Raw genomic sequence first — 136,630 nt, 5'->3', positions numbered from 1 at the left:
AATGCATTTATCATAACATAGAGTGGATTTCGATAATCTGATTTTATGTGTTTTAGAATGGGAGGAGAGAGGAAGGGGTCATATAAATACATATATTTAGATTAAGTGCTTGGTGTTTTTTTTTAATTTTAAATACGTTGTTTCGCATTTTCTAATTTTCGCAATTTTTTTTTTTTTATAAATTCTAGTATTTGAGTTAAAATAACGGATGGTATTTGACGGATAAAAACCCCTTTGTCCTTATCCGGTTCTTTGGCGTTCCTTACGCTTTTTAGAAAATCTTGTTTGTTATAGTTATTTAAACTAATATTTTTTGCAAAGCACTTCATACGTTCAGATTTCAGCTGCATTGCTCCTTGTGATAAAGTACTTGTACTTTTATGCCTGCATTTGTGTGCTCAATGCCCCATGATTCAACTCCAAGTATCATTATCTTATGATACTTTCTGGGTGCATATGTTTTCGCTGATTGTTCAACTAACAATCAAGGTTAATGTAGTAGATTTACTGTTTTTACACCATAAATCACTGATCTATTATTTCTCGCTTTGTCATTACCACAATAATATGGATTATCGAAAATGAAGTTTTGAAAATTAACTTATAATACAAATGCATTTCTAAAAAATATCAATTCTTTTGCAGAAATACCCCAGCTTAATATTTTAAAGAGGACTGTATAAGGACATAGTTCGTGATCTGTCAATATTGCGTACTTGATTATAACTTTCATCAGTTATCTTTCCTTTTTCACCACATTCATCACTGCTCGTTTCTGATTTCTGTAGTTACTGTCATTGTCCGTTTTTATTATTAAGGTATTTGATGTATAACGACCACAATTTGTACCCAATAAATGAAGGGTCTGATATTCTTAATCATTATACCATTTTGAAGGTGTTATCAAATAAAAACACTTTTTATTATAATAATTTTTAAAATTTTTATTATGCTTCAACTAATTACACCTTGATTTTTGCATTGAAGTCTATAGCCAACGTATGTTTTAACAAGATACTGTAAAAAGTAACTTAAAATTCGTTAAACTGTCTTGGTTAATATATCATGGAGTGGAATTTGAGTTACTGTTATCTATTCATAAATGTACCTTTCCCTTTGTGGATAATTTTTGTTTGTGTTCATGTACAGTTGTGTATATGTAAAACAACAAGTTAATTTATCATCATATGACAAAAGTCAAGCTTATTATTTATTATCCAATTATCCTTTGTCTTGTATACAAATATATCAATAATATATCTCTCTGTACACTGGTAAATTATACTACATACTATATACTATATTCTATGATTATTTTATAACACCACTTCTTGACTTTGTATTTTGGAGAGGGTTTATATAGGCTTTGCCTGTTGCCTAATCCATTTGATTACTCAATAAAATGTTTACATGAAAAAAAAAATAAATTATAATTTCTGTTTGCAAACCTATCTTAGAAGACCTATTAATTATACCTCAAAAAAAATTCTAAGTATTTTTCGAACTTCATCACACTCTTTAAATATTGGGAAAGGTCGACACAACAAGGTGCCAAGAAATGAAAGATTTTGCAATCATTGTAATAAAAAAGATTTAGAAGATGAGTTCCACTTTATACTCATATGTCCTTTTTACGTTGAATTACGAAAGAAATATATAAAGAGTTTTTATTACAAAAAACCAAGTGTTTTTAAGCTAGCTAAACTTTTAAGCGTTAATAATACAAAGGAACTCAATAATTTAGGCAAATATTTGTCTAGCGCTTCCAAAATGAGAGCGCAGCATTGTAATAATACTACAGTTTAAGATACTTATCATTTATGTCCATTCATATCTTAAGATATGTACATGATTATATTGTCTTAATATGTCCACTCACTTACTGCACATTGCACATTTGTAACTATATAATTTTATATGTATTATGATTTGTATTCCGATGATTCGTAAAGCTCAAGGATAATAATAAATTGAAAGAACTTTGTACAAGACAATAATTCACTCCAGTTATAATTGCTTAATTATATTTTTATTAACTCTTACACCTCACCTTTGATTTAATTGACTCACTCATATTGAAGTTTTACTCAAGTGCTAATTTCTATTGTTTTCAATTCTTATTTATATTGTGTTATACACCAATGTCGGGGGAGAGGAATTAGGTTTCGGATTGTTCGGGTGTAGTTTTTGGATTCCCAGAAATCACCAATACCGACCTAAAGTTCAAATCTAGAGCATTTTAGTCTTATTGCCACCGGATATATAGAAACACCTTTATTTTCCCGGTGATAGTTTGGTGGTATTTTACCCGGGACTGCTACAAATTCTTTGTAGCAGTTAGATCCTGCGTACCAGCAACCGAGCGAGTTTTCCAAGAGCAATAACAAACGATTCAAACGCCTTTTACGACCATATACAAACGTCGCTGCTTTTCGAGTTTTGGACATCCCAGGACTTGCACGGACATACTCTACGCCTGGATTCCATCGAGCATGTAACAAGAGCGGGATGCCGTCATCCTGCGAACACTTGTTCTCGTTCTGTGTGTTTCGTGTGGGGATTTCTTTGCCACTATGCTAATATGTTCTTTTAAGCGTCCGATTTATTGCATTCGAATCCTAGGAAAATGTCCCTGGTGTGGCGACCGACGACAAAGGTTCGTTTTAAATATGGTCCAGCCCAGAACGCCGTGTTGCAGTTGTAGATCTCCGAATGTAGAACACATTTTGCATATTCCGGCCAAGACCTAAGCAAACGACGCTGAGATACAGACCGCACATTCCCTACAAATCATTCCGGTGATCTTCTAGACGAGGACGTCTCATTTTTCGAAGCGCGAGGGAATTATCATGGAGTGGAATTTGAGTTACTGTTATCTATTCATAAATGTACCTTACCCTTTGTACAAGACAATAATTCACTCTAGTTATAATTGCTTAATTATATTTTTATTAACTCTTACACCTCACCTTTGATTTAATTGACTCACTCATATTGAAGTTTTACTCTATGACATATGTCGCTCGTGTTTAAGTGCTAATTTCTATTGTTTTAATTCTTATTTATATTGTGTTATACACCAATGTCGAGGGAGAGGAATTAGGTTTCGGATTGTTCGGGTGTAGTTTTTGGATTCCCAGAAATCACCCATACTGACCTAAAGTTCAAATAAAGTGCTTTTTTACCATCTAGAGCATTTTAATCCAATAGTCACCAGATATATAGAAACACCTTAATTTCCCCGGTGATAGTTAATTGTGACCGCGTAGCTTTTACGGTGCTAGATAATTCTTCTGGATCTGCATCAGTCATGTGCAGTTCGAACAGGGCGAGGGAATGTTTGCGTAAAGGGTATAAGGTATAAGGTGTAGGCGCGCTGTAGGCCGTAAGATAATACCGAAGGGTAGGTTTGCCGTATTCCCGAAGGTCCACCAGTATACAGTTCCAGAGAAGTAAATAGGCAATTGATGCAGAATCATTCTGAATTTATTGGACGCGACGCAACGATGGCAACATTATAACAATTTAACAGACAGACATGTTACAAACAAGTCGGATATGGCCAGTAGTGGCCTCCGGACTCAAGACTCTGGGTGAGTCTGACGTGACCGAGGCTGGCCGCCGTATTCCAGACTGCCGATTGACAATTGTACATAACTATATAAAGGAATTTGAAACATCAAACTACAGTTGTTGTCTAGCATTACATATTTACCTAGTATAAAATGATTCAAAATTGTTCAATATCCCTTCATCAACATTGAATACCTTAAGTCTATATCGAAAATATATTTTATTCCTTCTATACCTTATCTTTGATTTCACATTTATTGTAATATTTATTTTGTCTTAATAGTATTTCCATCATGCATCTTATTGAATGTTCTTCTACTATAGTGTATGAAAAACCTCTGTCACTGAAATTCTTTAATATTTTTAGTTAATTGTACAAATATCTAAACATGTATAATGAACGGTTTTCTAAAAGTTCTTTTGAATAAACATCATCTTGCTTATATCGTTGTCAGCCACACATAAGTTATATCTAGAAACAATACGGTCAATTACAATTCGTCAGTGTCATTGTATTGAATAATCTCTTTGGAACCGGACAACGTTTGTTTCTTTTCCGTTTTTACTGTTCATGAGAACCAGGAGGTCACCAGGGGAGGTACCACAGTTAATGCGAGGTTTTCACCCCTGTTGTCTGATCACTGTCTGAATCTATGTTCACAGCTCTATCTTTGTAATCAGTATAAACTAGATCCCCACTCCTTGTCACCGCTTTGACCCTTGGCTTGTTCCCTGACTTGGTACTGATAGACTTCACTAGTACCCCCTGCAGGTTGTAGAGTCTCATCATATTGTCAAATAGACCACGCATCCACAATTCTCCATCTCTCAGGAAGGACAAACTGAGTAATCCACCAGAGCCTTCATCGTTCTATTCAGGACTTCTTCAAAAATTAGAGGCAGGATCAGATGCCATGGAGGAGTGATCATCCTCTCCTGACGGTTCACATTCGCCGTGCGCTCTATGTCGGAATCGGAAAAAACGAAAAAATCCGTAGACAATGCGGTGAATATTAATGGCCTCACAATAAATATGAAAAATGTCAGTGAAATTCGACCTAGCGGAAGATTATATTTGCTGACAATGTCGTTGTATCGACCGTAGAACTTACGAAATGATGACTTCAATCGAGATTGTTTTTAGTCCTGTTTTATCAACGTGTTTGTCAGTAGCATGTCTCGTTTTAGAAACTGTTCATACGAAGAGCATGCCCTTGTGTATCGAATTAACTCAGAGACAAAAACACCATATGCAGGTGATGAAGGTATATTGCTACATAAGTAAGGAAATTGACTTTCGAAAATTGAAGGCATCATGTTTATTATTAAGTTTTGTTGTTAGGCCCCAATCAAAGTACATTGTATTTTTCTAGTTAAATTTCTAGATATGTTGTATTAGATACTCTAAAGATGGTATATTCTAGATATGTTGTGTTAGATACTCTAAAGATGGTATTTTCTGGTCAGTGTTTGTTATCAGTTCTCAGGTAAGCGATGTGGCCACTGGGCTCGTCTTGTTTTGTTGATGATTTTAAATGTGCATATTCTTTTTTCTTTTTTATTTTCTTTTTTTTATTTCACACATTATGCAGACATACAATGCATGATTATGATGCTTTAAATATAATAATTCAGAAGTGCAATTTTTTTTTGAGAGAGAAAAAGAGAGAGAGAGAGAAAGAGAGAGAAGGAAAATTCAAGTAAAAATTGGATTCCAGATGTTCCAATGAGTATCAAAAATCTCATTTTCACCATTTTTATAAGAAATAAATTTCTGTGTTTCATAGAAGAGCTTTAAAGACGACATTGCATAAGAAACACTCAACTGTTTCTCGGTACACCGTGCTGTGTAAATATAGTACTTTAACCAAAGAAAACTGATATTAAGGACATCTTGCTTTTACCAAGGATGCGTAGAATGAAAGTTTTCTTGGTAAATGTAACCTGAAAATTGATTTTTTCTTCTAAATAATGTTTAAAATTTTCTATAAAAGATTGAACACATTCACAATCCAACAGTATATGTTCTATAGTTTCCTCTTCTCTGTGACAAAAGGTACACATTTTAGAGTTTATTTTTTTAATTTTGAATAAAAAAGAGTTTGTTGCTAAAATCTTGTTAATTATTCTGTATTGGAACCATTGAAGTTTACAGTTTTTTGTTATTATGAAAGGTAGTTTATGGATTAATTTCCATTCCATGTCCTCTATATCTAATAATTCATTCCACCTTCTTTTACCTGTTGTCACAGAGGTATTATTGTTTAAAATATCATAAAAAAACTTTGAATTTTTACATTTCATAACTTTATGTATGTTTTCTCTAATAAGCGGGTTTGCTAATTTTCTTAAAGTTTGGTTTTCACCCAATTTTCTGATGTATGTCTTTACAGCATGGCTTATACTTGCATATTCTAAAAAGTTGACCTTTACATTCGTATACATATCACAAAACTTATCAAAACTAAGAAAAGTACTATCTTCCTCAATGATATCATTGATGTATCTAATATCATTATATGAATAGTGCCTGTTTGGGAGGGTAACAGTTGAAATTGACACCCCGAGAAAACCATTGTCAACCGACGCGAAGCGGAGGTTGACAATGGTTTTCGAGGGGTGTCAATTTCAACTGTTATTCTCCCAAACAGGCACTATTTATTTTGTTATTCTGAATGTCTTAATTTTTAAGAAAATTTTACTGCTTTTATATAGGAATAACGTGAATTTTACAGCGAACCGTACGCGCATAATTTTCGCGCATGTAACAATTTTTAATGTTACCCGTTGCTAAGTGCGTTGCTAACGCTGAGGGTAATAGAAAGGATTATGAACTGCGTCTTAACTAATCAGATTTCAGTATTTAACATGAAAGTATAACAATATCAAATAGTTGTTTATTAAAAAAAGATTTCCCTCCAATATGGATCAAAGGGTTATAAAATAAAGGTGAGTCTGCAGTTGCGCCAGACTCTAATATATTTATGCAGGTCAACCCATGCCTTAAACACATCTATCCAGAACTTGTTTTTTAATGATTTCAAAAGTATATCAATGTATTCAATACCACATGATGTAAATTTATTTTGATTAAAATTAATTATGAATTGACTTAACCCCCTGTTTGTAACAATAAGCTGTCTCACCCAGAATAATTTCATGGAGGATATAAATGCTTTGATATTTATCATCTTAAGACCACCTTCTTCATATTTTTGAACAAGAACATCCCTCTTTATTCTGTGAGTTGAGCCATTCCATAAAAATGAAAAGATTAGCTTTTCTAATTCTTTACAATAAAAGACAGATGGGTTTGGGATAGACATTAGTATATGATTCAACAAAGGCAGCACTAATGTCTTAATAACTGTAATCTTGCCAATGGGAGTTAAATGTCTTTTCTCCCACTGTTTAAGGATAGACTTAATTTTAACCAGTTTTGGATCATAGCTAATACTAGGCATATTTATCAAATCAACATCAACATTTATTCCAAGCAAGGTGAATTTAGTAGATCCCCAATTCAACTTGCTATTAGGAATAAGTATATCGTTACTATATTTTTTGGAACCTATCCATACAGTATGAGTTTTTGAATAATTTATACACAAGCCGGACATTTCCGAGAATCTATGTAATGAAGAAATGGTTTCTGATAAACTTTCTTCACTTCCATCCAGGATAATCGAGGTGTCATCTGCAAGTTGCAAAATCTTTTTTTCTATATTACCAACTGTTATACCTTTAATTTTTTCATTTTTTCTAATTTGTATCGCCAAAATTTCTGCACAAATCAGGAATATATAAGGGGATAATGGATCTCCTTGTCTACACCCCCTCTGAATATTAAAAATTGCAGATAGATTGCCACCTTGATTAACCGCAGATGTTATGTTTGTATAAAAAATCTTAACCCACTGTCTAATAGTGGGACCAAAGTTTAAAAAAATCTAAAGTTTGTTGTATAAAATTCCAAGATAAGGTATCAAAAGCCTTTTCAAATTCGATAAGCAATAAAAGACCGGGAATTTCTTCATCTTCGGTATACTGCATTATGTCATATATTAACCTTGTGTTTTCTCCAATATATCTATTAGACATAAATCCAGTTTCATCTGGATTTATAAGTTTATGTAAATATTTTTTTAATCTAGCAGCAATACACCCAGATGCAATTTTGTACACAGTATTTAATAAAGTTATAGGACGCCAGTTCTTAATATAGTGTCTAGCTTTGTCACCTTTAGGTAGCAGAGTAATTACACCATGTCTTTGTGTGACTGATAATATATTATTTTTATATCCATAATTTATAGATCTAACAACAAAAACACCAATGTATTTCCAAAAAACCTTGAAAAAATGTGCATTTTCTACATTATAATTAATTAATCTCAAAAGGAATCATTCAAGGGAAAGAAACGCAGTAAAACATACAGCGCTTTACTGTGTTTCTTTTAATGTTTGTGTATGTGTCCAAAATTCACTTTGATCAACAACTGTCAATTCGTTATTTCAAATTCAAGCTGAATCGTTTGTTTTGTTATTTCTTTTCCCCCCTTTTCCCCCAATACATTAAAGAGACAGTATGGCGCATCTTATTAAAAAACCGACTTGAAAAGATTTTCCAATTGGTTTCGTTATTTTTGCACTATTCATAAATGTATAAACTTTCAGGAAATTACAAATTTCTCCATGAAATAAATCTTATTATTTCATTAAAATTAATAATTACGAATAACCCATTCATATTTACATCGAAACGTGTTACGGGGTTCAGCCTTCTATACTATTACGCATGCGTATGTACTGTAAGCAAAACACATGCAGGGCTCGCGAAGATTCTCCTGGACAAGTTTGTTGATAAAAATATGTCTTTTCTAGCTACTTCTCACAGGTAGTAATTGTTCAAAGTCTTAAAAAAACCAAATTATTATTTTGTAAGCATGCAATTTGCGTGTTTATCACAGGTGTTGGTACTAGCTAAATTTACATTGTAAGTGAGGTCCCTTCAGGGGTTATTTGAAATATTTATGTCTGTTCATTTGAAAATGAATGGGCAAATCCTTTAAAAATCATCGAGAAAGTGATAACGTGTTCCTTTTAAAGAGTCCATTTTACCTCGCATTCCAGAATAACCGTAGTCGGGTGAAGATCTTGTAGTTTTCAGCACGTGTCGATTGCTGTCAATCAAAATCCACATGGTACAAAAAAAACACGACAATTTGAAAGATTATTCCAGTTTGCACGACCCTTAAATTTCCGGAAGCTCATATTTACATTAATTAGGTTTCTAAAAGGGGTTTTTATGTACTTCAACTGTCACAGCCAACGTTATTTCTTATTTTCTAAGGATACAATGGGTAACCCTGAAGTTAAACACACACGTGATATAAGCTGTACTGTCTCTTTGAGTGATTGTTATCTAAATGTACAGGTACTTTTGATTAACAGTTACGCTCACTGTTTTTATTGACTATAGCCTTTAGTTTTGATTTCTTGCTAATTAAGTACTTTTTCTGTGATTTAATAACAAACTGCCATAAGAATAAAATTGTATATTCATTAATTTTCGTGAATATCAGTTTTCGTGCATTTTTTGGGGGGTAAAGGTCATGATAGTTTTCAGGATTCATAAACTCTTGCATGCAAAATGCAAATTTTTGCTAAAAAAAACTTCAAGACGAAGTAAATTTGTATATATAAAATAGAGATACAAAAATCCGGATTATTTAGGGTTATCGAACATTGCTTAGCATCGGAGTTCGTCAAGGTCCTTTTTTAAAAACATAAAATTATCATAAATTTCATGAAAAAAAAAACCCAGGTGCTTGCTAATATTATACTAATTTTAAAGATTGCAATACCCTTGATTACAATCTCAGGACTTATCGAGAAAGTTATCTTTTACTCAAACCATATTGCTCAGTGGTCAACATGTGCAAAAAACCCATATTTTTAAGTTTTTGCAAATAATCGATTTCCTTGTACTAACGTTTCAAAACTGGAAAATCACTCATTTTTAAGTAACTGGACACGCATCTTATTTTAGAAGGTTTCATAGATGATTATATGCAGAACAAACTACGACTATGAAACATACTTTTATCTAAAGTTCACATTCGTTAGCTTTTCTTTACTATGTATGGTTTGTTACGATAGAAACATACATACATGTATTGTAAACGTCAATTTCATTTAAAACATGGTCAAACTCCTTTTTAATCAATTTTATTTAGATATCGATTTTCAGAACATTTCCTAAGACTAGTATGAAACAAATCTAATGATCTTTTTAAAAAAATTGTAAAACAATCGACGCTAATCCCATTATTGAATGATAAGTTCATATCAACCGGTTTCAATGAAATAAAATTCAGATATCTTTGATTTTTAATAATCACTTTCACATCATCATCATCATCATCATCATCATCATCATCATCATCTAGACGATATGTAGGAACATTCACATAAGACGTACAGAACGTTACATTAATTAAACACGGTGGCAAGTGATGAAACACAACAGTGTGTGTAATAAATAACACAATAAATACAAATGTATCCAATAAATTAAAACACAAACAATCTGATGACGTTTCACTCGCCCTCGGCGTGACTCTGAGTCACGTGGTGCGTCTTTAATGGCGGGGTAGTTGCATTCACCGGGTTCACAGAATCCTGTTTGGTTTTAGATGTTCTGGGCGTTGCCCCACTTCTGCTGTAGTTCGTCACAAAACTATTGGTTCGGCTGTCCACAATCAAAGAACAGTCTTTTGTCGCCTCTGATGGAATTTTGGGTAAAAACACATTCACAAAGACTTTCTTTTTGTCGGCCCTGTCACGTGATCTACCGTTGATCAGCGTTTCGTCCACGCTTTTCACAACATGACTCCTCTGTTCGATTCCATGTTTCTCCTGCTCCAACTTAGCCCGGGTGATCAGTTTCTTTTTTATTTGAACATTTTCAGGAAACTCAAATTCCCGCCCGTCTGCGTCTGGGGTGGTAGGTGGCGCAGACGGATATTTAGACTTCCGGTGAACACATTCTTCCACGTTATCAAAATCCGAGTCGTGTAAATGATTAGTTTCACAGAATTTACAGTACTCACGCGGCGAGTTGGATTTGTTTTCATGTAACCGACAGAACAAGTACTCCGGAACTTTCAGGTGCAAGCTTGGATCAAATTTTATTCCTTGCTTCTGTAACTGTTTTCCTATCATCCAAGCGTCTTTGTGACTTCGAACAAAATCCCACTCGTCCTTGAAACTGTATGACTTCACGCTGTCAGCTTCTTTCGGAACATCTCCGCGGTTTCGATAAATCCCCTCAATGATCTCCCTCTCCCCTTTGGTGAGTCCCGCTTTGTCACGTAGAAACATGCGCCCCGGGTTAATGTTCGCGCCGCCTTTATTTCTGGCCTTGACCTTGTCGTGTCGTTGTGACGCCACCGCGAGGTCTCTGTAGAACTTGGACACGGATACACACTCGCCTAGGTCCTCTGACCAATCGTAGAATCTCGCGATACTCACGTGAGATCTCGGCATCGTCATCACCGCCGAACGGATCCTAGGGGTCGCTGCAAACGACTGGTGATGAAGCGGAAGTGACGTATGAGGTCGTGGTTTCTGGACCAGCGGCGTGAAGCTGAAATAAGAAAGAGACATGGTGACCATTTTGACAACTTTTGACAGATGACAACACACCCCATTTAATGAAAGTTTTCTTTGCTGATAAAACGTATCCCTATATTGATCAGAGATTTGGCTAGGTGACTTTAGTATTGATCTCGCGACTTTAATTTCTAAAAATCTAAGTGAGCTTTAATCAGCGGTGTGGGTAACAGATCTCTGCTCGATATCACAGAACACGAGCCCTTTGGTGCATCAAGTTGTTTTGTAGCCATCATCAAGTATTGTTGAAATACAGGTACAGTAATTAGATACAGGATATTAATTAAACTCCATCAGATTGAATCAAAAGACTCTATTTCTCTGAACAGCCTCGAATCCGCCATCATTAACCTGTTTTCATCCTCTTTGATATCCACGTGGTTTTTTTTTTATCTTGTGACCTTTTCAATATGTGTCAAAGATAAACAAATCATACACAGTCAATCTCTATTAAAAATGATAACAAGAAAAACATTGTGGAGGGTTATTAAAATGAAAAAAAACTTGATAAAATGGAATTGAAACAAAAACAAATATTGCTGTGTTTGTATCGCAAGGTAGATTCGAGCCGGTATCTTTGGGAAATGGTCCTGCAAGTACGTCCTTACGACACTGATGCATGTATTTATCAATGTATCCAATTCGTGTACAGCAGAATTGTAACTTGGGTTTGGGCGAGATATTGGGAAGATATCAATGTGTAAACTATTTAGAGGACAACAATGAAACTTGGTAGTATAGAACAATCGTTCAATTTTCATGAAGACGGAATGGAGAGAGAGAGAGAGAGAGAGAGAGAGAGAGAGAGAGAGAGAGAGAGAGAGAGAGAGAGAGAGAGGGGGTCTTGTCGCTGATATGTAGATTTGCGCCATTCTCCCTTTAATTAATAATAACTTCTCCCCGGCTCTGTTGTTTAAATACCCTGACTACACAAAGCCCGCTGGCGACCCCTGTGTTTAACTTTATGAAATATTAAGAATTATTGAGCTGATAACCACTGAGTTCTATTGAGACCCCGTGATGAGTTTTAAAACAAGGATTGACTACCGTAATGTGAGGGAATTTGGAATTCATCCCACAACATACCAATACGAGCTAACCGAATATTTATGAGGGAAATAAGATCGGGATATTTTCATCCCTTCTAAACTTTTATACACCCAGGTATTGACAACAGTTTTGAAATAGAGCGATTGAAAGAGAGAGATAGAGAGAGAAAGAGAGAGAGAGAGAGAGAAAAGGAGAGAGAAAAAGAAATTTGCATTTAATGGTGTATTTGACCGTACACTGCTTTATCAAATCATGATTTCGTTACGTAATTGTAACTGTGATTAAAACAAACCCCTCATTTCCTGATCAGATTTGATCATACCAGTAGCCAAGTTATTATCATCCTTATCAACGCAAGCGATGACTACACGATGATAATGTCGACGTGCCAGACATTATCTGATGCACCATATCTCAAATTGTTCCGTTTAATTCGCCCTATGACAAATAAATCGTAGTGGCGTGATCGATTAGATACACAGAGGAATGAAATATCGAAATGTCGGGTTTTGAATATTAATGTCTGTCCTTCCTTTTTTCGACATATTCTCTCTCTCTCTCTCTCTCTCTCTCTCTCTCTGTCTCTCTCTCTGTCTCTCTCTCTCTCTCTCTCTCTCTCTCTCTCATATTTGATCTCTTTCCTAACTAGTCAAATATTAACTCCCAAAAAAGTTAATAAGAAGACTAAATTTAGAATTGTAAATATTATTGTCGTATATTTTAGTCTTAGTTTTGTTTATTTTAAAGTTCAACTTTGCAATTCTTCCTTATCTAACCTTATGTCCTTCACAAAATTGTTTTGAAACACGAATAGGCCTATCAGCAAATTGTAAAAGACACCATTATATTTTAGTTCTCTGCGCGGACATTTTTGATGTATTGAAATATATATATATCATTTTGTTATTATTGATATCAGACATGATTGTTCCTTCCCTATAGCCACAGTCCCATTCATATCAGATATAATGACGATAGTCAACGGCTGTTAATTAATTAAATATCCCCAATCAACGCTCAAAATCTCGAATACAGGCAAAGTACAGGTTAATTTAGTCCGTGAGAGCACGGATCCTGACCGTTATCGGTTCTAACATTTAAGTTATTATGTCGATAAATATACGCACTAAATAAATATAATACAAGATATACAAAACATGCCGAAAAGATTTTAAACAATTTACAAAATCTTTATGAAAAAAAATTATTAATCTGTAAAGACCAAGGGTTTGCATTTCAAATAAATCATCTAAACAGAGCATATTTGAGTGCTTGGGTTTTTGAGATAGACGATATAGATGATAAATGCCTCCGTATGATTTAATGACACAGAAATAAAATCATCTAATTGGAAAGACATACCTAGTTTCCTGTAAATAATTAATTAAAATGTTGCGAGTCAAAGAACTGTTAATACTTACTATCTGTTTCACAATTTAAGTCGAGTATGACAGCCAAATCCAATTAGTATTATAGCAATCAATGGCGAACTTGTACAAGCTTTGGAGTTGAAAAATAAGTATTATTGATGCAAAGAAAAAGATGTAGGTGCGTTCATTTCCCAGTGAACGGACTACTAGTATAATTATACGTCTGCCGATGTCGTCTCTGTGTTAGAATTATTCTCTGGGTATGAAATGAAAGAGGTTTGTTTTCACTTTGAAACCATTAAATGACACAGTAAGTGTCATTTCCCGATCTTTTCGTGTGTTTTGCTTTTAGTTTTAATCTCTCTTTTCTTTGAATACACACAAAAAGTGTGAAATTTATATTTAAACTGATTAAACAAGACAATATAGACAATGAATAATTATGTAACAAACTATTAAAGTGAAAAACATATGAAGAGTATCTATAACTCAATCTGTAGTTTTCGTCTCAAATTTCACAAGTTTAGGCGTTGTTCAAAAATGATGAAAAAGTACAATCCTGATATAACGGTCCATAAATAGAAACACTGAATTCCGTCAGACAACGGGCGTAAACATGCATTTTAATTCAAAGGGTCTGTATTTAAAAATGAATCATTTCACGAACCATTAATCAAGAAAATGAAAATTCTTTTTTTTTTATCTTGCAATAATTGGTCTTTGCAAAAAAAAATAAAATAAAAAATAAAATAAAAATAATATTCTTTCACAGAAATACAAATTTTAAGTAGCAGTCCCATGTATCTTTATTTCTGTTAGAAATGACAATCTTAATTTAAAAACGTATTTATTTGATTAAAAAATGATTTAATGCCGAGTAGATGTATTTAAGACTTACGTTCAAATTCCTAGAAACTTAGTCCAACTGAACCTAAGTGTGAACAAAACACAGTGAATTACTCTCACATGATTTAAACTCATTATATATTAATCATCCGCTCAGCAAAGGTTCTCCATGACTTCCGATGTCACTATCGATATTCATATCAACACACTGCCTCGAAACCGTCACTCTTCATCGGAACTCTTTTGTGTTTCCGGTTCGTTCACTTTCTCCGCCGGTGTCGTCATGGTTCCGGACATCACGTTTTAGATCAGAAGAAATCAACATGAGGCTTCTGCACAGTACTCCTCAAATCGTCGCTCAGTGCTACACAATCTAGGTGCATATACAACGGTTAACAAAGACAATGCATATTATTTTCCTTTGTTCTTTTATCTCAAGGTCGTTAACGAGGCGGAACAAGGTGGGTCATGGCGCCGGTTTGTAAACCAATATGTCTGCCAGATATCTCGACGATTCCGGCGTCACCACGTGTTGACAGTCGCCGTGAACATCGGTGCAGGTCCCTCGCGCTAATCGGCGAGTTTGTGTGCCGTGTTTGCGCCACGAGACCATCAGCGCGAGGGTTTTAACTGAACTTAACAGGATTAATGATATCAAAACAAAACGATTTGCCGGGACAGGGTGTTTGAATGGGGAGGGTTTACTCCCCTGAATGGTGTATTCTCTGGAATCAATACACAGCGGAGATTGCTGATTACACAACGTTAGCTGCATGTGTCGGCTCTATTGATTGACGAGAAAAGACAACAACTCAAAGAATGGAGACTGGAATCGGAGGAAAAGTACCCGGACTTCTATAGTTCGTCAAGATCAGACAGACATGCACTTAAAGCTTCTCTCTTCTTGTCATATTCCGTCAATTCCCGCGTATCATAGCTTAAACAGACATCTGGACCCTGTAGGCGCATGGGCAGTACACCTGTTGATTGATATCTGTCGAAATTTCACTCAAAGTGTAAAATAACAGAAATATATAGTTGATATCTGCATCTATAGATATCTACCGATATCTCATTCAAAACTGATACACAAATATTAGATGATATCCATGTTTCTTAGATAACTGTTTATATCTCACTCAAAATGTTTAATCACAAAAAAATTCAAAATGAGATCTGCATCGAATAGATATATGTCGATATCTCACTCAAAATGTTATCAACAGGAAAATTGGCTATTGAATTTCAACTGTTTGAATTACATCTTCATTGCACTGCTAAAGATAAAATGACAGGAGGCATAGGTTTGCCAAATCCTTCGCTGTTACCGTCAGACTACATCTAAGTGTTATGGGGAGTAAGTTGATAGATACCAAACTCACGAAAAGCTATGGTAAAAGATGACGTCACTTCCGTTCTAGTTACAAAGCGGAAGGGAAGTGTCTTTTCGACTTGAATAGCTTTGACGACAAAATAAGAAGTAAACTTAAACCAATGCCCGTGTCAAGCACCGGAAGCATTCACAACAAAGAACAAGAATGAGATTCTTCAGCTAAATAAAGATCAAAGAAAGAAACTGATAAATAATACAAACTTCAAACATAATTTCTTCTTCCAACTGTTTGTTGCTAATGATAAATAATCAAAACAAATTGGACTAAACCAAATTCTGACGATTAGCAATACATCACAAGAACACTCGCCGGGAAATCGAAGGATATCACAATTAAAGGATATATCTTTTCATAGTACAATAAAAAACTTACACTATCTGATTCAATTAATGGATATCGCAACTAGTGCAGTTAACCTGCATTGTACATGGTTTGATGTTGAATGCAAAAGTGATAGCAAATTCTAACTTTCTATGAAGTAGGACATGCATTGGCAAAATCGAACTACAGTTAACCTATGCACTCTCATACCTTGATCTTATGTGAGCAATAATGAAATTAGTATTTTGAAATCCGCCTACCTATGTCAGAATCCAATACTTGAGCGCTTTGATTTGAATAATGATACAAATAGAGTTAACAATGATCAATGCAGCACTCCATCAGCAAAGATATCGTCAACGTATTCCTGCTGGTGTCTTTCATTTTTGTTTATATATGATATCACATTATGATACCATATGATATTTTAGTGCGTTTAACAGATATCACAACAATGTCGACACATGTAATTGATATGGTCAGTACTGTACAGTGTACAATGTCGACACATGTAACAGATATCTTGGGTCAGTACTGTACAGTGTACAATGTCGACACGTGTAACAGATATCTTGGGTCAGTACTGTACAGTGTAAAATATCGACACGTGTAACAGATATCTTGGGTCAGTACTGTACAGTGTACAATGTCGACACGTGTAACAGATATCTTGGGTCAGTACTGTACAGTGTACAATGTCGACACGTGTAACATATATCTTGGGTCAGTACTGTACAGTGTACAATGTCGACACATGTAACAGATATCTTGGGTCAGTACTGTACAGTGTACAATGTCGACACGTGTAACATATATCTTGGGTCAGTACTGTACAGTGTACAATGTCGACACATGTAACAGATATCTTGGGTCAGTACTGTACAGTGTACAATGTCGACACATGTAACAGATATCTTGGGTCAGTACTGTACATTGTACATGTCGACACATGTAACAGATATCTTTGGTCAGTACTGTACAGTGTACAATGTCGACACGTGTAACAGATATCTTGGGTCAGTACTGTACAGTGTACAATGTCGACACGTGTAACAGATATATTGGGTCAGTGTTGTACATTGTACATGTCGACACATGTAACGGATATTTTGGTCAGTACTGTACATTGTACAATGTAAACACGTGTAACGGATATCTTGGGTTAGTACTGTACATTGTACAATGTCGACACATGTAACGGATATTTTGGTCAGTACTGTACATTGTACAATGTCGACACATGTAACGGATATTTTGGTCAGTACTGTACATTGTACAATGTCGACACGTGTAACAGATATCTTGGGTCAGTACTGTACAGTGTACAATGTCGACACATGTAACAGATATCTTGGGTCAGTACTGTACATTGTACAATGTCGACACATGTAACGGATATTTTGGTCAGTACTGTACATTGTTCAATGTCGACACATGTAACGGATATTTTGGTCAGTACTGTACAGTGTACAATGTCGACACGTGTAACAGATATCTTGGGTCAGTACTGTACAGTGTACAATGTCGACACATGTAACAGATATCTTGGGTCAGTACTGTACATTGTACAATGTCGACACATGTAACGGATATTTTGGTCAGTACTGTACAGTGTACAATGTCGACACATGTAACAGATATCTTGGGTCAGTACTGTACATTGTGCAATGTCGACACATGTAACGGATATTTTGGTCAGTACTGTACATTGTTCAATGTCGACACATGTAACAGATATCTTGGGTCAGTACTGTACATTGTACAATGTCGCTACATGTAGCAGATATCTTGGGTTAGTACTGTACATTGTACAATGTCGACACATGTAACGAATATCTTAGGTCAGTACTGTACATTGTACAATGTCGACACATGTAACAGATATCTTGGGTTAGTACTGTACATTGTACAATGTCGACACATGTAACGAATATCTTGGGTCGGTACTGTACAGTGTACAATGTCGACACGTGTAACATATATCTTGGGTCAGTACTGTACATTGTACAATGTCAACACGTGTAACAGATATCTTGGGTCAGTACTGTACTTTGTACAATGTCGACACATGTAACATATATCTTGGGTCAGTACTGTACATTGTACAATGTCGACACATGTAACATATATCTTGGGTCAGTACTGTACATTGTACAATGTCAACACGTGTAACGGATATTTTGGTCAGTACTGTACATTGTACAATGTCGACACATGTAACGGATATTTTGGTCAGTACTGTACATTGTACAATGTCGACACATGTAACGGATATTTTGGTCAGTACTGTACATTGTACAATGTCGACACATGTAACAGATATATTGGGTCAGTACTGTACATTGTACAATGTCAACACGTGTAACAGATATCTTGGGTCAGTACTGTACAGTGTACAATGTCGACACATGTAACGGATATCTTGGGTCAATACTGTACATTGTACAATGTCGACACGTGTAACGGATATTTTGGTCAGTACTGTACATTGTACAATGTCGACACATGTAGAAGATATCTTGGGTCAGTACTGTACAGTGTACAATGTCGACACGTGTAACATATATCTTGGGTCAGTACTGTACATTGTACAATGTCAACACGTGTAACGGATATCTTGGGTTAGTACTGTACATTGTACAATGTCGACACATGTAACAGATATCTTGGGTCAGTACTGTACATTGTACAATGTCGACACATGTAGCTGATATCTTGGGTCAGTTCTGTTTATTGTACAAGGTCGACACATGTAACAGATGTCTTTGGTCAATACTGTACATTGTACAATGTCGACACGTGTAACGGATATCTGTACATTGTAAATACGAGAAAGCGCGCCCATGTCATCGGGGGGATGCAAACGGTACAGCTTACAAGACAGAACACTGACGTTTTTTGAAAGTCTTATAGCCCTAGGGTACACAGGGCTAAACAGGCCTTAAAGACTGTATACTCAATTCACATATTAGTAATATCACAAGTGCACTGCATGTATATACTTATTGTGTAACAATACGAACAAGAAAATCGAGGTTACTTTTTTTTAAAGATATCTCAAGATTGCTTTCAATATACGTTGCCCATCTTACCGGTATTGATTTCATCAAATATTTTAATTACCCTGTTTTGAAAAATAAATTTAACAATCATCTGAAAAAAAATTTACAATCAAGTAAATAGTTTTCATTGGCTACAAGGAAAAGGGTCGGCTAAGTAAACTAGTACGCATAAATTGTGTATTGGATGTGTAAACACTGTATAACAAGGGCTTAAGTATCGTAACTTCTGAGGCAAACCTGACCGTGAAAGCCGACTCTAGGATATCTCTAATCTTAACCCACTGTTCCAATTTTCATTGACCACAAGAAATCGATGATCTTTTTTATCCTCGTCTTAAGGTAATCCACCTCAAACCCCCGGGACCCCCCACAAGTCGATGACATACCCAGACAGAAAATCGATGACTCGGGGTCAAAAGGTCAACCCGAGCTTCTATCACAGCTGATGGGGGCAATCCTAAAAGGGACCATTTTCCGATCTGTGACAGAAGTATTTTAACCTTATATCGGCGTGACTTCTCTCTCCATTACGGACGACCGCCACCAATGGCTGACATTCCCCCGTTGAGAACAAACAACTAATGTAGGATTGATTTGAAGTAGGAACTCAATGTCCGAATTGACTTGATTGGTCTGTTTTGGGTTTGTATGTTATGTGTAATTAGCCGGGAAGGCCCAGTTTCTTATTTGTCAAGAGATCTTTGACAGCTTCATCACGTATCGTCAATGTCTGCCTAGGAATTTCATCGGTATAAAATTTATTTAACGTGTTGTTGACTTCATTGATTTTGACAAATGACGAGGACATTTCAGTTCTATTTCTTATACATGTATACGTGTTACATTAGGAACACACCTCTGAACCTGTCATTCAACTTCGTCACTATTACACACCCTCAATCCCGAGGGTGAAGCAATTGGGAGGGGGGTCCGACAAAGATTCTACCATCCCAAACTGACTTGATTAGTCACTAGTAACGGTTCCGATGTTTGGACTCTGTTACTGAGCAAGATCGATCAGACTGCACTATTGATTAATTTTGATGCAGTGGCAACTTACAGTAAAGGTATCTAATGCTCAATGCACGCTATTCAATTTTGAAATTGGTGCAATATGATTATCTTATTGTGCACCTACTATCGATTTGAGAGAGAGAGAGAGAGAGAGAGAGAGAGAGAGAGAGAGAGAGAGAGAGAGAGAGAGAGAGAGAGAGAGAGAGAGAGAGAAGAGGATGGAATATAATTGTTGTAGGAAAACTTAATATCATCAATTACAGAAACGTGGTCTAGATTGATAGGGAAAAAAATAAATTCATTACAAATACATTAAACTCTGCTTCCAATAACAGTTATGAACCCAAAGGACAATTAACGACATCTTTACATCTGCTGAGATCGAAATTCTATAGATTCAAATACAGTAGTTGATTTTTTCCCACAAGTAAATGAGCAACCAGCAAAGAAAGGACCATCCCACGCAAATTCTTCAATGACAGAGGGGGCCTTTTTTCCGAGTTGCTGAGAAAGGGGTAGAGAGGTGCATATATCTTGTTAATGGATGCAGACGAGACTCTTTAAGTTCCCGCTGCCATTAATTTGATTGCAGAGTTTGCATCAACAATAATCTTGATCGATAACTGTCCTTTCATGATTTGAATGAAATATGAATAAAACATTTGTTTCTACGTAAAAAATGGAATTATGCATATTCATGTAATTTGCTTCAAAAAGAGTTTTTACAGAATTTGTTTAGATTCTATTAGCTGCTCAGCAGAAATTATAAAAATGATGCATAAAATTATGTGAGTGCATGTATAAATGCATAATTGAGGTGAGAGAGAGAGAGAGAGAGAGAGAGAGAGAGAGAGAGAGAGAGAGAGCGAGAGAGAGAGAGAGAGAAGGAGAGAGAGAGCAGGGTTGTCTCTAAGACCCAGGGCGGGGAATTTACCCGCCTTAAATGCCTTAATTACCCTGCTATTATTGCGTTTCAAATGCAATGTAGCTATAAGGAAGACCCCCTGACCCCCTTCTACTTTTTCATTTCTTCCTTCTATTTCAATTTTTAGAGACAACCCTGGAGAGAAAGAGAGAGAGAGAGACTGAGAGAAAGAGAAAGAGAGAGAGAGAGATTTATGACTGCACGAGTTATCTTTCTTTCTAAATGCGATCATTTGATAATGGTACAACTAATCTAACATCTTGTGTTTCAATTTTCCACTATCCTAAACTATTGTATTCGAAGCACCACGCAAAATCTCAATGCACCACTGATTCCCATAATGCACCACTCATACCCATAATAAACCACTCACTAAACTGTAGATGTTGTCCGTAAAATCACCCCGGTAGACAATAGACAAGAAGTCATTACACATTCAAAAACATTAATAGGGAATTATTAATTATCGTAAATCACTTCCCGGAGTATTGTCCAAGTCCATGCCAGGTAGAACAAATATGATACACGAGTTGGTGAGAACAATGGCGGCCTCTTTGACTGTGTGCGATCCGTCATCCATCCTCTGATTTATATACAGTAAATAACCGTCAACTAAACATCACGCACTGACACGATTCCAGCTGACTGAATGCAGAATGCAGCACTTAAATTCTTATTGACATCCCCCCCAAAAAAAAAAAAAATTAAGTGTCCCACATCGAACATCTTACCCCCCCCCCCCATGACAACCGTATAGTTGACTATAATATAATTTTTCCCGACCTTCTGACCCCCACCCTTTTTTTGGCTGATATACTATCCCTAATATGACTTTTCCCCGACCCTACTGAACATCCATTCCTTGAAGGAGATACAAAAAAGTGTAAGCAGAGAAAAATCCGTCGATTCACTGAGTGTTCTTATTGGAAACTCCGCCGAGGTAGCAAGAAATCTTTCTGCTAGCAGGTGTTATCAATATGCTAAATTAGTATAAAAGAATTAAAAGCAGAAAGAAAAAAAAACTAATTTTCAGTGAAACATCACTTCCTATTTTGAAAACTCTGTCATGTTTTGTTTTGTTTTTTTGATTTTTTTTTTGTTTTTGCTCATTGTTTATTTTTAAAACGAAACTGATAATTGTTTTGGCAAGTCTTTTTTAATACATTTAGTTTGAAATTGAATTCGTACGACCGTTTATACAAAAAAAATAAAATAATCATCATGGATAACTGTAATTTTTCATTTGTTCATTAAAAACGATTCTATTAGTAATTTGTAAAGGTTGAAAAATAAATATGAAAAAATGAGAAGAAAGAGGAGAACAGAGAGGGAGTGAATGAGGAAGGAAGAGAAACAGAGGAAAGAAACAGACAAAACGTGAAAACAAGAAATTAACCTACCCCGCGCGGAAGGCGTTCGTCGGTTTAACAAACTCCATTTCGTGATTTGGGAAACAAGGGTGAAAAGTTCGATACGGAAGTCCATGGCATTCCGTTACCATGGCAACAAATTTTTAAACACTTTTCTTCAAATGGGTTTCTTACTTTGCCTCAGTTCGTGGACCAGCCTGAATCCCTAACTTTAATCACACTTCGATTTATCGTCCAGCGAGAGTTTGCGGAGTCTCCCCACAGGAATAACTGTCGCCTGTCACGAAAACTTCAAGGAAACTCTCGCGAATTCTCGCTCAAGTAGAACATGAGCCCGTCGGTGCAATTAGCACAACACGCAATTTTGTCTATAATGTCAAATTCCTGTCAGATTTTACGGGATAATTAAGTCCACATTTGTTTTGAACTTCACTTTGTTATTTTTCTCCTCGGTAAAATTACAGAAATTCTGTGATGTGTTTTAATCTTTAAATGGATACCTACATTCCCCCATTACATCATTTCTGCCCTTTTCCCGACAAATGGCGGTGTGTTATCGATGCACACCTGGGAATTCGGATAAGATCCATTATTTCGGATTTTATCACACCTTGATGTTGAATAAAATCAGGTGATAAATCAGAAAAAATGAGAGGAACAATTAGCGAGTGACGCGGCAGATTGATGGGGCGATTCATTGCCGGGGGTGTGATGCAGACAGCCGCACCCCCCAAAACAAACACTGGCGGGGTGATTCAGCCCGAAAATACAGGGAGCTAATATTTCAGTAAGATTCATGCATGGAAACGATGTTTTAGCAATGACAACTCCAAGTTTCCTATGAAACTTCCCAAGAGTCGTGATAAAGACTGGTTGTTGTTTAAAAAAGCATCAAGTATGCATAAGATGATGCATTCCTAGTACTTTAAAAATTCCGTGTGATTGTCTGTCTGTTTGTAGTCTGTATTTTTCTGACAAACTTTTTCTTTCTTTCTTTCTTCTTTTGTCTTTCTTATTATTGATTTTATGCTACGATTTATCCTAATGGACTACATGTATAAACTGTGAACCACACCCCCCCCCCCCCCCCCCCACACACACACTTTATTTATGCATGTAATTCTGGGATCCCGAGTCATTTCAACACATTCAGATTTTTACTTCGCTCATCATTTCCCCACTTCTCACACAAACTTTTTATGAACTTTTTACATCAAAGGAACCTCCTTGGAGATTTATCCAGGCCCCCATTATTTTCACATATTTTGCGGGACCAGCTTTCATAAAGCCGAGCATTTCTGCACCCGCCAAGATTCACGTGCACTTTGCCACCCGGACACCCAGGAATTGTATTGTGGTACGCGTGTAATTATGAGGATAAATGTTAACAATTGTCCGTCGTATTAGTATAAAGCAAACATCAGTGAGAACAGTATTTGTGTAGGTGTAATAATCTACAAGATGCTTATAACGTGTCAAAAAATTACGTCGTTCACAACTAGTCAACACCCCCCCCCCCCTTTTTTTTTCTCGCAGCAACCAGTTTTCTTGAATTTACATAGAAAAATTTAATAGTCACGGAGTTGCCCCTCTCCCACTTTTCTGGAGGTATGTAAAAAAAAAAAGAAATGAAAATAAGAAAATGTGGAGTGAATTTGATATACTGGAGGCCCCCCTCCCCCCCCCCCCCCTCCTCACCGGATTAGGATTTTGAAGATTTTAGAAAGTTTTGTCTTGCATGTCAAGATTATTTTTGGGAAAAGTCTGCCCCCAACTTTCAGAAACGATGCTACATGCCTGTACGTTACATTTCCCAGTCTATAAACTATAGGTTAGGCAGATGGATATTACCACAAGTTCATACATTTACATTATTACAAGACGATAAAAGAAGAAAAAAATGAATCAAATTCATTTTTTAACTTTTTCTTCCAAGATTTATAAGGCGGTAAAAAGATATCCCAATTATGGTATAAATGCGGGATAACACAGTCATGGAGGCCCCCCTCCCCCCCCCCCCCCCCTCCTCACCGGATTAGGATTTTGAAGATTTTAGAAAGTTTTGTCTTGCATGTCAAGATTATTTTTGGGAAAAGTCTGCCCCCAACTTTCAGAAACGATGCTACATGCCTGTACGTTACATTTCCCAGTCTATAAACTATAGGTTAGGCAGATGGATATTACCACAAGTTCATACATTTACATTATTACAAGACGATAAAAGAAGAAAAAAATGAATCAAATTCATTTTTTAACTTTTTCTTCCAAGATTTATAAGGCGGTAAAAAGATATCCCAATTATGGTATAAATGCGGGATAACACAGTCAGACTTACCTAGAGGGTCTTCTGGGTGATACGGTGACCGCCATCTTGGATTCAGAGAAGTTCCGGAGAAACTATGAAGGAGTTCGGTACCAGACTTCGCGAGGACTCTGAAACAACAAACAACAGTAGTGTCCAATACAGATACATGTACCTAACTAACTCTTACTCCAGTGTCCGCGGACAGGCCTATACCTCTGTTGTTTCAGCGATATTTGAATGAACAGAAACAGAATCAGTTATTTTGTGTAGGCGAGACCTCAAAACGACTCCAGAACGACCAACGTATCCACAACAGACGGCTTGTCTGTGTCAGAAACTAAAGTCCGAGAAACCGACATCTTTGTGGCGGAGGTTAATTACGTAACATGCGTGAACGAGCCGGTAATTGGCTGAAGGATGCTTCTCGTCTTTCTCTCGAACCTTGCGAGATTTGCGCGTTATCTTCAGCATCTCTCTTCAAATTAGTCTACTTCCGGTACCTTGCGGGGGTCCCTGGGTTCTCTGACGACCTGCGTCTGTCTTTCATAGCGTAATCTACCCGATAATTACGCTACGTGGAACCGATCCTGTATATGATGCGGACTACGAGCCGTTACCTCAATTCCCTGTGCCCCTAGAGAGAGATCAAGTTAACAGGCAGACTCATTTTTCCAAACCAGATCAATCCTTGATATCGCACTGAACATCCTCACAAATTCCATCTAATGAAAATTCTTTTTAGTAAAACGAAATTCGAGAGGACTGAAAGTTTTACCTTTTTTAGAAGTTATAATTCCAGTTCAAACGCCAGCAGCCAGGGGGACTCTGATATTGGCTTGTTGACTCGAGGACAATACCTCACAAACATGCTCCCAGAAAACGTTCAAATCAGAAATCACAACAGAAATCAGGAAATAATTGCGTTAAACCAACGTTAACTTCTGGTCAAACAATGCCTTTCCTTTGATGGCGGGGAAACACACATTCCCTCATTAACCCTCCATTTAAATAAAATCGACAGTTATACAGACATGCATTTCGCGATTTAACACCAGAGTCAACAAACTTCGAGCGGCTTCTAAATCGGACATAGATCGGCTGGCCTGTGGTGGAGAAGGGGGGGGGGGGGGTAGGGGCTCTCGAAGCTCTCTCTATGTCGGCCCAGCTACCGCGGAACCACTGTTGACTCAGACCACATATGCCCCACTCGACTGGCACTTGTCGGGCGGTAATAACGCGCGGACCCGCGATTTATGGTCCTCATGGCTGCTAGTTTTATTGTCCCTAAATGGTGATTCGATTACATATTTCTCCTTGTCGCTCCTTTGACGATGAATTTACGGGGCTTAAAAGTCTGATATTGTTTGTCCTTAGTCCAATGGCCCGGTAGTGTGTAGTGATGAACACCCGACACTTACTGACAAAGACTTAGTACGTCTGACGGAATATGCTTGTGTGTACTTCTTAAAACTATATACTCCATAGTCAGCGTTGTGCCCTCTAATCCAAACTTTCTGAATACTGACACCTCAAAGACAGAGAAAAACCCTAACAGCTTATACATACATGTAGAGACAAACGCCGGACAGAGTGGGCTAGTTAGTACTGTAGATTCTGTAGTAAGAGTAATGTCTTCTAATTCATACATGTAATTGTTGTGTTCATTGACTTCTCAATAGCTGACCCCCCCCCCCCCTTCTAGAAAACACCGAGAAAACGACTTTAAAAGTAACAATCAGACACACTAGTAAGTACGTAGAGTTGTGGCTCTTTTAACAAAATCACCCCACCCTAGAGCCAAAAATACCCCCAAAACAACATAGGGGCAACAATCAAACAAAACCTATTGCCATAGACAAGATTGCGTTAAAGAATTGCACTGGAACTCAGTATCATTACTGTCTGTTAAAATTGATAGCGTTATCAAAACCTCATGATTTGAAATTAAACCATATAGAGTATGAATGACTATCGTCATCATCGACAACATTATCATCTTTCTTGTCTTTGCGACCGGTACAATAATAATCATCGTCATCATCATCATCATCATCATCATCATCATCATCATCATCATTAACATCATCATCATAAGCAACAACAAATAAAATCCTCGAAAACTACTGACAAAATATATTAATATCCAATACTGACGATTTTGAATTTCAACCAATTCGTTATGCAAATTCTATTTTATAAACAATGATTTGTTATATAGCAGTTCGCTATAACTGTAAAATTTTACAGGGAACTGCCAAGGTAACTCATTAAATTAAGACTTACGTTATATCCGGCGTCTTCAGTTCCAAAATAGATTACTGTACTAGACATAAAATGTTTGATGTGTACTTTAGAGTTATTTCCCTTATAACGGGAGAGTAACACCATAACAATTGCGCTAAATGTCCTATAAAATGGATTAAATATTTATAAAGATTTTAAACTTGGATCGCAAGTAAAATGCACATGTACATACGCATGTAACTGGAAGAGAGAGGCAAGTTCACTTAATTAGAAGTTGACTCTTTTTTACTACTATCGGGTTGAGTTTAAAAAAAGCAATCATATTCAAATCATATTTTTTAGTTTCAAATAACTGTTGAAACATCGTTCCAAATTGAAGATATTTTTTTCCATAAAAAACAGCATTAAATGACATAGTCAATATAAATATAATATTAAATTGTAAGCTTAAAACATCAAAAACTTTGATGAAACATGTACATGTATCTTACTTTTGTGCTGAAGATCTAGCTAATGGTTCAAGCGGGGTCTCCGTCGTCCGACGAGATCTTGCGAGATCTCTCATCCACGGAATTTATGGCAAGTCAAGTTGACAGATAATGTTTTATTAAATCTCGGTAATTATCCTTCCTCATTTCCCTTTCTATTGATCGATCAGTGAAAGCATATGCTAGCATGATAAACTGTTTCGGAATTTAAATTCATCGCTTGTAGAAAAAAAAATCTTTTATAAACACTGTTTAACACTTAATGCAGTTCATATGTGATTAGGAGATTCCAATGAAACCCCCGGGGGATGGAGTTCTTGGTTGGGGGTGGTGGTTAGTGTCAAATATTAAAAGCCATTCACTGCTTTAGGGATGCTGACAAAACAAAATATACAGAGAACCGCACATAATGGTCTCCATCAATTCTCCATTAATTGGTAACGAGATGTCAAGTGTACTTTGCAGTCAGAGCTACGTCGGATTTTTTTTTTTTTTTTGGGGGGGGGGGGGGGGGTAAGAAAATTGGAGACGATTTTCTTTTCACATGGTAGACTATGTGGGGGAGTAATAAAATTATTAACCAATGAAGTGATCACAATCACCAATACCAGTATCGATCATGTCGATATCTAAACAAGATAGTAAAACAGTACATGTACTTGAAAATAAAAGATCAAATACTATTTTCAAAAACGATTTCAAGTTCTTTGGCTTGTTATATTAATACTTTTCAGTTGCAAAATTGAATAAAATTGAAATAATTTTTTTTTCAACAAACGAATCAAACAAAAATATTAATCTTTTACTGAAAGATATCAAACCCAACGTCATAAACCCAACGTCATAGTCTATTATTAGTGACATTGAATCCTGACAGAATTGAAGGAAACATAGGATGATGATAGAGGATGTTCATTCAACAGCGATGGCAAACACAGACATATCAATCGTTCATGTAGAATTATAAAAGATTCTCTCTCTCTCTCTCTCTCTCTCTCTCTCTCTCTCTCTCTCTCTCTCATCTGTTTATTTAATGAATGTGAGTTCATACCCTACAAACCAGACTACAAACACTCCCCCTTCTTTAAAAAAAAACTAAATCGAAAGAAAAAATATACTTCCGTGTTACAATAATTTTTTTAGCTGACGAATGAATTTATCATTGATCGAAGACATTGGGAGGTGATTGTATAATGTTTATTATATCATTTGATATCGTGCACACGTGTAACCACTGATATATGCTGTCTCCTATCTATCTGCCCTAGACCTTCTTTTTTTCCCCTTGCGCAGTATTTACCCGAATTCTTGTTTCTTTTTCATGAATCACGTAGTTTATCAATACAGACATAAATTCAACCAATCAGAGACCGCGAATATAAATTTACCCTCAATTCGGCCTTCACCTCTCCAGAAAATTCTAGCAGGTTCGACAGCGTAGCCCAGAATAGAGGAGAGAAGTCTAGCAAGAGGACGCTTTATATAAAATATCGTGGACAGTCCGCGGGGTGGAAAGCAATTTGTGAAAAAAGGAGAGTTATCAGTTGAAACATTTTGACGCAATGGATTTTCTGCCAATTTCCTTCTACCGACCCGGATACCAGGCCCAGGGAACTCCAATGAGGGACCTGTTGTCTTACATGCTACAGGACGAGCTAGGCTTTCCCGTGACAACTCACGCCTTGCAGCACAGAAAGAGAGAAACCCCGGAGAAATGGCACAAATCATTCCGCCTGGACGGATTCCACCCCGACGAGGTGAAGGTTTCGGTGAGTGATGGGATGGTAAGGATCAAGGCCCGCCACGAGCGCGGGGACGAGGATAACCGTGACGTCAGGGAGGCCACCCGGACCCTCAAGATCCCCGCGGGGGTGGACCAGGGCAAGGTGCACTGCTTTATGGACCACGACAACCATTACGTTGTAGAGGCGCCCTTCATCCCGAAGGAAGAGGACCAGGAGATGGAACTGAAGATTGAGGACGTCCCGAAGGCCATCACCCAGGGGGACGAAGACATGCAAGTAGCCGAGGCGGGGCAGCCGTTCAAGGAGAGTTTAGACCTGTCGGTGTTCGAGCCCGACCATATTAACGTCAAACGCAAGGGCAACATCATTTCCGTAAGCGCTGACCACGACAAGGAGGAGGACGGGATAAGGGTGTCGCGCAGCTTCAGGCGGGAGTTCACCGTACCCGAGGGCATGGACTGCAGCCAGGTCAAGGTGTGTCGTGACCCCGAGGGCAGACTGACCATCATGGCGCCGACCAGACCCGAGGAAGAGGACAAGTAAATACACGACCAAAGGACTAATCCATATAAACTTATTTAATAATTCGTATTTCCATTTTTTGTTTGATACAGAGTTGCCATATGTGACCAATTTGGTCAATACCGGTTTTGTAATATTTGCATTTTGTAATCGAAAGATTGTAAATGTTCAAACGTACCATATTAGTATTAATCCTCGTTAAATATTTTGCTCATTTAGATTAATGACAATGATGCTTTGTTATATAGACTATTGAGTAAGCAGTGTGACTGCTGATCTTGTGTCAATTTGAGAAATAAACATTTGTATGTTTATATGGCTTTTTTTCTATGTAAATCATCTAAACTTGTTACTGCGCAAAAAGACAAACTGAAAGTTGGTAGCTATTGATTGGGGAATTCCGTGATCTTTAAATAGAACGGTGACTAAGTTGTTTGTCGGCCAGAGCCAGATCGCTTACTGCGCAAAATTATAATAATGAAACAGACACCGGATGTTTAAATGCACAACGTTTTACAGTAAACAGCTTGCTTAGTTAATTAACGTACCGTTAAGTATCTTGTTGAGTTTTAAAAAATTCTAAATAATCGGCTAATGTTTGCTGTATTGTAGGCTGTTACAGTTGCCGTTCTTTGTACTTCTGTGGACATGTTTAGTTGAGACGTCAACAAAGGTCACGGTTTATTGTGAATATAACACATACTAAAGGACAACAGCGTATAAGGCATTCGTGCACCCCACTTGGGGCAATAAAACAGAACTATTTTCGAATGTTGATAAAACATTTGTTTTTGACTTGTATACATTTCACGATGCATACACCCGCCGGCCTGCGGCCTCAGGGTGTATGGAAATTAAAAACAGCCCGGGATAAATCCCCGTACACCCTTGATAAAACCTGGAAAACTCAAATGTCCTTGGCCAGTACAAATAATGCCAAATAGCAAGTGTCTAGTGTAGATATTTTTTGAGACCTTCACATTGTAATGTTAAGAAATTTAACTTAGAAATGAAACTAAGAAAGGTAAATGCGTGTTAGTAAGTGGTCAGATAGTAAAGTTCTATATAATAAATGTACTGTCTGCACATCTTTAAATGTAAGATTCCTTTCGAAGAGATGTACATAAGTCGTTTAAATATCCTGAGTGCGGGGGATATGACAGATATTGTACGCTCATCTCCTTTTCTAGCTGCAGGTCTGTAGCTCCCGGTCTTAATGAATTAAGAAGGACTACCAAATTCCATTAATATTCATTTTTATGTACACAAATCAGATAAGATTTAAAATAATATATTTGACAAAGAATCATCATATTACTTAAATTACTATTCTGAAAAGAGAAATCGTACAATTTATTGTTTCCTAAAACATGCAACAATTTTTAATGTATGAACAACGTTATTTCTCCTTTATTTTTTGATGTGTATAGTTTGATTCGCAGAAAACGGAAGTGCGGAAAACGGAATTTCGACATGATTCTTTAGCTCTAGAACAAGGAAGGAAGGAAGTTTTTTAACACTGAACCAAATACAATGACTTATAAGTTGTTAGACTAAATTATTTCCATATAGAATTATAGCACAGACATTATATTTATATACAATACATACACAACAGCGATATTGCCAGAAAGAATGCCTTATTTTTCCCTTGAAAGTGTTTTACAATAAGCTGCCAGTTCATTCGCGGATCTGCAAAATTCAAATTTCCTCCCTCACAAACTCGTATAACCAATAGGACCCCCCCCCCCCCCCTGGGGGAAAAGTTTTTTTCTGGATCCGCTCATGCAGTTCATGTAACAATCGTCTATATTATAAGACAGTGATAATTGAAATTACTTGGTACGTGTATATGCAAACAGAAATTACAATTGTCCTTTCATGTTTATTTTTCTGTACTTAAATAAGATATTTGACAAACAATTACCACATCACTTAAACATACTACTAATGCTATTCTAAAAAAGAGAAATCGTACACATTCTTTCAAAAACGTGCTGAATTTTTCAGGGTATGAATAACTTTATTTTCATTCACATATTTAACGTGTAAAATTCGATTCGCGGAAAACGGAAGTACGACACGATTTTTTGGGTCGAGAACGAGGCCGGAATTTACATGTAGTTACATGTATTAAACTTAACCAAATTAAAGTACAAACCTCCACCCTCACTATGTTTTCCCGTTATATGTTTTTTTTTTAAATGATCAATCAACCAAAAGAATGTGTAATATTCAGTGAGAAAATTTCACTCAAAGAATACACTATTTACTTCGTGTCACACAGGGCTTTATTAACAGAGAGTATCAATTTCTCAGAATTAAGCGTCATTAGAGTTTCACGGGAGAATTTTGTATCAAGTTAGGTGTATTGAATTTATTCATTAATTTTCTAGGTTTTTGATAACTACAACGACTTTATATATCGATGATTACTTTATTATTTGTTCGATAAGCTAACATATTCAATGGTTTTATGAAGTCAAGTCTACAACTGAAAAAAAGAAAAGAAAATGATATCTTAGTTTTTTTAGCCAAAACAAAAATGACTTTTAGACCCAAGTTTTGTGTTAATTTGCAACCTAATATAAACCGTTTAATGTTAAAGTCAAAGTCCGATAACTCGAACCTTGTTGATACCAAAGCCCACTACAAGATCGAAACTGATATTTATAATATTTTAGCAGTAGATATGACTTTTAGACTCAAGTTTTTTGTAATTTAAATCTAAAAATAAACCGTTTTGCGCAAACCCCACTATAGGATCGAAGTACAGCATTTGATGTGACCAAATTAAACAGAGAGAAGACGATCTCGTTTGGCTCACATTAAATTTAATTGCATACTTGTCCGGGAATATCTTAAGTTTCACATTCTGAAGTCCACATATCAGTATGTCGTCGTCACAGTACCTCCTTAATTGGAGAGTTCCACTGAAATATGTTGGGTTCAATTTCGAAGTCCATATAACAAAATGATATCGTTAAATTACCATTCACTTTTAAGATATTCGTACGCGTTGGATTAAAATAAGAGCATTGCATTGATCCAAATTTATATTTTACTTTAATAAAGAAAAATTCAGATTTAATATACATTAGCATACATTAATTAGTACATTCAGTGTTCTGTGACGTCATACTTTATTGTAAAACTTTGAATTTTTTAAAATTTGTGCAAGATAGTTTTACTTATTTTATGTGAATATAATCACATTGATGTTACTAGAATACTGTTAAGTTCAAGATATTTTTTCAGCTGAATTTTATCCCAAATTTCCGTTTGTTAATACATTTTATCTATGCTAAGGGGAAATAACTCTTTTTCTGACCTCTCTCAGTTGTATGTCTAAATGCTATAATTTCTTTGATCCCAACAACCAATTTTGAAATGTGTTTTAGTTTTAGTTTTCTAACACAGTTGACAAACTAAAAAAAGATAAACAAGTTTCTGCCTACAAAGATTTTACTTTTAGCAAAAAAAGGACGGTTTTCTGATGCTAAAATATGCTCTAGTTCATGTTTACCTGACATCTCAAGAAGTGTGATGACATGTATATTTTTTTCTAATAATTGATGAAATTTAAGTCTATTCAGCTCTGTTTTTCAACTTTCATCAGAGAATTTTACGAGCATGGAGTTACCTAAAAGAAAACAACAACGAATGTTTAATATAAACAAAAAAAATCGGCTTGAGTGACAACGGCTTAATGCTATCCAACCTGGATTTACCTGAGTATATTTGAATTTTCCTGACTTTCCTGTCTTTGTCTGTGATAACACTTCAAATCGATTTGATAATGTATAGCCCTATACATTCAATCAATGACTTTTCAATGTTTAATCGTACAATTGCTGAATATTATATAAATATAAGTAATAAGTAACCATTCTCTGAGCATAAGGACTAGTAGGTGATCAAATACGATCTGGCGTGATCAAATCTTTCATAGAGGCCGTTGGGTTTCATGCGCGGATCCAGATAATTTTCGAGGGGGGTCCGAAGGATAATTGTGTTTGCCGGAGGGGGGGGTGTCTGAGGCATATTTGCGATAATTTTACTATGTAAATTTAATAAATTTTCATTTTCCACCCCCACCTCCGACCCCCTTCTAGATCCGCGCATGGTCTTTATTGAATTCGGTAACCTACAACCACATTTGATCACCTCACAGTACTTAAATTATAGGATGTAACCTTATTCCTTAAATACACGTGGATCGATCATTACATGTAAATGTACCAAATGCATTTCACCGAATGACATAAAGGATTCTTTTGTCAAATATCAATCAACTATACATATCCTGCACACAAATTAAAGCCCCATTCGTCTTAACCAACTAAATTTAATACATTCAACATGTATATGTATAATAATATAAACAACATATGAACGCTAGAAAATGTATCAACACTATATATAATGGAGAGAGAGAGAGAGAGAGAGAGAGAAAGAGAGAGAGAGAGAGAGAGAGAGAGAGTAGGCGGGGGTTGGAGGGAGCGATCATTTTTGGTCAATATTTCGGTTGTGGTCATCGTTGTAATTCACTCACGGTAAAAATGCCAACGTTATGGACAGGCGCCCGCAATTCATTTCACATAACAAGCGGTTTATAAGCTTTAACTAATCTTGTCTCTGTCTATGTCGTTAAGTCGTAATTCTGTTGCACAATGGTCAGTTGGTTCCTTTGGGACCCAGCCCCTCCTTTCGTCGCTGGCGCTGACCACTATGGTGTGAGGGTAGTCGAACTGGTTGATAATCGCCATTATCCTTCTCTCTGTTTGCTGACAAAGTCTCTGTTCGATTCCATAAGCTTCTTCTTTTTTGCGGTTTCATTATATCAGTCCTGGTATGACTCAGAACCTGTTTTGCTGGGTAAGCAAAGCAATTTTTTTTATGTCCGGCAACTCCTGTTTCACCGCGTCCACCCTGTATTACGTAATTACTTACATGTTACCTAACCGTATTCTATAGATTTCCCCCTTCTATGGCCCGCTTTATCAATTGAAAACGGATGCCCCGCCTCAAATTGTACCCAGACTCATACAATAGGGGAGTCTCACCCACAGGCACCTGACGTTATATCTTTTTTCTCATAACTACATGTATAATTATACATACAAACCATCTACCGAATTATACATAAAGTACACATCTAGGATCTATTTAAATGTGTCACATCAGCTGGAATTTTCGCGTGAAACTCCTCGGTAAAATTATTTTGCGACCCTCTTCGTCTTCCTGTGGGTCTTTCAACATCTATTATAAGCTTTCAACCTATTCAATCAAAACCGCACCACCACAAGAATAAATATGGGTTACGCCAATTCCAAGATAGTCGACTTTTTAATTACCTGAATTTCAAGTTAAAATGACTTAACTTGTTAAGGAACTGGCGTACATTCTACTTGTATATTATAGTTCTTCGTTTTCGAAGCAAATACTGACATCATTCTTGTGTCACCAGCAAACAGTGCACCCACCCATCCTTAAGTTTTGCGTGATAAGTAACGAATTATAACCATGAAAGTAATATAATTATTGTAATACTTTAAGCAATATTTATTAGTGAAAGAAATTATCAATCGAAGAATGACCTATATTTTCGTAAAAAAGACTGAGGAAAAAGCTAGCGTAGGAATATGAATACTTCCTATTTCTTGGGGAAAGGTGGTTTAAAAAAAATAATTTTACGTTAATTTTGTTTTACTACAAGTATAACATATACATCGGTATTCTAAACATTTGTTGTAATGTTGTATCTTCTGATTATGAATGGAACTATACTTTTGAGGGCAATTGTGTAAAGAGTACCTGACTATAGTTATATATCTCGAATAGAAAGTAGGCACTGATCGAATATATTAATCAAAGTACTGAAGTACTGAAAGCCAGGCTCTAATGGTGTGTCTTTATGCATTTTGTGTAGTGAAGACTGAAAATCTTTCAATCTCTCTCTCTCTCTCTCTCTCTCTCTCTCTCTCTCGCATGCTTTTAATGTCGGCAAAGCGTCAGCGCGTCGGAGAGCTACCAAATTTTGTAACCGGTAATAAACAAAAATATGTCTGTCTAGTAGAAAAAAGTTTAACAGATGCTGCCTTGAATTTTGCAACAAGCGTTATATATTCAATAGAGTTAACATCTTCAACGCGCAGCAAAGTAGTTCATGGAAATTCTTGCGCATTGTATGTGTCCGAAATGCATAGTCTTGTTTTTAAAACACGTTATTAATAAGAAAACTAAAAAAGATAAACAATGCTCTCGAAATTGAAAAAAAGGAACAAAATGCCAATACTTTTGACAAAACGTGGCTCTTTGTGTAACTATTTGGTATAGCGGAAGGTTTTACTTTGACGCTGTTTGGTTTTTGTTTACTTTTGAAGTTGAGCTATTTATAGTAACATTGGCGATTTGCCTGCCTACAGCCAGGACTCTGCTTCCAGCACAGCCCGGCTAAAAAACACACCTCGATGTGCATCTAATGCCTTAGATACACGTGTATGCTATAAATGGTTAAATAACTTAGATGTTGAAGGACCGATCAAAGGACGGTGAAGATTGCAATAAAATTTCACCTTTGATTTTCAAGCGAAACTTCAGCAGCTGATGTGTCAATTTTAAATAAATCCAAGATGTCGGCAATGTGTACTTTGTATACTGTTATTTAGAGGGTACATATTTTCATTATGAGAAAAATATACCACGTCAGGGGGCTGTGGACTCATCCTTTATCAGCTCCATCTTACTATCAATTTTAAGTATTTGAGAGAGAGAGAGAGAGAGAGAGAGAGAGAGAGTTGTACAAATATATGAGAGAGAAAAATTACAATTACATTTACTAAAACCCAGTTTTTATCCAAGCGACCACCTGTTGATTGAGCTTTTATATGTCGACGTAAATAGCAAGAGATTTATGTGAACTTCTTTTTTCTTACAATGTAATACAAGAAAACATTGATGTGCCGAATGCGCCCGTGAGAAAAAATATACAAAGGAAATATTTTTCTTTTCACGAGAATATGTATAAATAATTTTAACATCATGAAAGGTCTTATTATTAATACTGGTCCTGACTTCACCAAACTTGCATTGATGGTGCGTCGTACGATACTAAAACACCTAACAGGCTTGAATGCTGAATTTGAGCCATAGGTTTCGGATGCTGGAGGAGGTTAAGGTTTTTAGAACTGCATACAGGTTTTTGAGCACGTCCCTCTGATAATTATATCTTAGATATAACGGGTGTTGACTTCACCACACTTGCATGGATTATGCGTCTTATTAAACTAATATCGATGCACCTGACGGACTTGAATTCTGAATCTGAGCCACAGGTTTCGGATGCTGGATGAGGTCTGTTTTTTTAGATCATGTCACATGTTTAATAGTACTATTTCAAACTTGCATAGGTCATTTAACTTTAATATAAATGAAACGCAGAGGTCGCTTCAGACGCAGAGCCTGGTGACCTTTGTCAAGGATGCTAAAAACCTCACTTAAACCTGCTTGATAGTTGTATTTGTATTTTTAAAAATGATCTAAAATGATTTCTATAATATAGTATTGTATGATATGATAAACTTTTGTTTTATATGATAGAATATTATATCATATATTCTATTGTAAAAAACTATATGATACGATATGATATTGTAACAATTTATTTGAATATTTTGATATGATATTGTACCCCGATATTATGTATAGTATTGTATATTATGATAAAAAATTGTATAAAATGATATGGTATTATACGTTATAATCTCACATGATAATGTTTCATATGTATTTGTAATGTAAGGATTGTATTATATGATACAATATTGCATAATATGATATTGTATTATTTGTATTATTATATCACATGAAATGGTATCATATGATACTATTACTTATTAGGTTAGTTACTGACTCACTACGGAAATATATTGGGTTGATCAATCTCATAGATGGCGAGGCGAAGCCGAGCCTTCTATGAGATTGATCAACCCAATATATTTCCGTAGTGAGTCAGTAACTAACCTAAACCTGACTCACTACGGAAATATATTGGGTTGATCAATCTCATAGAAGGCTCGGCGAATATATTGGGTTGATCAATCTCATAGATGGCGAGGCGAAGCCAAGCCTTCTATGAGATTGATCAACCCAATATATTTCCGTAGTGAGTCAGTAACTAACCTAATAAGTGTTTTGTTTTCTCGAGGACTATCAAGCGACATATTTATTCACAAATAACGATGATCTACGCAAAGCCATGTACAAGATGCCTTACATCTCGTCCAATTTAACTCATTTAAACTCTTCAAAATTTTCAATCTCACCTTTCAAATACTCTTTCAAAATCTTTGCTTCACCCATGTTTACTTACAATGTTTTGTTGCAATTCAATTTTAAATGTTTTCTCTTTCCTCTGCAAAGATTTGAGCAAATTTCGACGCTGCCATTTTGTTCTGCTCCAGACAAAACAATGTGACGTCAATATTCTAAGGGCAACTACTCTAATTTTAAAGAATTTCAAAGGGCAACTACTCCAAATACTTTAAGAACTTACGGCATGCAGTTTATGTATAAAATACTATGAAATGTCGAAATGAGTAAGCAAAGCGTCTACCAATGACGGCCATATTGCCTAATATTATTTCTCACAGAACAAATATAGAGATATATGAGGCAATCACGTGCTATGTTTAAACCAATGAAAATGTGACATTTCAGTCCAAGGGAAAACAAAATATTATATATAACAATATCATATATAAAAATAATAGTTTATTTCCAATTTTGGGCCCAGAGGGCATACAAGATTACAGATATTAGATAGAAATGCCTAAAAGAGAGATTCATATGTTAGATCATTTAAATGATATTATATGAAATTGTTATGTATAATTTTGTATCATATGATACGATATTGTTTAATGTGACATTGTATTATATAATATATCACTGTTTTACATAATATTGTAACAGTATTTTATTGTATCATATGATTGTATCATAATTACATATCACGATAATGTATCATGTGAGCTTTGTAATTTGTGATTACCTATGTTTTATTATTATTAAAGTGTGAGAAGTTAAGCATGCAAATTATAAAAATAAAAAAAGATTAATTCTAATAGATAAATATTGTATAAGTTATGCGTTAATATCAAATGAACTCTCCCCTGAAAATAAAATCAACATTTAAACTTTTTTTTTTGTTAACAGCAGCTCCGTCCTTCAAACTGAAACAACAGTTATGATACAGTTACTAAAGATGTATTTAAATGTTAAAATTTTCGCGAAGAATTTAAAAGATATGAAAACATCGTCCACACTATCCATAAATCTGTGGGAAACCTTGATGACCCGTCAATAAGCCTGCGTTTACCCAGATACACCAAGCAAAATTGAATTTCCGTCAAATTGTTGTTAAAGTAGAATGCGTGGACTTAGATATTTTTCGAAGGCGGAAGGGGATTTTAGATTTTTTTTTGCCAGGGGAAGGGTGTGGGGTCTGGGCTCTTTTATAAAAAATGGATATTTTACTATGAAAATTGTATTTAATTTTCATTTGGGGGCGGGGGGGGGGGGGAGGGGCACCTGATCCCCCACAAGATCAGCGCAAGAAACAGTAATTATAATGAACCTTATGAAGCTTGAATGTACAGAGATAATTTGATCATGCTCTTTGCTCTAAATCTTTACAAGTACACGAAGCACTGATTCCAGTCAATACACTCAGCATACAACCAGGAAATAAGATAAACTTGATTGTTTATTTCACATAATCCCGGTTGCTGTAACCTTGATTGCATTTAATTTGAAGGATTTAACAATGCTATTACTAATGATTATGAACTTTGAGGTTTTCAGCTGTCGAACGAATTCAATAACCATTGGAATTAAATACTCATTAACATGCATGCATCACTTAAAAAAAGTGAAAGTTAAGTTACTCATTACATGCATTTATCACCAAAACAAGTAAAACACAATTTGAACGAAAAAAACCCAAGTTCTTGGCACCGACACAGACCTGTATTACAATCACATACACTCTTTCATTGGGCCCCCTACTGGACACAAATTAATTTATCATGTATATTTAATCGGACACAAAAAGCGCCCCCTGCTGGGGGCCACCGGGTTCTCCCCGCCAAGGATGGGATTAAGTAAACCTCGGATGTACCCCGGAACCTCGCTGATTGACAGATCACAAACCAGCCAATAGCACGCGGAGGTGATCCGTCAAGGGGTCCATTGTTGTCTACAGTACTTACCTGTACTTACCTGTGTAATCCACCTGTTATTCTCACCTTTATACATCGGTCTACATTTCGGTCTGACCTCTCTCCCTGAGTGATGAAGAACTAGACGACCCGGGGGTCCCGGTGTTAAAGACCATTATATCAATATATATCCCTATGTACTTATAGCGGGTATCGGATGCTTCCGGTGAAGAGGATTCTGGATATGAATGTCCATCCCGATGTAGAAATCGTCTCTTTGATGTAGAGTAAACCTTTAAAAATGATTGAATTAGTGCATGGACAATTCGAATCAAATCTAATTGAAATCTATAATTTATGGCAACAGGTAAACATATAAGGATTGAGCTAAAAGTAATAAATGTCATGTGTGCGATAAAATCTTGAAAACATTTTTTTTTTGCAATTTTAAAATGTTTAAATATTTATATTTCACAGTTCAAATATGAAGGTAACATTTATATAGAGCGTGACACACGCCTGCGGTTTAGTTCTAGAATCTCTTTTGTATATATAAGAAAAAACAACTTTAGACATTGCATCGGTACATTAAAAAAACGACATAAGCTATATCAACAAGTACAATATTCAAACTTCTTTGAGCCTAAAATAGGGATGGGGCAAAATTCCCGATCAAGTGTTTCACAGTTCCAAAGTTCCACAGCTCCTTCTATATACATGTAACAGGTATTGAATTTCTAGACATATAATTTAAGAATCTACAATTAGTTTGTAGTCCTTTACATCTTTGAGGGCGCAAGACGTTAGCTTTAAAATTCCCCTGACCGCCAGTCTTTCACTATAATAATTAATTATCAGAAATATCATTCAACGAGGCATATAATACTATACAAAGTTTAGAACATTCTTTACTGCATATTGTTCCGCTCTTTTATTTGATTTATCGTTTTCAATACCTTCTCTGGTAATCCATATATTTGTCAATGCAAAAATAAAAACATCATCACATCTCAGTTCGTATGTTCGGCCTTTCTGTTCTTAATCAAGAGACAATGAGCATCAGACAGATAAATAAAATCAACAAAAAACTTTTACTATAGCAAAAGCTAGAAAAAGTATATGCCTAATATTGTAAAATATTGTGTGATTTTAAAGCTTTTTTTTTTCAAAGTGTCAGTCGTGAAACACAATTGCTTTGTCATGTTGTAAATTTTGAATTTACCGGGTGGCAGTAAATACAAAATTTACAACATGACAACTAAATACAAAATTTACAACATGACAACTAGTTGTCATGTTGTAAATTTTGTATTTACTGCGACCTGGTAAATTCAAAATTTACAACATGACAGCTTATTTACAAGGCGGCGGTATCATATGAATCCATAGATTTATTAAAAATTTGCTTTTTTTTAACTGCCAATAGTCTAAAAGTGTGTGATATTATTTTTTATGTGATGATCTCCAAATCGACTGGTTTATTTTCAATTTCATCATGAAAGATAAAAAAGCAATTGCTTTTTGTACAGATCCTGTTTCATTTACTGGTATATATATATATATATATATATATATATATATATATATATATATATATATATATATATATATATATATATATATATATATATATATATATATAACACTGTGCAGAATAATTATGCCAATGCCAATATTCTAAAAACTCTATCGGAATTATATTTTTAATAAAAAAGTATTTCCTGCAGGATTTTGATTTAGAGAGAAAGTTTCCCTATAGAAAATTAAAATTTCCCATCGGATTTTAAAATCCTGTGTAAGTTTTGTTCAAATCCTAACGGAATTAAAATTCCTATACGAAGATTTTTTTTACTCCGGCGGGATATTGTCTATATCCTATAGGAAAGTTGTTTTTCCGAAATGGGATTTTTTTCCCTTTAGGAATTTATTTTTAAAGGTAAATATCTCAACTGTCAGGTGAGATACATTGGTAAAAAAAAAAGGTGGTTATAAACTATTTAAGCAATGGTCTATTGTATGGCATATTTAAAATTCTCGACACATGCAGCTTAGACGGGTGCAAAATAGCCACCTTGGCACTGACATAATTATCCGGCACAGTATTATATATAGTATTAAAACTTAGCTCATTTTGATTATAATATCATTTATGTTCAGATGTATAAATGTATGCTACGCTTTGCTATGAAATGATATGCTTGCTTTACTATATCATATCATACCGTACCGTAATAAAATATCCTTATAAATGGACTAAGTTTACTAACCTAAACAGTCTATAGAATGCCATTGTTTATTTTAACACAAACTTGGCTTCTGTAAAACAAAATTTTATATATACTGTCAACATTCAACGATATTTAACAATCAAAACTCTTAATGATATCTACCCATGTCTTCAAATTTTAATGTTTTTTTCTTCAGTGTTCTTTAAGTAAAACAACAATAAAACGTTGCTGGGGTGTTTTCTTCAGTAATTGCATCGAAATCCTATGAATTCAATTTCGTGGATGTAGAGATGTCACTTGCAGTGCCATTGCCATCGATTTATGTATGTTATACTTTTTTAAACAATTAAATGTTTGTGCACACTATATAATGGATATATACCAAAAACAGTTCTGTATGAAAACACATCAAAGAGTTTTGAGGCCAGTTTGCGCCGAGAACTGCCTTTTTTCATCCAGAAGTGTTTGAGGCTAATGTAATAATAAAAACACTTCCATTGAATATCATATATGATTTACACAAGACAGTCTGATTTTGAAGGATATCAGTACTGTAACCACTGGTATCGTTCTGATATTAAGAAGCTCACCAATATCGGACTGTCACAGGTAAAAGTTTAGACTGCTCGAAGAAAGGAATGAAATAACAGCAGTACTAGTGTTTTAACAATATATATATATATATATATATATATATATATATATATATATATATATATATATATATATATATATCTTACAATTTTACGGCTTGTTAAATAGTTTGGATGGGTTTCTATTTATGAACAATCAAATATTAAACAGAACTATATTTCTTTTTTAAAACATTTGTTTTCCTGCAGTTAATTTAGATTGATTTATATCAATATCATAGTATTATTTGCTTTTTTACACTATACTTATTTAAAAAAAATATTTAAAAAACCTCAACTCAAATATATCAAAACCATTAACCTTTGTCATATTTTTGTTGAAGCTGTTCTAAGAGAGTCCGATGGTCGTGGCTGTTTTTAAGACTGGTTGATTTGATTTGAACATATTTTATTATGCAAATATACATTTACATAAATGGATAAGGCTGCAGGCAATGCCTATGTAAGTCTTCTCAGTAAGGCTTAAAACTGTTTGGATCTCCTATCGAAGAATAACTCTATATATTAAAATATGGAAAATACCCAGACTTAGAATTTAAAACTTTTGTGTTTTTCTGTACTTAATGATAGTTTTTAGTTAAACAAATCACATCTTAAAATTTAAAGCAGATCTGTTGGGTTTTTTTGGTTGACCATCCACCTTCCTAAGTATGTATAAATAACAGTTTGTATATTGTTGACATCGTTACGGCCTCTTTCTCATTTTTTTTCTTTTAAATATATTTATTGAAACATAACTAGAATAGCAGATTTAGAAAAAAAATCATATATATTTCAACAATTTATAAATAAATAGATATAAATACACAGCTACAGGGATGAAACAGAACGCACACACATACACTCTTGCACCAATAAATTACTAACATTGCGGCTTTCTTAGCATACAACAAAAAATCTTTTCATTCATATGTAAACAGAGCATATCACTAATTTAAACATTTCAACCAAGCACCTGCTACTTCATACAGTAAAAGCAAATTAGCTAACTATTATACCTACACAGACTAACCCCCCCCCCCAAAAAAAAAACAAAAAAACAAACAAACCCCCCCCCCCCCCCAAAAAAAAAAAATAAACAAAAAACTAAGCCGATAAATTTTAAAATACAGCAGATAACTCAACAAAGAACCAACTAAAATGTTACTTTTTGAAATAGAGAATAGAAAAGATTCATACAAAACTAAAAACTATTATCCCAGTTTTCATAGTTGACAATAAAATGCAGAAGTCAATTTACATACATAGTTTAACGAAACTAAAAAGCTCGAAAAAGTATCTTATTTTACCCTATACTAGGTTATCTATTATCACATGCTGCATATAACAACATAAGACAATGTTAAATGTTGATCACGTGATGAAAACATTGCACAATATCATTACTCTAAGTAGCATAAATTTTGTCCTTCATCAGTAAGAAAAAGCTGAACTGTACTCCTTGAGAACTAGTATAACGCACCAACAGTACTGTGTTTTACATGAATCACCCTGCACTAAATGGTCCTTCCCAGCTGAGATCGTTAAGATTAGAGCGAGAGGTGGACAACAGACACAACTTACATTAAGAAAGGACGACAGCGTAAGCGGACTGCAAAGCAGTTCAAAGTAACAGCAGGAGACTGATCCGGTAAGCATGTAGCAATCCGTTCGCACTCACACAAAAGTTAAATGGAGGGCATGGTCTATTTATGTTACGTCACAATGTCCATAGGTATGAAAGACAGTATTTGATTGGATAATCATCATCACAGATGCGCATAGCATCACACTTGGAGGAAATCAATTGATGCGGTAAGGAAATTTAAAAACCGTCTAAAGCACCTGTCTTTTGTACCGTGTTACCATTTAATCTTTCCTTTGATGTTTTTTTTATCAAATCTTTTTTGTAGACAAACCCTCCAACGATGAGCATATTTGCGGTAGCACCAATCGAACTCGGAAAATATATCACACAACTTTCTCAGTTTTATTCAACTGATTCTGGATACTTTTAAAAAGGCCTTTGTGTCGGAAAATCTACAAATAAATTAAAATATTGTTCTTAGTATTAAATGTCCATTCCTACAAGAAATATAGCTATCTGCCGATTTATTAATCATTAACATTCCGTTTTCATTTCTATTTTCAACTTTACTTAAAAATTGCTTATTTTTAAGTTAATTAAAAGAATAAAATTATGATAGAAAATATACTTACGCAATTGACAAGGACCTTGATTAGTTTTGCTTTTACGCAGGAGTCATCATCCAATGTGCGTATTTTATGTAGAAGATCTACAATAAACAGAACACAGAATTATAAATGTAATCTTATTTGTACAAGTTTAATTCAATATCATTCAAGAATAAACTTTAAAAATTTTATTACGAAAGTGTTAATGTTTTATATTGAGTTTTAATATACATGTAATTTATAAAAAACGAAACAAATCAACACCCTTTTTGCTGTTCTTTTTTTTTACTTATATTTTACACTTGCAGCACTTTGAAAACAAATTATCACTATCCATCTATCCTAATGAAGCAAAACACTTTTTTGTAATATCAAGTTGTTTTTGAGGTTTCAAAAGGCTTGAATTTTAGTCAATGAAAACCCAAATACAATTGCTTTCATCACAACCACGTCATCATGATTTATGACCAGAGAAAATTCTTGCAGTGAAATGATTTAAGTGCACTGTGTAAGAAATGCATGGCAAAAGAAGGAGAAAAAAAATAATGAAAAATAAATGAATAAAAAATAATAATCTACTGTCAACAAAAAGTTCACATACCTTCATTGCAATGATGCGAGTTTGCAAACGCGACTGTGACGGCCAGGAGAACCATAATCAAACACATCACACGGGCCTTACACATGGTGATTTCAAGCGTCTCCTTTCGGGGTACTTCTTCTCTACTTCTACTCTTAATTCGCCTGATTTAATGCCAGGTACGTAGATTTTCGCCTATATATACATCTATCCGTACACCACCACTCCTTCTATGGGACTGCCTCTATCATTGGATGACAAAGTTTGAACTAGGGGGCGTACATTGCCAAAATCCAGTACTATTCTTTTCCTCGAGATGGTCAACGAGAGTTGCGAGGGCGTGAAATGGTTGAAAAAAAAGACTTGTTTTCTAAATCCATATTTAAATCACAAAAGATGTGCTGACGAGATTTTCTATAGAATATCTTTTCATTTGAATACCCCATGGATAGAAATTGATGTCACAGAATTAATAAATAAGTACACATAAGACGTAAACATGCGAAATCACTGTATGAAAAGTTTTAATTTTACTTGTTACCCATACATATTGTCTTGTAACTATAAAGATACTAATTCATGTTACATATTTTAAAAAAAAATTTTATTTCGGTTGTTTTAGGTATATTGATATCAACAAGTTTACCTATCTTTGGAAAGTTCCGGAAGGCAACTTCGAGGATACGGCATGTTATGTAGATTATGAGGTGTTATCAAATGCGAGCATCTTCTTTCGATTTTAGTTACATACTTACCTAATTGTTTGTAGTGCTAAATGAAGCAACTTAAACTTTAGTGTATAACAGTTATACACTGTAACTACTCCATATATTTTACATTCAAACAAATAATTTTGTAAGAACGTATGCTTAGCCACTTAATTATCATGAAACAGTTATTAATATTCATGAATATCATACTGGGCATGTTTGTATAAAAATTGGTACAATATGATACAATTATCACTAAAAAGTTAAATATCTTAATTTTTAAAAATGATAAGTTCTACAAATTTTAAATTTTAAATTAATATTAAAAAGTGAAAATGATGATATAGACGTGTAATGGTGGAAGATGGAATGAGATGCATTTTTATAACTTTGAAAATTTACAGACTGGCGGTCAACATAATGGCAAATTATTTCATCTTTATTCTCCTTGTGTAAGATACAATACAAATTGCATATAATCAGAAAACATAAAGAGAATCCATTAATAAGAACTAAATGCAAAGTAAGCATAAAATATATGCATGTAGAAAAAGGGGTAATTTATGTGCATTGTTTTAGGCAGCCACTTATATATTCAAAGCGATAGCTTTATTATAAATAGCGATGGCCCCACAAACAAATTTTGAACATAAACAGATGAAGTCGTTCTTTTTGTGATCTTTTTACAGTGTACTTGGCTTTATCAGTTATAAGTAAATTGTAAAAAAAAAATGTATCCTCATTAAGATAAGATTTTTATACATAAAGACCAACCATCTGATTTTACTATGTTTGACTTTTTACTATTACAAAATTAACAAAACGAAACAAAAATAAATGATCCTGCCTATCAATTCAATGTTCAACTCGTTGTCTTAAGGATATGAATATTGATTAAAATAGGCCACCACTATCCATTTCTCACAAAAAGAAAAAAAAGTCAATATCTATAAGTAAATCAATTTTTTAACATTTTTAAGTATGACGACAAAACAAAAAAATATATAACCAGAGGTCCATTCTTCGACATAGTTGATTTTTACGATAACTTATCGAGGATTTTTCACACCAGAACTTGTAGTTCGCGGTAAGTTGATGAATGCAAACAATGCATGTTATTAAATTCATCAGCAGCGTACAGTAGGTCCGGAGTAAAAAAAAAACCGATAACAAATATTCTACGTAGGAGAACAATAAAAAAGATGCACCTAACGCCAATAACGTCTTTTCCAAATAAGGACTTATTAGTTCAAGTCAGAAGATTTTACATTAAAATAGTTAGTTGCGTTGATTTTCTGAGAAAAAAAGAGACATTTTTAATTCTAATTATGAAAGGCACATACCTCTCATATGAAATAAAACTGTGTTTTTTTTATTATACATACTGAGTAAAATATTAAGAAAATGTTTCTTAGACGAACTAATTTTAAGAATCTTTTCTAAAACATAATGGAAACCGTTGTATCAAAATGCATACATGATGAATTTAAAGCTAAACACTATATAGATACAAGGAAATGTTGCCTCTATGCTATATGAAAACTGAAAAAAAATTAAGTCATCAAAAACTTTAAACATATTTAATAACAATTTGTTCTGTAAATCACAATGATATTTGCAATAAAAAAAACATTAGTTGATAAAGACTTCATTGACAAATATTATCGAGTTCAGTCTGTACGTACACAATGACGTAAACGACCTTAAACATTTTCTCCTACTTTAAAAAGCCGTAGTATTTAAGAGTTTGATTGACAGCTCCCATCCATCAAGTTAAACCTCATGTGTAGTAAAATCGACGGAAATCTAGCCATGGTTCAAGTAGTCAACTCATTGAGAGATTGTATCACTTCCCTTTAAATGGCGACCTTCGCGCTACAAATAGCTTCTGGGGTCTAATGGAATGTGCAGCAGGTACAACGGTTTAAAATGATGAATGGAATTCTTTTTTACTTCACACCTGTCGGCGGCTATAACGTTTCCTCTCTTTGAAAGACATCCCGTTTTGACTTCAGGTATATAGACATAGTGCTAAAATCTTTTCATGGTGACAAAACAATTTTTAAGTTGCACTTAGTTTTATTCCTATGGAATTCGGTCAATGCAGACGCTTATGATTTGTCATCTATTCCATTTGACTAATATGATATATATCTTGAATGTGGGAGGGTTGTGAGATTAAAGAAAGAGACAAGATAAATGAAATTACCAGCAGTTCTTTTTGATTTTGGTTTAAACCCTATTTTATGAATTAAAAAAAGTAAAATATCTAAATTCCTTTAGAGACCATAATTTCTCTTAATATCAATTGTGTTTTATCTTAAAATTACAATTCGAATGACAGATTAAGCAAGAATGCAATATAAAAATGAATTATGTTAATTAAGCATTTTTATGACGAGGAAAACTTTTTTTCTTCATTTTTTTCGCTAGCATGACAAAGCACATTAGAGAACTTTAATTTAAAAATGGTAAACTAGAGGTACTGAAAAACGTACTAACACTATATTGAACATTAAATCATAGACATAACTCCCAAATAAAGTTGTTATATTTTATGTTAGGAAAAATTAAAGGGTCATTTATATAGCGTTATGGGATTTATTTCTTTCATCTATCTGTATGTTGTAACTATGCAATTCCCCGATTAATAATTACTGTGCGATTGTTTACAATGCCTACAAACATGTTACGTTGTTGCGTCATTCCACAATATATCTAAAACTTGCATTATTCACAATAAACGAAAGGATGGATAAGTGTTACATATCATATTTTAAAAAAAAGTCCTTAAAGAGCTGCTATAATGGTAGCAGTTTATCTTGTGTAGTGATGGATATGTTATTAATTCTTATGATAGTGAAATTCATACCGCGTTACTAGCAACTGAAAATGCCTTTTTAAATTGGATTGGTACAGTGTACATTACAAAAGAACTTTTAAGAACAATGATGCTTAGATAAAACAAACTATCTGAGTTGGATACATTTTCGTCAAATAGTGAAACGAAGGCATACATAGCGACCACTAGTTTTTATCGTAAAACATTTTCTTTTGTTTTACCAATTTGCTTTTAATCATTCAGAGTGATTTGGATTAACAATGCACATTATTTTACAATAGTCGAATACCAAACATTTTACATTTACAAAAATTTAACATTGTTAAAAAAAAACTTCAATGAGATTTTATTGTTAAACTTAAAATGCTGCCACGTTTAATTATGAATCACAGTTCTTTTTTATGTTGAAATGTTACATAATCAAGTGGTGACATTGGACACAAATGGGGTTGCGTTGCTATTGCACATATCTCTACGACACTCAGACGACATCAAAGCAAGTAAAAACAGACAGACAGACATTTTACTAATATATGCACATCACCTATGCTGTATGGAAGTGCAAAGCCTTAGCACCGGATGTGAACTAACACATACAAATTAAAAACCACTTCCTAAACCTTGTTACTGTGACAAAACGAAAAAAAAAGAATAATAAAAGTTTTTTTTGTGTAATAAATCAAGATTTTTATAATTAAGATTAGATAGATTGTATTGATATTTTATATCTTTGAGGTTCATTTTTAAAAAATGACATGTGATGGGTGTTCAAAATCAAAAATCCAAAGAAAGATATTAAATAGGAGCAGTGGAAACACGGACCTTTTCAAAAAAATAAAAATTAGAGGTAGGATCAGGTGTTATAAAGGAGTGAGCACCCTCCACTGATAGTTCACTACTGCTTTGTGCTCTTTAATTTGTCGAAATCATTTGAAACGAACGACATGAATTTTTTTCCGCAAATAAGATAATATAAGCCATGCCAAAATGTTAGATATTTAATTTTTTTTATGTTACATAATTTTTGTAGACAATTGCAATTTTTTTTACTTTAATTAAGAGACTATAGCAACATCGAAGAGGTGATGTATTTTTTTTACCTTAAACCAGAGATAGTTTACCAATAGTTTGAAATAAGTTTTATCCTGCAACTACTCCCTGCATTGACGAAATAAAGTTACAAATAATCCAATAAAAAGACATGTACATATACGAGATGATAATACAAACTAAATTTAGTACGCTTACAGTAATTACAAGATACATGTGTTACAAAAGCCTTATTTTGTTGCAGTCAACACACACCCATAAACACCCAATAAACTTTTCAAGAGACAACTAGATGTGTGTATAATAGATAACGATACAACCCAATGCTTTAATATTTCATTTACAAGTCAAAATAATGGAGAATTCTGTGTTGTCCAAATATCATTTTAATCAAGTTTCATACCTGTTGAATTCCAAAAAAAAAATATTGTCTTGCAGCATTAACGTGGAGACCATATAAGTTCCATATATAATACAAAATAGTACTCCCTTTGACTATCATGACGTCATTCTAAAAGTATAATGACGTCATGTTTTACCCAAATTTAAAACAATTAAGAAAAAGTTTTAATATTGTCTTGCTTGATAATTTTTGACAATATTTATATTTTTGGTTATGCGTTTACTGGGGTTATTGCTTAAATACCTATCTATATATAAAACACTATCTATAATCAACATATGGACGGTATCAGTGATACATTTTACATGTATACAACCCAAATTCAGTTATAAAGAAAATATATAGAAAATTATAGAAATTTTGATCATACCTCTTTCATACCGAGTAAATTTTACGGATAAAAAGTTCTGTGTTATAACTGAGTAAGTGATACATTTTTTGATGTTTGTTTTACAAATTGCGTCCATGTGTTTTATACCCCTTTAAAACAAAGGCACATTTCATGCGGATCATTATATTATTTACAGATTCTTTACAGTCTATTACAATCCACGTCCGAGTTTTCATGCTGCTTGTCTTTTGTAATTTCACTTTTTATTAAATTTCAATTTCACTACGAACGGAAAAGAAACACACAGCGTTGGTCGTGAAGACGGTGTTTGCTAAAGTGGTTATCTTTAAACATCATCACGTAATGTATGATATCAAGATGACAAAATACACAAAAAAAAAATGATGAATGTTTTAATAGAAAGTAAATCACATTATCCGATATTAATTCAAATTCAAAACTTATTTAAACAAATCTTTTTTTAAAATCATTTTTTTTTTAAAAGTCATTATTGTATACACAAAAATGTATCACCTGTGTGGTATGCATTATTTAACCACAAACATATTTTGAACATATTTGAGTTTTTTTGTTCATACAATTAAAAAAGATGCATTTAGGGATAAATATCATATTATACCATGGCTTTTGATAAAATAAATTAACAAGAGGTCCATGGGCCACATCGCTCTACTGCGCAAGAGTTCTTGTATACTTCTTTTTCGAAATTTCTAAATATGAATTATATATTATAAGATGCGACAATACATAAGACAATATAGAAAGAGATGCGTATTTTTTTGAACATCATATCCTTATATCTTAAACTACTCAACTATTCAATCTGATTTTTCAAGTCTCATTTTATCATACTAGATTATCATGACAAAGTTGTAAAATAAACAGCTAATTATTAATAGTAAAGAAGGTCACTATGACCTTGATAAGATAAAATATGATGATACTTACAAAGTAATATCATTAAACGTTGCATTGTATTTTTTGGGAAGATATTTTTTCCTTTTTAATTACTTCTATGTTGAACTCTGAGCCTCTCTTTGAACTCCAGTATTGGTCGAAGGTCACGGTTTGTACAATATACAGCTTACATTGTCTTAGGATGTTTGTAAAGTAATCTCATAATGTGTAGCATTGTTATTCTTGCGTCGATGATTTTGAAACATTTTCCCTTGATATTTGAATGTTTGACTTTGAACCGTTCCTGCCGCCCGGTATTTGCCGGGGAGGGAGGGGGGGGGGGGGTCGTCATGGTTTGAACAATGTATAATCTACATAAACTTAGGATGCATGAATAATGGTTATCTTACAAATTGTAGCATTGTAATGTTTTGATGAAAGATTTTGAAAACACTTTCTTTATGTCTCTATGTTGACCTTTGAATTTGAACTTTGAACTTTTAGGAACCTAACAAAACAAGGAAGGCCACAGAAAACACAATTCAACCTTTGTCAGATATGTAGTTTGTTTTTACTTTATTCCTGTGACCATTTTGATATTCTTTTCTATATGTTTTAAATCTGGTAAATGAAAAGAAAAATTACAGCATTCAGAAGAAAAATCTTCGTTCTTTTTTTTTTTTGCCCTGTGACCATTTTTAACTAATCGAAAAGAGTGGGGGCCATTTTCTATTTTATACTTGATACATGTAATTAGAGCCATAAGAAAAAAAAATCAATAAAATGTATTTAATAAAGAAAAAAGAAAAAAAGCTTAACCCTCTTCAGAGGCAAAAGACGTCACAGACAGGATAGCACACAACAAAAGCCATTTTGTGCCTAGATATTTAAATACCAAATCTCATTGATATGTGAACAATGCTGGTCAATTTTATCATTGCACTGTATATTCTGACTTGAATAGAATAAGACATTAATTCAATCTAACCACTGGTCTCCAAATTGGTAAACATCTCCAACAGTACCAGTAGGAGTTCCCCTTCCGCAAAATTTTGTTGGTTACAATATGAACTACAAAAATTCCAAATCAATGCTTCATAAACTCTGAACCAGTTTTTTTTTTAAATTGGGTAGATTTTTAAAAATATGTTTTGAATGTTGAGAAAACACTATATTATACGTTCTTTATGAGTCAGGAATGTTTATCTCTGCGTAACTAATACAAGCAATTTGTTGGACTAGTTTTCGTATTTTTTTTATTTCTTAAGTAACGGGGTATTGCTGTATGATTGACTTATCTGGAGTGTTAGGGTAATTTGATTTACAAAGAGCACACGGCGGGTGTGACCGGCGAGCCGAAATAATCATTTCTTCTAGGCACCCGATTCTACATCTATCTTTTTGCAGGTCCGTGTTGCTCTGCTTTAAATTTGTATTTCGTTTTATGGAATTTTTAAGATGGATGACGGTTTGGTTTGTTATTTCCATTTTTTCCATGTACATATATAACGGTTTTTCATAATTTTATTTATACAATAAATGGTCTCGTGGAAACATGAGATTTGTATCATTAAATTAAAGAAAATTGTTTAGAAAAAAGATTTCATTACTTAAACAAGAACAGAAATAAATCAGCATTGATAATACAGGTTTAAGAAAACAGAACAGAATCGATATATTCTCCATACCATGTGAACCTATGAATTGAAGCAATACGTAAATAATGTATGATCAATGCTTTTTCCTATTACAATTATAATTTTTTTAACCATAACTTTATACAAACAGCCAGTCAAACAAACGACTAAATAAAACAACCAAACATGAAATAAAAACAAAAACAGTTTTCGTTTTGTCTGTAAAACTTTCAATTTGGAGGTAATAATTCGTCTGGAAATGCTAAGAATATTTTTAAAAGCAATACATTTTATTTTTCATCAACACATTTAAAAAAACATAAATAATTTAGTGTCTCATTAAAAACCATGTGTGCAATAATAATGTATAACATATAATAATTTGTTTATAGAATAGATTTTTTGACATTATCATGTTATTGTTAATTTTTGAATAAAAAATGTAGTTTTAGATGTAAAATATGTTAACATTGAATCAAGCACAAATTTTGATTAGGTGAGATATTAATTTGAATGCCAAGAGTTTACGATGTTAATTGTTTAAAACTTTAAAAAATTGCTGATTCAAGAAACATCACTAAGGATTTTTACTCACTGTTTTGTCCTTTTTCTTTTTGCTTTTATTTTGTCATACATTCATTTCAATAGGTATGAATGATCAATAATTTACTCTTATTTAGTTGTGCAGAACATGAGCTCCTTTTAACATAGGGTTCAGATGATATTTGAGTTGATATTTGTAATTATGTCAATAATGCAATCAATGAATTGACCGCACTACCTGGATTGTCTATCAAAATACTGACTTTTTTAAAAATTTAAACTTATTTTTCCATATAGATACAAACATTTTGATGATAAGATTCGAAACAGTTTTTTGGTTCACCTACTGTAATTTTCATGCTCGAATTTACCCAAATTATATTGGCAGTGGTTGCTTGGTTGACGATGGCAAAAAATCAATAATAATAATAAAGAAGAAAAAAATTGAAAAATTACTAAATTGTAAAAACAGAAAATAAAATTTTATTTTCTGTTTTTATTATCTAAAATGTTTGGAAATGCATTTCTAATGGTTAAATGAAATTATGACATTGTACAATAGACACAACGACATTTGATAGAGCAAACCATCCTCTTCATGTTATAAAAACCCTTAATTGCTAGGGTGCAATGTTTCGTAAGCAGAAGAACAATGCTTTTTTCAGAAAATATCCGGAATTGAAAAATCTTTACAAAATCTTTACAAACAAGAATTGGGAATGTCCGGGTTAGGGGTCAGAATTACTTTCAAATGGTTGCTTATTAAAAATGCCTTACTAAAGCATTGTAAACATTAAAATATGAGAAATAATTTTTTACCAAAATCGTGAGCATGACCCTTTAACCTGTAAAACGTTAGTGAAACGTAACCTACAGATACCGTTCTATCCCCAAAATATTGCATCAGTGTAACGTTAACTTAGAGATATTGACCCCTCCCCAAAATATTCCAAGAACACCATGACTAACTGAACCCTGACCCGGACATTCCTAATTCTGGTTCGTGAAGTTTTATCCATTCCGGATATTTTTTGAAAAAGCATTGCTCTTCTCCCTACGAAACATTGCACCCTAGCAATTAAGGGTTTTTATCTGATGAAAAGGAATGTCGGCTCTATCAAATGTCGTTCTGTCTGTTGTATATTTATTCAGTGTTAATTCAATATTACATTGTTTATAGTCATAATTAAAGTTTGCTTTGACCAAACTTTGAAATTTTCTATCGTAAAACGCATATCACTTATGACGGTAGCGAACACTTTTTGTTAAATCAGAATGTAATGCTGTCGTTTAAGTCTGTCGACATGATAAACACTGACGGTTATTTGTCCACTCCTTTTTAAAACCAAACATACATCAACAAAAGACTTTGATAGAAAATCTTAAAATTGTATTGATTACTGAAATATGTCAGTATATTGTTCATTGCTGATTAAACGTCATCACAATTTAATCATTACGTAAATATTCACCACACTATCGTATACTGTCTACATATTTTGCTGACATTAACTGACATTTGATAAACGGTAGAGTGCGATTTAAATAGTCATACCTTTAAAAAATAAGAAAAGGTATTCAGTGTCGTAATATATCATGACAATTAAAAACATATCGTCTCTTTAGTAGTAAGTTTTCATTACAGATTGACAAAGAATTGTTACAAATTACTCAAACAAACTCAAAGTAGAATTATACCGATCGCGAAGCGAGTATTAATTGTAACACGTGAATATGAAAAAAAAATCAATGAAAAAAGAAAGTTGAATCTGGGTAACAATAAGCTAAACATTTTTCCTCCAGCTCTGGGCGCCGCCATATTGTTATGCAGCTGAAAATACATGTGAGAATACCTTCAGATATACCTATTGTATCGTTAGAAAATAACAAAAAACATTGATTAAATAGTTTAAATACATAAAAATCCTTTTCACATACCTAATTATGAGCTTCATATTCTTTATGTATGTAGGTCTTTAGTTTACTTGATTTATTTGTATCTTATATCGAAGCGAGATTGACTGCAAAATGGAGACAACACAGCCAACGTTAACTGTATAGCTGCTTACTTTAAAGAGACAGTACAGCTGAAAACACATGTGTCAATAATTCAGATTTACCCATTGTATAGTTAGGAAATAAGAAATTACGTTTATTGTAATAGTTGAAATACATGAAAATCCCTTGCACATACTTAATTAACGTAATTATGAGCTTCCGGAAATTCAATGGTCGTACAAACCATTTGTACCACGTGGACTTTGATTGACAGTAATTGACACGTGCTAAAAACTACAAGATCTTCGTCTGACTACGGTCATCATGGAAAACGAGGTTAAAGCGATTCTCTAAATGAAACACATCCTTACTTACTCGATAATTTATAAATGGTTTACCAATTTAGGTTCATTTTAAAATGAACAGACATAAATATGTCAAATAACCTCTCAATGGGCCTCATTTACAAAAATGAATTTCAGTTGTAGCAACTCCCGTGATAAACATGCAAAATACATGTTTACAAAAGAATAATTGTGGTTATATTAAAAACTTTGAAAAATTATTACCTTGGAGAAGTAAAAAAGACATATTTTTATCAACAAATATGTTCAGGAGAATCTTTACGAGCCCTGCATGTGTTTTGTTTACAGTAAATAGGCATGCGTAATAGTATAAAAGGTTGAACACATTGCGGTGTAAATATGTATGGGTTATACATAATTATTAATTTTAATAAAATAAATAGATATATTTCACGGAGAACTTTGTAAATTTCTGAAATTTTGTACATTCATGAGTAGTACAAAAATACCGAACCCTATCGGAAAATTGTTTCAAGTCGGTTGTTTGATAAGATAAGCCGCTAAAGTAAAGTGAAAACCAGACAAGTTTCAATATTGTTTCAATTAAGAAACACAGCTAATTCTACAGTCTTTTCATGAATATCATTTACAATTTTATGCTATGCTATGATATGTGATTTCAATGATATGCTATTAAATTGCAGTGCTTTGCTAGGAGATTTGTATGCTACGCTATCAGTTTACCAATAATATGCAATGCGAAAATCGAGTTAAAATCATGTCGTATGTTATGCTATGGTATGATGTGACCAACGATAGTCTAGGAAATTCCAATGCTATGGTATTAGATTCCAATGATATGGTATGAAATCCTAATGTTATGCTATGCTTTGCTTGGCTATCGTATGGGATTCCAATGCTATGGTATGAAATCCTAATGTTATGCTATGCTTTGCTTGGCTATGGTATGAGATTCCAATGCTATGGTATGAAATTCTAATGCTATGCTATGCTTGGCTATGGTATGAAATTTCAATGCTATAGTATGAGATTTCAATGCTATGCTTAGTGTATGTTGTCAAAGATATGCTTGGACTGACTGTACATCTGTCGTATCAAAATTTTAGACAATGAAAAAAGGAATAAAAATGTCTTGGAATCACGTGACTCTCCTCGGCAGTTTAATGATTACGGCTATAACGTGTATGTATACCGGTACACTACTCTTACATTTCTAAATTTCGAGGTTAAGCATTTAAACGTGTACGTCTACGGGTACGTGTGGAGCTACACGTATATTTACACGCACGCGTACCAAAATTTAGGTTATGTATTATAAACTGTACGTGTCAACTAAAGTGTAAAAAAAATAAGTTTAATATGTTTAACATGTTTAACTTACTCTCACTGTTCATGAAATAATTCTATGAATTTGATGAATCAAAAGCACAGCCGTCCTCATTGGATCGTCTGCTTTACATAAAACAACGTTTGATATACACAGGGTCTGTATTTCTATTCAAAATATTACAAGTATATACCGCCGTGTACTATTGATTCTACACGTTTTATACAACTTGTAAAATTAAGTGGTATGCAGAATTATGACATAATACACATAGAATAAGGGGATTCCCCTCGTTTCACATACTCGACACGTGCACTTTCAAATGCTTTACCTTTCTACTATTTCCGAAGACAAAACATGTACGTTTTACGTATGAAAAATGACGTCTTAATGTAGACAGAGCATGCAACGTTTAGTTTAACTTTGGCTTATTATTTGAATTGGCAACCAGGGTAATCCTACTGTGTGCGTTTTGAATTTTTTTCTACAAAAAATAAACTGCAATGAATTGAATCTGCACTCGGTCTAATGGTCCCACCGTTTACATATCATTTTAAATTTTATGATAGTCTTGCATGCGTATGGGTGTTTTTTAATGGGGGTGAATATCCTTTAAAGCATTTGTGCAATGTAAATAAACAAACTGCAATATTCAAACTCAGAACGTGTGAGTTGATCGTTTGATGCCATTTTCACTTCGCTTAAAAACAGAGAAACAAGGCACTTAAAAGAAACAATTTCACACTGCAATTAAATCCCCATGCTGTGTGATACTGTCAAGAACGAAAAAGTCACAAAATGTGGAAGATCCTTTATATGAAAATCTAAATTTTATTTGACATAATATGTTATATAAAGAACACAGAAAAGGTTCATTTGATTTTTAAAAATGCTCGATCTTAAAAAAACAAAGTACTACGTTTTCTGATGAATTTTAAAGACTTAAAATACTTACACAAGTTTTTCTGCATGAACTGAAATATGTTCATATCATGAAATAACGTTACAATTTTTTCATGTTTTTCGCTTCCAATATAAAAAAACCCCAGAAAACATATTTTGTCAACGTAAAAACATATACTGGTATATTTCGTACATTTACAAACTTGTTTAAAGCTAATTTTTGACATAATATGCAAACATTGATGAAATTTGGTATTGATTTTACTAATATGATTATGAAAAATTCAAACAATAGATTTTGGAAAGATGTATGGCAATGTTGGAGAACAATTATTGATGTGCAAAAAGGAAATTGTGATAGACTGTTTAATGAACACATATGGTATAATCCAGATATTAAAATCGACAATAAATCAGTTTTCTTTAAGGATTTATTTAACTTAGGTTTAATATATAGAGGGGATATGTATGAATATGACAATCAGATTTTTAGTTATAATCAGTTGAAAAAGAGATACAACTTAAAAACAAATTTTGTTCAATATCTCGGTTTAACACAAGCATTACAAAATTATGTGAAAGTATTAGATATACCGTTAACTAAGAATTGTAAGATTGGTTACCCAAATACAGTAGAAATATTTTGTAGATCTAAGAAGGGTTGTAGTGACATGTACAATCTCTTGATATCAAAGAAAAGAACTTATCCAAAATCAGAAAAAAATGGATGTCAGAAATCAAATTAACTCAAAAACAATGGAGGAAAATTTATAGTTTGCCCTTTAAGTGCACAAAGGATTCAAAATTACTGTGGCTTCAATACCAACTATTACATAGGATCTTGCCAATCAATTATCATTTACATAGAGTAGGGAAAGTAAATTCTCCACTGTGTTACTTTTGTCAACAGACCCCTGAGACTATAGAACATATTTTTGTTGACTGTTATTTAGTGAAAGAAATTTGGATTGATTTGGAGAAATGGATGACAGATATCTTTGGTTAACAAACAAATTTTGACAAATATTCAATCCTTTTTGGAAAATTTGATAATAGAAATATTCATAGGTTGGAAAATTTAATCATTCTTTTCACAAAACAATGTATTCTGCAAACTAAAATGAAAACATCAAGGCTAAATGTAGAAAACATTAAGAAATCTATAACCAGAAGACTGTTTATTGAAAAACTTTTGCTTCTAAAAAAAAACTGTAATTATTATTTGTTTGATATTTATTGGAAAGATATATTTCAACGTTTGAAACATTCATCACCATCTTTATTCTCTCCTTAATGTCCCTGTTTCTTCTTATTTTTTTTTTATTTTTTTTTTTATTGCTCTGTATCTTTGCATTTTTCCTTTTCCTTTTTTTTTCTAAAAAGAAAACCATTTTTCACATATATATATTTATACCACAACTTGTTCAAATTATATTGTTACTATTCTGAGAAGTAATACATATATGTACAAATATACTTTATATCAAAATATTGATTATATCTATCAAACAAATACTATAAATTTAATGTATATGTATACATTGCAACATATATTTATATAAATGTTTATGCTATGGTATGTGAATATGTGAAAATTCAATAAAAAAAAAAAAAAAAAAAATATTTCTTACATTACAAAATAGAGAATTTACTCTCGAAGGTTCTTCTGCAGCTGATAAGAAACAAACAAATGAACTTCATAGGAATAAATCTAACACAACAGACATGTTTTTTTATTATTCAACATCATTGTATTACGAAAATGATAGTGTGATCCTCTCTTACAATGCATATCTCTGTTTTGAAAAGAGCTATATGAAAAAAAAATATATATATGAAATTAATACGCCCGCATAAAAACCAACACTAGCAAGGTCTTATAGCGACGAAAAATATCTTCTTCGGTGTATTGGAATTAAAAATAATTGCACAGTCAAGCAGTCATTACAAATAATGTAATTTATTATAGATTGGAAGTTAATCATTAAGTATCACAGGGCGAAAAACCATCTTTAAGCAAGTCCTTAAAGGTGGCTAAAAGGTGACTTAAAGGAGCTTAAAGGCTATACAACCTTTAAGCCGCCTTTAAGTCACCTTTAAGCAAGTGCTTATAGGTCCTTAATGTCCAAACTTCTTTAAGCCACCTTTAAGCCACCTTTAAGCATCTTTAAGTGGCATTTACGCTCTCTTTACACTGCCTTTACACTGTCTTTAAGTGGCCTTTAAGTCAATATTGATCAAGCTGAACAATAAAAACATATATTAAATGCAAAAGCTCTTTTATAGAGATGGGAGGGGGTCATCTGAGTGATAATATAATTTCCAAGGAAAGGGGGGGGGGTGTTCCAGGCGGTTTTAATCGTCGCTCCATTAAACGCAGATCGCTATCATCAGCACCGCTCCGATGGACACAGATTGCCGTTATAAAATTCTTTATAATTTTTGGGGGGTTTCAAAATTATTGTAGGGATGAGCGCAGTCTCTTTATCTTAATATGTGCATAAAACTAATTAAAGTATGTTTGTTTTCTATTATAAATTAATCGGTGAAAAAATCTCTCTCTCTCTCTCTCTCTCTCTCTCTCTCTCTCTCTCTCTCTCTCTCTCTCTCTCTCTCTCTCTCAGTTCATCCGGTTCTTAAACAAAATAAAGATAATGAACCAAAAATGCATGATTTAATTTGTTAATCGGTTTAAGGTTTGTATTTTTTTTTTCAATTTTCATTATTTCTAACTCTAGATCTGCTAGATACATGTTAAAGATGAACAGACTCTCAACTGCCTTTGTTATATCGGGCAGGATATTTCTGCTTTGTTTGTCTAGACATAGTTTTGTTCGTTTGTGTATATCTAATTAGAGTCTATTGTTTGTCCAACTTAAGAAAACCCCTGGAACTAACACAGAATATACAAGATATACACAACAGTTGTGTCGTGTGCCCAGGTGCATGTTTGTGTATATCTAATTAAAGTCTATTGTTTGTCCAACTTAAGAAAACCCCTGGAACTAACACAGAATATACAAGATATACACAACAGGTGTGTCGTGTGCCCAGGTGCACGTCAGGGTTTCTAAAGGCGTTGAATCTTAGTATGTACGAGTATACGATAAGTCTAGTGAATAAAAGTTAATTTACATTTGTAATTCATTTTCAAAGTATTATTTCCTAGCTCTGGGTTTCAAAGATGTTACGTCTACAAATTAACGATACATGTATGTAAGAGTAAAATCTTGAGGCTCATTAATTAATGTACCGGTGATCATAAATAGGGGTTGATTATTTAAATATATGTATAAGGGTAAATATGTCAAATATACCCGGCCTGGCACATCATACAATTGTATGTACAAGTCATTTGCAATTGCCACATGCAGTAAATACGTCACCGGTAATTGGTAATTTTGTTTGTTATAGAATTGATAGTTTATAAATCATGTACATACAATTACATGTAAATATTTAAACATATTGGAACGGCGCCGCGATCATGAAAACCGGGAAATTGCGGGAAATTGAACAAATACCCTAATAGTATCAATGCATTTAATATAAGAAATGATTTCATTTTCTTTCTTACATTTTTATAGCTATAAATAAGATGAACGTATATCTACTCGGTTTAAATTTATTAACTACATGCTAGAAGTTTCCATTTAGGTATAATATATTTTTGTTCACTGAAGACCAAGTTCCGTATTTCATTCTAAATACATGCATGCATGTAATTTATAAATTAGATATAAGTGATTGTTACAAACTGAATGGTTTGTCAAAAACTTTTCAAGTAAACACATTCAATACAGTGATTCAATATCCACTGATATATAGGATATAAAAACGCTCTAATATATGTAAGTTGCCGTGGCGCAGAGGATGTGTGGTGATGCTAGTAAACTGAGGGTCCCGGGTTCAATTTTCGCCGTGGCCAGTTTTTTTTGTGTTTTTTTTTTCATTTTTCTTTCTAGAACAAAAACCGTTTTAATACCTTTTCTTTCATAAAGTTAATACACTTTGTTGGAAATTAAGCACAATATTGAATTAATTTTTTTTAATGGCTTAAAGATGGCTTAAAGGTAGCTTAAAGGTGGCTTAAAGGTGGCTTAAAGAAGTTTGGACATTAAGGACCTATAAGTTGTCCTTAAAGGTGGCTTAAAGGTGGCTTAAAGATAGTCTTTAAGCTGCCTTTAAGCCATCTTTACGCTTTCTTTAAGCCAACTTTAAGCAATACATATAGCTTAAAGGTAGCTTAAAGGTGGCTTAAAGATCGTCTTTAAGCTACCTTTAAACACCTTTAAGCTATCTTTAAGGAGGACTTAAAGATGGTCATTCATCCTGTGTATTTAATTATCGGCGTTATATAAAATCTTATATATAAAACAAACAGAATAATTACTTTATTTTGCTTCGCATTTTGGCAAATAAAGATTAGATTTAACGTTAAATTATATATGATCTATTTTATCCTTTATTTCTTGCATATCTAAAAAGAATATCAACAATATATACACTGATAATATTTAAAATCAATTGTTTCTTTATAATAATCTATATTATATTATAATTATAACAGAAATCCGATTCAAAAAACTCTACCGGTTTCTTTGTAATCTTCAGGAGTTTTGAAACTCCTGAAGATTACAATGAAACCAGTAGAGTTTTTAATCGGCTTTCTGATATATATATATATATATATATATATATATATATATATATATATATATATATATATATATATATATATATATATATATATATATATATATATACATGTATATATATATATATATATATAAAGTAAGGCAGGGGACCTTATTCTCTGTATTTTGATATTAACATTCACAAACATGATTTTTTACAGGCCAGCATGTTTACAAATATAATTCTTTGGAGCTACATATATAAAAACATATATAATCTGATTTTTCCTCTTTAAACATGTCCGAGTTTGCACAAGATTGTAATTATAACTGATTAGTCATATTGCCTTTTTGTTGTATTTAGACAAACACGTAGTCTAAAAAGACATTTGGATAGAAAATAGCGGAGATGACGTTTTTCGTACACATATCATCTATTTTTCGCTTCATTGTCGATTCATACTTTCTGTTTAACGACCTATACATATACATTTTAAAACCGCATAGTTTCGTTAAAACACATCACCAACTCTCTTGATTGATTAGCAAACTGGTTTAAATTTCTATGTTAAAAAATGTAAAGTTTACAAAAAAACAATGCAAACATGAAAATATTGCACTGAAAAGCGTTTAAATAAGTTTATTCCGACATTGATTATTTTAAAATTATTAATATATTACTTTCATAAGCGATTAAAAATATTTTTAAATAAAATTTACCTCCTTGGTTTGAAACCTAACCAAACAAGTCTTTCTCAGTCAGGATTGGATCAACATGAACTATCACTTGTATGATTTAAAAATGTTACTGATTGAGAGAATTTAACACATCATTCTTAACTTTCGGAGTTATTAATGTTTTTTCCTTTAAAACGTATGCGCCTCTTTAAAAGAAGAAAATGTGCGCCCCTTTAAAAGAAAATAATGTAAATAATCGTTTTCAATAAAAATTGCTGGCCCTGTATTTGAACATCAAATTCACTTTGTTTTAAGAAGGCGGATATTTTTTAAAAACAATAAGGAATTTCTTTTCAAAAAGCACAACATCTGTCATATTTTTCTCTGTATAATCATTATAAAATCCATTTTGTTAGTATAAAGTAGTTTATATAACATAATTATACATTGCTTTTAAATAACATTGCATGTAAAAACAAATCCATCGAAGTCTGTAACTTTAAGAATTTTATTTATCTGTAACAACTTTATGAAAAACAGCAAAGAAACTGTAACATCTCTGTTTGTCGATCTCAACTCTTCTATTACGTCCATTCTTTTTTGTGCGGTTGTGGTTTTCTTTCCATTGCCATGGCAACCCACAGGGGTAATCATTCTCCCTGTATAGATGTGGAAGGGAACACAGCATCAACCAGGCGTATTATCTAAGTGATTATTATAATGATTAATCAATTATTTAGAATGATTAGTATCATAGGTGAAAACACAATAAAAATCCAGGAAAAACCCCCACAAAATCGCTATAAAACTGCACTGTAAACTACACAGTCTACAACATAAATTGTTAAAAAATACAATTATTTGGAAAAAAACACCATTTAACGAGTGTTTGAAATGATATCGCATATTCATCAAAGACACAGGCAGCATGGGCGTACACAATTTTTGCTTAAAACATTATCGTAAGGAAATTGGTCACGAAAGTGTCACATAAATCATATAAAAAAGTTCTAAGGTTTATATTTAAATCAGTTTCAACATAAACTAAATAAGACTTTTATGATAGTTTCACACCATGTATAAATAATATGTCAGTTTTAACTTTCTTATCTTGCAACAGTTGTTAATCAAAACACTGACGATTATGAAATTGATTTGAACTATTTAAACTCAAAATCAAATCTTAAATCAGGGGAACGCCTCTTTCTGTCATCTGCAATTCTATTTAATGTACATGGTAAGTTCTAAACAGAACACATGTTGAATAATTACATGATATCGACATGTCTTGAGGAGCGTAAGACTAAAATTGACTTAAAGTTTTGAATTGTTCTTCAAAACTATTCTTTTACTAAAGATCAAGCTCTCTGTCCTTTAATTTGTGTCAACGAACGCTATTTTAACAATTTAGAATAAAGATTTTTTAATGAACATAAAAACATCATAACTTCCCACATAGTTATATTACATGTCTTGAAAAATATATTGATTTTTTCCCATTTAAGCATGTACTGAAAGAGGTCTCAGTATGATGTTAGAAGGTTTTGACTTAAACAATTTAAAATCTAAACTACAGTCTAATATTAACTTTTGACCCCTTTGCTGGCATAGAGTCCAGTAATTGGCAAGGGGTCACATTTCAACCATATATATTAATACATCAAACTTTGAGCTCCTTCGGAGGCCCAAGACTTGAACTTGGATCGTGGCTTAATTAATTTAAAATAAGCACTGTGTTAAAATGCTTGCATATAAGTTATCAAATAAATCATACTATGAAGTTTCTAAAAGATTGTTACTCTATTTTTATCGAAAAAAAAATCGATATCCTATTGTTGGCTTTGCCCTATCTCCGTCGATCATGATTGCAGTAAAAAAAAATCTTCAACTTTTCTTGCAAATAAGGATTTTGACCAAAAAATATTTGAGATTATCCTTTTTTATTTCTACCTTCAAATTCTAATGCTCACTGGTCTCGTACCTTGAGCCTGGGGGGGGGGGGGGGGTGTCATGATTTCAACGAAATCTACATTACACAAGGTTGCTTGCACACAACTTTCAGCTTTTCTAACCAAATGATTTTTGAGCAGAATTTTAGAAAAAAAAAGTAACGATCAACGTACAAATATGAACATTATTGAATTCCCTTGCGTTAAAATTGAAAAACTAGTTTTTGTACGGAATTTAAAAATGTAAAAAAAAAACGGAAGAACGGAAGAACGGATGGTCAGACCAAGACAAAAGGTAATTAGATGAGCTCAAATGAGCTATGAACAAAAAAGCAAACCGGCCGAAGAAAATAAAAAAATTGCAAACCTGAGTAAAAATTACTGTAGAAGAATAGAAGTAATTAAAAAAAAATTAAATTAAGTGAAAAGTTACGACTGTGATCCTTAAGTAATCTTTTAAAAATAATCAACGAATTGTGTACACTTACACATTTTGCCAGTGCCTTTACATCGTCCTGAATTGTCAAGTTCTCAGATTTTGATATCATCTTATAAAGTATATCTGCAAAATGATAATAATCTTTCTATAGAATTACATTTAAAGTTTGAAATCTTCCTTTGATTTGCTAGCATGTATTTGATTATATAAATTCAATCTATAATCTTACCTTTGTCACAGGTTGAACTGACTACACGAAAACACGTCAATAATACAAACACTACTAAACAGGCGCCTCTGGACATCATTCAATATTGTCACATTAAACACATATCAGGTTTTAACCTCATAAACTTCTTGAACTTGGTATTTATAATGCCATTTTTTGTAGCAATCCTCAGTATGGTTAAACCAAAAAAAGCCGAAAAAATGTACGGTTTTCCCTCCTGCGAGGTGTGAAGAAGTATACACTTAACTCTCATAGTAGTAGTTATGTTCATTAAAAAAGTTAACCTCGACTTTGAAATTTCAAAATAGTGCGTGGTTCAAATAAATAAAATTATCAAATATTTATTGCGTCATTTTTCTCTAACAATCACTGGCTTGGTTATTTAGTTACATTTGTGTATGACTTGCTTCAAAGAAATGTTCCGCAATAACTAAACCTTCACATATACATAAAGTGAGGTTTTCATCCTACCTTATTTAGCTTTATTAATTGTAGTTGTCAACAACATGAAAGGTAGATAATGCCCAAAGTACAAATGGAATGCCAAGATTGAATAAATTAGCATTTCAACATAACTTAAAAAAGCAAATTTTAGTAGATTTTAAAAACCGTATAAAAACATATTTAACCTAAAATATTTGGATTTTTACTTGCTAAAATAATGTTGTTATACCTAACATATCGTATTTAAAATGTAAAGGTAAATTTGATTGGTAATTCGTTGACCACGTATATTTGTCAAATGCTGTTCATTTGGTGACTTCTTACAAGTGAATTCTCTCTATAAAACACTTCATCTTCAGAGGGGAAAAAATCTAAAAACGCTACAAATAAATGAAAATATTACAAGGTATGTTTCCTCATTCCTAAAATTGTTCTGTTTACCTTGTCATTTTATTGCATGGGGATATTGAATACAACAAAATTAACTCAATAATATTTTTAATTTACAAGACAGATAGTCTTAGTTGACTGATGCACTAAGTATCAACGAATAATTGCATAATAGGTAAATAAGAATATTCTGATTTTTTTGGTACAATTGCCGTCAGTTTAATGACTTTTTTAAAATGAAAGTTAAAATTAGGTATGATGTGGTATTCACTACCCCCAAATTTGGTAATACAGGTATATGTGTCAAATAGGCCAATTTTTAAATTATAAAAACTGTTTTCAACATTCCTGTTTGATAAATGTCTCAAGGTCATACTTGGTGTAATTAAAAAAAATCCAAAATAATCGTAATAAAACTTTATAGTTAACAAATTTAAACTATGCACTGTTAATCTTTAAGATATAGGTATCTCACCTGTCAGGTCTATGTGTTGCACATTAACGATAACCATGTAAAGTCTCATTAAAAGGCTAGGTGAGTAAATATTTCTGAATAAAGTGCAAGATGAGTAGGTATGTCTGAGTAAGTTTATAGCGTTATTGGAACAAAGCGCCCTTGTTTGTGCTCTGGATAGGATGTCTTGTTATGGCATTGAACGACCGGCGAGGTCTGTGTTCAAACAACCGGTCTTAGAGGGTTGACGATCCGAGATCAGTCATGTGATAATACTGATTTATGAGACAGCAGGTTTTTTTTATTATTAATTATTAATTTATGAGACATATGTTTTGTTTGATTTGTGTTCATATAGAATGTGATCTTTCACTTTAACGAGGCTGGGGGTGGCTGCCATATCAAAGCGTTTTTATTTCTACACAAAAAAGATTTTCACTTTAAGGTTATATAACTCTTTCATTGTACTGAAATTGTCTTTTGAAAAATGGATATAATGGTATTGAAGCATTATTTAAAAAGTCAATTGATGGTAACCAAAGGATACAAAACGCCAAAAAATCATGTAAGCTGTTTTTTAACACTTTTGTAACTATTCAAAGGGGGGTAACTTGTAAAACTCTAAATATTTTGTTCAAATATTTTCTTTCTTTCTTTTTTTTTTTTAATTTCACCATCAAAATTTTTTTTTAATGCTCAATCTTTATTACACATGTATTGATTATTATTATGTTAAAATTTGGAAATAATCTTGTGGCTACCTTTTTTTCTTTGCATATTTGCATTTGTGTAACAAATATATTTTTGGTAAAATTGTCATATTTTTCTTTATAACAAATAATGTCAAGTTTTTGTTATTGTGTTTATTTTTTGTGATGTTATTGGTATGTGTTATGCCTATACTTCATATATTTTTCATAATTTTTTTTTTTACATAATGTGCAATTTTTTCAGATGCAATAAATGATACAATTAACGATAATATTGATGTGGTCTTTCACATAAAAATGTAAATTTAGATTATATGAATCATTTCTGCAAATTTGATGAATTTTGGAGAACATTTTTTAGACCCCCAGCCTCCTTAATGCATATGGAGTAGAAATTAAAATTAAAGACTTGAATTTTGTTTTTTGCATAATCTTTTTTTAATTTTATCAAACTCAATCAAACACAAGAGAGTACTTTTCTTTTGTTAGTTGTAAAAAATGGTAGCAGACTTAAACTAGATGCTGTCATTAGACAGTAATACCCGCACCAAGTGTTTGCCCCTAAATAACACTGTTTTGTACCATTTTAATTAAAAATGAAGGTCAAATGCAAATTCTGGTAATACATTTAAAAATTATAATTTTCATTACTGAAGGATGAGATCCCTTTCCATATGATCATACACATGAGCAGCACTTTATGTGCAATTTGGGGTTGAACTGTTTGCATGTGAATTTTAAGTTAATCAATAATCATAACATTTCATGTCATAGAAAGTATAATGGTATATATAATTACAACAAACAAAATTAAATTATGCCCCCTCTTCGCAGCGGTTGCCGGCTTTAGATTTGCTTCTGTGTGCCTACATGTACATAATCGTGTGCACAGATTTAGAGAAGGGGTGGGAGTGAGGGGTCCAGACCCCCTTCCCCCTACCCCCTCCCCCCCATTAAAATTCATTTATATCAATAGTAAAATTCCCAAAAATACACCACGGACTCCAATGCCCTTACAGACATGTAATTGCTTTAACCCATTACGCTTCAATGTAAGGTAACATTATTTTGGGGAAAAATATTATATTTATACTTTATTGTTTATTTCAATAGGAAATATGCAGGTGTCCTGCCCCACCTTAAAGCTGTTATTTACCTAATAAAATAGTGGAAGGGGTTTTGAAGAATAGGTCTGAAAAATACATGCATGTTACAAATAACTGATCTTTGTCTGAAGTTACGAACACAACACAGGTCAACAGGTCTCAATAGCGGGTCCTAGTTTTACCCAGCTCTTCGATTAGATGGTGACACATGGTATATACATACATGTATGTGTTTTTTATATGCAGAAAAGGATTAGTTAACATGCATAAACATTTCTTCTGTGGTGATCAGCTAAAGGTATTCATATAATATGATATTGTGCTCTAATTTGATTATCATTATGATGTTGACCAATATAGGTAGCACATTACATGTATAGTGAGTATAATAGTAGCACAATATTATGAGACACCGGTATTACTTTCTCTTTATAAATAAGTACAATCCATTTGCTAGAATACTGTATCATCATCTTTTAATATTTGAATAAGCGTATCATTGTTACATATCCTATGGCATTTGTAAAGTCTCTGTCATTTTAATTGCAAAAGTTATTTTTTCATTTGTCAGACATACACTATTGAGTTAACCTGACCTTGTAACATATAACTTGTAATATATATATACGTGTACATAGGAAGTATTACAAACCATAGATGATAGATCTGTATCTGGGTTTTAAAATTGAATCATGTACATATATTATTGTTTCTTCGTTCAAGGCATTTCAGATGGTATGTAGGTCATGATCCCAAGTGCTCTTCCTGAAATTATCAAATATCATAAAAACCAATGAGATTTCCACCTTAATCCAAAGATATTATTCCTCTTTTGGTCAAGGTACATCAGATCAATATGGTATGTTAGTCATGACCCTAAGGGGTCATCCTGACCCCCTTAGAATCCGAAATTGACAATTATCTTTAAATCATTGATGTTTGATGATCCTATCTCTATTTAATCTTTTAAATCATTATTAAGTCTCCCAAATGAAATTTGGAGACTTATTGTTTTTGTACGGTTCTTATTACATGTATTCTTCTTCTTCTTCTTCTTCTTCTTCTTCTTCTTCTTCTTCTTCTTCTTCTTTCCCGCTCTGAACTTGTTTCTCAGATATGGCTGAACAGAGTTGTACAAAACTCTAGGATACAATAGGCCTGCAAATCTAGTTGTGCACCCTAGTTTGGGGTTAGACAACCACATTTCTGGGGAGAGGGGGTTCAAAAGGGTGTGGGGTCTAACATTGAACCTTATAGGAAGACTCGTAGACTCTATTGTAAATGGTAACTTAAAAACGGACAAAGATAATAATATAGGGTTTTCATAATCATATATTGACTGTTTCTGGCAATATATAGGGTTTATTAGATCTGACCCCTGGGGTATTCCCCACCCCCACCCAGGAATTGGAAATTACCATATATCTCATAAACTGTTATAATGACCCTTAAACCATATATATTCTTGTTCCTTGTGTCAAGGTACATCAAACGGTATGTAGGTTATGGGCCCCGGGGGTGGTCGTAACCCCCATGAAACAGGAAGTTCATTAATATCTCGAAAACGGTTGAGATCCCCACCCCTAAACCAAATATATTCTTGATCCTTAAAGGGCATCAAACGGTATGTAGGTAATGGGCCTCAGGGTTAAATTTATTTTTTCAAAACCGTAATGCACATCTATAGAACAGTCCTTATCATATCCCAAGATACGATGTGTCTATCCATTAAATCATAAGAGGAGTTCTAGGATCTAAGTTATTTTTTAGTGATAAACGTCAATTTTCTGCTACTATTTGACCCTCTGGATGAGATTTAAGTTTTTAAAACCTTATTGCACATCTATAGGACTGCCCCAATTATATCCAAAGAGATGACGTAGCTACACCAAAAGTTGTATAGGAGTTCTGGGAACCATACTTTTTTTGCAAAAAAAAAAATGTCATTTTTTGTTGCCCACTGATCCCCTTAATAAAAAAAAATTCTGGAACCTGATCACACTTCAATATGACACCCCAATCATTTTCTAAAAGATCATTTGGCTACTGCCAAAAAAATGACGTTTTTGAAACCATTTTTTTTTTGTTAAAAAAAGCACGTCATTTTTCAGCCATTAAATGACCTCAAGGACAAAATTAAAACTTCCGAAACCTTATTGCACATCTATAGGATGCCCTAAAACATATATCAAGAGATGATTTGTCTACTGTTGAAAATGTAGGAGGAGTTCGAGGAAGAAGGACTTTTGTGAAAAAACGTCATTTTTTACCTATTTTTTGACCCCCAGGACTACCAGAGAATTTTTGAAACCTTTTTACAAAACAACATGACCCCCCCCCCCCCCCCCCCATTAAACTCCAAGAGATAATTTTGCTGGTTTATAAGATGTAAGAGCAGTTTGAGAAAGTAAAACGTGACAGAGGGACGGACGGATAGAACAGGGTAACAACAATATACCCGAACTTTCTTTAGAAAGTGCGGGTATAATTATTGACCAAGCGCGCTAAATACTTAGATATCCTTATCGGACTACTTTCATTTCTGTAATAGAACCTCACGATTTAACTTTACAACGAATTAAATGTTCAGGATGCTATTAAAGTATAATAAAAGTAATTCATTTATTATCGAGCATTAAAAACTAAGCCTATTTAGAGTGTTATCCAAAAGTCCAATAATATCAAAATTTTGCGACTATAACACTTTTGTTGATTTGTATAAGCCAACTCAATGTCACATGTTTCATAGATGTATTATTAATAATAATATTTATACTTATATCAAAGCTTATCATGAGTTTTTTAACCTTTTTTTAGTAGCACTAAACAAATACAAGTCCAGATCAAAGTAATGTTAATCTTACACTTATCAAAATCTTTCCTTCAAAGTAAATATTTCTGCAAAGAACGAATACATACTACGTGTATGTCAAACATTTCTCATTAAATTGTCTTCTTATGGGAACAAGTGAAACACTTATAAAATCACTCATTCGGTGTGTTAAGAAGGCCTTAGTGATCGTTTTATCATTAGCAAAGTATGTGTTACCCTTGCATGTCTTAATAATAGTTTAGAATATCACATTTGACAATGACATATAGGAATGCCATTAATAAACAGTATACTGTTCTTTCTGTGTAGCCATTTAAAGTTTCGCTACACCGCTCTATTTAGTATTATGAGGGTGATTGTGTACTTTGTATTGAAGCCCAATCTTCTTCGTGTTTTTGGTATAAAGAAGATGGGGAGATAAGATAACGCAAATGTCCATTCAGTTTAGTCGTAAAATACAATTTTGAATTTATTGTTTTCCAATAAAATCTATTCAAATATATATTAATTCAAGTTTGCAAAAGCACAATTTCTAACTATATTCAGTCTTTAATATATCTAACAAAAGATTAGAAAAAAAATATTGCTTAAACTTCTGTGGTATCGAACCCATAACATAAAAACCCTAGATATATAAGGTTACCTTATGCCGGGTGCTCTAACCACTGAGCCATTTCAGACACAACAAAGTAGGCTGTTTTTATACTATGTGTCACTTTGGCCTCGAATTTATGGATTTGTATTATTTTTTCAAAACTTTCAATTGTTGGGATACAAAATGATATTTTTAATGTATAGTGGGTCACCTCTCCACGTTTTTGTTGATTTAAATCGGTTTGTTTTCCATTAGACCTTATTAAGGCTATGAGAAAAATATGGAGCACAGACCCACTCTATCTAAGAAAATGCCTTGAAGTTCTAAAAATGACACTATTTGCAGGTTTTGATACATATACACCTGTGTGAGTCAACATGTTCCCGGTATTGAACAGATTTAATGGTTAAAAATCAATGCTATGTTAAATATGAATTGTTTTAAATGATATTTTAAGAAATATCAGATTGATTTGATATTTTAATTTTTCAGTATCTTGTCCGACCGTGCATGGACATTTTACACGCCTTATCCACCCATCTTCTTTTTTTTTTTTTTAGCAAAATACTTTTAAAAACTGCTTTAAAAGACTCGGTTTTCAAAAAAAATTTACGACAATTTGCAATTTTAAATAAATGTTTTTTTTTTGGTGATTGCTGCTTATTTCAAATCGATGAATCAATAATTTGAAAAAAAAACCCAAATTATTCACAATTAAGTAAAGTTGCTTGCACAGACAGTAAATTTATAAATAATGTCACGTGAAAGTAAAATATTAAAATGAATCATATTTGAAAGAAAGAAAACACACTTAAAAGAGAGTCTTGGCACATGCTTTTGTACAAGTTAGGGTTAGAATCTCGTCTCATAATTAAGAGAAAATGTAAAACTAGCCCTTCCAACCAGCTCGACGACCTCCGATTTAACAAAAAGAATTAAGGAGTTCGAGACTTGATGGCCACAAACCAAAGTCAACAACAAGCAATGTAAAAATTGTAGATATTAATTAGAATTAATTATAATTTTATCATTTTGTTCATAGATCTTTTTATAAAGAGACTTGCCGTTTGAGGCATATTTTTAATTCATGAATAAGACTTTTTAAATTAATTGGTGATTTCAAAAGAATGCAAAATGAAAAAAGAAATAAAAATTGTTTTTGATAACCATAATCTGTAAACATCCTGCTGTTGATGCGTAATTTACTGCCCATGGTGACAAAAAAGCAGCTGCGTTATTAGCTTTATGACATGCATATCTTGCAGATACGCACAAAGCCAAATCCATACGAACAAATACTTTCCCGCAAAATATGTTCTCGCACCCATTTTCTATGACAATTGTTAATTTCGGGAGGGGTGGGAATTTGATTACTCGGTTTATTTCCATTTCTATAGTGGTTGTGGGATATACCAAACAAAACGAACCTTTTTTCACAAAATACAAGCCTTTATTTTCGTCATTTAATACAATTTTTTTTTAAGATACAAAAATATGTTTCTTACACTTGTTTAAGAAGTAGTATTCAATCAATGAGATAATAATATCACGAGTTTCAAAAACAAAAACAGAAAAATATACATCATTCTTTATACATTAAATAAATATCGTGTAATTCTATAATTTTTTTTGTTATATAAAAGAATTTTAAAATGAATAACTTTAAAATAAAAATAATATATTAACAAACAGCACACCTTATTCACAGAAACAAGAAGGTGCGTAAAGCTACAATGTAATAAAACAAAAATTCACGGCAATTGCCATAAAATGTTAACTATTTTTTCAATACTCTCTCTCTCTCTCTCTCTCTCTCTCTCTCTCTCTGTTTCTCTCTGACTTTTCAACATTAAAAGGCTGGAACAACAAGCTGAGACTTCTCTTACAATTAGTGAATGAATGCAAGTTCCACAATGGTAAACATTGCATAGTTTTTGGACAAATTTCCAAGCAATAACATAAGGAATTCTTGAATTGAGAAAACGTTAACAACACGATAATATCATGATAACATTATTAAACATGCCTGGGAACAGACCTGCACAAGGACTCGAATCTAGGATTTTCCAATTAATGCTTATTAACCCATTGTATGATTCACTCCTACTATCGCTAATACATTCATCTTAACATTTTCTCTAGTATTCTTGTAAGGTTAATTAATTTTAACCCCCCTCCCCCCCCCCCGAAAAAAAAACAAAACAAAGAAAAAAAACAAAGAAAAAAAGCAAACAACCCCCCCCCCCCGAAAAAAAAATCAAAAAAATACCAAAACAAAACAAAACAAACTTGACATGGACTGCATATGTAAATTTGGGACTATTTCGGGACATCTCGGAATCTTACTATGGCAATTCTATACAGCATTTAGGACGTGGTCTCGTTTACAATGAACATTGACATCACGTGGTAATTACATTATATTTAGCTTCTTTTCTCACTCTTTTGAGTCTAAACTGCGTTGCATTACAATTATAATAATAGGACGTCAGCTACTGACTGAAGGTTATTTGTATTTGTAGAGTTTAAAATCTACAATGCCTTCACATTTTTCACTTTTATGTGTCTTTTCAAATGCACTTCACTGTCAAATATCTGACGTTTGTTACCCAGTAAGTTTGTATATCAACTTTAAACCATTTAGATATCTGAAGATACTTCTTAGCACCTTATATTTGGTAGCATAAAGATAAGTTTATGGCATCATACATGTTTTAGATAAAGTAGGCTTATACAGCATATTAAATTGCCTATATAGACATAATATCACATTTCACAGAAATGACATAACATACATGTATTTCAAAATGCTGACAGCAACAAATTCCAGACCAATTCCATAGCCTTGATATGGTCAAACATATTTGTAAGCTTAAAAATATAGCAATGCCTTTTTGTGATTGGTTTTGTAAATGTTCAAAATAACAAAAATTCACAGATTCTTAATGACCCATATTCTTTTAAAACATTCTTAGATTTTGAAAAACAAAATTTGATTTTCTAGTATGTAAAATAAAGATTTAAAATAGCAATCAGAAGCCACGCGTTATCAATTAGTGGAAGAACTTCTGTTATAAATAACAACACTAGGTTACCAGCGGGTCTCAATGTTTTAAAAGCTTTGATGGTTTTTAGCGTCAGACCCTTGGGCCATAAAACCAGACAGGCTCACTTTCGATCTCAGTCTCCAACTTTTCCGTGATAGGCCTAAATGTCAGTGGTAATAAAGAGACTGAATAAAAATGTCACCCTCTTTCGGTTATATGACCACAGATCCAGTATTTTTTTGTGGTTTTTATCTGAAGTATAGAAACCAACACCATTAAAGGAGAAAATAAGAATATAGAAGGAATGCCCTCTGTTTGGCAGTAAAATGGCAAAAAACAAAAACCAAAATGATAAAAGGATAGATTCTACCAAACCCAACCATTCTGAAAATAACGACTAATATAGTCAATCTTAATAATATAAACAGATGAAAATAAGTTCATCTTTAGAAATAAAGATTTAGCTACTCTAACATAGGAAACATCAAAACTGTCTACAACCTATTAAAATTTCCTATATATCGAGAAAAGGATAATGCCAAATATATGCAAAACGCCTGTATGATATCGTTGGAGATTCGTTGACCTTGGCCTTCACTTCTCATCTTGAACTGCCACGCCCTCTTTTGGTGAAGTCAACGGATATGACGCATCAATGATGTCATTTCCTCTCACTATCAAAGTTTGACTGTTAATGACGAATACACCAATAAATTACAAATTACGAACGAGTGTTTAGTCAATTTTACACATTCACTGTCGTGCATTAAGACAATAAGTTAACTTAAAGCTTGGTTTAAATAATAGTCATATACATATACTTACTCTGTGTATTTAATGGAGTCTTTGATAGATTCCGGTAAATGGCGCCCTTTTGTTTCCGGAAGTGTCAGAGCCAACAGACCAGCCACAAATGCAAACAGACCGAACACAACAAGCGGCATTGCCACGCCTAAGTCCCCGCCCACAACCTCGTTCTGAAGGAAATTCAAAATTAAAATATAAATAAGAAATATCAATTTGAACATTAAGTTCCCAAATGCAGGGGCAATGTATTGAAATGGTTTCTGGGTCATTTCTGTACTTATTTTTTTTAATTATTATAAAACTTCACAAAAAATATATGATAACATGCATGCAACAACTGACAATTTATTTCACGTCGGTATACACATACAACGTGATATATTTCAATCAAGCCTAAAGTCAAATGACTTACAATGATGGCTATATAAGGCGAGATCATCCCACCAATCCTGGCACTGAGGGAGCTGACTCCCATTGCTGAGTTTCTGACCACGGTGGGGAAAAGTTCGGCAGAGAACAGGTAGATGGTGGCAAAGGCCGTGGAGGCTCCAATCTTACCCAGGATGGACAGACCCACCACCGTCCAGTGGACACCTACAAACACAGCAGTACACTCCTCAAATGAATTGTATGTTAATGGGCTATGCCAGAAAACTTTGGTCATCAAACACAGACGCGATAAAATATGTTCAAACCAAACAGCAGTAGAAAAACTCAAATAAATCGTGGGTTATTGGACTGTGACAGATAATCCTGGTCAACATTTTCTTCCTCCAATTTTTTTTAATCAAAAACATATTCGTACCTTTTTCTATTATTTTTGGTGAAGTTTTTTTGTTTGTCATTAGTTCAATTTCGGATCAGTTATTTTTACACAAATTGAATACAATGGTTCTAACAATTGGTTACTTTGAAATACTGAAATGGTCTTAACCATTCGTAAAAACCAAAAGATGTAATTTTTTTTCATTTTCTCTTCAACACACGATAAAAGTTTCTTAATTAAGGTGGAATTTTGACTTACTAGTATCACCATAAAGAACCGGAAATATCGTCAGAATGCAGGCAGCGCCACCTAGTAAAAGGGACCCAACGTATACTGGCTTCCGGCCCAAACACTTTAGCGCCAGCAATGGAGTAGAGTAGCCGACAACTTCCGCCAGACTGGACAAGAAGAAGTTCATGTAAATGTCTCCTCCAAGATTTCCCACATTTAGCGCCAACCCAAAGAACAACATGCTGACAACCATCCTGTAATAATATAGGATTGATTTTTTTAACAAAACAAGATAGGTATTTAAATATAATTAGAAAAGAATAAAACAAACCAGGTGTTTACATATATAAAGCATAAGCGTATATATTACCAATTAAAAAATATGACGGTAGATCTAAGCAGAAGTGTTGGTGTTACACAGAGTTTCCAAATCGGAACACATCGGTCATTTTCGAACGAATCCTCGTAGTCAAAGAGTTTTTCGGGTAGTTCCTTGTTATTAACCTTAGCTGCGTGACGTAATATGTCTTCCGCTTCCTGTTCCCGACCTCTGCTTAGCAACCATCTAGAGGATTCTGGAATAATGCTGGAACGAAAACTCAAACACGTCACAATTTAACATTATTGTTCGTATCACTTTGGAATAGGCTGGTAGTTTGTGTTTCTTATTTGAATATTAATTAAATTAAGATAAACTAGACTTAAAGTTTGATCAAGTTAGATGAAGAGAATTTAGAAAAAAGAGATAATCAGTGGGTTCCCCCCCTAAAAAAACCCATGTCCTTTTTTTTGTAACAATGATATATGAGTTCCATTTTGAATGTTGTTTTATTTGATTTCAAATCCGGATTTAAAAATGCGATCCTGAGCTCGACATATGAAATAGCGATTTAACTTATGAACAACTGTGTTGTTTTTTTTTTGTGTTTTTTTTTACATCTCAAAACCAATCCGCCCGCGGACGCTAAACATAGAAAAAACTTTGAATGGCCTAAATGATTGAAGTATATTTCTTATATTGTCATTACACTGTAGGAATACTCTTTGTGAAAAAGAACTAAACAGAACAACTGTACTCATTTCTGGACAGTGATGTTGAGTAATCTTGTGATACTCACACAGTTTACATATACATATTTTAACGAGTCAGGTTAACCCTATTAGACATATATACGTACTTATTCCCATTATTTATAGCCATCCATTTAGCCTAAGACTATGAGATCATCTATCTAATTATCCGGTGAAATTATCCAGATGTTGGGTTTCTTACATGTTCCAGACACAGGACACTACGTTTCAAGATTTTTTGGATAATGGTAGTTTTAAGATATACTTAACACCCAATATTTATATCCTTCGGAGTCTTAGTCTGTGAAAACACTGCGACTCGATTTTGTATGGTGTAGTTCAATACATTATTGAGTATTTTAACATTTAATCGTACAATTACTGAAATGTGTATAAATATATATGTACTAAGCAATTATTCTTTGAATATTATGAAGTGCGCTGTCCTGCTGATATTCTTAGCTTTCATGTGTTCTACAATAGTTCTTCTTATTCTTAATACATTGATTGACTGCAAAATGTTTGGGGTTTATTGCATTTGATCACCCCGACCGTATTTGATCACGTCATAATACTTAAATAATGATTCCATTCTTTTCTTTTTTTCAAATTAATTGTAATCGAGTTGAAGCCCACTAGGCCTTTACAATTATTATCTTAAAACACTCTTACGATTAAAAATAAATCTAATGATCAAAAACTCTACAATCTAAAACAACAAAAAGAAATGTTTATTCTAATTGATTACATACTTTCATCTACATAAATATCCAGATGAGTTCTATACCACCGAGGCTTGGGGGGGGGGGGGGGGGGGTGGTTAAAGTAAGTGGGGTCAGGGGTCACTTACCAGATGTAGGGTATAAACAGAAGGGCGGGTACAGACACCGCCAGGTTGAGGTATCTCCAGTCCCTGATCAGGTAAGCCAGTAAAGCCAGAACGATTGCGCCAAAAGCCCAAAACAGCTCTATGGCTATCCCCGTGATCATCCGGTAGGAGGGGCCAACCAGCTCCATAACTACACAAAGAAAAGTCCGTGTTAGACGACATAGTCTCTCTCTCTCTCTCTCTCTCTCTCTCTCTCTCTCTCTCTCTCTCTCTCTCTCTCTCTGTAATTTTTACAGTAAAATATATTGCTACCAAAAAAAAAATCATTCATATTTAAACGGCACTAAATTACCTAGATTTACACAACATCAGTGATAAATGTATACATTGTATATTGTAATTTACAAACTGTGACCATTTTACTTACTCATTGTAAACGTCACAGCCAGCAGGCCGCCTACTGACGCTCCCGACAAAAACCGTAAACACATGAAGGTCAAAAGGTCACCGACGAAGGACACGGCGATGTTGGGGACGATGTGTAAGGCCAGACTCATCAGGAGGCCCTTTTTACGCCCCAACCTGTAAAACGAGAGGAATCTTCTGTAGAGAGTGAAATGACAAGTGTGTAACCTTTACATACAGTGTTAGTGTTGCTGTATAACATAAATTGGTCCATTTGACTGTTTGCAGTGGAATTGTTCATCGATGTAGAGATAAATTACGCAGAAAACTAATAACCTCACCCCCACCCACAAAACCATCCATCCCCCTCTAACCCCCACCCGGAAAAAAACCCAACAAGAACTGAAATCCGAAAAAGAAAAAAAAAGAAACCCAGAACCAAACAATTTATTGCAGGTATCGAAAGCAAATTAAACAACAGACAGTTTTTCGGTAATTTGCTCCCATCAACCGTTTACTAAATGCATACAGTTCTATCTTATCTATTGAGGGCTGAGATCCCAGGAAACATCTATATCATCTACATCATATATTATACTTTACAATACATATATATTTAATCTACAACGGTCTCTCCATATAACATCACTTGGCAATTCTATAAGAGATAGGGGGTTTCTTGAACGATCGTCAGAAGTTTCGCGTCCAACAAACTGGTATGTAAGCAGAGCCTATATCTACAAGAGAGTGATCTGGAGGCAAGGTAACATTCTTACACGTCAAACTAAAGTTTTGGTGGAAATGATAGCAAAAAGAGTTAATATGATAATTCGTTTCATGATTTTTTCAAACGTCGGCGAAAAGTCTTGAAGAAAAAAATTCCATGTTGGCTATGCAACAATTACAATTACATATACTGAAATAGAGTGGAGATGACAGGCCTTGGCAGAATAGCGGCGGTGTTAGTACATTTGTACATTACTTAGGAGATGCCATTAAGCACGGCCAACTTTGAAAGAAACGGAGTGCATTCCGGTATTCGATCTATAGTCGATAGACCCACAAGATCAACTGGTCAGCCGACAACTCGGTCGACCCACTAACTGATCGATACATAGATTGATTTTATAATCTGCTTAGGTATTGAAATGACGTCAGCTCTATAAATACCAGAATTTTAAGTGACAAAATGAGAAAGTAGTAGATAGCTTAGATTCAGTATGTACATTGTACAGAGTCAGTGCTGATGCACGCTTTATACATGTATCATGCAGCTCGCGTTTAGCGCGTGATGGGTACGTGAATAAAGGTTATAAGAGTTTATTAGACGAATTGTCATACAACGACTAATAGCCCCTGACAGAAACGGTTCTAGAGACCGGGAAAATATCTGTGGTATTTCTGTATAACTTAGTGAAACCTTATCTTAGCATTTTTTCATAGATTAAAAATTCCACCATAATTTTCTGAACGCTGCTATAATTCAAATCTTTATTTTGCTGTTAGCTAGGTTAATGCACGGGTCAGACGGTTATGAATTTATTACCTGATGACACCCTGCACTAAGCATGACATAGAAAACAGGTATTAGTTAATAATTGAATGAATGAATGAATGAATGAATGAATGAATGAATGAATGAAATAGATAAAAACACTCACGTATCTGCAACAACGCCAGCAACGAAGGCTCCGACCATAAATCCCGCCATAAATGACATCACAGTGTGTGTGACGTAGGACTTCTTATGACACACTAGGTCCTCCTAAAATAAAATCATTGATGATTGGCTTTATTGTCTTTAATTTTGTTTTCTACATCGTGAAAATATTTTAAATGATTCGCTTTGATTGTGTGGAAACACTTTTATTAATACATGTATCAGTTTTAAAACATTCATGACATTTTATTTTTGGTTTTATAAAGTACCGCCAACAAGACGAATTCAATTTAACTCGAATTAAGTAGAATATAATCAAATAACCATAGACTGTTTATGACGTTCCCTTGTATCTACATGCTTTAACAGTCATTATGGGTTTTTTGGGTTATTTATGTTACCTCTGTCACAAATGTACTGAGGAAATCGGACTGGTCGTAGACCCATCTAGAGCACTTCCGGACAAAACTGGAATCGGCCGGGTCCGACTCGTTGTCGCTATGGTAACTGTACAGATCGCACTGTGAGTAGGTAAGGGGGTCGGGGGCAGTGGGAATGCTGAGGTTGATGAGGGACAGGTGGGCGGGGCCCTGCACGGCATAAGTGTCGTTGTCCCAGATAGCGCACCTGTCATCAGAAAAAAAGGTAATTCAATACTACGTAAATAGTCAATTGCAAATCGTATTTCGACAAAGCAACTAAAAGTAAAGAAGGATTTTCTAACTTATGTATGAAGCAAAATCAGCTGATATTGAGAGCGATATCAACATTAAACCCTCAGATACGGCTTGTCAGGGTGTCAACGCTGTTGGAATTTTATCAGTGTTTACAACAACCAAATTTTAACCATTTAATTCGTGTTAAAAATATATATAAATATATATAATCATTAACATTTATAAGGATTTTTGTAAGTGCAGAATAAAAGATGGCAGTATCTTTTAGTCAGTATTGTTTTCATTGGTTGTCTGTTTATTCGTTACTTCATATATAAACAATTTCAAGATAATAGCAAAAATAGAGTAATTTGGATTAGTTTCCAATGATTTTGAATCGCACAAGAAACGGTGTGCATGTACATGTATAAAGATGGCAGACAGGCAATCGTATATAGGTCAATTTAATACACGTGCACTTCGTGTGAGAAGTACGTCTTCTGTATTATATTTAGGTGAGCACTAGTCAGCCAAAAACTAGGACAGTATCATACTCTCTCTCTCTCTCTCTCTCTCTCTCTCTCTCTCTCTCTCTCTCTGAGTATTCAGGTTAATTGGGCAGTGACCTCCTCGCTCGCAGTGTGAGATCTAGATTTCCGGACAGTAGCCTTTTAACACACACACACACTCACTCACTCCCCCTCTCCCTCTCTCTCTCTACCCACCTCTCTCTCTCTCTTTCCTTCTCTCTCTTTCTCTCACATTCACTGACCACCACTAATCAGCTGTCAGATACTTCACAGTGTTATCAGCCAACCTTCAATATAACTTTATATCACTTTACCCCGAGTCGACCTTCACCCAGTTTTTATATGACGGTAGCGATCCACGTTCAAGGCACACGATGGAGTGAAGACTTTACATGTTCAAACTTAATTCACACTTTTTATTGGATTTTCACGGATTTAGCACAGGATAAAAACCTGACAGTTTGCACAATTCTGCATGAATAGAACAGGAATCCTTGTGATAAGGGCGCCATTTATCACTTAAATAAAACTAGAATATTGCATTCAATATTGATTAAAATTTGTCTGGTCCTCCCTAAGAATAACAGTTAATGCATGTGGACATTATATATAAAATGCCATATGTATTTATTAATTCAAAGTGCGTCTTATATCAAGATACACCGACTTACGTACTTTAATGAACAGGAAATCACTGCAAGCAAAAAATGCATGCTTTTTTTACAACTGAAATGCATGCACCACATACAGAGACATTTTCTTCTTTACATATATGTATATACACTAGGTGAAAATTCAAATAAAGGTGGGTGTGCATGAAATCGAGGTTTATTAATTTTAAGATACACATTGTCACTTATTTCTTTATAAACATGAAATGCGATGAATTCATACAACTGAAATATAGTCCCCTTTTCCCCCTCCATATACAAAGATTTATGGCTCCCCCGATGGAGGGAGGGGCTGAAATCGAGACTGACCTGTGCCGGGGAACTCCAAGGATGAACACCGTCACCATGACTTGCATGCCGCACGTGGCGATGGGGAGACATAGGAGCAGGTAGATCCTCTTTTGGTACCTCCCGAACTCCCCAACTTGTCTCAAGGCGCTGTCGTATGTCATTTCTCCAGGTTAAAAAAAAGACCCTCTTAACGCACAGTCCCTCCTTCCTTTCTCTCTATCCTATTTTTTCGTTCACTTTTTCGTTAGATAAACTTTTAGAGAAGGCGATAGCAGTTCTTTTTGCTGAAATGAACTTTTTTTCTTATATCATAAAATAGTTCTATTTTCAGTGGTTCCACTAACACGTGTGGAGTGCTCGGGGTCCCGCGAGTTGCTGAGAGCTAACGAGGGTATCCCCGTCTATAAATAGCCCCGCGAGATCGGCCTTCCTGCGGTGGAAATTTACGGCGTCTATCACTGTAAACAAGATTTGGCGCATTCGGTGTTTGTTCACCACTTACTCGCACTTCTACGATGTGTGTCCAGTGTCAGCGGAAGAATTTGAAACTACCCTAGTAAACAACAATTGGCAACGCAGTTCTTTCTCTCTCTCTATCTTTCAATCTCTCTATCTCCCATACCCACTCTCTTGAATCGTGTGTTATTATCCTCTGTTTTTCTTTAGAGATGTGCATAATTCGATCCATCTTAACTCACATAAAACTGTTTTTCATTCTCTCTTTCTCTCCCTCTTTGTGTCTATAGACAGTGTATATGCTATACTATGGACCAGTGCTTTTCTTTATCGTTTATTCTTAAACGTATGCTAGCTAATTTTTACTTTATCTCTCTGTTCAATATTATTCCTTCCCTCATATATACTCTTTTTAAAAAAAATTCTTTAAATCCTTCCTCACCAAGTCTTGTTTTTATTTTTTTTATTTATCTATTTCCTCTCTCTATCGCTCTCACTAAACATTGATTTTTTTTTTACGTTTTAGATTTTCAAAACACTCTCTCTCTCTCTCTCTCTCTCTCTCTCTCTCTCTCTCTCTCTCTGTGTTCTCCGCAATGCTGACGTCACAATCCTTTAAATAACCAAGACAAATTTCTTGCAATAATTTTAATAACAAAGGAATTAATTACTTAATTAACATAATGACACGTTGTTATCTTACAAAGTCCACATCATTACATTATGTCAAGTTACGTCGTTAACTATATATCTTATATATCGTACTAGTAAAAGGTTATATATAGTGTATACAGTGCACTTGATGAACAGTATGCATAATTAATAATAATGATAAAAAAACACATGCATATGTACACAGCAAATATTATAACAGATAATTATAATTCTACAAATCATGTGAACATACAATGGACAAAATGATACCATATGATGATAACCAATGAATAACAACACCAAATACTTTGCAAAAATATGATTACATAGAACATTTTACACCGGGTAACTGTGATTGTGATATTGTGATGACAGAGGGAGCATTCACATCACAGAGATGACCAATATCCGATCACTACACACACGTAATAAGCTTCCTCGCCTCATCGACCGTTCACATTGGTATGTTTACACAGTGACGGAGTAAAGCGGGTAAAATATAATCATCAGAGGGCAGATTCAAACTGCCTGCACCGTTAGGGGGCAATATCCTGTTTTTTTCTTGTAGAGGTAAATGCCATAACACAGTGAGAATTTAAAAAAAAATATCACAAAAAATTAGTATTTTATCAATCCGTAGTACTTGCATATGATCATAGCTACAATAGCAGACTTGCACGTAGATAATGTTTTCTATGAGCAGGTATTTTCATTTTTAAAAAAGTCTTCAAAGACCTGAGGAGGTAAAACGGTTGATATGTTTGTAATCACCTACAAAGACAGCAGTTTCAAACAGCCTGGCACTTCGATCTAGTTTATGAAGATTTATTACTAGTCGAGGGCAATACCCTTTTCAACTATATCTTAACTCAATTCTTCTTTTGTTTTCGCTCAAAACGCGGCCATTGCTATAAAGAATACATGTTATACATTAATATACATAGTATTAAATATAACAATAAGACATGTGAAACAAAGATCTAATTAATTTCACAAGTGTTATATAATTGTTATTTCGACTTCAATATTGGCACATTGACATACCATAGCATTGTTACAACGTACTTTGAAAAATTACGCACCTTGAAATATTTTTTTCTGAGTGTGTTAATTTTTTGACCAAGTCAACGCACTTTGAAAAAAAATAAATTAGTTTTGAAAGTGCGTTGTGCGTCGATATTAACGCACTTTGAAAAAAAATGTTCAGAGTTTGGTAAAACAATATTGATACCTTTATTTACATGTACAACAAATGGTTGTTTTAGTCTTGCTTTGCTCAGTGGGATATATTTAAGAAAGAAGCAAATGTATTCTTATCTAAATTGATAAACTGTTTTTCGATTTTTTTTTTCTTCTCTCATAATTTCACGTAGTTTGGCAATTTATACATGAAGCACAACTAGGGCTATTTGAAGTATCCAAATATAGCATACACTACGTCGCTCAGCAACTGCCTTTTATCTTACTGTGTATGCAACAAATTTGATTCTTATCTGGTACATTGGGCATGGGCTATGCCAGAAAGGAAAATGATAATGATAATGTTGATGAATGTATAACATATTTCAACTGTCCTCATTTGCATGTGCTTATAAACAAACACGATGTTAACGGAAAGGATACGTTAGCTATGTTTATATAACTTTTAGAACAACACTGCGAGAGTAAAAAAAAAACCCACACCATAACGCTTTTTTTTTTGTTAATAATAATTCAATATTTGTCAATGTATATTTTTTAAATAACGAAGTTAATTATTATACCGCCCGCAAACAAAGTTTGGGGGGGGTATATAGGAATCACCTTGTCCGTCCGTCCGTCTGTCCGTCTGTCTGTCTGTCCGTCTGTCTGTGCAATCGTGTCCGGTCCATATCTTTCTTATGGGGAAACATTGGAAGTTCTTACTTCACACAAATATTGCTTATGACCTAAGGGTGTGTCATGACCTTGACCCAAGGTCATTCGGGCAAGGTCAAGGTCACTGGCAGAAAAAGTGCAAAATTCGTGTCCGGTCCATATCTTTCTTATGGGGAAACATTGGAAGTTCTTACTTCACACAAAGATTGCTTATGACCTAAGGGTGTGTCATGACCTTGACCCAAGGTCATTTGGGCAAGGTCAAGGTCACTGGCAGAAAAAAGTGCAAAATTCGTGTCCGGTCCATATCTTTCTTATGGGGAAACATTGGAAGTTCTTACTTCACACAAAGATTGCTTATGTCCTAAGGGTGTGTCATGACCTTGACCCAAGGTCATTTGGGCAAGGTCAAGGTCACTGGCAGAAAAAATGCAAAATTCGTGTCCGGTCCATATCTTTCTTATGGGGAAACATTGGAAGTTCTTACTTTACACAAAGATTGCTTATGATTAAAGGGTGTGTCATGACCTTGACCCAATGTCAATTGAGAAAGTTCAAGGTCATTGTTTCAAAAAGTCTAAATTCTGTCTGTGTCATGTCTTGTATTAATGGAAATATTAGAAGCTAAAAATTAACAGTTTTCAAAAATAAAGCAGTTGTTATTTATAGAAAATGGACAGTGAAATAGATTCATCCAATATTTTCTATAATAGCAAAAATACACGCGTTATGATTTTTTTCTTAGCGGGGGGTATCAATTGTGAGCTTGCTCACAGTACCTCTAGTTTTATTAAACTTTGAAAAGGGAGTTTATGGGTTTTTTTTTCAATATTAATTTTTATTACACTTAATTTACAAGAAAGCGTATTTCATTTGTCGTTCTTATACATTTATTCCATTTTGCTAAATATCATGTTTGAGATGGAAAGATGAGGGAAAAGGGCCTTCATCCTGTAATAAATTAAATAGTGTGCTTGCAATTGACCTGTATTTTAGTTAACTCACCCATACCCCGTTCTCAAAGAGTTAGAATCACAAGTGTTAACAAATTAACATACTATCAACAAGCTAGAAATTAGAAGTGCGTTGTCACATAGCATTAACCTAATCATAATTACGGGAGACGCTTAAAAGTTAATAACTTTATCACGTTGATGAAAAAAGTAACGAATGTCGAACTTGATTAGAAATATTTTATTTATTTCAAGTTTTCGTCTTTTCTCACCTTGATATCAATTGAAATACTTATCGAGTGTAACGCAATGACCGATCGTTTTTAATAAGAATATTTAACTCAGATATACAAAACGGTAAAATAATCATTCATTACGACAAAGAGCACACGGCGGGTGTGATCGGTCAGCAGAGGATGCTCACTCTTCCAAGGACCTGATCCTACCTTTATCTTTTGACGAAAAAAGAAACAAAACAAAGTTTGGACAGAATGACCGACCGACAGATGGAAACAAATAGACCCATTCGATGTTACCTGTTGGTGACTCATACCGATAACATAACCTGCATAGTCACACGTTCTATTAGAGAAAGCATTTTCCTGCCCCCAAAAAACTGCATATTATTTATGTTATTCCTATTGTACAATAAGGATTATTTTGTAGTATAAAACGATTAAGAATACAATGTCTTTGGTACGAGCGTTTCTTTCCCTTCCCCTGTTTCTCTCTGCTCTTATATTATCCACTCAGCATTGCCGACTCCTCACTTTGCTGAACATGGCCATTGAGTGGATTTAACTTCTCATTTTGCTGGATGTTGCCGTTCAATGGCGGCACTACATTAATCTCTACACCCAGGTCATTGCGACCTTTCGTCCTGTAATTAAATATTAAATGGACAAAGGTTAAGCATAATACATATAGAACAGTGTCATACGTCTTTTGCATGTGACTAAGGTATACACTTTTATCCACATTCACAAGAATTCAGTACAGTGATTACTTCCGTGAAAATATTCACCCTAAACTCTCTAGATTAAAATTTAATTTATCTTATTTGTTGGAAGAATTCTGAGAATAAGCAAAAACGTCAAGAAACTAACTTCTTATTCAGATGTTATTTTATGCTCATATGCTTATTTCAAAACTCTATTCGAAACATTATCTAATGCAATCTCCTTTTTCATAGATTAATTAAGATTTTCTTAATATACTTTAAAACTTTTATCAAGTTACCATAAGATAAATTTTTCTTGAGGAAGGAGTCTTATCTGGTTTTCGACTTGTCAAACGTAAATTTGATTAATTGTTCAATAAATGCAGATGAAAGGAAATTCAACTTGTATATTTTTCTTTCTTTTTTACTATCATACAATTTGCCATAAAAATTGTCATCAATGTTCGGAATCTAACAAGGACTTCACTTTTGGCGGAATATTGGCGTAGGAAAATATCACATGTTTCGCGATTCAGAATACTGTAGATAATTGAGTCTGTGCATTAATGTTGGATTTTTAACTACTGTAAACTAATAATATGATATTTGGGTCACAAATTATGTTTTAAAATATGATTTGCCTATCCAATTACATTTTTATTAGCTTTTTAAGTGCCCTTTCTATGCATTAATTTGTGTAAAAAAAAAATTACTAAAACCATTTTTTCTTTGTTATAAAATTGTCAATATAGTAGATTTTCTGTCAATTTATATCTTTATATAAAGTCTTTACAATACATAAAATTCAGAAATATTTTAATATTTGAAGCATAAAAAATCAAAATATCTTCAAAATTTAAGAAAACTGAAGAAAATGCGGGGTAAGCAATATTAATTTTAGTTTAAATATTTACTCCAATTAAGTACTGTAAGCTGATAGACATTCTGATATTGATAATTTCATTCAAAAATAGAATCTCCATATTTTAATTAGAGATGTATATAACTGCAAAGAACTACATTTATTTTTATCCTTGACCTGACCTTTATGTGAAAACAAGGAGGTCACATTTGATTTAACTGATAGAATCACTTGGTTATATGATCTGTGTGACTGTGTCAAAATTTCATGAATTTCTTATCATAAAAAGTATTTTTGATAACGAGATGACTCTCCCTTAATACACTTTAAAACTTCTATCAGTTTACGATAAAATAAAAAAGTCATTCGGATGGAGCTTTGAATGCAAGGTCAGTTTTTTTTTTTACAACTATATACCAAAAACATGTCTTCTTAAACAATTATGTTTATAAAACTAAACAAAGTCTTAATAAGTAGTTGTCAGGTATAGTCTATACTATTGAATGCCCTGTTTTGGTAAAAAAATAAAACGTGACTTATTCGTTAACATGTACAGATCCCAGTAGACAACTTTACCTCTATCCTACACTGTATCCGTGCATTCTTCATTTAGAATCCTATTCATATCAAATTAAAAATGAAGAATTGACTTCTCAAAAAAGAATAACCTTTGCAAAATTTATTCTAACCTCCATATTTGAAATATTTGAGCAAACATGAACAGTTTGATAGATGCTGGAGAGGACAATATACTTTTGGTCTTTGTATTGTATACATCATCATATCCTGTGCAGTGTAAACTTTACATATAACAACACTGTTTTCTAATTTTCCTCAACCGTTTAGATGTTTCTATTTGATAACTAAATCAGTCATTACAAGAAACATGTTTCTGATTACATATTTAATTAATTTTTATGTGTTCATTATTGCAACTTATGATATCTTTGCTGGATGATGAAAACTGGAATTTGATTAACAAATGACTGGTTAAAGTCACTTACTGAATGAAATTGACGGCGTCCTCGAGAGTTTCCGGTAGTTTTCGTTTATTGGTTTCCGGGAGTAATATAGAAAGCAAACCCGCTAAAATTGCAAGGATCCCGAATATACACATTGGAAGAACTTTTCCAAAGTCGCCACTCACTTCTTGGCTCTGCAAAATAACAAAGATAAAACGTACATGAAATATGTATACCTTTAATAACCTGGCCCCACCGCCACTAACTTTCTTACAAAATTGATACCCAAAGCAACAATTAATCACAAATCACACTCACAAAGGTTTAAAATTGAAAAAATATCATTATTATTCACCAAACCCAGATTTGATCTTACACATGATAACCTGTTATATAACAATTGTGTGGTCGTGCTCTTTCTATTGAAATAAGCACCGATTTTCCTTTTCACATACTTAAAGAGAGGCTTGCTATGTTCATATATAGAAGAAAAAATCAACAACAAAAAATCCAATACATTGTTTTGAATATTACGTCAAATGTTCATAATGTATCGGTCAGCAGATCACCAGCGCCAGATAAGAAAGTTGATTTAACGTGATTAAATCTATAACAGTCAATTAACGAATTATGGTATATATCATTGAAGGTGTTTTGTCAGCCTATTAGGTATTAAAAGAGAAAAGACATAAATGGAAAGAAATACCAAATCAGGGATGTAAGGGGCAATCATTCCACCGGTGCGCGCACAGAAGTTGGCGAATCCCAGACCAGTGTTTCTTATAACGGTTGGGAAAAGTTCTGCAGAATACAGGAAAATTGTTGCAAACGCTGCGGAGGAACCAACCTTACCCACGAGGGAAAGAAGAAACATCATCCATTGTATATCTGTGCAAAAAAACCAGCCACTAATGGATTGTATATCAAAATGAATATAATGTTTGGATTTTATATGACAAGGGAAAGGAAAGCACTTTGCAGATTTTACTCTCTGTTTCTATGTTGATGAAATGTCTTACCAGAAGATCCTAGCAATACAGGAACCATGGTTAGCAGTAAAGCGAAACCTCCCGTAAAAAGGGAAACAACGTATACTGGCTTCCTGCCAACACGATCCAAAAGGGGGATACACAAGAGGAAACCCACTATTTCTGCAATGCTCGTCAGGAAGAAATTGAGAAAGACATCTCCAGCAAGGTTATTGACGTTCCACGAGAGTCCAAGAAACACCAAGGCAACCACAAACCTATCGAAATCGTAATTTTCATAGCTTAGTTAGATGTACCTATCAATAACGTTACATAAAATCGGCAATATAATGTACCGTGAAAAAAATTAGATTCATAGTTTATAATTTTTACATATTCCTATCAAAGAAATTGAAAATGTTTTAGCATTAGTATATTTTAAATCATTATCTTACCAGTTGAAAAAAACCACAACAGTGTTACACAAAAGTCGAGGATAAGAACAAAGAGCTGTGAACGACACTTTTTGTGCCTTTTCAACTTTATCAGGCAGAATTGGTTCTTCAAAAGAACGGTTGTTTCTTCGTGCAATCAGTCTGAAAATGCGTTCTGCTTTTTTTTTCTACCATTTACGAATAGCCACCGAGTAGATTCTGGTACACATCTGTCAAAACATTACATGTAGCTCTCAAAACAAATAAACTTTAGAAATATGATCAGCTAAGGAGGCTTGATAGTCAACAAATTATCACTTTAATCCAGCTCTTATTTTCAAAGATGATTTGTTTAGCTATAATCTGTTTTTTAGAAAATAAAAAAAATCATTTCACTTAAAAGTTTGAATTTTCCTCTATTTTCATTTAGAGCTCTTATTTCAAGAAAATTTATTTAATCTAAAAATTGCCACAATCATTTAGTTTCCTTTAGCATAGTCAAAATTTGTATTGTTGTTTTAGAAAATCTTTTGTGTTACATGATATAAAATAGGAATAAGATGGTTGGTAGAGCCAAACTAAGGTTAAGATTTCTCCAGTCACGAATGAAATAAGCCATTCCTGTCAAGAGTAACGCTCCAAGCCCCCAAAACAACATGTACACCATTCCTGCCAACATCCTCTTTCCGGGTCCGACCAACTCTAAGTCTTAAAAAAAAAACACCAAAATTTCTAAATGATTGGACATTTTCGCATATAGAGGTAGTTTTTGTAAGCATGTTTTCTACGAATTGCTTATACAACAAGTTCACTATTACATACTGCAAAAAATTTCATATAATATACATGATGAACTCCTCAAACTCTTGCCTCATACACTGTCAATTCTTGAAATCTGTATTGTATGAAAACGCATCCTTACCCATTACATAGCATGTACTTAACAAGCCTCCAACGGAAACACCAGAAACAAATCGGAGCGCTGTGAAGAGCCAGAATTCTTGAACAAAAGACAAAGAAACGTTTGATCCAATATAAAGCACAATGCTTGCCATGAGAGCAACTTTTCGACCAAATCTGAAAATACAACAAAAATCGTATTAAATTACTTCAGATCCAGATTCAAATCCTCTTTCTTTAAACGTAAAAGATAAAAAAAGGTGAAAAAAACCCAAACAAATACCTGTCAGAGAAAATACCTATCAGGACCGACCCAGCAGTAAAACCAGCCATATAAAACACAATAGCGTGCGTTCGATATAACTTCTTACTGCATACAAGATTATTCTGCAAAATTGAATATTTGTAGAAATCAATCATTTTAGATAAAAAGAATGAGGCCATTAAACATAAAAAAACGTCCACTGGATGAAGCTCTGCCAATTTGTATTTGGATATTCTACTTGAAAGCATGCGCGGATCTAGAGGGGGGGTCGGGGGGGTCCCGACCCCCCCCCCCCCCTGGAAAATGAAAATTTATTAAATTTACATAGTAAAATTATCGCGAAAATATGCCTCGGACCCCCCCTGGCAAACACAATTATCCTTCGGACCCCCCCCCCTGGAAAATTTTTTTGGATCCGCGCATGGAAAGTCTTCAAAATGACTGACTAATCATTCTATACTAATCAGTCGGCTTTACCATTAAACTTTAAGTTTCCAGTAGATCGCTTCAGTTAACTGAATGGCAGCGCTTCTACCTGTGACATTGTTGGATTGAGGGGGATGTGTTAGTATATTTGCAAAGTTCGAATTTCATCCCCTAGAAATTTTCTATCTTGCAGCTTAAACTTGATTACATCGAAATTCATTAAAAAACGATACGTATACTTTCATTATAACAACTACACTATTCAAATATATGGTAAATCAAACATTAGAAGTTAATAGAATGTATTTCAGATAGTAAGTTGATTTTCCCTAAACAGGATGAAGCTTATATATATTAAAGTTACAGAAAACACGTGTGTTTGTTTTGCATTAAGTGGCCGTGTCGATATTACATATTGATTGGCTGTTTACGGGTGTTTACGGGTAAATGGGGTGATTTAATTCGTGCTACGCATGACTTGTACACATATCAAGGAGATTTCGTTTTTTTAAAGTTAAAGTTAAAGGTAAGTTCGATGTCACTTTGCAACAGACAACCTTCACCCACCCTTCCCAAATGATAACATTGAATTTCTGTCAATTTTGTTTTTACATGATTTTTTCTTCTTTTGTAGAATGAGTATGATTGGACATGTTTATGAAAGTAGAGAGACTTAGAGCCATGTACTTTACTATATACATGTATATGATTATTAAAGTCTGTTGCATTCGCGCATAGATAATGTGTTTGTGTTTTATTTTATAAATAATTTATGTTTGGTTGAAGTGGTAAATAAGAACATAATGACATTTTGTCAAATGGAGTGTGAATAAATGTTATGTAATATATCTATATATCGGTCAACTGTACGACTACAGGTGTAACAATAAATATAAGCACAAAATGCACACATCAGTATAACAACTGTAATATATATATATATATATATATATATATATATATATATATATATATATATATATATATATATATATATATATATATATATATATATATATATATATATATAGTATATATATAGTGATCTTTGTATAATATTAAAGATATATCTGAATGTAGAACTAATGTATAACAAAAAAATACATATCAATGTTACAAATCTAATTCACTTACCTCGGTTACAAAAGTCGTTTCGAACTCTTTGGTGTCGTACTCCCAACGTTTACATTCTTCCCAGCGCATGGTGGAATTACCATCAGCAGAAGTTTCAATTGAGATGTATTTTGTTTGCATAAGATTGTTGGTGAAGTCCTTGTGTGGATGGTATCTCTCGGTCATTGGGTCAAACATCTGATGTATGGACTCCATGGTCAAGTTGTTGTAATAGCTTTCACACTTTGAGTACAGCATTGAGGAATTCATTGCGTTGCGTTGTAGCTTAGTTCCATTGTTGTCAGAATTGGCACATCTGTTGATTTATGGACAAATTAAATCAGTGTAACCTAACAAGGATTACATCTAACGAAATCTTTATTACATTATAAATACAGAGTTCTCTTTTCATATCAGTGTTATTTCTTTTATTATGTTAAGTATAAATGAATCATTTACAAACTAAAATTCTTGTTGACTTTTGTGTTCTAACTATTCTAATCATTGATAGTAATACCTGTGATCTGGGACATATAATATAAAGACGGACAGGTATGTTTGTATTGCTGTAAACACTACAGGAAGAGTCTGAAGCAAGTAGATAAACTTCTGGTAGCGCCCAAACGATCCAATCTTTTTGAACACATCATCATACGCCATTTTTTATGGTTCTTTCTTGATCAGAATAAGACAAACTGCAATCACCAATAAAATTTGCTAATATATATATATATATATATATATATATATATATATATATATATATATATATATATATATATATAAAGACTTCGGCTGAAAAATAAACATTGTTAATTCAACAAGTTCGATTCTGGTTTAGGGGCTTATATCTAAGGTTTGCTTTTCACTTTTCCCCGTTGAATCCTATTGGAATTTGTCAGGATAAGAAAGGGGGATTTATGCTTTTTGAGAGAGAGGCGGGAGGCGTGCTTGTAGGGACTTTTGTGTCACCAGAAAAATCCCACCAAGGTTTGAGAACAGGCCCAGGAAGCAATCATCTTTGGGCATTGTTATTTTAATGCCAAAACAAAAACAGCTGATGAGAATGGTTATTTTGAATTTATCTTTACAGACCATTGTTATCACTGTGGTAAAAGGTTACATTCTTTTGAAAATGGGCAATATCAAGTTAGGAAAGAAAGAACAAGGAGAAAGTGAAACATTATTTGATGAAATGACAATGGAATTATGAGCTTTTTTGGTGTGAAATTTCTCGGTATTGGAGGAACTCTTTTTTTTAAAATTACTAGTACTCATAGCATGTGTGTCACCAACTTAAAGAGATAAATAACTAAATTAATCGCATTTTTACTTCTCGGAGATGGAGATTATCTTTATAAGATTTTTAAGCAAGTCAGATTGACTTTAGACCACCAGCTACCGTTTGTAAAGACAAAAATAAAATGTGTGCAAAGTAGCAAACTAAAATGATAAGGAAACAACAGATAGTGGAAAACTAATGAATTAAACATCGCGGAAAAACGTCCGTTGTTACTCCCTAACAAATTTAAAAATAACTAATCACCTAATTGTACACTGAATGTTCCTTTTTCCCCGATTACGACAAAGAGCAAACGACGGCAGAGGATGCTCACTCCTCCTAAGCATCTGATCCTACCTCTATCTTTTTGGAGGTCCGTGTTGCTCTGCTTTGAATGTGTGTTTCGTTTTATGGATATTTGATATTGTTAACGGTTTATTATTGTCATTTTTGCATTATACGTATGTTTAAATATTCAGTATGCAAAGTCCAATACAGCTTTTTTCATAAATAAAGCTTGATCACGTAAAGCAAAATAAGGTCCTTTTGAATGGACTATCCAGCCCCGAGTATATATAACTTATATTCATATCTATTACGTTTCTACACTCATGTTGTTGCAACATGGTTAACAATATATATAACAAACTCAAAGCCAATACAGCTCGTCAACGAAATGGTCATCAAATAAAAATGCGAGTTTATCGTTCCTGACAGCTATTATTGAGATTGATCATTCATATCGGAGGACTCAAGAACAAGTACCGATCATAGTTTTAAAACATTATATTTCATCGACCTCCGTTTTGCATTTTGAAGAATTTATCTTCAATACAATTTATTCCCAGTCGTTATTTTGATTTATAAAAATTCATTTGTCCAAATATACATTTACACATTTAATTTTCAAAGGGTACGTCCAATTAAATTCAAGTCTTTAAAATGTCATGACACAACAAATATCTTTGTCATTTAATGCATATCTTAAACATTTTTATAGTATATTGTGGTATGCACTTTCAATGATACGCTTTTGGATTTTTCTGCAATACTGTGAGATTTGTATGTTAAGTTTTATATAATTTTTGGAAATTACTTTAATTACAGTCATTTCATGCATATCTTTTACAATGTTATGCTACGCCATGGTATGCTATTTTAATGATATGCTCTAAGATATTTTGATGTTCTGAGAAATTGAAATAAAGACTTTATAATATGCTGTGCTATGGTATGCTTTGAGATTAGAACATAACCACCACTACGCAGAGAAGAGTTTCAGAATTTCTAAATATAATATTTAAAAAACTAAAGTTTGATTTATTAAGTATACATTTGTTTTTTAACAGGTCATAAAAATGAGCTGAAATTATACCCTATGCTATGATATAGCATAATATTCTATGATATGATATGACTGTATCAATTACATTGGTCTATTTATAAAGTAACATAATAAAGTAGATAAAAAACAGGTAATAGCAAACTTTGGTTATACATACCCTAGTATGAAATTCGATTCAGCTGAATAACAATGCCACAATTCAAGTGAAAACTTATATTTGAGATACTTTAATCTACATATAACGTGGAAGTTTTATTGTAAGCGTTTTCTTGATGTCTTTTATAACACAATAACAAATAAAAAACACGTACTTTAAAAAAAAAAAAATAAGAGTTTCGAAAGCTATTGTGAAAGCGAAAGAGGGTATTAGCCTTTGCTTATCTCACGTTGAAAATTTATAACACTAGAGATTTCCCGTAACTTCGCGTTAAAACTTCTGGACATCTTTTTCATCACACACTTGAACATTTCTATGTTTCCTCAACCATTGCTTTTACCAAACCCAATTGAGTGCTTAATAAAAAAAATGTATGGTCAAATATATCATTATATTCATAAAATGTTTGTTCTTATAAAATGCTTATGTGCATTTTATCGTGCCTTTCGATTTTTGATTATTTTAAATAAACTGAAAACGCTACTACAGAGATGATAGAGTTGTTTCAATGGTTATTTTTGTTTAATTTATAAAAGATTAAAAAAAAAACAGCGTTTTTAATTATGGTTATTGTATGCAATGCCTGACACTTCTTGCAGTTATTTACCACGGTCTTTGTAAACATCTGCATAAAAATAAAAAAATGAATTAATCTGTCAATGAGAAACAATAATCTTTATCTTACCTGCATGGGATTCAATCGGGAAAATACCAAGATTTAAAGAGGATACCCTTATATGTATGCAATATGTAATCGAGAAGAGTACTACGTCAATAAACATTGAAGTAAAAATAAACCGACATAAAGAGGACTTGTAATTCATTCAAGAACTGAAACAAATACCAACCACTTTAGTTTGGAAGAAACCTGTTACTTTTAGTTATGTATGTCCTTGCATGCACATCAGAACGAGGCTCTGTCATTCAGGCCACATAGGGACACTAAGGTATTCACTTAAAAGTGACTATGTGGCGAACATTTGTCATTCATGCAACATTATTGAACTAAAGTATTTACATAAAAGTGACTATATGGCAAACATCTGTTAGTCAGTCAACATTACATGACTAAAGTATTAACTTAAAAGTAACTATATGGCGTACATATGTTATTCAGTCCATATAAAGGTACAGGACTGAGAAATTCACTCAAAAGTGACTATATGGCGTACATCTGTTAATTATTCAACATAAGGTGACTTTAGTATTCACTTAAAAGTGACTGAATGGCGAACACCTGCTAGAAAATAAACTTTAAAGAACTTTTAAGTTAACACCCTATTTACTTAATAACACAACTTTATCGTGTTTCAATTTTGATATTGGCTGTTATCAATCACATTTGATTTTATATGTGACATCTAGTAACTTCTTCTAGTTGCGCAAAAACGGGTCATTTAAATTACTGTTAATTCCTTATTATACGCATGGAATTAATATCCATTAAAATCGTAAAAAGGAAATCTCGCAAATTTTGAAATCTCGCTTTAATTTTCGGAGAGATGTTAACTATTAGGGTATACGATAAACAAGTATTCCTTTTAAAGGAATGATCGGCAATAATGATATATAGATAGCTAGAAGCAATCAACATGATCAGTTGGATGCAAAATAATTTAAAAAGTACTGTATTTTTACAAAATATAGAATATTTTGAATCTGTACACCAAAATTTCATCATTATAACAAATTTAATTTTGAAATAAATTTTGGGAAAGCCGTTCGTAAACCCCTTGCCTAGTTTTATATTTTTAACGTAATTATTAAATGTTAATGTATCTTCTTCTTCTTCTTCTTCTTCTTCTTCTTCTTCTTCTTCTTCAGAATACTGAGTAGCTAGGGCTCTTCAAAGAGCATTAACACGTATACAAAGAAAGAGTTGTATTAAAATAATTTAATGCGACTGAAAAAACATTGAATGCCATCATAACTTGCTATTGAGGTCGCATTATAACGTAGCCTTGTTTATAAATCAAGCCGTCTTCCTAGCTACTATTATGCAACCTCAATAGACCGAGGATCAGTTCATCGAGGTCAACTGCATTACTGAATGAATCTTTCGATCGAAATTCTTACGCGTGAGACAAATGTGCATTCTTGAATTAACAGGTCGAACGGTATTTAATGTATGTTTGCATCTCTTAAAGTAAATGAATTGAAAAAAACTGAGTAAAATGTTATATAAATACTAAACCAAAGCTTCAAGTTTTTATAAGAACTACTTATGCAAGCGGAATGTGTTCACACGTGGAAGCATTTGCCGGGTGCCTCATATGGACACAACAGTGATCGGCCGAAGCCGATCACAATAATTGGTGTTCGCGATTTTAGTTTCTCGCGATTTGATGCATAACGATAGAATCGCGAAATTAAGTACTCGCGTAAAATAAGGAATCTACGCTATCTTTTCTTGAAGTGTCCTTTATAGCACTATAATGTTTTATGAAATTCAGCCCAATATAGACTTCCCGCACTATATCCAATATAGTTATGTAGCTGCATAAAAACTCTCTAGCTATTGGATAGCTACAGGTAATGTACAGGACAGATTCAGGCGTTTGTTGAATCTTTCCAAACACACTAATTACAATAGCAAAGCAATTTGTTATTACATTGTCTTTCAATTCACAGAAGTCAATGCTATCAATGTATAAATAGTGCCTTCGCGTCGGTTTTCTCGGGGTGTCAATTTCAACAGTTACCCTTCCAAACAGGCACTATTTATTTTATTATACTGAATGTTTTATTTTCAAAGAAAATTTTACTGCTTTTATATAATAATGAAGTGAATTCTACGCCGAACCGTATGTGCCTAATTTACGCGTATGTAGCAATTCGTTGTGTTACCCGTTGCCAAATGTGTTGCTAACGCTGAGGGTAATAGAACGGATTACCAACTGCGTCTAATCCAATCAGATTTCAGTATTTAACATGAAAGTATAATTAAACTAAATGCATACGGTGAAATTATTTGTAATAGTGAGGGTCAATGTTCAAATTTTCCTGGTTTGTGGGGACGTTTGATGGTAGTTGGGGAATTTGTTGGTAGTGTTATGATTTTTTTTGTTTTGATTAACATATAACAAATGATTGTTTATACGTTGTATATACGTTCGTTGGGATGTAAATTAGTTGGACAGCACATTAGATTAATTTCAATTCACAGAAATCCACGTGCAATATTAGCAAAAAATAGATTGTAACATGCAAAGATATCCATTTTATTAGATACTTGACAGTCCTTGACATTTACACATCTGGGCAATTTAAGATCTGATATCATCAACGTGCTCATTCTTAGAACCATCATTCCCATCTCAATGCCGATTTTGAACTTGACTATTGCGAATAAGCATTATCTAAATGCATTAGGCTTGCATTGAAAACCTGTAATACGTCGATTGAATTTGTGTGAAAAATGCTTTTGTTTGGATTTAGACGTTCCAGGACAGTAACGGTTATCCATTCAATGCCTTCTTAGATAATCGTTAAAACTTAATCGCTTGACAATAATTTGAAAGTCGATTTTAAAACTTACTGAATTTTATATACGAAGACAAATCGTTTTACTTGGTATATAGATTTTATTAGTTCAGTGTGTTTATATTTTACACGAAATACAATCGTTTTTCTTACGAAATAAATGGTAAACTTCAGAGGATTTTTAAGTCATTGTAACTGAACCTATACATTATTTTAGAACGATTTACAGACGAGTTGTACATTATTTTATAATATTTCTTTATCGTTGTAACGAATGTCTGCACGAAAGGTCATACATGTGAAGGAAACCAGAGTACCCATGGAAAACACAAGTGTCTAAGCAGGCGGTTACCATACTCTTCAAATAAAACACTGTCTATCGTGAAGATCGAACATACTTGGGTCGCAGCAGTTAGAAGATAGTAATATATTGTCCACTACGGTACCTGAACATAGTATCATAAAGTGTCATAAAGTCATTAAATAATATCATAATGTAACATTTCAAAACAAACTTTATGCAATATCTCTAAATGTACACTTTAATGAAACAAAAATACAACAAAATATATTTTAGCAACCTCACTTTCATCCGCAAAATTTTTAAAGCCTTTAAACATTAAGTATAATAACAAAGAGACATTGTGATGTAGTACAAATTCAAAACAGGAGCCCCAAGTGACTTGACGGTCAGAGAAATATTTTAAAGGGTTAAGGAATTTCTTATTTGAAATAAAGTGTTATTCTTGTTACTTTTCTAGATAACTTGATGACCCTTTGCTCATAAAAGCATATTTTTATAAAATCATCATTTTGATGCTTTTAACTAGCCAAAAAATACTGTCATATGATGATTGTACTTGTCACTGGTTCCTTGTGTTACTTTTCTTAGTAAAAATGATTTTTTTCAGAATTACACATTCTAATCAAGTTACCTTTATCTATTTAATGTCATTCAACCAGTTTTTACTGTTAAAGTATAGCGATTTGATAATAGTTTCAAATTTAAATGGAATTAATTCATACGCAGTCCAGTCGTTTTAATTTGTCGGATGACACATATATTAGTCAGATTAAATTTTCATAAAATACAATCTTTTAATAACGTAAAAAGAGTTTGATTTTAAAGGAATTTTGATGAAAAGCGTGAATAACATTATTTAGGGCCGCCGGGAGGTGGTCCGTTATTTGATATACCTTTAAATAGTGTTACTGCGTTTCTGCGGGATAGTTCTTTTTTGATAGAATTAATATTTTGCTTCTTTTTATGAATTGAAAGTAAATTTGCATGTAGAAATATATTTTATGCCTTTTAAAAAATATCACATAGTTTTTGTTTTACTCGTAATGAAAAAAAAGGAAAATTTGAACTAATCCATTACTATTTTATCATGAGGTCCCTTAAAATCATATAAACTAATGCATTAAGTTTTCATTCAATACAATGCAACAAAAATGGTTTGAAATACATAATCTCCAAAAGAAAAGTAATGAGTTAAACTTTGTATTAGAGTAATGTACAGATCAATGTGTTCTCCATTACTTCATACTATGGCAATGGTCATACAATTACCGTTTGAAATGCTTACAGTAATGAACTCGATTCTTTATGATGATAGTAAAATGTTAAACTTCAAAACAAGTTGCTGAAAGTATATTAGCATTTACCATAAAAATTAGTACAACCAACTCGGTATTTTCTTGTTTGTGGTGTGTTTTATGTAAACAACCAATGATTCATACAACAATTATATTTTTTGCGGCCCATTTGACGCTTGCGTCAATATGCTTTCTTGTGTTGTATGATATAAATTTCACTTAAGACTGACTCTGTAAAATATCAAACTTTGCACTGCATTCAAAAGAAAATAAAATAAGATATCCATGGCAATTTACTTACTTTGATACAATCAAAAACCTTCAAGCATATATCGTAAATTGAAACAGAAATTCGGCTGTGGTAAAAATTCAAAACATAGGCCCACATGCTGTGACGGTCGCCTGAAATTTTTACGTTTTTATGAGCACTATATTGGAATTCTAAGTCTCCTTTTGGTGTTTTTTGTGCACACCTTTATGACTTACTTGATATGAATGAAATGGTGATATTTAAGACATTCAAATCCTTCTTATTTGTACCAAAGGGATCTGTGTGTCACATTTTTGTTACGAATTTTACTAGAGAGTGTTTTATACAAAACATTTATTTGTTTAAAGATAAGGTACAACTTGGATGAATGCAAGAACAATATTGGTTTAAATGCATCCACAAATGTTCTGAATAAAACAACATAGCAAATAATTCAACATGATATAATGTGAACTGTTTTAATGGATGCAGAGTACACGAACACATTTTACAACATCAACAATACCAGGTATATGATTGGAACCCTATACAACATATAGATGTACAGATGTAAAGTTATGTCAAAATCATTATTTTAACGAACCTGCCAGGAAATCAAAGAAGGTTTGCGTCAGAGAAATAAAAATATGTGCTATTTATTCAAATTAAATAGTTATTTGATTGTCATTCGTAATAAATATACACAACACACGAAAAAAGTTTTGATTATAACTAAGATACAGGATAGATTAACCTGATTTTTAAAAACGACAAAATATAATGTTTTAAACAATAAAAAGGAAACACTTGACTTACGACTTTAATGGAAATATGTATAAATAACGTCAGACGGCAATACATGATTTATACATTCCCTTATTTCAGTTATAGGTGACTTTTATCTATCACAAGGCAATTTATTTTATTTTTTACTTTGAAAAAAAAAAGATCATTAAATATGCATTCAGAAATATACTTATTTTTTGTATGCTATAAATAATAAATTTTTAGAATATAAAGTCATTGCAATATTGAAATTAATGTCGAGTGTACTTAGCTTAGATAATTGTCAATAGGAACAAGTGGTGCACATATGTTACTGATTACGCTTTTATTAATGGAGTCTTATTAAAATAGCCCAGCTCTTTCAAAATACGCATGTTTTGTTTTATATAGTTAGATGCAATCTAAAATATGAATTAAAACTGTTCCTTATGTGTATTCACGTAACCTCTTGCCCTCTATTGAAATCGGTTAGTGTAGGGTTAAGCTGTTTTCTGGTGTTTCTTTCAGTGGCTGAATCACTGTAACCATCTCCATATCCCTGTGCGTGTGACCTTCATTCCTGTGCAACAGTTATAATATAATTATAAAGGCTATGAGGTCAAATAATATCAAATATAGTTGTGATAACCAGACCTATAACTTTTTTATGTATAAGAAATTAGAAAAAAAAATCAAAGTTTTTTAGAATTCTTCCATGGTCCAAAGTGAGTTGCATGTTGTAATTTTACGAATTATTTATATGTATTTTTCTAATTCTCTGGCAATTTATCGTAATAAAGGGGTTCAAGATAAAAATTTAATTATGAGTGGTAAAATTAGATCAACTGACAACTGCATGAAACTTGTTAAGTCATAAAATGATATACTGAGTACACTATGAGCATGCATTAATGAAATATTTGTTATATATATTTTGCGATGCGCTTAATTCTGATTAACGGTACCATATTCAGAACCATCCTGACAGATGTATACGTTCAACTTATGTTTTCACTGTATTCGTTGTTCTAATGGAATTTGCTTTAAAAATAATTAAGTGTGGTAGTTCAGTTGTTTTTGTCACGTTTTGCCTTATATATTTTCTTTGTTGTGATTTGACTTATATTACTTTAAAAAAGAAAATATAACGTAATCTTTCTGTTTTATAATCATAGATTTTAAAGCATACGTAAGAAAAATCAAAGATATGTTAGCAAAAAAAACTTTACATCTCCGTTACATATTACACATGTATCATTCCTCGACCAATACCCGCCATCGGATTTTTTGCCCTCTAGTGGCTATTCGAATCGCGTGCTGATTCTATAGAATTGTTGCTGTTTTTATTTAAATGAATCAGTGACGAATTGATACAGACATATCCAATTGGGTATTAAGTAAAGAAAGCCGTCACCTTTTAGTTTGAAGCCATGGCCGAATATATTTAGAAACGCGGAATTTCATTGCACGACAGGTAAAATAATAACACATCGTAGCATTTTAGAAATGCCCGATCTAATTTTAGTCCAATGTAGACAAAATCAATTTTTTTTATTTACTTTGTAGCGTGCAGGTCAGTATAACGTTTCATATTTTCTAGACTGATAAATATTAGAGAGCTAGGAATCAATTAATCATATAGGAAATAGATAGAGCGCAACAACAAAATAATAATAAATTAAAATATCAGTACATCTTCTGGTAGAAACTCACTGTAATACAGCGTCACCAAGAGTCTCAGGTAGTCTCGGCTTATTAGTTTCCGGTAGTAAAAGAGAAAGAAGCCCCGCTATGATTGCAAAGATTCCAAAGATAGACATTGGGAGAATTCTCCCTATATCACCACTGACTATTTTGTTCTGTAAAATTACAAGAAAACGCAATGAGAAACAGCCTTAAACAAAACACAAAAAGAGCTATTATGCTTAATGATAATATGTTACCTTTATCACATAAATTGTGCCATTTTACCTCAAAACATATTTTTGCATGAAATATTTCCCATTGGCTTTTAGACGAGAAGGGACGTTATACTATTTCAACTAGAGTGCAATAATTTTTTTTTCAGTTCATCGGAGATAAAAAAAAAAACTATACAGTAGTTGATATTTTCTGTTTATCTAACACGTTTCATATTGAAATCATACATGCAAACAACCAAAGCTAGTCTAATAGACAACAACTGATGAATTCCTATTCAGTGTGGACTTTTTCTGATGAAAAGGTATATATTCCCTAATTGAATATACGTCCATTTGTTAAAACTATTTAAAAAATATTTAAATTAATTATTGTAAATTTTACACCCAACACATAGCTGACACCTAGGCAAGTATGATATGACTATAGAAGTTAGAAACATGTACAAAGAAAGTACCAAATCAGGGATGTAAGGAGCAATAATTCCGCCGATGCACGCACATAAGTTTGCGATTCCAAGACCGGAGTTTCTTACGACGGTTGGGAACAGTTCTGTAGAATACAGGAAAAGTGTAGCAACAGCCATGGAGGAGCCTGCCATGCCTACGAAGGATAGCGAGAACGTAATCCATTCAATATCTGCCGATAAACAAAAGTAGGAATTATGCAAGAACGATTCAAATGCTATACAATTCAAACATAATATATGAATAACTTTATTCGGTTTAAAATTGACTCTTCGTTCCTTTGAACTGTTTTCAATAACATCTTTGTAAACTCTCGTCTTAGAAAATCTCTTACCAGAAGATCCATATTTTACAGGAAATATAGTAAGCAGTAAAGCAACTCCTCCCATAAAAAGGGAACCAACATAAACTGGCTTCCTGCCGACACCATTCAAAAGGGGAATGCACAATAGGAAGCCCACGATCTGAGCGATACTTGTCAGGTAGAAATTGAGGAAGACATCATCGCCAAGGTTACTGACGTTCCAGGAGAGCCCAAAAAACACCAAAGATACCACAAACCTATCAATGGCGATATTTTCATAACCTTAGCAACCTCTCCTTAAAAAACTCTGCGTAAAAATCAACAAAATTGTTTTCCATGAAAAGGAATTAGAGTTTTTGTTAACGATTTGTATCTATTTCTATCAAATTTAAGGAATTCCAAAAGTTCAAGCATTTTTGTGGTTTCTTTTTTTTAAATAATATCTCACCAATTGAAAAAAATCACAAAAGTGTTACATAAAAGTCGAGGATAAGAACAAAAAGCAATGAACGATACTCTTTGTTCATCTCTTTGTGCCTCTTCATCTTCATCAGGCAGAATTGGTTCTTTAAATGATCTGTTGTTTCTTCGTGCGATCATCCTGAGAATGTTTTCTGCTCGTTTTCTTCTACCTTTGATGAATAGCCATCGAGTAGATTCTGGTACCAAACTTTTGAAAGGAAACGTTTCAGATAATTATAAATCCTTTGATTACAATATCTATATCAAATTGAAATACTGAGTATATTTTCAAATGAATGCTTGTTTGGAATATAATGATTTGATAGTTATTTCATATTTTCATGGCATAAAAATATTAGTTACATTTTGTAAAAAAGAAATAAAATGGTTGGTAAAGCCAGGGATAGATTAAGATTTCTCCAGTCTCGAATAAGATAAGCCATTCCTGTCAACAACAACGCTCCAGTTGCCCAAAACAACATGTACACCATTCCTGCCAACATCCTCATTCTGGGTTCGACCAACTCTAAGTCTATAAAACCAAAACGTTAGTGAAAGGCCCAATAAACAAAATGGTTCGTAAGTAGAAATAAAATGGATTGTTATCTTATTCTGTTGGCAGATAAATACGTATGCTTAATCACGTTGACTTACCCATAACATAGCAGGTATTTAACAAGCCTCCAACCGACACACCTGAGAAAATACGTGACACTGTGAATTCACTGAATTCGTTGACAAAAGACAGGGGAATGCTTGATCCAATATACAGTGCAATGCTTGCCATCAGAACAACTTTTCGACCAAATCTGCGAATCAAACAATTTCAGAGAAAAAAATTCGTCAAGCAATAAATTTCCTAAAGCCTAGCAGTAAAAAAAACATACTTGTCTGAAAATATTCCCATTCCTAGCGACCCGAGCGTAAATCCAGCCATATATGCTACAATGGCATGTGTGCGATACAGTTTCTTTTTGCATACCAGGTTTTTCTATAAACCAATAAATAAATACATACACGAAGATAAGACCGCTTAGTTTCTTTACTTCTGTATTGCTAATGCCACTGTTATCAAAAGAGATTTGTTCTTTTTTTTTTTTTAAAATAATTTTCTATCTATATAGAATGCATTGTGTACGCTTTTATATGTGAAAAAAGGTCATATGACTATGTAGTCATAGTAAATTGTTTTGAATGTTTTACATAAACTTACCTGCGTTACAAATGTGTTTTCAAACAATGCTGTATCATATTCCCAGCTTCTACATTCAGACGACGGCATGGTTAAATTATCCCAGTTTGAGCTTTCCGGCGAGTTGTAAACTTCATATAAAAACTCGCTTTTTATGTTGTAATACACTTTACATCTCGAGGACAGAAAATGGATATCCTGGGGCGCGTGTGTGGTACTTATAGAATTTAAACTGGAACACCTGTTTAGTAATCAATACATACCAGTTCAAAGTTGTAAAGTTGTCTAAATCTAATAATAATTACATTTTCAACTGTTTTTGCCTGTTATAACATTACGAATCAATTTTGAAGCCTATAGCCCAATAATTTCTTAAAATGGGCGTGTCTTAAAGCATAACCGAGAAACGTTATTGCTTGCGCCGAACAGTAGTACATATCATGTGCTACATGAAAAATAGCGGTTTTAAAATGGTGTTTTAAAGTGTACAAATTGGATATAATACAAATGTAAGTAATAAGGAATCATTCTTTGAATATTATGAAATGATAATTTCGGTCGAAGCGTGGTCAAATCTATCCCAAGGGCTTTATTGGATTTGACCACGCCCCGAACAAAATTATCACCATATAATACACAAATAATGATTCATTATATCTTAGAAAAATACATCGTTTGCATAAAATGAATTGTTCATTCTAATTGTCATTTTTGATTTGTTCTCACCTTTGTTCGGTGAAATATTTGTGGCATTTTGCAATTGATGTCATAATTAATGTCAGAATACAAATAATAATTTATTTTTTCTCGAGTGTTTGTTTCTATATTTGTTTACCTGTGGTCTGGGACATACAGAATAAAGACGGACAAGTACGTCTGCACTGCTGCAAACATTACAGGGAGAGTTTGTAGCACATATATTAACTTCTGGTAGCGACCACATGATCCTATCATCCGATACACGTCATCGTAGGTCATCCTGTTATTTGGTAAAAAAAAAATCTGGTCATAAATAGCAAAGCTAAAAAAAATTATACTGATACTTTGCCAAATCCTGATTTAGTGATTTAATTGTTGGTACATTGACCGATTATAGAGTGTAGCCAATGAAACATTAAAACTATTTTTTAGACCTATTTAAGTATGGTGTTTCGGAGGCAATAACACTGTTGATAGATAAAAAACTTCTTCTTTCAAATTGGTTGTATTTGTGTAAATTTGTTGGTCTAAATACATCATAATTGAAATGACATTGATAAATATGATGTTTTACAACTTGATTAAATAACTGCATTCTACCCAAGATTTGCATGAGGTGTCGCTGTATGATAATTCCAATCTGTTTGCATGATACAAAGTAAAACAAAAGAAGATTGCAATGCACTGGAGGGTCCTATCTGCGTATTATGGAAAAAAATACTTCTTTTTTTTTTTTTTTACTAAACTATAATAAAGGCTTTATCGCAGATACAAGTGCATGAACAAAAAATGCCAACAAAGCTTTAATTTTGACTATCATTAAGATTCTTTTCTTTTATCATGTTTTGGCAATAAAATATCGCAAACGGTGCTGTTCAGTGCAAAAAAGTACAGGTATATTTTTTATTAAGGCTTATACATTTTTTAGTATTTGCAAGAAAAGGAAAAAAGCTAAAAATTCCGTCGACGTATTAGAGGAGATATTTCAAAACAATGTAAAAAAAAAACCCGTCGATCTGGTTGTAATTCTACAACTTTTTATGCTTTTTATAGAATGGGATTACACAGTTTCCTTTATCATCTTAACTTTCGTTTCTGATAATGTCAACCATTCAGTTCCGTTTTGCCAACAATTCTAGATGTTGTTAACTTCCATTATCTCCTGGTTGTGATTTTTCATTATTAATTCAAACGAAAGTATATCATACTATATAACAATTTCTTACCTGTAAAAGCCTTCGCAGTTTAAAGCGCAAGAAATCGTAAAAACTGATGTAAAATAGGAAGAATGTTTGCCGGGTAACAAAGTAGGTTTGTCGTAACATAATATTTCATGGTTCATTTAGCTAAACCTGAAACTCAAAACTAAGATTATACATACAAAAGCTGATTCAAAATAAAAAAAAACTGCTTGTTGGAAGAATTTTACGTCGCGTGCTTTGTGTAAAATTATATCATTATTATTCGGTATTGTTAAAGAATTTGCAAGCGGCTTAGTATTAATATTTCACTGTTACATTTATTCTAATTTATGAAACAAATCTGAACTTAAAATAATTTGATCAACTTTGAATTACTTTGGAATCACCATTGTATTAGAAAACTAAAATAATTTGATCAACTTTGAATTACTCTAGATCTGGAAACATTAAAAGTTTTTCTGATGTTTTACTATTTCATGCCAAACGTTGATCTAATAAAAGTTTCTGATTTTGTACTATTGCATGCCAAACGTTGATATATTAAAAATGTTTCTGATTTTGCACTATTACATGCCAAACGCCGATCTTATAGATACGTTACTGATTTTGAACAAATGCATGTCAAATATTGCTCTGTTAATATATTTCTGATTTTGTACTATTGCATGCCAACTATGATCTCATAGATAGGATTTTGATTTTATACTTATGCATGTCAAACGTTGATCTCATAAAAAAAGTTTCTGATTTTGTACTATAACATTCAAATGTTGAACTTATTGATAGGCTTCTGATTTTGTACTATTGCATGTCAAACGTTGATCTTATAAATTAGTTCCTGATTTTGTAGTATTGCATTCCAAATTGTAATAAGTTTCTGATTTTGTACTATTGCATTCCAACGATGATCTTGTAATAAGCTTAAGAGTCCAGATTGTAATAAGTTTCTTATTTTGTACCATTGCAATCAAACGATGATCTAGAAATAAGATTAAGAGTTCTGATTTTGTATTGTTGCATGTCAAACATTGATCCTATAAAAGAGTTTCTGATTTTGCACTATCGCATTCTTAATTGTGATAAGTTTCTGATTACGTACTTTTGCATTCCAAACGTTGATCTTGTAATAGAGTTCTGAGTTTGTACTATTAGATTCCAAACATTGGTCTTGTAATAAGTTTTTGATTTTGTACTATTGCATGACAACTGATCTTATAGGTAAAGTTTCTGATTTTATACTATTTCTTGCTAAATGTTGATCTTATAAATAAGATACTGATTTCAACCTTTTGCATTTTAAACTTGTATTAAGAGTTCTGATTTTGTACTATTGTATTCTAAAAGTTGATCTTGTAATACGTTTCTGATTTCGTACTATTGCATGTCAAACGTTGCTTTGAGCTGTACTGTTACCATTTTCATTTGTGCTTGTCACTTTTCATGTGTCCTACAGTGTAAATCATCTTTACGGTATTAATAATGTAAAATATCAATTTTCGTTATGTAATTATTTAAATGTCTTATGATTCATAAATACGCATTTTTTCCCTTGTAACTCCAACAACCACAGTATCAGTTTTTGATGTCTATTGTAAAACTCGCTGCTTTACACCCCCTATACAAGGCCACTATTCATGCTTCACCGCATTCAGGTATTTCATCACCCTAACAGGTTACATGTGCAGATACCCGATGGGCGTGGTTTTAATGACACGAGGGAGCGTAGCTTTATACATACACAATCAACAATATTATATGGGGTAAGTTACTTGTACCATAGTTTACGATTATTCATTATATCTTATTAGTCCCCTACCGGTTTCAAAATTCGGTTCCTTTGCGTCCGTCAGTCCGTCTGTCCGTCCGTCCGTCCGTCCGTCTGTCCGTCCGTCTGTCTGTCCCACTTCAGTTTTCCACACTTTTTTCCTTTATGCATTTGAGAAATAATATGAAACTTGCTGAGCAGCTTCAAAATGTCAAACTACAGATCAAGTTTACACTTTTGTAGCGTCTGATAGACATATTTTCGAAAAAAATAATTTTTTATATTCCAATTTTTAAAGCGCTAAGCATAGCTGCAGCGCTTTTTTGTCACCAGATTTCTAAACCTACTTCCACTTTCGTTTTCGCGTTTCCTATATACCGCCACCTACTGGCGGATGCTGTAGAAGTCGTACCCTGGAGAAGTTGTACTCTGGAAAAATCATAATTATGCAATTGGGAGAACTTAATTATCTTCAAGTTATCCTGCCTGCAGATGCATTTAATTGTTCTACCAGTATTAAATTAACAATAAGTTTCATTTAAATGTCGTTATTATATATCAGATACGGGTGCTCCAAAAGCCATATCATGATGATTTATTTCGAGAGAGAAAAAAGAATGTTATATGCATTAAGTTGTTTTTTAAATGTTTAGTAATAATTGGAATAGTTCTACAATATCAATAGGTTTTGGGTGTTTTTAAATGTAATATGTTACATTTATGAACACCATGTTTTATATAAAAATGCAGAATTCTTTTTACAAATTTTTTCGATTAACACCTTTTCCACGATAATTTGTGCTGCTTTTTATAAACATTATTTTAGGCTTCGTTTTCTGTATGCAATATTTCAGGAATATTTTTCTATCAATTTGCATTGATATGTAATGTTATATCATCCAAAACCAATGATTTGATTATTATTGATAAAAAAAATATAACTGTCGAGTTACTTGAAATGCTACAGTAAATATATGTAATAATCTTTATAAAGTGATATCAGCTAACCTTGTTTAATTTGCAAATATGATTTTGATGATGATTTAATTTATGTGCAGTATGGACAAATTACACAGTAATAAAAACATTTAGTAACAGTAAAAATTGAAAGTGATGTGTAAGATTCAGCATTGCAATGAATTAAATATAACTAAAAGATATTTAAATGAATTTGCGTATTATGTGATAACTGTGCCCATTATATTGGTGTATATGAAATGAAACTTCTTGCCAATTTAATATTGCTTGATAACGTCGAAAATATACTAAAAGTTTTTTATCTGAGTATAATTTTTCTAAAAGAACCCGTACCCTATTACATGGCTACGTGTTTTCTTTAATACGACCTCTGATACACTTGTTTTCAAACTTTTTAAAATGATTAATGCATGCTGTCGTGTTACAGTAACACGACAGCATGCATTAATCATTTTAAAAAGTTATTCATTCTATAACTGAGTCGTATCCAGATTCTACATCATTTCAGAATTGTGAGAAAGTGCATTTTTCTCAATAACGACCAATATGATTCTTTACATGTATTTTCATATCAATCGATATATTTTTAACACTTTCTTCCCGGCTTAGCGCTTTTCAGTACTTTCAGTACTTTGATTTAATGTTCGGGTTCGTTATCGGGTTCGATGTGTACTGAATAAACGATAAACGAGGCCAGTATGTAGTCACTAATAATATCGTGCGTTACATGTACCATTCCTTTTATCATTTCTAACAAACAAATAAATTCTGTAAAATAGTGTCAACCATTGTGTTGTAAAATTAATCGGTAGGGGTTTTTTTTTGTATTATTACAATCGGGTTCGTTGTCGGGTTGGGCTGTTTAACTGTTTGGTTTGATTCGGGGTACAGAAGACGGTAAGAAATGATATTGTGCATAACAGTGCATTATTTTCACAAATTTTTACCAGCGAATACAGAATAGACTTGGCGAAATTACAGGAGATGAAATAAAGAGTATTATTTTCTCTATTTTGTATATAATTTCTATATCAGCTATATAGTTTTAATTTCCTCTGTTCTTTTATCTCTGATTAAAGCATGACATCTCGTTTACAATAGCTCTGAAATAGTTGTGTGCTTGGAAGCTTTCATAGAATAATACAAACCGGTAGGGGACGTGTATTGCTTATGCAATACTCTCAGAATGCTTGTATTAATATACTTTTAAAAATTCTTCCCTTTCGGAGAATCAAAGTGTCAACTTAACAGATTAACGACGAGAATATTACATGCTTTAGAACCTGTGCTCATAAACTTTGGCACATCTCTATATTTGGTCTCTAGCTTGTTATTATAGTTATATCGGGAGTGCACTTGCCTCTAAACAAAACGGTGCCAATGCGCTGGTCTTTATATATGTACAATGTACTTCGTGAATTTCAAAAATGACTTTCTATCCCCGACAAAGATTAATTATTCTTCATTTAAAAAAAAAATCATAGTTTTAATGAATAGATCGACATTTCATTGTTATATTTTTATTTCATATTCATTTATTTTCCGACTTATAGTATTGATATTTGCTTCAAAGAATAAAATCTTTTAACAGTCGGTTTCACTATTGATGCTTTTACTAGGTCAGGCGCGGATCGAAAATTAATCTTTAGGGGGATCTCTACAAACATGTTAATTGTTGCAACAGCAGACAAAATTTTCTTTTTGTAATGTCGCATTTATTTCTAGAACACATTTTATCCACCAATTAATGAACATAAAGTTTAAAATCAATAAACGTTTAGATTTTATATTTGACTACAAGTATCTACATGTAGATTCTTTGAAATAGACTTTAAACACGAGGCATGATTTTTACTGCGAAACTGAAAGGGTCAAATAAAATCACGTTGTCTAAAATTTAAATGACAATAACATTCGCAGGGGTGATTTAAAGAAATTTACCGCACTGTTATATCATCGCACATGCGCAAAACCACACACCGTAGTAGATTGAGCAGTGAGAGCAGGGACTTAAGAAAACAGAGCGTTTTTAAAGAAACTGATATAAACGACAAATTGTTACGTATGAATATTTACTTTGAATATTTTATACATTGTTAGATGTAGTGCAGGCGGGAAATACTATATAATGTAGACTTTATAAAAGCACTATATATGAATCACGCTTTTCGACTACAACGCCAAGTAACAAATAGACATCACTACATGTACAAGATAATGAGGATTTATTTATTGATTGCAGCTTTTAATATTTTCTTTCTTTTAAGCCTATACCAACAAAGTGAACGCAGTTTATGCATTGAGATGACCATACAATCTGAATGCATCAATCGGAAAACATCCGACCATAACTTCATCGTGCAGTGTCTGCATGTTTCCCAATAGCAGATCAGTAGCTGTCATGTTTTAAATTTTGAATTTACCGGGTGGCAGAAAATATTAAAAAAAAAAACTAGATACGATCTCGTTACTAGTAATGAGTAGATCTTCCTTGCGATTTCTGTTTTAAATCATACCATGAATAATCGATACAATTTCAGAATTAACCCCCCTAATTAAAGAGGCCAGCCCCTTTTTCTTGATTTCTTTGAAAAGGTTTTAAGAATACTAACATATATTGTTCTTACACTCATCTAAAATTGTTGATCACTTTTGAGATACAAATGATTGAATATTTTAGGAACCAGCCCTCTAGATCCCTTATGGAGACAAAAATTCGTGTTTTGATATATGGAATCAATTTAAATCATTAATTCAAACATTTTCTCTTCTATGATGTCTAACAAAATATTTCTGCTTCTCTAGATATATTGCATCAAAGTTGAAGTACTTTGGCCCCTAGAAATGCCTTATTACGTAATAAATGGCAATATTTTCTAATATTGGTACGATCAACAACTTTGCTTCTATAATGCATTACAAAATCTTTATCGTTTTTAAGTTATTTGTAATAGAGTGTTTTTTCCACTTATTTAAGGGGCCAGCCCCCCTTTTTTTTTGATTTCTTTGAAAAGGTCTCAAGAATAATAACATATATTGTTCTTACACCCATTTAAATTTGTTGATAATTTTTGAGATACAAATGTTTGAATATTTTAGGGGCCAGCCCTCCAGATCCTTAATGGGGACATAATTTTGCTTTCTTATATGGAATCAATTTAAATCATTAATTCAAACATTTTCTATTCAATGATGGCTAACAAATACCTGTAATTTTTGACGACCCATTTTGTGCAGCTATAAACTCGGAAACCATAAGAGATATGAATATGAAATTTTCAGGATAAATAGACTAAATTTTGAAGTTGTGCAGGATGTAGTTGTTTTATGCCTGTTGCGCCATTTCTTGGAGCTCGCCTGGGCACGAAAACTGGGTACGAAATTTCATTCAAAATTTTCACACGTTTTGATTTATATCTTTTTATCAGTTGACGACCACAAATCAAAGCAATCAATTATTTAAAAAAAGTGAGTAAAAATACGTTGAAAAAACATTGCACAAGAGGAATAGCCAATTTTCCAATATATGTTAAGGTTACAACAACTACTTGGAAGTCTACGAGACCAATTAGTGAAGTCAGTTGAGTTCTTCCTCTCAATGTAGCTTCACTTTCGATCGATCAAGAAATAATCCATGCAATGTTAACACCAAAAGTACAAAAAGACACCAAAGAACATATTAAAAGTGTTTTATTAAGGCGGATTGAGTTTGAGATGACATGCAATTAGTCCTTACTTTAGGATGCAATATAGAATGGTAGCCACAACGACGACAAACACAACTCCACCAGCAGAGAAGACGTAGATAAACGTCCTGTCTGAAACAAAGAAACAACCATAAACACAAATAAATTTGATTAGTTGATCAACACTTTGTGTTCCTTGCAAATGTTCATACATGTACTTCGAAGTTGTGTACAATTTAAATGAGCGTGTGGCTCAAAGTTTAAATAAAGAAATTAAAAAAAAAATACATTGTAATATTAATTTTGCCATATATATATATGTATATATATATATATATATATATATATATATATATATATATATATATCCAAGAAAAACCTCAGTGGTCGGTGAAATATATATAACACTTAAATAAATGAAAACACAAAGATCGAGTAAAACATAAGCGCTTTCATTTTCTTCAAATGTTTTACAATGCTGTATTGTAAAACATCTGAAGAAAATGAAAGCGCTTATGTTTTACTCGATCTTTGTATTTTCATTTATTTAAGTTTATATATATATATATATATATATATATATATATATATATATATATATATATATATATATATATAATACCACAGTGTTATGTTTCATATAAAGGAAATTATTAAATGAATGACATTTTATTCTGTATTCTCTCTCTATCTATCTCTCTATCTATCTATATGCAAAACTTCTATTCCCTCTGGTTTATGTACAAAATGAATGCTGCTGTGATATTTATCCATCTTTTGACAAGACGACAGATCGAAACGTTTGCTTAACGATGGATCACTATCGACTTCAGTATTACTGACGAAATTTTCAGGTATATTCCCAGCTTCAGTGAACCCTTGAATGGTGGAGAAGATGCCATGTTATTAATGACTTATCAATACTTTGTCGCACAACTCCGTCAATAAGTACAAACGTAGGATACGCCTCATGTTTAATCTGTTCTAACTATTCATTTACACAACTGAAGCTGATTTTTGTTTTCGATAGTAACAGAAGTGTAATGCTTACCTGGCTGTTCGTCTTGTTCTGGGCACTTCTTTCCATCGAAGCCATATATTGGTTCGTCAGGAGGAGCGTATTTGATGCCCACTTTACCGTTCGGCCAGCGACTGAGATTTTCCTCAGTTTTATTGTTCTTTTCATTGAAAAAAATATTGTCAATTTGCTGCATAACTAGAAAGCTAAAATGATCTGTTAAAAAATTAAAGCTTTAAATATATTGTTACCTCTCATCCAAAAATGACTATTTAAAGTGCGTCAAATACAATTTGGAAAATTGAGAGAAGGGAACGGTACTTACAACAAATTCGACTTGCATCATTTTATTTTGATATTTGATAGTCAGTATGCTCTCAAATGTGCCATTTTCAGTCATGTCCAGGACTTGAAAGTTTAGATTTCTGTCTCCATGGTTATCTAAATTCACTTTTCCTGTCAATCCATCAACCTCCACTGTAAAGATTTTTTTGTTATGAAGTATAAATTACATAATTATGTAAAAAGTAATCAACCGAAAATATACCTTAGTGTAAGCACGCTTTGTTTGACGACAAGAATCATTCACTCTGTGTTACTCGAGAAAAGTGTCACGCAGAAAAAAAAATGCCGAGCAAAACCTGCTGCGTTTGCAATTCAAAAACAACTATGGGAAATTGTACAATTGTGGGAGAAGTACTGCAAAATAGATCTAGTACATTATTCGGCAAAAAGCCTTTATCGAGGATTTTGTACGTTCGTTTCTAGGGTTTCCCCATAATACACCTTCCGAAATAATCGAAAATCACATAACTGTCTTTGCAAAAGAACTTTTTTTCTGACTGGGTAGATGATACAGCCGTTCTTGTAATGGACGGCATCTACATATATATATAGAGAAAAGTAGTTCTTGAACTCAACATTGAGATGCTTTTCAATGCATAAAGGTCGCCCACTCATTAAACCCATGATGGTCAATAGTAGGGATGGGTATATCGTAAGTGTTATGGGGCCATTTTTTGCAGATGGCAAAAGTTGCGATGCATACATGTTAAATAACATGTCAAATACGAATGCAGCAGGAATCGTAGATAAATAAAAATGATATATATATTTTTGATCGTCGGTTTCGCGATGCTGTTGAAACAATTTCAGTCTTTGGGTTTAAGTGTGCGATGCCAGCATTTCTAAACAAAATGATGAAACAGCATACCACAGAAGAAGCCAATAGCTCAAGCTTGTTACAAAAACTACGCTAGGTGGTAGAGTCTGTAAACAGTCGATTTAAACGTTTAAAGTTTCTTTCCAAACTTCTCTATAGATAATGAACTATAAAGCATCCTGGATGCTTCCAGTCCAGACAACGACGATGTTTTTCTTTTATTGATCCCTTCATATAATGAGTGCTATGCACAACAAACTGACAATTTAGTGTGTGTGGCCTTAAAGAACTGGAACGGAAATCGATAAGTCTTTTGTTAGGACTAAAACCAATACCGGTCCAAAAGGTCAATTCAATTCTAATAGACAATTAATCCTTGCCGGTAGTTCGGAAACTTCTTATTTCTTGTTTATTGGTGATTTATTTGCATTGAAGAAACAATGGAGGTGTCACTTATTGTGGTCCATAAAATAATCGAGATAGCGAAAAATATTTGACACAAAGTAAAACATATAAATATTACCCATTGGATTTACTCTGTAAAACTTCCCAACACGTGGAAATACAAACACTAAGTTTTACGATAGTTTACCTTCGTCTGTGAGTGTTGTAGCTTTCAAGAACATGTACTCTCCGTCATGGGGATTTTTATTTTCTTTCAATATCTTATCTGCAAGAATTGCCCAAACCAGTGTAGCATCATAGAGGTACGGCGCATAGGCATCCGGCTAAAATATTATATGAAATTAGTCGGGACTCGTTGGAATTTGAATGGCAAAATGCAATTTTTTTAGCCTGTTTAAAGTGTTAATTGGTAAAAAAAATTATAACAAAAACTATACATTTATGTTTTTTGATATGATTAACGGTTAATCGACCAAACAAATTGGGATTAACCGAATTGCAATTCTGCAATCGGTTGCCATCAATAATAATTTATCTACATATACGTGTTTTACTCACGGGGATGTATTCTTCTGGCGGTTCTGGTAAATTCCAGTTTGGATCTGTGCTGGAAGTGATATCTGATGCAATTTTTTTGAATAGATTCCAATGCGTTTTCTCTAAGGGTTTCATCATGACCTGCAATATGCGGCATACTATTTTTTCATCCACCATTTAACTGCAAAACTAAATCAATTTCAAAATATGCTCTCTTCGTTGAAATAAAAGCATTAATAGATGACTTACATGAAAAACTGGTTCGAATGCATCCTTTGCTATACTATCATATGAATCATTTTTTCGCCATACCAAATCGGAAAACACATCTGTCTCCATCCTATCATATGTGTAAAGCTAGAAATGATAAGGTTGAATCATATAGCACTCAACGCTTAAAATTCAAAAAAAATTATGAAGAACTCGAAGGATCTTACAGTTCTATAAACATCGATTTCTTAAAAAACTTGAATAATATTCTATTACGTAAGAAATATAATTAGAATCAGCAAAAACTCTTGCATACAAATGTGTGAGTCATCTTCATAGAAAATAAAGAAATCACAATTGTACACATAGAGAGCTACTTTTATTAAGTTGCGTTTGACATAATAAACAGTTAAGAAGTAAAACAACGTTTATCGTACAACATTACATTTAAATATAAGTAAACAGATTGATTATGGGTATATTTGGATCAATTGAACAATTCTAACAGGTTTTTTTTCAAAATGTGGAATAATTGAATAGATTAGTACATGTGTATAAATAATTTTAAAAAATCAAATACTTTCAAATAAATCGAGTTTACTTTTTTGGTTTTTTTTTTTATTTAAAAACTACAACAAACTAAAAATATGTATACAGTTTTAGATGTTGTAGTATTTTCATTATGAATAAAATATATTGCCTATATCATAGATATTTTGTTTTTATATACTGTATAATATTGAGTTACTTCATAACCACACATAAGTTCATAAAAAGCCACTTATTTTCAGAAGAAATAATTCCTCATATTTTATGTTTACATTTTACGAAATTTTTAAAATTAAAGAAGCCGTTACGCTTAATTCTTGTTTAAATGTTTCAAAATTTGAATGTAATAGTTTTGAAATGATTTTTGATGGCTAAATAAGAAGTAAAAATCTTACATCTCCATGAATACAGAGAAAAGCATAGTCTCCATCACTCATTCCAAGTTTATGTGCTACCAGCATATATTTCCGCATATCCAACCAAGGTAGGGCCATAACAACAACTGTAAGAAAAACACACTGTGTGGAAAAATAATACCCGAGCCCACTAACAAATAGTCACATTTTAAGTGAACCTTTTTTAATAGTAATAATTGCAAATAAAGCTATAAAGTAATATTCAGAAATGTTTGAAAGGTCATTATTATCTTTTACTAAGTCAATTGATTTAATTGCGTATTTTCGGTATTATATAAGTAAAGTACATTTAGTCTGAGGAGAACCGGTAAATTAGTTACGTATAATACAGAGTATATTGTGGTATTCTTTGTTAATTATGCATAAGATATAAAATAATGGCCTATGGAATTATTGTTCATTCCTTTCTAAATATACTTTGTAGTAAATCATTATGGAATTATTTAATCATGTTTTAAACAAAGAATAACTTAATTTTGATTTGTTTAGATTTAAAGAGAATTTTTTTTAAACAGTGTTAAGTTTAAGTGAATAAATTTTATGCACTTTATATCTAAATTGAAGGTAATTTGAAGGCGTTCATAAAAATTTAAACCAACATTTAGGAGGTCCACTGTTCTTATAAGTGATTAAAAGGTGTGAAAGAATTATCATGACCATTTCCTTTCCTAGTCTGCTATTAATAGTGAACTTCATATGAAATCGAGAAAAAAAAAGAGCGAGCTAGATTGAGGTCAGCAAGCGTTAGTTTTAAGTTTTTAGAGAAACATGCTTAAGGGTAGAGATCACGTTATGAAAAATTTATGCTGCTTGTTTACATGGTAGCATTACACGACTGGCAATATTTACTCCATTCTAACAAGAATAGAATTCCTGGGTCCCCCGCCAGTCAAGCAGTATACTAGTATCGAGTCTATCGACCAAGGCTGATTTTCGAACTTGACCAACGTATTAGTGGTATAAACATTTGGTATAAATTTAATGAAAATCCGTCAAAGTTTGTAGGCATGAGAGCGCTTACAAGGTCAATTTTTGGATAAAACGGAGTCATTATTGAGGTCAAAGTTCGATAACTCCAACAAAAAGTATCGACCAATGCTGATTTTCGAACTTGACCAAGGTATTAGTGGTATAAACATTTGGTATAAATTTAATGAAAATCCGTCAAAGTTTGTAGGCATGAGAGCGCTTACAAGGTCAATTTTTTCATAAAACGGAGTCATTATTGTGGTCAAAGTTCGATAACTCCAACAAAAAGTATTGACCAATGCTGATTTTCGAACTTGACCAAGGTATTAGTGATATAAACATTTGGTATAAATTTAATGAAAATCCGTCAAAGTTTGTAGGCATGAGAGCGCTTACAAGGTCAATTTTTTCATAAAACGGAGTCATTATTGTGGTCAAAGTTCGATAACTCCAACAAAAAGTATCGACCAATGCTGATTTTCGAACTTGACCAAGGTATTAGTGGTATAAACATTTGGTATAAATTTAATGAAAATCCGTCAAAGTTTGTAGGCATGAGAGCGCTTACAAGGTCAATTTTTTCATAAAACGGAGTCATTATTGTGGTCAAAGTTCGATAACTCCAACAAAAAGTATCGACCAATGCTGATTTTCGAACTTGACCAAGATAATAGTAGTATAAACATTTGGTATAAATTTAATGAAAATCCGTCAAAATTTGTAGGCATGAGAGCGCTTACAAAAAAGTGTGACGGACGGACGCACGGACACACGGACGCACGGACCCACGGACACACAGACCCACGGACACACGGACCCACGGACACACGGACGGACGCCCGGCATTTCTATGTCCCCGCACCGCGTTGCGGCGGGGGACAAAAAGCCAATCTGAACAGAACATGAATTATTCAATACACAATTAAAGATTCACTCAACGAGATGCTTGCAATCATCAGACTGGTCTTAGGTTTCAAACAAACTAATAATTAAAAACAACGTAATCATTGAATTCATCAAAGATAAATAACATTTAGCTAAGACTTTGGTTTCTAACGAATGTGGTTGCATCTTTATTGGAACACTCACAAATAAATTTTTTCAAATAGCAAATAAATCAAATTTATGTATCCTACAGCTAAAATTGAAAAAAATGCGTTCGAAAACAAAATTCAAAATAATTTCAAAATAACTTACTTCGCGAGTACTTTTTAATTTGACGGAAGATTTCCTCTATTTGTTTATCGCTCATGTCGTTGGACACCTTGAAAGAGTTGACAATGTTATACCAATTCATCGATGAATCCATGTTTTCGATAGATTTCTTCTCATATAAGGCCTCGGCCACTGCCCTGTATGGATCTCTCTTGTCATAAACCACAGAAAACTGTGACCATTTAAAGAGGGACTGCAGATGGAACATCACATTTGCTAAAAAAAGGACGACCAAATTCAGAAACATTTCTTTTGATAATATAATCTCATGTTTTTAAAAAAAAAATCTAATTTTCAAAAAAGAGTAAAAAATAACACTCACGAAATCGATTCAATGGTCCTAAAAACCGCACTAAAGTTGAGTACATTTTCTTGTCTTGAAATTCTTCTTCCTGTGACACCCACCCAAACACTGGGGTTTTCCATTGCGAGGCCAGGAGAGCAACTCCTTTCATCCCTAAAACAGATATGTCACTAAATGTCATGGACATTTTACCTAAATTTGCATCATTTTCGGACAAGTATCGGTATATTTTTCAACTTTTTATGCAAAGCAAATCTGTAAGATACAGTTAGACTTTTTGAAAAATTTGACTATTTGTAATGAATGTCTAGAAATAAATAGCATTGCATTGAGATAAAAACTTGAATTGTCGAGTAACTACATATCAATTGGTTGAAAACCAAAGGGTATCTATTAAGATATGATCCCGAATCAGCAAATTTTACATCCAAATTGAACTTTTTGAGACATTTGATCGCGTAAATTTTATTGCTTTTCTTAAAATGTAAAATATATTCTCTATAATAGCATAAGTATCACGTTGCAAGCGAAACAGCTTCCAGGGGTTGTTTAAGTTCTTTCATATTCTTATATTTATTTATGATATGCAAATTATGGACTAAATATACGCGTATTGGTCCTATTCAAATATTAAAGTGATTAAATATACTTTAAAAGTTTTTATAGGATGCTTGGTTCAAGGACCATAAAAACTATCATATCATTGAGAAGTTCATGCTATCTTTAAAATGTCTTTGTTGTCTCTATTGCATCTGTAAAATATGCAAGGAATGCCCTGATTCATCAACACCATGCACTAACAAAATTGTATGCAATTAGATAGATTTCAATGAATAGATACATTTTTATTTTTCCATCTACTGAGTACCATGTCCCTATTCTTTAGGGACGCTGGATGGTCAACAAATTAACCATCAGGTCTACCAGAAACTTTCAGATATGATTTGTTTACCTACAATTGATTATTTAGTAAAGAAAAATCTAAATATGGGTATTTTCCGGTATTTTTATAATGATGTTTTTCTCTAAAGTATAAAATCATTTCCGTCTAAAAAAAAAAAATGGCCATGACCACCGGTCCCTCTTAAGAGATCCGATTTTGATGATACTGAAAAAAAGCGAATCATATTGTCGCGGTTTATGTGTTTTTTTCTGCAATGCTTGTACCCTTCATTTATCCATAAACTACCCATAGAAAGTATTTATTGCTGAAATCATCGATGTGAGTGAATTGTTAGCATCAGTATCTGGCTGATACATATTCAATAAAATATCATTCAGCTGCATAACAACTCAAATGCGTTTGAAAAGGAACGAATAAAACTTTTATATCATCAATTTCAAATCTATGACATCTGATATAATGCGTATTATTTATTTTGAAGTATCTGTGAAGACCAAACAAGGACATATGATCCACAAGTTTACTTTTGAAAGTGTAAAAAAATATATAGGAATTACTCTTATTCCTGCTTAAATTTCTTGCTATGAGAGTTTTGATATATGTACCTTTATTTCATTGTTTAATTATTTAGAATTTGTCTTTTTTTTTATCCAAATAAGTAAACAAAAGATGAAGTTGGTATCATTAAAAAAAACTGCTATCGTTGCCTTTCATGATCACATTTAAATTCAAAATTAAATTAACCTTAGCTTAAACTCAAGGAATTAATAATTTATAACCGGAAATAAAACAATAAACTAAGATAGCAATTGAAAAAAACCCACCGACAATTTGTCGCTACGTACGCAGAATTTATATGTTGCTGACAAATAATACATAATAGGCAACCTTATCATTACAGTTTCTGGTGAAAACATGAACTTGACTATTATATAGATTAGTGTGTTACGTTTAGTGCTTATCAGATTGTAGTGGAACCAATAATAAGCATCCATTATTTGAATATGCATACAGGTGACTCTGCATTCCTTCGGGCTATTTGACTGTTAAGCCTGTGGGCATTAGCATACAAGACTTTTTCTTTTTGCTGCATTGTATGAATATGTACATATATGCATGAAATACGTTCATTTGCATACTCTGTGGTGTTTAAGTTGTGTTGAAATAATTAGAAAGACAATTTAATCAAAATACAAAAAATCAATGTGATTAAAAACAGATGGAAATATTAAATAAATTATTTAGACAGATAATGACCAATTTTTGTGAGAAAATAAAAGAATATGTGTCAAATTGGTAAAGTATGTACACAGATTTCGAAATTTCTGGTGGTAAACGACAGAATTTCACAATTCAAAGATAAATTTAATCTATATCTGAAAGAAAAGGAAGTATAATTTGATGTACTGTTTTCTGATTTATCAAAGCCTACCGACTGAACATGGCGGACCGAGAAAGAGGTGCGGATCAAACTTGGATTTAGCGTCCACGGCAGCGGCTAATGCACTCTTTGCGTTGCAGTCTGTATCGTACCATCGGACTCTGATAGAGAAAAATAATACGTATTAAAAACGTTAAATTCAATAATCAATAAAAAGTGACTGTTGTGAACTGATTCAATTATTCATTGCAATGTTTGGATATTCCTCCCTGCCACAACAAAAAACATTTTAAAATGAATATCAATGTATATGCATTTCATTTAAACTTAACGAAATGCTTTGTGAATTTATTTACTAGCACAATGTACTTTCAGTTAATATCTTAATGAATAAATTTAACATCAGTTAAAATCTGGTTTTATCTGGTTTTATAGAAACTTGTGTCCCATGTCTTGTTTGGATGATTGATAATCAAAATACACCTATGCATTATACAAGAGACCAACGACGTCTTCCATACAAGTAAACTGTCAACATATTTATGTTTACAATAATAATTACATAACAAACCAAATCTTAAATACAATTAATAATTTCGGGATGTTTACTTTCACGTTCTGCAAGATGTTTTTGCCATCATTCCCATAATCAAAAGTTATTATTTTCAGTTATTGTGGTATAGTAAAGACAAGAACTAGGAACATATACTGGTCAATGCATTGAGATTAGACGAATTTCTCTCATAGCCATCTTACTTTCTCTTAGGTTATTGGATATGGTCATTATTTAAACTTAAATGTCAAAAATTATTTTTTATTTAAAAAATAAATAATTGTTTAAGTAAGGTAATTAAGTTTAAAGAATTAGAATCTTAATATTATCAGCCACATTTGAAAGAGGACATCCTGAGCTCACTTTTTAAATAAAAAATACTGAATAGAAAATAACTTATTTTTACCAAAATTAAATGTGACAAAAGCTAAAAACATTTTTAATTGACTTAAGAATAAGATAAACGATTGATTTCTAAACGATGATCTTATACAACCTAAGAAATGGCGGTCTCTGTGCTGCGTATCTTGCTTGTTATATTTGAATTGTTCATATATAAAGAGCGATCCAGAAGAAAAATCTTGAAGAGCATTGTAAACAATAAATTGAAAAAGAAAGAAGAAAACTAGAAAATCCGCAGATTAAATCATGTCTCTTTTGATAAGATTCATGAAATAGAAGTATTTTTATTCCTTTGATAACATTGGGTGATAACGAACTTTGTTCGCAATCAGTGTTCAAAAGTCTGTATGCATAGTTTACTGTAGTCTATGATACGCATGTATTACTAACAATGTCGTGAATGTTGTCACCAGAATCATTATGATTTACCCCCTAGTATTATTAATTAATCATTAAAACGGCGATATCAATAGAATATTCAGAGTAACATGTGTCATGACCTAAAACAAATTTATCAAATCCAAACAAAATAATTCGGGTTTTTTTCTTATTACACACAAATCAAAAATAAATTAAAACAGAATTTCTTATCATTTACTTAACATTGTGACTTTTTATTGAAATTTCGATAAAGGTCTCTATAAAAGTATATTACTATAGAACCAAGAACACGTAAGACCAACTCTTAAAAGATTATTTGTTTGTCCTTCCTTGACCGTCTGACAAAAACTTTTTCGACAATTTTTTTAAAAACAATATCAGCATTTTTTTTTATTTCGCGCAACTTGAAAAAGATTTAGTTCTTAACTTATAGACCGCTAGTTAAAAAAAACAGAGCAGGGAGAAGGCAAGCATCTATTTATTTTCAAGTAATCCCAAAGGCAGGTTATTGGTAGCAATATAGAAAAACTATACTAAAGCTATGTGCTTTAATATATTGAAAGGAGTTATCCTAATCTTGATGTTGCTATGCGTATGTATCAGGTATTGTGATGTTTATCGCTTGGTTTATCTGCCCCACTTAATTAGACTCTAATCAGCTGATTAAGCCGTAATTGACGATGCATGGATGTGTACGGTGTGTGTTTTCCATAGCCCCGGGCCACCGTGCAGTCTGATTAATGCCTTCGTGAACATGACATGGTCCAACTAATTAACATGTCACCTGCAAGCCTATTGTACAAAACAAAAGTGTAAGGTTGTTTGCGAACTAAAAAAGAAGACATTTCTAATCGAATATCTCTTCTGGTATTTACTTTCTACAACGAAAGAAGAATATAATAGTGATGTGTATTTATATCTATATTTGTTTTTCGGTACATGTGTAACGCTAATTTTGTTGCGTTCTTTTTTTAAGCTGAAAACCTATTGAATTTACAAATGTTAAGGATGAGGACAATATGAAATTCCTTTTGCTATTTACGTGCAAAAAAATGATCGCATTAAATATACGTTGAAGGAATGGGGGGGGGGGGGGGGCTCCAGGTCTTGCCTACCACCATCCACATGTGCTATAATTGATGTATGTATATGGAGGGATACAAACTTTGCACTGCGTGACAGTGCCTACGAATCAAAGAACTCGTAAAACATATAAAGGTTTTTAGCATATATACACGTCGTCATGTTTTACTTAATCTGCATTGTTTTGCCTTTGTCATGCGTTTTGGAAGGTTTTCGATGAAATGAAAATTTATTGCAGAAACGGTAGATGAAATTATAATATGAATTGCAAATTAAGTTGACATTTCGTGAGAAATGTGTTAATGCTTTCACTCTCTTATTTTGTTTGACAGTTTCATTTTAGAAAAAAAAATTAATCTAAAAAATGTATGTAGAATAAAAGCTAAAGTAAGCTAATTTTATCAATTTATGATAATTTTCTTCACTTTACCCTCAGAATGAATTTCAAATATATCGACCAAGAGAAGTTACAAGAAAATATAGGTATTTAATGTTCACTGCTTCGTCAACTATTCAATAACAGAAAACTTATCATATATATAATTTTTTATATTAAGTAGGTAAATATAACTTATTCATTAGTCCCTAAAGCATTTTTCTAAATACCCTACCTTTTAATTCCAACATTATTTTTTATTCCGTGTATGATAATAAGAAGACATCTTAATTCCTATCTACTTACTTTATGGTAGAGTTGTGGAGAGACTGGATTCGGTTTGTGGGATTCCTACGTATAGCAGAAAGGGCGATTTTTAATGCCCCAACACTAGAGTATGCACTAAGGTTATAATATTCTTTTTTCGGAGCCATCCATGCTATTCGGAACTCGGTTTTTGTAGAAAATACAAAAATAAAACACATTCCATATATCAGGAAGAATGACCACATCACCATAGGTAAACGCCATTGTAAAATCATCATGGTTCACTTCCAAATGTTGACTATGTCAACTTCAGACAGTGAGAAAGTAACTTTCCATATTGTCTTTTTGTGACGTCATGCGCGAGGGCACCAATGAAATATTGTTTAGCATATTTGTCTTAGTATCTGTTCATGCATCATTTGGAGAGCGCTTTTCACACAAGCTGTAGAGAATATTAATCATTCTCCGAGACAGTTTAATGAGAGCGTCAGCGCTAAATTTACTATTGATACAAACAACCTAATTTTGCAAAGGGACACTTTTCTAAGTATAAACAATTTTTTTATTGTACGATGTACAAAGTCGAGCCATCGATATACAATAGCATGTTAAAACTCCGATGCCTCTCGAATTAAAGTTGTGCTTATAGAAAAAAAGTAAAATTAATCTTACGATATGCGACAAAAACTTTTTTTGTTTATTAATCTGAAATACATGCATATTTGATAAATAGGACCACGGATTGCAACTTGTACCTATTGATAATCTTCTAAAACTTACTTTAGTATATTCTAATAGCCATAGGTAACACAAGATTGCTGAAGAAGCTTTTGAATAATGTATATTGTTTTCTGGAAAAAGTTTGATGTGGAATTAACCTTTTTCTTTATCATATAATTTACGAAGAAATGTTATAAAAATACATGTTTTCATAGTTCATAAAAGGTTACAAATGTAACAAAACAAGTGTCAATCATTCTCAATACTTTCAAAAACTTTTATAATATACATAACCTTTTAATCTATGAATTGCATCACCCATAACCCCTCATCATAGTATTGCAAATGTGCGTGGTGAAGATTGTTGATAGATAAAACCCCAAAGCAACACCAATCTTACTAATCAATATTTCCCATCGTAGGAAAAAAAAAAGAACTAGACACGATCTCGTTGCGAGCAACGAGAAGGTCTTCCATCCGCTGAAGACGGAAGACTCTAATAATAAAACACTGTTTTTCTCTAAATCTTAATTAAAGAGTGTTTTTCAACTTGTACTACAGTCAAACGCCCTTTTATTTTGAATATTTTAGTTAGAAAATTAGACAAAAAGGAGAGAAAGAAATAGATAGAAAGAACAAATATTGGCTCTGGCGAGATTAGAACACACAGCCTTTGCAGGTGTCTCAAAACATGGCTGACGCGAAATAATTCCCGAATTAGTCTTTGAATTTTGGGAGTTTCCGCCCGGAAGAGGAGCTGAGTTTTTGTATGAGATGAAACACAACGTGTAAGATGTCTGACTATTCAGGTTTGGTAACAGTGCGAGGTCATTTGAAATATTGATGCGTGTTTGTGTCTGGAGGGGGGGGGGGGGTGAAAAGACCCGAGCTTGATTTGCGTCTTAAATAAATCGAAAATAGAATTTTGAGGTGTGGATCTCGGATTCGGTTAACAACAATAAGGGGAAGTCCTAAAACAATGACTGATGCATTTTACCCATGTATTTCAGTGTTGAGAATGTTTTTTCGTGTCGTTTACTATTATGTTTGACTGTTTTATTTCAGCAGGATTGATAAAATCTTTATAAATGTAGAAATAACGAAATCAGTAACACGTAAATTTATTCGGTAAAAACTTGATGACAGTAATTTCCACCGTTCTAACATTCATAAGTAGTTCACACGCTATCGTAGATACAGACTAAACGGAAAACAAGAAATATACATGCAACAGAAATATTACGCGGCTGCTTACATCCCTTGTACTGTGTAAATTCCCCGTACAGGCTATACTCGCCGTTTGATCTAAGGAATTTCTTCTTAATTGTTCAATCCGCTGCATATTTGGCAGACAATAAGAATGGGGTCCGAGGTACATTTACACAAAATTTCATTAGGATTGAGTAAGGGGCTCGGGAGTTAGAATTTTTGTCTACAGTACATGTCAAGCACGCCAATCGAAAGTTGAATGCCCAAAAATTCATATCTCTCTTAAAAATGAACGAATAGGTCTGGTCATTAGTACAGTAATCTAGACTTGAACTAGGTTGAAAATAAAGGTTCAAGATGACAGATCCAGTAAAATCAGGCCAGGAAAACTAAATGATTTTGTGAATAGGAAGGGGCGGGGGGGGGGGGGGGGGGGTCGGTGCGTGTACTGTGTAAATTTAATTTCCAGGTATAGGCAATAAGCACCGTTTCATTTTTTCAGAAATTTTGTCTTAATTGTTCAATCCGCTGCATATTTCACAGACAATAAGAATGGGGTCCGAGGTTCATTTTCACAAATTTTCATTAGGATTGAGCGAAGGGCTTGAAAGTTAGAATTTTTTTTATAGTACATGTCAAACACGACAATTGAAACTCAAATGCAAAAAACTTCATAACTCTGTTATTAATGAACGAATTGGTCTGGTAATTAGTACAGTTATTTAGAATGGTAATTAGTTAAAATTAAAGGCCCAAGATCAAAGATCAAGTAAAATCGGGCCAGAAAAACTAAATGATTTTATGAATTGAGAGGGGGCGGGGGGGGGGGTCGGTCGTTGACTGCTTTATTAAACGTAGAATATTAAATTCTAAATATCACATATTACACAATTTCTAAATAAAATACATATGTTAGAACAATATATAAGCGTTGTTTGACAGATGTAACTATTGATTTTTTTACATCTATTTATTCTTAGGCTCAAACACTCATAAACGGGTGGTCAGTTTTTAAACCTTGTCGCAGTCACCCGTTCGTTTGTATAGTTACGTGTATAAATTTCGGAGGTTTTTCTTAATCCCGACAGGCAACAGATTTGTATCAGTATATAGACATGCACAAAAAAAGGAAAAAGTACACCATCTTTAATAAAAATGACTTTTTAGCGTTGACTTCCAATCAGTAAGAAGACAATCATTTAACAATGAATTTCAAATTATTTGAATCCATAGACATTATCCCGTAACCTGAAATAAATACAGGTATAATTTTTGGACGCCAATGTACATTTAGCCTCTATCCAATTTACTGCATGTTACCTGTACTTAGTTCTTATGTACTTGAAAGAGAGAGAGAGAGAGAGAGAGAGAGAGAGAGAGAGAGAGAGAGAGAGAGGGAGAGAGAGAGAGAGATTTTTTAGTTTTTTGTAGTGTTTAGGGAATCAGTATATCAGCAACGTATGTCAATAAACGCATGCATACATGCAAGCGTGTATCTATATATGTGAACAAATACCAATAAGTCCTCCTTTTAAAGCCATGTAGAATAACGTTGGTGCATTGCTAAATGTTGTGTGCATACAGCATTGAGATGGCGGCATTTCTCTGATGCCGGCAAAGCGACCCAGTGAACTCTAATGCGGTCGTACTGCAGGGGCGCTTCGGCGGCATGTCTTTGATGGCGGCGATGCGAACTGCTGACAAAAACGAGCTCTATATTTGTACTGAAAAAGCTGTTATTATTTTTATTTATGATAAAAATAAAACGGAAATCATCTTAAATGTAAAATCGTTAAAGAAAACAAAATTAGGGAAGAAAAAATAATCGGCACTCGGGGATGGAACCCGGGTCGCCTGGGCACAAGTCCAACACTCTAACGACTGAGCTACGCGGACTCTCGCTTCAGAACTTTTGAACTCAAAATCTCGGGAATGCCTGGATCGATTTTAACACAAATTTCATATTCTGAAGTGTTTTAAGCGTCTCTATCGAATAAAAACATAAATAAAATTCAAATCTAAAAATATGAAAAATTAAGGTTTTTCATTTCCTTCCGGTGACGACCGGAAGTGACGGCGGACGTTCGGATATGCAAAGGGCTCTGCGGCCGTTCACTCTCTACCTTCTCTGAAAATTTGAAGGTTCTATCGTAAATACTTTTTGGAGAAAAATCGTGAACAAGCAAAAACGTAAAATCTTTAATGTCTCGGTACCGGAAGTGACGACCAAAAAAAGCTCGTGCAATTTTCTTACAAATTTTGTCATGAATAAGATCTGAAAATTTCATGAAAATCGGCTGAAGCATTTTCGAGAAAACGTGGGAGAAAAAAAAAGAATAATAATAACTAGACACGATCTCGTTGCGAGCAACGAGGAGGTCTTCCGTCCGATTTTTAGAAGAGGAAATGACCTTGCCTTTTATCTTCATCAACAAAACATATGAGGAAATGCAGATGTGATCTAAAAGAGCGATGGATGAAGGATTATCCACCCTGTAGGATCCTTGATTTTAAGGACCAGTCCCATTTTATTTCATAATAAATAAGAGGTCTTTTGACTTAATAACAGGTCTAATAACCTGTAATAAAAAGACCCGAAGAAAAAAAAGAGGGTCTTCCTTTGTAAACGGAAGACCCTAATAACAATAAGAATAGAAGGGTCTTCCGCTGAAGACGGAAGACCCTAATAATAAAAGACTGTTTTTGTCTAAATCTTAATTGAAGAGTGTTTTTCAACTTGTACTACAGTCCAACAACCCTTTTATGTTGATTATTATTGTTAGAAAATTAAATAAAAAGGAGAGAAAGAAATAGAGACAAAGAACAAATCTTGGCTCCGGCGAGATTAGAACACACAGACTTTGCAGGTGTCTCAAAACATGGCTGACCCAAATAATTCCCGAATTTGTGTTTGAATTTGGGGCGTTTCCGCCCGGGAGAAGAGCTGAGTTTTTGTATGAGATGAAAAACAAAGTGTAAGATGTCTGACTATTTAGGTTCGGTTACAGATTGAGGTCACTTGAAATATTGATGCGTGTTTGTGTCTGGAGGGGGGTGAAAAGACCCGAGCTTGATTTTCGTCGTAAAGAAATCGAAAATAGAATTTTGAGGTGTGGATCTCGGATTCGGTTAACAACAATTTGGGGAAGTCCTAAAACAATGACTGATGCATTTTACCCATGTATTTCAGTGTTGAGATTTTTTTTCGTGTCGTTTACGTTTATGTTTGACTGTTTTAATTTAGCAGGATTAATAAAATCTTTATTAATGTAGAAATAACGAAATCAGTAACACGTAAAAATTTGAAGACAGTAATTTCCACAGTTCTAACATTCATTAGTAGTTCACACACTATCGTAGATACAGACTAAACGGAAAACAAGAAAAATACATACAACAGAAATATTACGTGGCTGCTTACATCCCTTGTACTCTGTAAATTTTAAGTCCCCGTACAGGCTATACTCGCCGTTTGATCTAAGGAATTTCTTCTTAATTGTTCAATCCGCTGCATATTTGGCAGACAATAAGAATGGGGTCCGAGGTACATTTACATAAAATTTCATTACGATTGAGTGAGGGGCTCGGGAGTTAGAATTTTTGTCTACAGTACATGTCAAGCACGCCAATCGAAACTCAAATGCCCAAAAATTCATAACTCTCTTAAAAATGAACGAATAGGTCTGGTCATTAGTACAGTAATCTAGAATTGATCTAGGTTGAAAATTAAGGTTAAAGATGAAAGATCCAGTAAAATCAGGCCAGAAAAACTAAATGATTTTGTGAATAGGAAAGGGGGGGGGGGGTCGGTGCGTGTACTGTGTAAATTTCATTTCCACGTATAGGCAATAAGCGCCGTTTAATCTCAGGAATTTCCTCTTAATTGTTCAATCCGCTGCATATTTCACAGACAATAAGAATGGGGTCCGAGGTTCATTTTCACGAATTTTCATTAGGATTGAGTGAAGGGCTTGGGAGTTAGAATTTTTTTCACAGTGCATGTCAAACACGACAATTGAAACTCAAATGCCAAAAACTTCTTAACTCTGTTGAATAATAATGAACGAATTGGTCTGGTAATTAGTACAGTAATCTAGAATGGTACTTAGTTGAAATTAAAGGCCCAAGATCAAAGATAAAGTAAAATCGGGCCAGAAAAATTAAATGATTTTATGGATTTGGGGGGGGGGGGGGGTTAGTCGTTAACTTCTATATTAAACGTAGAATATTAAATTCTAAATATCACATATTGCAATATGTGGTATTAAATAAAATACATATTTTAAAAACAATGTATAAGCGTTGTTTGAAAGATGTAACTATTGATTTTTTTTACATCTGTTTATTTTTAGGCTCAAACACTCATAAACGGGTGGTCAGTTTTCAAATCTTGTCGCAGTCACCCGCTCGTTTGTATAGTTACGAGTATATACTCGTTTTTCTAGTTTTTTGTAGTGTTTAGGGAATCAGTATATCAGCAACGTATGTCAATAAACGCAAGTTTAGCGTGTATCTATATATGTGAACAAATACTAATCAGTCCTCCTTTTAAAGCCATGTAGAATAACGTTGGTGCATTGCTAAATGTTGTGTGCATACAGTCATTGAGATGGCGGCATTTCTTTAATGCCGGCAAAGCGACCCAGTGAACTCTAATGCGGTCGTACTGCAGGGGCGCTTCGGCGGCATGTCTTTGATGGCGGCGATGCGAACTGCTGACAAAAACGAGCTCTATATTTGTACTAAAAAAGCTGTTATTATTTTTATTTATGATAAAAATAAAACGGAAAACAATAAAAACCATCATTTTAAAAGTAAAATCGTTAAACAAAACAAAATTAGGGAGAAAAAATAATCGGCACTCGGGGATGGAACCCGGGTCGCCTGGGCACAAGTCCAACACTCTAACGACTGAGCTACGCGGACTCTCGCTTCAGAACTTTTGAACTCAAAATCTCGGGAATGCCTGGATCGATTTTAACACGAATTTCATATTCTGAAGTGTTTTAAGCGTCTCTATCGAATAAAAACAAAATATAAAATTTAAATCTAAAAATTGAAAAATTAAGGTTTTTCATTTCCTTCCGGTGACGACCGGAAATGACGGCGGACGTTCGGATATGCAAAGGGCACTGCGGCCGTTCACTCTCTACCTTCTCTGAAAAATTGAAGGTTCTATCGTAAATACTTTTTGAGAAAAATTGTGAACAAGCAAAAACGTAAAAATCTTTAATATCTCGGTACCGGAAGTGACGACCAAAAAAAGTCCCTGTTCTTTTCTTAAAAATTTTGTCAGGAATAAGATCTGAAAATTTCATGAAAATTGGCTGAAGCATTTTTGAGAAAACGTGACAGAAAAAAAAACCAACTAGACACGATCTCGTTGCGAGCAACGAGGAGGTCTTCCGTCCGCTGAAGACGGAAGACCCTAATAATTAAACACTGTTTTTGTCTAAATCTTAATTAAAGAGTGTTTTTCAGCCTGTACTACAGTCAAACACTCTTTTATGTTGAATATTTTAGTTAGAAAATTAGACAAAAAGGAGAGAAAAAAATAGAGAGAAAGAACAAATCTTGGCTCCGGTGAGATTAGAACACACAGCCTTTGCAGGTGTCTCAAAACATGGCTGACGCGAAATAATTCCCGAATTTGTCTTTGAATTTTGGGAGTTTCCGCCCGGAGGAGGAGCTGAGTTTTTGTATGAGATGAAAAACAACGCGTAAGATGTCTGACTATTCAGGTTTGGTAACAGTGCGAGGTCATTTGAAATATTGATGCGTGTTTGTGTCTGAAGGGAGGGGGGGTGAAAAGACCCGAGCTTGATTATCGTCTTAAATAAATCGAAAATAGAATTTTGAGGTGTGGATCTCGGATTCGGTTAACAACAATTAAGGGAAGTCCTAAAACAATGACTGATGCATTTTACCCATGTATTTCAGTGTTGAGAATGTTTTTTCGTGTCGTTTACTATTATGTTTGACTGTTTTATTTCAGCAGGATTGATAAAATCTTAATAAATGTAGAAATAACGAAATCCGTAA

At 33.3% G+C, this 136,630-nt stretch overlaps 5 protein-coding genes and 2 long non-coding RNA genes across 14 annotated transcripts; 1 reads left to right on the top strand and 6 right to left on the bottom strand.

The window, feature by feature from the left end:
- Nucleotides 1-9,788: 9,788 nt before the first annotated feature.
- LOC105331452 (uncharacterized) lies at nt 9,789-25,060 on the bottom strand. Of its 4 annotated transcripts, none has more exons than XM_066071174.1 (2): nt 24,938-25,060; nt 9,789-11,224 (listed from the first exon to the last, which is right to left on the bottom strand). In XM_066071174.1, the coding sequence occupies exons 1-2, from the start codon at nt 24,970-24,972 to the stop codon at nt 10,177-10,179; spliced, it is 1,083 nt and encodes a 360-aa protein (XP_065927246.1). In that variant the 5' UTR covers nt 24,973-25,060; the 3' UTR covers nt 9,789-10,176. The 4 variants fall into 4 exon arrangements, with proteins under 4 accessions (XP_065927246.1, XP_011431964.3, XP_011431967.3 ...); XM_011433662.4 differs by lacking the exon at nt 24,938-25,060 and adding an exon at nt 22,633-22,775; XM_011433665.4 differs by lacking the exon at nt 24,938-25,060 and adding an exon at nt 14,569-15,490.
- Nucleotides 25,061-29,061: 4,001 nt separating this feature from the next.
- Nucleotides 29,062-30,220, top strand: LOC105331471 (Heat shock protein beta-1). Its single transcript, XM_011433685.3, has one exon. It carries the CDS (start codon nt 29,202-29,204, stop codon nt 29,925-29,927), a length of 726 nt encoding a protein of 241 aa, XP_011431987.3. The 5' UTR covers nt 29,062-29,201; the 3' UTR covers nt 29,928-30,220.
- Nucleotides 30,221-44,409: 14,189 nt separating this feature from the next.
- LOC117691104 (uncharacterized) lies at nt 44,410-45,950 on the bottom strand. The gene is made up of 3 exons (XR_004602885.2): nt 45,787-45,950; nt 45,210-45,286; nt 44,410-45,029 (listed from the first exon to the last, which is right to left on the bottom strand). It is a non-coding gene; the product is annotated as an uncharacterized lncRNA (long non-coding RNA).
- Nucleotides 45,951-64,557: 18,607 nt separating this feature from the next.
- LOC105331455 (uncharacterized) lies at nt 64,558-66,976 on the bottom strand. Its single transcript, XR_900637.4, has 3 exons — nt 66,686-66,976; nt 66,506-66,579; nt 64,558-64,772 (listed from the first exon to the last, which is right to left on the bottom strand). It is a non-coding gene; the product is annotated as an uncharacterized lncRNA (long non-coding RNA).
- An 8,035-nt stretch (nt 66,977-75,011) lies between these two features.
- Nucleotides 75,012-84,576, bottom strand: LOC105331456 (organic cation transporter protein). Its single transcript, XM_011433667.4, has 10 exons — nt 84,200-84,576; nt 82,435-82,660; nt 82,035-82,138; nt 80,396-80,550; nt 79,990-80,158; nt 78,439-78,654; nt 78,096-78,322; nt 77,484-77,665; nt 77,090-77,241; nt 75,012-76,952 (listed from the first exon to the last, which is right to left on the bottom strand). Exons 1-10 carry the CDS (start codon nt 84,340-84,342, stop codon nt 76,859-76,861), a joined length of 1,668 nt encoding a protein of 555 aa, XP_011431969.2. The 5' UTR covers nt 84,343-84,576; the 3' UTR covers nt 75,012-76,858.
- A 3,771-nt stretch (nt 84,577-88,347) lies between these two features.
- On the bottom strand, nt 88,348-95,671 carry LOC136271940 (organic cation transporter protein-like). Its single transcript, XM_066072537.1, has 11 exons — nt 95,489-95,671; nt 94,993-95,287; nt 93,451-93,554; nt 93,190-93,344; nt 92,807-92,975; nt 92,494-92,497; nt 92,289-92,455; nt 91,885-92,111; nt 91,572-91,753; nt 90,908-91,059; nt 88,348-88,981 (listed from the first exon to the last, which is right to left on the bottom strand). The coding sequence occupies exons 1-11, from the start codon at nt 95,629-95,631 to the stop codon at nt 88,843-88,845; spliced, it is 1,737 nt and encodes a 578-aa protein (XP_065928609.1). The 5' UTR covers nt 95,632-95,671; the 3' UTR covers nt 88,348-88,842.
- A 7,869-nt stretch (nt 95,672-103,540) lies between these two features.
- Nucleotides 103,541-129,028, bottom strand: LOC105331458 (atrial natriuretic peptide receptor 3). 5 transcript variants are annotated; one of them, XM_066070915.1, is made up of 21 exons: nt 128,699-129,027; nt 125,649-125,758; nt 123,331-123,465; nt 122,991-123,224; nt 120,804-120,910; nt 119,899-120,006; nt 119,671-119,790; nt 119,300-119,435; nt 117,871-118,022; nt 117,579-117,705; nt 116,578-116,659; nt 109,033-109,176; nt 108,219-108,438; nt 107,893-107,996; nt 107,660-107,814; nt 107,369-107,537; nt 106,992-107,213; nt 106,574-106,800; nt 106,230-106,375; nt 105,566-105,711; nt 103,541-104,432 (listed from the first exon to the last, which is right to left on the bottom strand). In XM_066070915.1, the coding sequence occupies exons 1-21, from the start codon at nt 128,935-128,937 to the stop codon at nt 104,342-104,344; spliced, it is 3,174 nt and encodes a 1,057-aa protein (XP_065926987.1). In that variant the 5' UTR covers nt 128,938-129,027; the 3' UTR covers nt 103,541-104,341. The 5 variants fall into 5 exon arrangements, with proteins under 5 accessions (XP_065926987.1, XP_065926986.1, XP_065926985.1 ...); XM_066070914.1 differs by having other exon boundaries at nt 106,230-106,411; nt 128,699-129,026; XM_066070913.1 differs by having other exon boundaries at nt 106,230-106,800; nt 128,699-129,028.
- Nucleotides 129,029-136,630: the final 7,602 nt, after the last annotated feature.

This window comes from Magallana gigas, chromosome 9 (genome assembly GCF_963853765.1).
Source record: "Magallana gigas chromosome 9, xbMagGiga1.1, whole genome shotgun sequence".
NCBI lineage: Eukaryota > Metazoa > Mollusca > Bivalvia > Ostreida > Ostreidae > Magallana > Magallana gigas.
This window is presented reverse-complemented; position numbering and strand designations above follow the sequence as displayed.

Excerpts from the sequence above, each read along its gene's own strand:
- LOC105331456 (XM_011433667.4), bottom strand. The coding sequence starts at position 84,342 with ATGACATACGACAGCGCCTTGAGACAAGTTGGGGAGTTCGGGAGGTAC. Across the intron at positions 78,655-79,989 it reads CTGTTTATACCCTACATCTG|CATTATTCCAGAATCCTCTA; the intron begins GTAAGTGACCCC and ends TTTTCGTTCCAG. Across the intron at positions 77,242-77,483 it reads CGCCTTATATAGCCATCATT|AACGAGGTTGTGGGCGGGGA; the intron begins GTAAGTCATTTG and ends AATTTCCTTCAG.
- LOC136271940 (XM_066072537.1), bottom strand. The coding sequence starts at position 95,631 with ATGGCGTATGATGATGTGTTCAAAAAGATTGGATCGTTTGGGCGCTAC. Across the intron at positions 95,288-95,488 it reads TTATATGTCCCAGATCACAG|ATGTGCCAATTCTGACAACA; the intron begins GTATTACTATCA and ends ATAAATCAACAG. Across the intron at positions 92,976-93,189 it reads AAGTACATGCTATGTAATGG|ACTTAGAGTTGGTCGGACCC; the intron begins GTAAGGATGCGT and ends TTTTTTTTTAAG.
- LOC105331458 (XM_066070913.1), bottom strand. The coding sequence starts at position 128,937 with ATGATGATTTTACAATGGCGTTTACCTATGGTGATGTGGTCATTCTTC. Across the intron at positions 120,911-122,990 it reads AATTAAAAAGTACTCGCGAA|TTGTTGTTATGGCCCTACCT; the intron begins GTAAGTTATTTT and ends TTTTTCTTACAG. Across the intron at positions 108,439-109,032 it reads CTGTATGTCCCAGACCACAG|GTGTTCCAGTTTAAATTCTA; the intron begins GTAAACAAATAT and ends ATTACTAAACAG.
- LOC105331452 (XM_011433662.4), bottom strand. The coding sequence starts at position 22,733 with ATGGTAACGGAATGCCATGGACTTCCGTATCGAACTTTTCACCCTTGT. Across the intron at positions 11,225-22,632 it reads ACGAACGCCTTCCGCGCGGG|CTTCACGCCGCTGGTCCAGA; the intron begins GTAGGTTAATTT and ends TTCTTATTTCAG.
- LOC105331471 (XM_011433685.3), top strand. The coding sequence starts at position 29,202 with ATGGATTTTCTGCCAATTTCCTTCTACCGACCCGGATACCAGGCCCAG.